Source organism: Oncorhynchus mykiss, chromosome Y (assembly GCF_013265735.2).
Source record: "Oncorhynchus mykiss isolate Arlee chromosome Y, USDA_OmykA_1.1, whole genome shotgun sequence".
Lineage (NCBI taxonomy): Eukaryota > Metazoa > Chordata > Actinopteri > Salmoniformes > Salmonidae > Oncorhynchus > Oncorhynchus mykiss.
The window spans coordinates 28,507,850-28,615,373 of record NC_048593.1 but is presented as its reverse complement, the minus strand read 5'-3'; the positions used below and the strand labels follow the sequence as shown (position 1 = coordinate 28,615,373).

At 42.5% G+C, this 107,524-nt stretch overlaps 4 protein-coding genes, 1 long non-coding RNA gene and 4 other non-coding genes across 17 annotated transcripts; 5 read left to right on the top strand and 4 right to left on the bottom strand.

Annotated features, from left to right (window-relative positions):
* Positions 1-9,168: 9,168 nt before the first annotated feature.
* Positions 9,169-23,046, top strand: LOC110509932 (extensin). 6 transcript variants are annotated; one of them, XM_036967557.1, is made up of 6 exons: positions 9,169-9,528; positions 16,028-16,104; positions 18,377-18,434; positions 18,688-18,720; positions 21,645-21,802; positions 21,997-23,046. In XM_036967557.1, the coding sequence occupies exons 2-6, from the start codon at positions 16,099-16,101 to the stop codon at positions 22,696-22,698; spliced, it is 957 nt and encodes a 318-aa protein (XP_036823452.1). In that variant the 5' UTR covers positions 9,169-9,528; positions 16,028-16,098; the 3' UTR covers positions 22,699-23,046. The 6 variants fall into 6 exon arrangements, with proteins under 6 accessions (XP_036823452.1, XP_021446828.2, XP_036823454.1 ...); XM_021591153.2 differs by having other exon boundaries at positions 16,028-17,866; XM_036967559.1 differs by having other exon boundaries at positions 9,170-9,528; positions 16,028-17,662.
* A 244-nt stretch (positions 23,047-23,290) lies between these two features.
* On the top strand, positions 23,291-23,372 carry trnal-uag. The gene has a single exon. It is a non-coding gene; the product is annotated as a tRNA-Leu (tRNA).
* A 376-nt stretch (positions 23,373-23,748) lies between these two features.
* trnat-agu lies at positions 23,749-23,822 on the bottom strand. Its single transcript has one exon. It is a non-coding gene; the product is annotated as a tRNA-Thr (tRNA).
* Positions 23,823-24,206: 384 nt separating this feature from the next.
* trnas-gcu lies at positions 24,207-24,288 on the bottom strand. The gene has a single exon. It is a non-coding gene; the product is annotated as a tRNA-Ser (tRNA).
* Positions 24,289-24,643: 355 nt separating this feature from the next.
* LOC118945686 lies at positions 24,644-24,777 on the bottom strand. Its single transcript, XR_005040801.1, has one exon. It is a non-coding gene; the product is annotated as a U8 small nucleolar RNA (small nucleolar RNA).
* Positions 24,778-38,376: 13,599 nt separating this feature from the next.
* LOC110509931 (vesicle-associated membrane protein 2) lies at positions 38,377-54,212 on the top strand. Its single transcript, XM_021591152.2, has 5 exons — positions 38,377-38,703; positions 48,718-48,820; positions 49,034-49,192; positions 49,372-49,423; positions 49,656-54,212. Coding segments are annotated over exons 1-5 (333 nt in total). The 5' UTR covers positions 38,377-38,701; the 3' UTR covers positions 49,673-54,212.
* Positions 54,213-61,496: 7,284 nt separating this feature from the next.
* Positions 61,497-71,218, top strand: LOC110509930 (period circadian protein homolog 1). Of its 3 annotated transcripts, none has more exons than XR_002471513.2 (17): positions 61,497-61,684; positions 62,731-63,363; positions 63,496-63,749; positions 63,862-63,983; positions 64,108-64,309; positions 64,436-64,816; positions 64,931-65,084; positions 65,238-65,478; positions 65,648-65,762; positions 65,913-66,182; positions 66,281-66,439; positions 66,547-66,855; positions 66,971-68,081; positions 68,194-68,374; positions 69,125-69,302; positions 69,540-69,690; positions 69,856-70,313. XR_002471513.2 is itself a non-coding variant. In XM_021591151.2 (17 exons), the coding sequence occupies exons 2-17, from the start codon at positions 63,035-63,037 to the stop codon at positions 70,171-70,173; spliced, it is 4,452 nt and encodes a 1,483-aa protein (XP_021446826.2). In that variant the 5' UTR covers positions 61,497-61,684; positions 62,731-63,034; the 3' UTR covers positions 70,174-71,218. The 3 variants fall into 3 exon arrangements, 2 of the variants coding, with proteins under 2 accessions (XP_021446826.2, XP_021446825.2); XM_021591151.2 differs by having other exon boundaries at positions 63,529-63,749; positions 66,971-68,091; positions 69,856-71,218; XM_021591150.2 differs by having other exon boundaries at positions 66,971-68,091; positions 69,856-71,218.
* Positions 71,219-78,560: 7,342 nt separating this feature from the next.
* On the top strand, positions 78,561-83,377 carry LOC110509929 (procollagen C-endopeptidase enhancer 2). The gene is made up of 9 exons (XM_036967966.1): positions 78,561-78,803; positions 80,140-80,248; positions 80,348-80,606; positions 80,758-80,882; positions 81,065-81,201; positions 81,657-82,033; positions 82,138-82,215; positions 82,575-82,745; positions 82,898-83,377. Exons 1-9 carry the CDS (start codon positions 78,706-78,708, stop codon positions 83,026-83,028), a joined length of 1,485 nt encoding a protein of 494 aa, XP_036823861.1. The 5' UTR covers positions 78,561-78,705; the 3' UTR covers positions 83,029-83,377.
* Positions 83,378-90,784: 7,407 nt separating this feature from the next.
* On the bottom strand, positions 90,785-97,957 carry LOC118945310. Of its 2 annotated transcripts, none has more exons than XR_005040453.1 (3): positions 97,670-97,957; positions 92,446-92,555; positions 90,785-92,197 (listed from the first exon to the last, which is right to left on the bottom strand). It is a non-coding gene; the product is annotated as an uncharacterized LOC118945310 (long non-coding RNA). The 2 variants fall into 2 exon arrangements; XR_005040452.1 differs by having other exon boundaries at positions 97,831-97,939.
* Between the last annotated feature and the right edge of the window lie 9,567 nt (positions 97,958-107,524).

The following is a 107,524-nucleotide window of genomic DNA, read 5'->3' as shown; positions in this document are numbered from 1 at the left end:
AGTTCAATGTATAATGTCTTAAGCGGAATTGAGAGAATGGGTGTAGTAGTGGCATATTACATAATTTATGCAGCACCATACAATACATTTTTGGACTCACCTTGGTGGCAGTCCTTTGTGGGCAAATTTTGTCATCAAAGTCTGCCATTCTCTGGATTTATGGTGCTTTCAAGACAACTGGGAACGCAAAACGTATTTTCCCAGTCCTAGCTCGTTTTTCCCGAGTTCCCAGTTGTCTTGAACTCACTTAAGTCAGATTTTGCTGTTCTGAGTTAACAGTTGTTTGGAGTACGGCACAAATCATGCTCCATTGACAGCATAGCCAATGTTGAATGTTTATCATTTTAAACTAGGAAAAGAAACCCTTAATCTTAGACTTGGGACCACACAAACACTCCACTCAATAGCAGGCTAATGATTGCTTTGCAATGCTTGCACTTAGCCACTGATTCCTTCCAAATCACTCATTGTTGAATTTGCGATTTCCAACTTGTTGTGTAATGTTTATGTCCATGGCCGGTGAGCACTGATACGTTTTATCTATAAATTCTCTTCATTATTTCTCTTCATATGACAAGGATTAAAAAGGATTTGTCAGTAGATTGTCGACTTGATTCATGATGATGACTGCTAGCTAAGATTTAGAAAGTATGATGTTGACATGATCAGTCCAATCAAAGCTACTGTAGATATAAAGTGATTTGGCATCATTTTATCTGTGGCCAATGACCTTGAGCCTTCTTGGATGGGCACTTCTAATGTAACTCTATGGCAGCACCCAAGGAGCTAGAATTTTCGAGCTCTACCTTCGACTTGGCGTTGCTAATCACGGTGCAACGCTCCATATTTTTTTGCAAACTGATATGTGACACGTATTAATGCCAAAATATCATGCAAAACAGGCCAAATATGTAGGGCTCAAAACTGCCCTGAATGATGGGTTGCCACTGGTAATTGTCAACCAGTTTCCCTATATCACTGACTTCTGACCAATCTTTCATTTTCTCTACCAAGGTTAGATCAACAACAGGATCTGGGAGTAACCATGGACAAACATCCTCAATCACCACAGAAGGGCCAAACTCCATCTCCCGCAAACCACTCTCATCAGCAAACTTTCCAACTTTCCAACCAAAACCACTGCCTTGTCTACTAGTATATTCCCAACAGTCATCTAGAACAGTAGCAGTGATCCCACTGAAGGATAACAAAAACCATAACTCTTATTAACATCATACTGAGACATTCCATCATTAGAAGTCAACATAGCTCAACCTCACATCCTTTCAACCTAACCCAATAAGCTAATTACAATTGTTTAAGCCATATATCCAAAGGCATCTCACCTGCATCCACTAGTAAGGCACATACAGTACATATGTTGATTTAAATGCACCAATGCATATCTTTAAAGCTATATACTGGATTCTGTCCAGCTTCTGAAACTAAGTCTTTGCTGCTGTTCCATAAACTATACATCCGTAATCAATTGTTGTCCTGATCAGAGCTCTATAAATATCTATCAACGATTGTCTGTCAGCACCCCATTCATAACCGGAGACCGAGTGCATAAGATTCACCACGTTCTTTCACTTTGTTTCAACATTTATGACATGATCTTTCCATGTATATCACTCATTGAATATTTGTACTTAGAATATTTGTACTTAGAAACCCTCCCCATAGACTGTCCATACAGAAACAACTGTACATTATCAGCAACTTTTATCTTCAAGAAGAATATACAGCAAGACTTTACCACAGACAATTTAAAACCCCAGTCAATCGACCATCTTTCAACATCCACTGTAGCTTGTTGAAAAGATTTGATCACACAAGAGACATTCCTTCCCCTCTTCCAAATAGCTCCATCATCAGCATATAGGGAAGCCCCAACACCCCTGCCTATATTTGAAAACACATCGTTTATCATAATGTTGAACAAAATAGGACTGATAGCACTGCCTTGAGGAATTTAATTGTCAACTCCATAGTCATCAGATAAAATGGATCCAATTTTAACTCAAAAAGAGCGATTAAATGAAAAGACCAAAACCCAGTTATATAATCTCCCACCAATACCAAGTCTTTCCATCTTTATCAATAGGCCTTCTCTCCACATAGTGTCATAGGCCTTTTAAATGTAAAAAAAAAAAAAACAGTAGCCATCACTTTTTTCATGACCTGAGTTTTTTTCAACTTCATTGCTCATCTTTACTAATGCATCCAAAGTAGATCTACCTTTACTGAATCCACTTTGACATTGACTCAATAAACCTCTATGCTCCAGGAAATATGACAATCTATTGACTATCATCTTTTCACAAGTTAGAGGTCAGTGCTATTGGTCTATAACTATCAGCACCATGAAGGGTTCTTACCAGGCTTTACATAAGGTAATATTACTGCACGTTTCCAACCAGAAGGTATAACCCCCTCACTCCAAATCGTGTTAAATAATCCCAGGAGAACAAGCATGACCTCATCAGGTAAATGCTTAAACATTACAGCACAACTGATCACAAAATGGGGCTGTATCTCCAAAGCCTATTAAGGCTGAACGCATCTCATTTTTGGTAAAAACAGCATCCAAAGAAGAGGCAACAGTAGCACCATATCTCTTTAGAGCCCAATTCTCCTGATATTTCATCAAACATCGCTTCAGATAGTTGACGACAAGGGTTGTAAAAATTGTGTAACTTAATATTACTACCTGCACTGTAGATTTCCACCATCACACATTCATATTCAGATAGGACAGTTATATTACGATATACAAGACCTTCTCTTATGAATGTAGAAAAATGACCACCCTGTCCAATTGATATATCAGATCTGATTGAAAAATAACCAGGGATAATACAATCAAGATGTGGTCTAAGTCATGTTATTGAACACATATCACATCAGGTTGGATCTCTAAATCTATTACATATTTCTTAAAACTCCTGACCGTTAGCAATAAGGCTTCTGGCATTCCACTGAAGGATAACAAAAACCATAACTCTTATTAACATCATACTGAGACATTCCATCATTAGAAGTCAACATATCAACAATCATGGCGACAGTAACATCTGTTACTCCTAAAAACTCATGCTGATTCCACAGTGATCTTCAACTTGGCAGGTCTGATAACCTTTCCAGTGAAGGCTATTGAAGTCAATCTGATGAACTATTAAGGTGTCATTTGAAACAACACATTTGTGAGAACAAGATTTCTGAGCAGGTCTCGTATCCGTGTCTGGACCAACATAAGCAACATTTCCTCCACTTATTCCAGGACGGACCCTATTGTCTCCATCATTCTGCCTAATAGTTCCACCAATCTGCCTTGCAGCCTCTGCATAAGAGACATTATGAGTGATTTTATATCTTTGGGCATCTCTAGCTTCTTTCTTCACCTGGCATCCACCAAATGCTAAACTGTGTTCCCCCCCACAATTACAACATTTAACCTTAACATTGTTCCCACATTCACCATAATCATGTTCCCCTCCACACTTTGCACAGAGCCGCTACATGTCCCATTCTTCAGCATTTAAAGCACCTTAGTGGAGGTGGGACAAACTCTCTAACAGTGAAAGCCAGGAAGCCTATCTGTACTTTCTTAGGTACAACCTTCTCAAACATTAATAATACTGACAAGCTTTCACTCCTCAAATCAAATTGTATTTGTCACATGCACTGAATACAACAGCTGACTTAAAAGCCCTTAAGCAACAATGCTTAAGAAGTTTTAAGAAACAATAAGTGTTAAGTAAAAAATAGATGAGTAAAAAATAGAAAATAAAAGTAACAAATAATTATACAACAGCAGTAAAATAACAATAGCAAGGCTATATACAGGGGGTACCGGTACAGAGTCATTGTGCGGGAGCACCGGTTAGTCAGGTAATTAAGGTAATATGTACATGTCGGTAGAGTTAAAGTGACTACGCATAGATAATAAACAGAGAGTAGCAGCGTAAAAGAGGGGTCTGGGTATCCCTTTGATTAGCTGTTCAGGAGTCTTATGGCTTGGGGGTAGAAGCTGTTTAGAAGCCTCTTAGACCTAGACCTGGTGTTCCGGTACCGATTGCCGTGCGGTAGCAGAGAGAACAGTCTATGACTAGGGTGGCTGGAGTCTTTGACAATTTGTAGGGCCTTCCTCTGACACCGCCTGGTATAGAGGTCCTGGATGGCAGGGAGCTTGGCCCCAGTGACGTACTGGGCCGTACGCACTACCCTCTGTAGTGCCTTGCGGTCGGAGGCCGAGCAGTTGCCATATCAGGCATTGATACAACCATGCTCTCGATGGTGCAGCTGTAGAACCTTTTGAGGATCTGAGGACCCATGACAAATATTTTCAGTCTCCTGAGGGGGAATTGGTTTTGTTGTGCCCCCTTCACGACTGTCTTATTGTGTTTAGACCATGATAGTGTGTTGGTGATGTGGACCAAGGAACTTGCAGCTCTCAACCTGCTCCACTACAGCCCTGTCGATGAGAATGGGGGCGTGCTCGGTCCTCCTTTTCCTGTAGTCCACAATCATCTCCTTTGTCTCGATTACGTTGAGGGAGAGGTTGTTATCCTGGCACCACACAGCCAGGTCTCTGACCTCCTCCTTATAGGCTGTCTCATCGTTGTCGGTGATCAGGCTGTTGTGTCATCGGCAAACTTAATGATGGTGTTGGAGTCGTGCCTGGCCGTGTTGTCATGAATGAACAGGGAGTACAGGAGGGGACTGAGCACGCATCCCCGAGGGGTCCCTGTGTTGAGGATCAGCGTGGCGGATGTGTTGTTACCTACCCTTACCACCTGGGGGCGGCCCGTCAGGAAGTCCAGGATCCAGTTGCAGAGGGAGGTGTTAAGTCCTAGGGTCATTAGCTTAGTGATTAGCTTTGAGGGCACTATGGTGTTTAACACTGAGCTGTAGTCAATGAAGAGCATTCTCACATAGGTGTTCCTTTTGTCCAGGTGGGAAAGGGCAGTGCTGAGTGCAATAGTTATTGCATCATCTGTGGGTCTGTTGGGGCGGTATTTAAATTGGAGTGGGTCTCTGACGCATTTTCTTTCTGAACAGCCTTTTGGCTTCAACCACTATGCCCCCCTCTACATTTTATTTTATATCATCTATGGACATAGATAGTAGAACCCCAGAAATGACCCCCCTCAACTTAGCTGAAGCTCCAGGGACATGACTTGTGATTTTCTTCCCATTGAGAGTTTTCATGTTCAGAATCTTCCCTTGCTGAACATGGTCAGAACAAAATATTATATACATATATATTATATACATTCTACCATTACCAATGAACTGGGCTAATGTGACTTCCCCTATATCTTTCTTAACAGCATTGGTTAATCAAATAGGGTGTAGATGAGACCCGTGGTCGCATCAAACACGATTATAACTTTCCACTCCGACACATCATTACTTCTGTTTTTCACTTCCTTCACACTCTTCACGTCCTCAACACTAGAAGTACCACTGCTGTCAGCAGCGCTTATGGTAGGGCCATTTTTTCCCCTTTTCCTTTTCACCACAGACCATCCAGGTCCATGACTGTCATCATCCCACCCATACCATCAGAACTATCATCCATGTCGACCACAGTCCAGCACTGCTGTTGCTAAAACCGCCTACCACAATATTGAAAAATGGATTATATTTTGCTTCCTTGTTTGAAGTCGAACCTGGGTGTCCAATTTTTCTGTTACAGGCTTTTGAGTTTGTAGTTATTATGGATCCCCATTGGCAGCAGCCACTCTTCCTGGGGTCCAGCAAAATGAAGGCAGTTAATACAATTTTAAAACATTACAATATATTCACAGATTTCACAACACACTGTGTGCCCTCAGGCCCCTTCTCCACCACATATCTAAAGTAATAAATTAATGTGTATGTATAGTGCATATGTTATTGTGTGTGTGTGTGTGTGTGTGTGTGTGTGTGTGTGTGTGTGTGTGTGTGTGTGTGTGTGTGTGTGTGTGTGTGTTGTCACTCTGGCCGAGAAAAACGTCCACTCCAGTCAAAATCGGCCCACGCGGGAATGCACCGCGATAAACAGATGACCTGCCTTCCCGCCTTTGGGGCAACGACTCCCATTTGTAGGGAGGAGACAAGATCATCTCGTTATTATATGCAGTATCTCTGCTATCAGTCAAAACATTCCCTAGTCCTCCGGTTTTCTTCTGCCTCCCTCTAGTATACTACACTGGCATAATCCAGTTTTGGTCCAGGTTCTGAAATGTTTATTACTTAAACGTATTTGAGGCAGGGCTGATATTAAAAGGAAAATTTAAAACTATTCTTGAATTTCTTAAACATTTCAAAACTGCGCCTCTAGGTTTTCACTAGTTACCACAGCCACAAAGTCAAAATTGGATATATCGTAAAAATTGATCAAAGCACAAATTCGAATGTTGGTCTTAATTTAAGAGTTAGGAGTTAGGGTTAGGTATAAGGTTAGGTTAAAATCACATTTTAAGAAGATAAATTGTAGAAATGGGCGGGGTTTATGACTGCTGGCTGTGACCCCTCTAATTAGATTAGCATTACTTGGGGCCAACCAAGTGGTGCAGTGGTCTAAAGCACTGCCACTAGAGATTCTGGTTTCGAGTCCAGGCTCTGTCGCAACCAGCTGGGTTGTCCGGGTTCGGGGAGGGTTTGGCGGGCAGGGATGTCCTTGGCCCATCACGCACTGCCGGCAGCAGTGCCCGCTGACCCGGTCGCCAGGTGTACGGTGATTCCTCCAACACATTGGTGCGGCTGGCTTCCGGATTAAGTGCTGTTTGGTTGGGTTGTGTTCCGGAGGACGCACGGCTCTCGACCTTCGCCTCTCCGAAGTCCGTACAGGAGTTGCAGCGATAAAACAAGACTGTAACTACCAATTGTATACCACGAAATTGGGGAGAAAAATGAGTAAAATAAATATGTATACTAGATTAGCATTACTTGTCGAATACATTGCACGCTTTCGCTCTACTATAGGCCTAATGGTAAACAAATGATCTGCGAAAATAGTCTTAATTGAATAGTGGGCGAGTGAGGGTAGCCTATGTTGGAGCCATCATTCTCATTGACTGTTTCCCACAGGTATGAAGCGCGCACGAAAGAACACGAGGCCAAAATCAGGCTTATTAAGCTATTTTTCATCAATATGTAACATATAGAAACCATTATTGTCCTACATCCTATTATCTCACACAACAAACACTTGGTATGCCCAAGAAAGATTCACAAAATAAATGTTAGTGCCCCACAATATAATTTTGCAAATGAGGGAGGTGTCAGAGGTACTTAGTATTTTAAGGGACTGCAATTAACTGACTTATCTCATATCAAAACATATAAGATCTCCCAATCCTAAGTTAACATCAGACCTTAGACACTATTCTTTCCCCGTAGGAATGGCTGAAAAAACGATTTTTTTAGGACTACTAAACTGGCGAGCTGTATAGAGGATACAATATTGGGAATGTTTGAATGGTAAGGCTGAAGCACCCGACTGCAGACTACAGTCGAGGAGTGAGGAGTGAAATCGGGGAAGGTGCATATGCTACAGCCGAAAGTCGGACACTGATGTGTTTTCTTTCAACAGCAAGGCTCAGTGCTGCCATTGTTGATACACGTTTTTCTTAGTAATGTCATAATCAACATGTCTCCAACCCTCATATCACACACTCCCAAACTGTAAATATACAGTGCCCCCGTAATTATTGGGACAGTGAAGCATTTCTTCTTTTGGCTCTATACTTCAAAAGTTTTGGTTTGAAATCAAACAATGGCTATGGGGTTAAAGAGAAGACCATCAGGTTTAAAGTGGGGGTATTTCCATCAATATTGGGTGAACCGTTTAGAAATAGCACCACTTTTTGTACATAGTCCCCCCCATTTTAGGGGAGCAAAAGTATTGTGACAAATTCACGTGTTTCAGTAAAGTAGTACAAAGTGAAGTATTTGTTCCCATATTCATAGTACGCAATGACTACATCAAGCTTGTGACTCCACAAATATGTTGCATTCATTTGCTGTTTGTTTTGGTTGTGTTTCAGACGATTTTGTGCCCAATAGAAATGGTTATTTTGGAGTATATAAGAAAACCATGTTTCTAAACACTCCTACATGAATGTGTAATGAATACTCAGGGAGAAAAAGGTGTAGATTCACATGCAGAGGGCAGCCGGTGTTTATTACACATTCGCAGAAAGCAGGCAATGGCCATACACAGGCAGGCGAATCAAAACTAGGACTGAATGCTATATCTGCTTCTCACAAACGAGCTAGGAAAAGGTTTAGTAGAGTCAAAACGAACAATACCTCACAAAGGCACAAACAGAACGAATCGAACTAAATAAGGAGCTGGTGAGACCAGGTGAGTAACTAACACAGGTGAAATCAATTAACAAAAATGAAAGACAGGGCTAAGTTCAAGAACACAAAGAAACAGAACACAAGGTTGACTAAGAAAATAAATACAGAACCTTACAGAATGTGGATGCCACCATGACTACGGATAGTCCTGAATTCATTTTGAGTAATCAGGTAGCATCCACTTTAATGTAGAAGTGTTTCTTATTTACAATAAAAGTGACTCCAAAAGGACATAATTTACCATTATCTTCACAAAATAATCTGAAACACAACCAAAACAAAGAGCACAAACTTGATGAGGTCATTACGGGCTACATATATGAGACCAAACACTACTTTAATAGACATATTTGTCCCAATACATTTGAACCTCTAAAATGAGTTAAGAACATTATTTGGGAATGATATATTGTTATTAGGGGATGACCCGCGAGGGATACAATTGATTTAAAAAAGTACAATCGAAGTGTTGTACGTGGTTACTGACCCTATGCGTCACTCTGAGGAAGTTCGATTAAGTGCACCGTGACATTAATCAAATCCCCTCAAGATCCATCCTGTACGCGCGGGCAGCGATCTCTGCGGACGACTCACTGCTCGCCCTGGGGTGTAATTCATCACGCTAATTCTGTTGCAAAACGTTTTGTCTGTTGGTTTTGCAACGGAAACATTATACCATTTACTTTAGGAACCAAACGGAAGCAAACAACGTCGAACGGAACCGGGAGGGGTTTACTTGCATTTGACCCAATATAAGCTATCGTTTCCGTTTGAAGTAAACGGTTTCTGTTGCCAAATGTTTGGCAACGGAATCTGAGTAATGAATACATTCCTGTTTTGCAACATAGAAAAAGCATGTTGAAGACGTTCATATTTTTGCAAGTAAAAATGTATTGTTTCGTTGATAAAGTAAGGAAGTTTCACTAGAGCAACATGTTTTGAGATGTCTGAAAGGTCAAAAACATTTAGAGTGCAGGCACTAGCTATTTGATGAGCGGAAGAAAATAAGAATATCGCTATGGTTGTGAAGCCATGTGCTTCTTTGTTTACCAAAACAGCGGCTGTTGGAGCGATTGTGTGAATGGTTCTGTGAAGAATGTGGAATTTGGGCTTGTAAGAAGTGAGCCGCACAAACGGGGACAAAGTCTGCGTTTTTAAGTCAAGTTAAAGGTTAGTAACGAATTGTTTTTGGTTTGGCATGCGCGCCTATTTTCGATTGTTTTTGTTGCCTCGATGTTGCTTTGATCATCAAACTAAATTGTTTGCATGCTCAAGTCTTTAGGCAATTTGAGCTATGGAGCTTGTCCACAACTTAGTTGTATCAGGCGTGTAAACCTAAACGCGCCACTTTCCATCTTGCTAACGTTAGCTAGCTAGCTAGCTAGCTACACAACAAAGGGATCTCTGAGCTAGGAGGGTAACGTTAAATAGCTACCCCTGAAGAAAGTGGCACAAATGTTAGCTGAATTTGTAAGGACAAATCTCAATAATCCCAACGTTTGTTTAGGTCTGAAAGTGCATCACCAGGTTGATTTCATCTAGCAAAAATTACCTAACGCTAGCTATATTGTTTTATCTGTCATGTGTAATCTATTACCTAATTTTAGAAGTGTACTTTCACAATCAGTGTGTTGGCAAATAATTGACTGCTCACTGAAACCTATTTATTCGAAACCAGCTAGCTTTTCTGAAATACATATACTGGCGCTCATAGCGCATACATTTATTACTACATGACTGTCAGGTTATATGCGAGAGGGAGGGGATGGTCACGTGTGTGAAACGCTTGTTTTACAATCAACCTCTAACCAACCCCCACCCCAATTAGTTCAAGCCAGGGTCATGGCTACAACATTTTTTTTACAATGAATGTTGTATTATTAAGGTTCTTTGATATTGTGGTCTCATTAAATGCTATTCAGACCTAAACATGCCCAATGTTGTGGATACAATATTATTTCCCCAGTACCTGCACCTGGCCTGGAGCAGTCTATTTCAATCTGTGGGACATACAGTGTTTTCAGAAAGTATTCACACCCCTTGATTTTTTTTCCCACATTTTGTCTGTCATAGTTGAAGTGTACCTATGATGAAAATTACAGGCCTCTCTCATCTTTTTAAGTGGGAGAACTTGCACAATTGGTGGCTGACTAAATACATTTTTGCCTCACTGTATCTTGTAATTGAACAAAATAGTAAGGTGGCCAATAACTGGGGACCATATGCCAATAATATGGGATTTTTTTTTTTTTTGGGGGGGGGGGTAAACCGCTTATCAAAAAGCTAATAGTAGTAATGTTATTTCCACTGAAATTTATGACATCAAAAATCACAAAACATTGATGGCTTGATCACAAGATCACAACACTATTGAAGGTAATATATTTCTTAAACGCTGTTGAATATGCCGATGATACGTGGTGCTACGCTAGCTAAAGTTAGGCTCTGTGTGTTTAGCTTGCTAAATAAATAGCTACATAAATATATATGCTAGCCTATTAGCCACATGAATAACTTGTGATCATTGCCTTTGCTAGTTTCATTGTATTGACAATCCCAGGCTTAGTTACTTTTTTCCGTTTTTGTCCAAAATATTGAGTCATTGAAACAGTGCATCCCAAATAGGTGAAGGCAGCAAACAATGTATCAGGCCAGCTGTGATTTACAACCCGACAGCAATATTTTTTGGACTACCAAGAAATGTATTGGTGAATTATATTAATCATGCATTGAACTGCATCCATCTATTCTGCCAACAGTGCATTACTGTACGTCATGGAATTTTTTGTCAAATATAATGTATTTTTAAAACCTCTTATGAAGTTGGTTTTGTAGCATCAACTGGGAGTTGGATATTGTTGACTGGTATTATAATTGTCTGTTTTGTTTTATTTCTGAAAGGTAGTTAATTAAAACACTTTCAGTTCCTCTTTAAAGGCACCATTCGCCTCATGGTGAAATCCTTGAATGGTTTTCTTCCTCTCTGGCAACTAAAGGAAGGACGCCTGTATCTTTGTAGTGACTGGGTGTATTGATACACCATCCAAAGTGTAATTAATAACTAAACAATGCTCAAAGGGATATTGAATGTAGGCTTTTGTTTTTTTTACCCATCTACCAATCGGTGCCCTTCTTTGCGAGGCATTGGAAAACCTCCCTAGTCTTTGTGGTTGAATATGTGTTAGAAAATCAATGCTCGACTGAGGGACCTTACAATTATCTGTTTGTGGGGTACAGAGATGAGGTAGACATTCAAAAATCATGTTAAACAATATTTATTGTACTCCACAATACTAATTAAACACTATCCCTTAACGCGCCAATCCCGTTAGCGGGATAGATTTGACAACATCCGGTGAAATTGCAGAGCACCAAATTCAAACTACAGAAATATTAATATTCAACATTCATGAAAATATAAGTGTAATACATCAAAATAAAGCTTATCTTCTTGTTAATCCAGCCACTGTGTCAGATTTCAAAAAGGCCTTATGGCGAAAGCACACCATGCGATTATCTGAGGACAGCGCCCCGCAAACAAACACAAAATAATTTTCAACCAGGCAGGTGTGACACAAAAGTCAGAAATAACGATATAATAAATGCCTTACCTTTTGAATATCTTCTTTTTGCAATCTCAAATGTCTCAGTGACACAATGAATGGTCGTTTTGTTCGATAAATTCCTTATTTATATCCCCAAAAGGTCAATTTATTTAGCGTGTTTGATTCAGAAATACACCGGTTCCAACTCGCCCAACATGACTACAAAGTATCTAATAAGTTACCTGTTAACTTGGTCCAAACATTTCAAACAACGTTCCTAATCCAACCTCAAGTATCCTAAAATGTAAATAATTGATACAATTTAAGACGGGATAATCTGTTTCTAATAACGAAGAAAAACAACACGGCGCGCGCTCCTGTTCACGTGCATCAAAATACTAGAGACCTTCCGAGTGACACATACAGTGCCTTGCGAAAGTATTCGGCCCCCTTGAACTTTGCGACCTTTTGCCACATTTCAGGCTTCAAACATAAAGATATAAAACTGTATTTCTTTGTGAAGAATCAACAACAAGTGGGACACAATCATGAAGTGGAACGACATTTATTGGATATTTCAAACTTTTTTAACAAATCAAAAATTGAAAAATTGGGCGTGCAAAATTATTCAGCCCCTTTACTTTCAGTGCAGCAAACTCTCTCCAGAAGTTCAGTGAGGATCTCTGAATGATCCAATGTTGACCTAAATGACTAATGATGATAAATACAATCCACCTGTGTGTAATCAAGTCTCCGTATAAATGCACCTGCACTGTGATAGTCTCAGAGGTCCGTTAAAAGCGCAGAGAGTATCATGAAGAACAAGGAACACACCAGGCAGGTCCGAGATACTGTTGTGAAGAAGTTTAAAGAAGTTTAAAGCCGGATTTGGATACAAAAAGATTTCCCAAGCTTTAAACATCCCAAGGAGCACTGTGCAAGCGATAATCTTGAAATGGAAGGAGTATCAGACCACTGCAAATCTACCAAGACCTGGCCGTCCCTCTAAACTTTCAGCTCATACAAGGAGAAGACTGATCAGAGATGCAGCCAAGAGGCCCATGATCACTCTGGATGAACTGCAGAGATCTACAGCTGAGGTGGGAGACTCTGTCCATAGGACAACAATCAGTCGTATATTGCACAAATCTGGCCTTTATGGAAGAGTGGCAAGAAGAAAGCCATTTCTTAAAGATATCCATAAAAAGTGTTGTTTAAAGTTTGCCACAAGCCACCTGGGAGACACACCAAACATGTGGAAGAAGGTGCTCTGGTCAGATGAAACCAAAATGGAACTTTTTGGCAACAATGCAAAACGTTGTGTTTGGCGTAAAAGCAACACAGCTGAACACACCATCCCCACTGTCAAACATGGTGGTGGTAGCATCATGGTTTGGGCCTGCTTTTCTTCAGCAGGGACAGGAAAGATGGTTAAAATTGATGGGACGATGGATGGAGCCAAATACAGGACCATTCTGGAAGAAAACCTGATGGAGTCTGCAAAAGACCTGAGACTGGGACAGAGATTTGTCTTCCAACAAGACAATGATCCAAAACATAAAGCAAAATCTACAATGGAATGGTTCAAAAATAAACATATCCAGGTGTTAGAATGGCCAAGTCAAAGTCCAGACGTGAATCCAATCGAGAATCTGTGGAAAGAACTGAAAACTGCTGTTCACAAATGCTCTCCATCCAACCTCACTGAGCTCGAGCTGTTTTGCAAGGAGGAATGGGAAAAAATTTCAGTCTCTCGATGTGCAAAACTGATAGAGACATACCCCATGCGACTTACAGCTGTAATCGCAGCAAAAGGTGGCGCTACAAAGTATTAACTTAAGGGGGCTGAATAATTTTGCACGCCCAATATTTCAGTTTTTTATTTGTTAAAAAAGTTTGAAATATCCAATAAATGTCGTTCCACTTCATGATTGTGTCCCACTTGTTGTTGATTCTTCACAAAAAAATACAGTTTTATATCTTTATGTTTGAAGCCTGAAATGTGGCTAAAGGTCGCAAAGTTCAAGGGGGCCGAATACTTTCGCAAGGCACTGTACAAAGAACAGCACTACTTCTTCATTTCTCAAAATAAAAACATCTACCAATTTCTAAAGACTGTTGGCATCTAGTGGAAGCCATAGAAACTGCAATCTGGGCCCTAATAAATCAGGTTTCCCATAGAAAATCTAAATTCACAACAATACGTTTTCACAACAATACGTTTTCCACAATACGTGGAAAAAGTCAACTTTCTGAAGGCACTGTATCTGCCAACTCGCTGCCTGGTTTCAGGTCCCTAGGATTGGTTCAAATTTACCATCCGTAAGTGTTGTGGACTGTGGAAAATTTGTGCTTTGTGGGGAGCTTGTCTACTATGTAATAAAGTGCTTACAGTGCAGGTAATGGTTATTCCCTATACCTACCGCAATGTGAGCACTTCTGTCACAAAGCAGACGTCCTGTCTGCTAAACTCTGACGTGGTCATCCAACAAGAGGTCTACTTCATTCTATTTGCCCAATTACATATTTTCTGGAATTGATGGCATCCATTGAACTGGTTCATTATGCCCCTTGGTGTCCAAAGTGCTGTTTGTGCAAGTAGATAAACTCATCAGACCTACTGCAAAACCAGCATTTTCTGACTCATAAGGTGCACCACTCAGCCGGTTCCACCAGAGGGTAAGAATTCCTTGGTCACGGTTGCCGCAAATAACATTGCCAGGGATCTCTAGTGTGAACATCCCAGCAGTCATTTCTGTTTTGTCTAATTTGTTGGAATTTAGTGCAACTAGTTGCTGATCATGTGCTATGCTTCTAACTATGCTTCTATGTGATTTTACATTCTAAATGGGGCCACTAAGACTAGCTTGTGTTGAGAGGCGGAGTCTTGGGCAATTGCCAGCAATCTTAAGGGGCATTGCACTTGTCTCGGTCTGACAGCACTGGCCGAGCTCGACCACTGGAGCGGAACTACAGCTGTTGTTTACGAAGCATGTGACAAACATGGGAAGGGACCGCGCAAACAGGCCCGTTAACTCATACAGATAGGAGTTTAGGTGGAAGATCGTAAGATCACATGACAAACACTACACAAGGTATTAGAAATGTGAAGTGTATGTTTGGATGAACAAGTGAGAAATAAAGTGTTTGTTCAGACCCTATCCATCTTGCATTGAGACTCTGTCTAGTTGTAGTTTACCACCCCAGGTGTTGTCGAAGTATGACGTGAACTCGACTGTAGCTGGAAGGTATTTTGTAATAATACAGCTTTGAATGTTGACTCGTAAATCAAAGTAGCACTTATTATTACGTTGACAACTAACCAAAGTTTTCGCAATACCAATCTATTCCCTTGTTCTTGAGGAGGATAGCAGTCTCCTAGCTACAACATCCCAACTTGTAAGGCCAGTGACGAATAACGTATTTTGAACTTCATTCCATATTGATGTTTATATCTATCAATCAAATGTTAAAAAAAAGGGCTTTATGAAATACATCAGCAGTCACAAAGTGCTTTACAGATACCCAGCCTAAATCCCCAAATACTATTGACCACAGTGTTTTATCCCTAATGTGAAGCATTGTAGAGGTATCAAAGACACACGACTGGAGAAGACTACCTTTTAACAGTATTATCACAAAAGTATATATTAGTCATCTCCACTGTCTGCCATATAATGGTAGTATGTTGTCTTAATGTACGCCCCAAACATTTCCTTGGAATGTTTGTTTTTTGAAGGGGGTGGGGGATATACTGGTTAGGACAGGTTGGCCATGAAAGTGGTTTATAATCCTCTGCTGTATCATTACAGGATATTATATATGATTATTATGGTGAGAATGTTTCTTGTCAGGGTCTCCCCACTGTTTCAGTGCATATCTCAGATTCCTACCCCACCCCCCTCACACCTGTTTTAAGCACCTCTCTGAGACGCCTCCGCCTCCTTAAAGTGCGTCTCTTGCCTGTTCAGGGGGCCTCTGCCACGACTACAACCCAGATGAAGTCCCTTACTGACATATTGCCACCCCTCAGTCCCGCTTTTCCATTCATGTAAAAATAAAATTTTAAATAATAATTTCTATAGGTTTACAAATAGGCCGAATACTAATTGTATGTGTTTTAGATTGTAGTGACTGTGTTATCAAAGTAAAGAAGTAAACAAGGCGGCCCCTTGCCACAGCGCCTGTCTGGTTTATGAAGGTTAGTGATTCACTGTGCTTTCTCAATTCCCGGTGGAGAACATGATGACAAGGTACCTGTATTTTCCTTAAAGATCACAGCGGTACAATGTTTTTCTGTGATATTTGTCTCCCTCAGGGTGATCATAAAGTAGCGCAATGTAATCTCTGACAGCAATTTGACAGAAGCTTGCTGTGTGTGTGTGTATCCTATGCTCATTTCTCTCATGTAGACTCCTTTCTACCAATGCTCTAGGGCAGTGATTGGGGACATTGCCCTGTGTAGGGTGCTGTCTTTCGGATGGGAGGTTAAACGGATGTCCTGACTCTCTGTGGTCACTAAAGAGCCCATGGCACTTATCGTAAGAGTAAGGGTGTTAACCCCGGTGTTCTGGCTAAATTCCCCAAAGCAAGGGTAAAAAAGAAACGTAACCTAGAGCCATAGAATTTGAATGTCTGACAGTGCAAACTGTTACTGATGACATATATGGGTGCTATGTGGTTATGTTCGATGTACTTTTAGCCTGTCTTAAATATTTACTTGACCATCAAAGAAACGCAGGTGTTGTCATTTCTAGTAACAAGGTGGTAAAGAGCGGTTTTGATATCATTTTTAAGCAGTATTTACTGAAACAGAAGTCAACCGTACACCCCCAACCAAATGTTTAATTTGCCAAGTAACGGACGTTAAAACGAAAAACTCCATCTGTTTTGTGAGAAGGGGTTACTTTTGCCGTTCAACCAGGTTTCGTCAGGAAAATAGCTGTTTTGTATTACCCCCTTTCGAGTCCAACACACCTCTGAACAGAGCTTAAAGGCCCAGTGCAGTCAAAAACACGATTTTCTTGTGTGTTATATATATTTTCATACTATGAGGTTGCAATAATATGTGAAAATAATGATAAATCCCTGTTGTTTGAGCTGTTTGAAAAGACTGTCTGAAATGTCATGGTGGAAGGGAGTTTTGGCCTTCCATGGTGACATCACCATGCGGCAAATGAGTTAATAGACCAATAAGAAAGATGGTTCCAACCCTCTCTGCTAATAACAGCTCATTTTCCGTTTCCCCCTCCCCGCTAAGAACACTCCCTGACAGTCCTAGCAAAATTCTTGCTTGAGAAATTGCTTGCTAAGAAGCTGTTTTTGTTTGTTTTAAATTAAAATGGTCAAAAATAATCACAGTAAGAGACTTTATTCTTACCCAGAAATGATTTGATATTGAGAGAAAAATGGCTGTATTCGACCTTTTTGAAAAACTTGGGAAAGTATTCTGTATTGGGGAAAGTATTCTGTATTGGGAAATGTATGAACAAATTTGACCTACATGCATGCGTCAGGTGATGAGGTTCATGCCATACCATACTGGTAGTGATATGACATAAAGAGGTGGCCTACAATGTATTTGTGAGTTAAGATCTTCTTCTGAGTATTTCTAACAGGACCATATGCTGCTGGAGTGGGGCCATAACATCAAGGAACCCTGCCTCCCCATGCACGTTTTCAGCCCTCAGCGGGTGCCTGGATGTCACCATTGTACAGCGCGTTGGATTTAATTTCAAGTTTGACTTTATTACCCTTGTGTACGCACTTATAATAGCGCTTAATGAGCGCTTTAACCATTTCCACATATCAAGAAGAAAATTATGGTAGAGGTGCAAGGGGTGGAGTTACTTGGGGTCAATAGCCAATGGAAAGCACCCAAATTATGAGTGGTGTTGAGTACAGTATTTATGAACTGTATAGTTGTCTGGCTGAGACTAGACTGTGAAGAGATCCAAGTACAGGTAAGTAAGAATATGATTTGCAGATGATGTACTTAATATGATATATACTTTGATCATTAGGGTGGTCAAGAGGCCTGGCTAGGTTAATTCAATTCATATATTTATCATTATTGGGAAAGGTTGATTGCGTACCTAAAACAGACTTTTCTGTAGTGAAGTGGGAAAATCTTTATATTCCAGTTTAGGCTCCTGTGTAATGTAATTAATCTGTTATAAGAACAACAATGATGATTGAAGTGATTCATGGGGTAAATTAAAATCTTGTTGTGAAGTCATCTAGATTAGCTATTATTTTATGCAGGTAGTACAGGCTAATGTTGACGTAGTTTCAAATATGAGAGGAACTGGAGCATTGTGAATTGTCAGTTTATCTCTGATCATCCTGGCACATGCAGCTGGTCTGTATGCCAGTACAACTCTACTGGGTGAGCATGTTAGTGTGTTCTATAATCAAAACAGAATTCAAGCTGTATTTGACGCCAGTCATGCTTCTTCCTGTGTGTTCTCCAGGGCGCAAGGATGATTGTTCAGGTTCTCCTGACGGGGACACTATGCTGTCTACTGCCAGGTCTGTTTCCACATGAAACGAACATTTATGCCTAGATGGCAACTAAATATAGCCTATAGAATGGGGTATTATCTTTCTATTGCAAAAGTAAGATTCTTTCAGTAGATGCAAGTGATAATGCAAAGAGATTTTTATGAAATAGAAAATGTTATATTGTTTTCATAAAGTTCTGAGTGCAGATATTTCCGGAGCAAAAGCCGCCTCTCCTCCTCTGACCCCGTTTGTTTCCTCTACCCCTGATCCCTCTCTGCAGGTTTGCTGGATGCTACACCTCTGAAGGCTAGAGGTAATGAGTCGTTCCACCAATTGTGTGCATTTTGAGAAGTGTAACTTGGTCAAAAAAACTTTTGATTGGAGCGTTCTGTCATAATGAGCACACACATATTCAACTTAATAAAAAAACACATTTTCCCATCTCAAAAGGTTGAAAGACTTAGTGCCTTTTAAGTGCTAAATAAAGGAACCATTGACTGCAAGCTGCACAAAGAAAATGACATTGTTAAAACATTTCTAGCCTGTCTATCTATGGGTAACAGGGTTGACGTGTTAGCCTGTCTATCTATGGGTAACAGGGTTGGCGTGTTAGCCTGTCTATCTATGGGTAACAGGGTTGACGTGTTAGCCTGTCTATCTATGGGTAACAGGGTTGACGTGTTAGCCTGTCTATCTATGGGTAACAGGGTGGATGTGTTAGCCTGTCTATCTATGGGTAACATGGTTGACGTGTTAGCCTGTCTATCTATGGGTAACAGGGTTGACGTGTTAGCCTGTCTATCTATGGGTAACAGGGTTTACGTGTTAGCCTGTCTATCTATGGGTAACAGGGTTGACGTGTTAGCCTGTCTATCTCTATGGGTAACAGGGTTGATGTGTTAGCCTGTGTATCTATGGGTAACAGGGTTGATGTGTTAGCCTGTCTATCTATGGGTAACAGGGTTGACGTGTTAGCCTGTCTATCTATGGGTAACAGGGTTGACGTGTTAGCCTGTCTATCTATGGGTAACAGGGTTGACGTGTTAGCCTGTCTATCTATGGGTAACAGGGTTGACGTGTTAGCCTGTCTATCTATGGGTAACAGGGTTGACGTGTTAGCCTGTCTATCTATGGGTAACAGGGTTGACGTGTTAGCCTGTCTATCTATGGGTAACAGGGTTGACGTGTTAGCCTGTCTATCTCTATGGGTAACAGGGTTGATGTGTTAGCCTGTCTATCTATGGGTAACAGGGTTGACGTGTTAGCCTGTCTATCTATGGGTAACAGGGTTGACGTGTTAGCCTGTCTATCTATGGGTAACAGGGTTGACGTGTTAGCCTGTCTATCTATGGGTAACAGGGTTGACGTGTTAGCCTGTCTATCTATGGGTAACAGGGTTGACGTGTTAGCCTGTCTATCTCTATGGGTAACAGGGTTGATGTGTTAGCCTGTCTATCTATGGGTAACAGGGTTGATGTGTTAGCCTGTCTATCTATGGGTAACAGGGTTGACGTGTTAGCCTGTCTATCTCTATGGGTAACAGGGTTGACGTGTTAGCCTGTCTATCTATGGGTAACAGGGTTGATGTGTTAGCCTGTCTATCTATGGGTAACAGGGTTGACGTGTTAGCCTGTCTATCTCTATGGGTAACAGGGTTGACGTGTTAGCCTGTCTATCTATGGGTAACAGGGTTGACGTGTTAGCCTGTCTATCTATGGGTAACAGGGTTGACGTGTTAGCCTGTCTATCTATGGGTAACAGGGTTGACGTGTTAGCCTGTCTATCTATGGGTAACAGGGTTGACGTGTTAGCCTGTCTATCTCTATGGGTAACAGGGTTGACGTGTTAGCCTGTCTATCTATGGGTAACAGGGTTGACGTGTTAGCCTGTCTATCTATGGGTAACAGGGTTGACGTGTTAGCCTGTCTATCTATGGGTAACAGGGTTGATGTGTTAGCCTGTCTATCTATGGGTAACAGGGTTGACGTGTTAGCCTGTCTATCTATGGGTAACAGGGTTGATGTGTTAGCCTGTCTATCTATGGGTAACAGGGTTGATGTGTTAGCCTGTCTATCTCTATGGGTAACAGGGTTGATGTGTTAGCCTGTCTATCTCTATGGGTAACAGGGTTGATGTGTTAGCCTGTCTATCTCTATGGGTAACAGGGTTGATGTGTTAGCCTGTCTATCTCTATGGGTAACAGGGTTGATGTGTTAGCCTGTCTATCTATGGGTAACAGGGTTGATGTGTTAGCCTGTCTATCTATGGGTAACAGGGTTGACGTGTTAGCCTGTCTATCTCTATGGGTAACAGGGTTGATGTGTTAGCCTGTCTATCTATGGGTAACAGGGTTGATGTGTTAGCCTGTCTATCTCTATGGGTAACAGGGTTGACGTGTTAGCCTGTCTATCTATGGGTAACAGGGTTGATGTGTTAGCCTGTCTATCTATGGGTAACAGGGTTGATGTGTTAGCCTGTCTATCTCTATGGGTAACAGGGTTGACGTGTTAGCCTGTCTATCTCTATGGGTAACAGGGTTGATGTGTTAGCCTGTCTATCTCTATGGGTAACAGGGTTGATGTGTTAGCCTGTCTATCTATGGGTAACAGGGTTGATGTGTTAGCCTGTCTATCTATGGGTAACAGGGTTGATGTGTTAGCCTGTCTATCTATGGGTAACAGGGTTGATGTGTTAGCCTGTCTATCTCTATGGGTAACAGGGCTTAAAATGAGGGAAAAAAACGTAAATGAACACTAATCACGTGAAATAAATAATAATCTTCAGAAATAACTTTGTCAAAGCAAAAAAATAACTAGGGCTTTACAAAGATGGTGAAACTTTGGTGATTAAATGGGTTAAAATCTTCCTAGAAGTAACACAGGGTTGATGGAGGGACATGTCAAAATGCTAAATGCTTTTTCGTATTCAAAATCAGATTTATTGAATTCTCCATGTGCTCTATATTAAAGGGCACTTCATTTAATATAGCAGGCGTTTAAAATTCGATATATTGTTCTACTTAAAATATCAAAGGGATGCAAAAGGCACTCATTTCGTGGAATGACCCTAATATTAGAAAATACAACATCGGCACATGCTTGTTTTACTGGGTAGCCTACTCTTTGATTTGTGTGTGTGTGTGTGTGTGAGAAAAAAATAGGTTTTCTAATTATTTTGCTTAAATGTTTTGTCTCCATCCACCCTCTCTCCCACCATGATTCCTGTCATTCAATGCAGCTGTAGGGGAGGTCAGCATCGACTCTGCCCAGGCTCATGGCTTCCTGTCTCAGTCACGCTCCAAACGGAACATCAACCCGGACCCCAAGTGGCACCGCGGCACGCCTGATTTCCAGTCCTACTACAAATTCTACAACAGCATAGGCCATATTGAAGGAGTGAGTAAAGGGATCACATCATGAGAGAGATTTATTTTAATTTTATTTCAGCATTATAATGAATCTTAAACAATATTTAATTCAGGTTCTTGTCATCTGTCCATCCCTCAACCAATCTGATTACTTATTTTCTCTTTCCCTCCCTCTCATTCTCAAATCCTGTGTGGATCTCTCTCTCTCTCCATTTCTCCCAGCTGTATGAGATTGACAAGATCAGGATACTGTATCAGCAGATGCGTCACCTAGAGCAGGTCTATGGGCCAGACGCCTCCAGCTACCAGAATGCCCTGGGTGTGATAACCCCTCCACCTACCACCGCAGCTCCTACCACCACCACAGTGCCTCCTACCACTCAGCCCCCTCCTACTACACCAGCACCACTTTCTCTAACTGAGGCTGATGTCCTTTATCTGTGTAACCCCAAAGACCCCCTCTGTAAAGCTCACATCGTTTACCTGCCTGCAGGGGCCATCCCAGTCCTCTGTGACCCACGCTACAACCCTACCTGCAAACCCCAAACCGGCAAGGTGGTCATAGCCGCTGCCGGACCTGCGGAGCCAGCTGTTGAATCACCTCCCCCACCTCCAACCCCTCCTAAGAAGTCTCTCCCACCTCCTTCTCCCATTGTCATTAAAGGGATGGAGTATGACTGCGACCCTTACTGGGACCCTGACTGCCTGATCGATCACCCACCTCGCTCTGTCCAGGTGACTGAGCCACCACCACCCCCTACTTTCCCACCTGTTGTGGTGGCCCCTGTTGAGGAGGAGGAGGAGGAGGAAGAAGAAGAAGAAATGGCCACCGAGGACACAGTAGCACCTTCTGACCCTTATGATTGGGGGCGTGACCTTTTTGACCCTTACCACTATTCCGACCCAGCACCTGACCCCCAGTAGACAGTTTTTTGTTTTGTTTATCTAAGTACAAACATAACACATTAGTACTGCAATACAACAGAAGGTAATTTACCAAATACCATAAACCAAAAACCATAACAAACACAATTGTACACAAACACAACAATTTCCCCACATGTATGACATTTCTCAGTTCCATCAGAGAATATTGTTTTGAGTTGTAGAGACAACGGACTTATAATTTATTGTATTCAACGTGTGTGTCTGTTATCAATTAATATTAACAAAAATTAAGTGTCACGTCCCATTTGAAATTGTTTGTGGTAAAAGGTCGCCCTCCAGCGGTGAGAACTGAAACTATAAATTAAACGATCTATCTGGACAGTCTGTTTTGTAGATTTAAAATGTGTAGGAATAGTACAACTTTTTTTGTGTGTGCATTTTGTTAGATTTGGATGCTGTTACTACAAACTAATGCTAGCTAGAGTAATTAGCAGGACGACATACAGTATGTGTGTGCTAGTGAGTATGTAATAAGGGACGCTGAAGCAACACAAAAATGATTACCTTATCATGTAGCTAGCTGACTATGACTTGTGTTTTGGAAAACATTTCTCCTGAGTTTCTGTAAGGTAGCGTGGCCGAGCGGTCTAAGGCGCTGGATTTAGGCTCCAGTCTCTCAGGAGGCGTGGGTTCGAATCCCACCGCTGCCATTTGCGTTTTTAGGCCAGGTCACCCGTGATTCAAGTCATTATTCGACCGCCATTACATGTCCGAGGACGTCGGGAGATTGTGGTTAGCAGTGTGTTATTTGTATGTTCGAATCCAGCGATAGAAAGTCGTTTTTTAAAACCTAAATCTTAACCCTTACTTACCTTAAAAATCCGGAGTTAGTGCCTAAATTTAACCTTAAACACTTCGAAATTTGACGTTTGAGAATCATAGATGAACATCTAATTGAGAGCTTGTTCGTTCAGTAACATAGTGTTCGTTCCACATGGTGGAATACACATAACAGCGACTGTAGGAATATAGCTAGTGTATACTTCAAAGCACATAAAAATGACTAATTTAGCAACATTCTGTAAAAGGCACCGCTGAGATTCGAACTCAGGATCTCCTGTTTACTAGACAGGCGCTTTAACCAACTAAGCCACGGCACCACTGGTAGAAAAAAGAAGCGAAATGTTTTTTGTACGCTGTCCATCTATTTAAATTTTACGACATTATAGCGTAATTCAGTCTATACTTATTAATATAATGTTATTTATTAAAGGTCACGAAATAAAGTAGAAGTCTGCATTTCAATTGTATCGCTATGACCCAGCCGTAGTCTAACTGCCGTAGTCAAATATAGAAAATGTACAGGCCTACATTGAATTACATTGCATGTCGATAGAGGCAAAAATCACCACGAATTTAATTTCCCTAAATACTCGTTTAGAAATAACGACAAATTTGCATTGCATTTGCACATTTGCAATGCAATGTGAAACGAAAACAAACTACAATTCCAGATCTCACATCCAGGACAAAATCTCTTCCACCGACGAGGATGGGATTCGAACCCACGCGTGCAGAGCACAATGGATTAGCAGTCCATCGCCTTAACCACTCGGCCACCTCGTCACCACATTCATTAATTGCATAATGTTTATGAATATCTCACAAATGACATAATTTTTTGCCTTCTAACAGATTTGAGATGTCAATACTATTCTCCATAACTTAATTCTCCAAACGTGCTGCGTAAATTACAACCTGCTACAGAAAAGTCACTAGCCGTTTCGGAATGGCGTGTTTTTAGGGAATGTTATCTGTGTGCATGGGCGGAAGTCATCAAGTTTTCAAATCAGTTCGCTAGAATTGGTTAGATGTACTGGGCACTGCGTTTGTATATATTTATTTCAAACTATTGAAAAAAAGAACTACTCTTTTAGAACTTCTGACTTTCATTTAACAAAACGTTTTACGTCGTCATTTAATCAGAATAGGATCCTCGGAGTGTTGCGTTTCTCCGGGGACCAGGTGAGAATAATCATTTCTCATCTATCTCCATTCATCATGTTCTGATACTTCATTTCTGAAGTAACAGGTAAGGATATACCTCACTGACGATGGATTGAGAACATGGCAGCGATGGTCAAGTATGCGTGGCAAGTCATTTTAGGTCATGGTTACAAGGTTAAAACATTATTTTTTTTTAGACGATACTGATATATTTCTAATTTTAAGTCCACGTCAGCACCTTCCAAAAGTTGATATTTTGTATGCCTATCGTTATATATACGCACATGTCATGAAACATCAAGATCCTCTGCTTATTTGATGAGAATGCTTTGCGGCGAATATTAGCATAATCTCAGCACCACTAGCCTTCCGATTGGTGCTTACTCCAGTTCGTTTATTTGTTTTTTAAATGTAACATTTGTTCTATCATATAAAGTACAACCATTTATTTCTACAAGCAAACCTTGTGCGGGGAACTTCGTCCTAATTACTGTGCTATTTCGCTGAATAAATACAAAAGATAAAACACGAAATAAATTAGCTCTCGCGAGACTGCTACTCCAGCACTGATCCCGTTTACTGGTGATGGCAAAGGTGCTCTGATGCTGTACGCAGCAGAAATGTACAAATGTACAGCCAGTGTATTTCAATATGAATTTACTGATGAATTAAAGTTACAGATAATGTTTTCCTTCATGTTTTAATTCCTATCTGCTCCTAGCCTATATCACTCCCTGTCACCATGCCACATTAGGTATTACACTACACATACTTGGGGAGTAGCGCCACTACATATAATTCAACTAATAATTCAGCTACATTTTGTAGTGGCTTGATGGTAGTTTAACTAAATTCAAATCTTTGCAGTGTTTTCAGTAGTTAATTACAGTGAACAAAAATACACACGCAACAATTTCAAAGATATTACAGAGTTACAGTTCATATAAGGAAATCAGTCAATTGAAATAAATACATTAGGCCCTAATCTATGGATTTCACATGACTGGGAATACAGATATTGGTCAAATAAAATAAAAAAAGGTAGGGGCGTGGATCAGAAAACCAGTTAGTATCTGGTGTGACTACCATTTGCCTTATGCAGCGTGACACATCTCCTTCGTATAGATGTTCAATGGCTGTGCAAAGTTGCTGGATATTGGCGGGAACTGGAACACGCTGTCATGTTTGTCGATCCAGAGCATCCAAAACATGCTCAATTGGTGACATGTCTGGTGAGTATGCAGGCCATGGAAGAACTGGGACATTTTCAGCTTCCAGGAACTGTGTACACATCCTAGCGACATGGGGCTGTGCATTATCATGCTGTAACATGAGGTGAAGGCGACGGATGAATGGCACAACAATGGGCCTCAGGATCTATTATCGTATCTCTGTGCATTGAAATTGCCATAGATAAAATGCAATTGTGTTTGTTGTCCCTGGTTTATGCCTGCCCATACCATAACCCCACCACCATTGGGAACTCTGTTCACAACGTAGACATCAGCTTACCTCTCGCCCCCACACGACGCCATACACCCTGTCTGCCATCTGCACGGTACAGTTGAAACCGGGATTCATCCGTGAAGAGCACACTTCTCCAGCGTGCCAGTGGCCATCGAAGGTGAGCATTTGCCCACTGAAGTTGGTTATGACGCCAAACTGCAGTCAGGTCAAACCCCTGGTGAGGACGACGAGCAAGCAGATGAGCTTCCCTGAGACGTTTACTGACAGTTTGTGCAGAAATTATCTGGTTGTGCAAACACACAGTTTCATCAGCTGTCTGGGTGGCTGGTCTCAGACGATCACGCTGGTGAAGAAGGCGAGATCCTTGGCTGGCGTGGTCACATGTGGTGTGCGGTTGTGAGGCCGGTTGGACGTACTGCCAAATTCTCTAAAACAGCATTTGAGGTGGCAGAGAAATTAACATTAAATTATCTGGCATCAGCTTTGGTGGACATTCCTGCAGTCAGCCTGCCAATTTCACGCTCCCTCAAAACTTGAGCCATATGTGGCATTGTGTTGTGTGACAAAACTACACATTTTAGAGTGGCTTTTTATTCTCACTAGCACAAGGTGCACTTGTGTAATGATCATGCTGTTTAATCAGATTCTTGATATGCCACGCCTGTCAGGAGGATGAATTATCAAAGGAGAAATGCTCACTAACAGGGATGTAAACAAATTTGTGCACACAATTTAAGTGAAATAAGCTTTTTGTGCATATGGTACATGTCTGGGATCAGCTCATGAAACATGGGACCAACATTTTATGTGTTGCGTTTATATTTTTGTTCAGTGGACTTTTTTGCCATGTGCGGTTTAGCAAACTACTGGATATTGTTAATTCTGGCAGCTATTTTAGATTTAGTTTTAGTATTAGTTTAGTATTAGCTTGAGTATTTTAGATTTAGTTTTAGTCTTAGATTTAGTCTTAAAATACCTTTAAGTCTTAGTCACATTTTAGTAATTTCATCCTTCGTAACATTTTTATTATCAGTCGACTAAAAGTCTGGTCATTTTTTGTCTAGTTTTAGTCACAGTCATTATAGTCAACTAATAGTCTGTGCATTTTCTTTCAATTAAATAATATTTACCTTTATCTTTCATCTTGTGCACAGATAGCCTTGTCCAACTAGGCCTACCATCCCCTCGTATACCTTAGCTGGCAACATTGTTATTATGGCAGATTTGAACCAATGCCAGCCATAATTAACCATGTATAGGCTATATAGCCTTGGCTGCAGGTTAAACAATTTACAGCTCTGATTTTCTCCCCCATCATATCCCTCGGAGTATGGTAAATAACAGTGCTTTCACTACTAGTATTCAGCAAATAGCATTCGTTTTTCCAATTGAACAAAGAAAAACAACCGCAACTCACATTTAAGGATCACGAGTGCAGCAACATAGATAAATGAATAACAGCGGACATGGCAAATAGAGCTTCTGGTGTGATTAGAGCAAAATTGGCCTATATGAAAACAAAGATGATCAAAAACATTATTGTTTCTTATTTTGGCAAATTACAATTGACGTTTCCTGGCTGCGCATATCAATTCAAAAGAGAGAGAGGGTTGACTGATGTGACCGCTTGCACAATTGAAGGGCATTACCCACCAATGAGAAGATTGCACAAAATATTCTGCAAAGGCATGCATTTATGATTGGACAAAACAGATTAAAAGGAGCTTCATGTCAAATTGAATGTCCATTAGTCTCATGTGGATTTCTCATCTTGTTACATTTTCGTCAAACAAAAATTTAAATAAATTGTTATAGTTATCGTTTCTTTCAGGACATCTGGTCTCGTTATTGTCATTAGTTTTCGTCAGGAAAAATAGGTTGTTGACTAATATCTTTCATCACAGTTATTGTTGACAAAATGAATACAATTTTAGCAAAAATAAATGCTTTTTTGCAACAGAAAAAAGGAACCACTAATAGCACACCCTGCACATTAACGTTTATATTTTTAAGGGTTATGCAGGTTGATAACGATATCAACCAAATTATATTGTATCAGACTTTCCAAACAACATTCCCAGCGAATGAGAAAACAGTCATGGTATTTAGTTTAAGAGAGTGAACAAGATTTAAAAAATACAACATTGGAGCTAATTTGAATGAGAGCCAAATAGAGAACGACAAATAATCTGTCGGGTTGATCTTTTTGGTAGCCCTTTGCTAGTCTATCAACTATCTAGACTATCAGTGCAGCCGATGTCCCTTTACAGCGCGAGAGCACGGTGCCTCTTGTGTCAAACTGCTGCAAGGTACAGCCGGCGCCACTCATTTCTAACGAGCCTGTCATGAGGAACCTCTGTGTTGCAACTGCTAGCTCCTCACTCATGCTGCACATAATTTGATAACACACTTCAGTAATGTGACACGCATGTAGACATTTTGAAACTGTTAATGAATTTACTGTTTGGCAAACAGTGTTGGGGAAGCAACTCTGAAATTATAGTTTACCAAGTAACCAATTACTTAACACTGGAAGAAGTAAAACTAAACGAAAGCTACCATTAAGAAAAATATAGTTTACTTAACTAAAGTTAATTTGTAAAAGTTGTTCACTACATCCAAACTGCTTTGGGAAAAATGGTCATATGTAAATCTCAAATGTCATAGACTACAAATTGTAAGAACATATCACTTTGTATGTTGGGTCATATGGGTTATATGTTATAACTGGCTTACTGGGGCTCTCTCATGCCGTCCCTGGAAGGGGTGCGTCACCTGAGTGGGTTGATTCACTGATGTGGTCATCCTGTCTGGGTTGGCGCCCCCCCTTGGGTTGTGCCATGGCGGAGATCTTTGTGGGCTATACTCAGCCTTGTCTCAGGATGGTAAGTTGGTGGTTGAAGATATCCCTCTAGTGGTGTGGGGGCTGTGCTTTGGCAAAGTGGGTGGGGTTATATCCTTCCTGTTTGGCCCTGTCCAGGGGTGTCCTCGGATGGGGCCACAGTGTCTCCTGACCCCTCCTGTCTCAGCCTCCAGTATTTATGCTGCAGTAGTTTATGTGTCGGGGGGCTAGGGTCAGTTTGTTATATCTGGAGTACTTCTCCTGTCCTATTCGGTGTCTTGTGTGAATCTAAGTGTGCGTTCTCTAATTCTCTCCTTCTCTCTTTCTTTCTCTCTCTCGGAGGACCTGAGCCCTAGGACCATGCCCCAGGACTACCTGACATGATGACTCCTTGCTGTCCCCAGTCCACCTGGCCGTGCTGCTGCTCCAGTTTCAACTGTTCTGCCTTATTATTATTCGACCATGCTGGTCATTTATGAACATTTGAACATCTTGGCCATGTTCTGTTATAATCTCCACCCGGCACAGCCAGAAGAGGACTGGCCACCCCACATAGCCTGGTTCCTCTCTACGTTTCTTCCTAGGTTTTGGCCTTTCTAGGGAGTTTTTCCTAGCCACCGTGCTTCTACACCTGCATTGCTTGCTGTTTGGGGTTTTAGGCTGGGTTTCTGTACAGCACTTTGAGATATCAGCTGATGTACGAAGGGCTATATAAATACATTTGATTTGATTTGATTTGATTAACAGAATGTCATTTAGCCTATTAGACACAAAAAATATGTTTCAAATACGAATTATGTAGGTCTGATGCCCCAAAAAAGAAAGGAAATCATTGCCTACTACACCCATATTCTTTGTCTTTTTGTAAAAAAAAAAAAGTATTGTGTAGTTCCAGTAATTAGCTACACTGCTACATGGCAAAAAAGTAATTATCAACTGAAGACACTACCAAGATTTCACTACCAAGATTTCAATTTAGTTTATTACTACCAAGCTACTGCAAAATGTAGTTCAATTACTTGTTGAACTATATGTACTGTAGTTCACTACTCCCCAACAATGTCGGCAAAACAATTTCCATACAGGCTACAACACTTTACAAAGCAAGAAGATACCAGGAGATTCCTAGCCCTCTAGAGTTTCTTCTCAATGATGAATGTATGGAGCGATCGATAGAGCAGTGGAAATAAGTTCAGAGTGAGTCATCAGTCAACCCCATCACTGTGTTTAATGTACTGTATTTAGCCAGAGTTAAGTCATTGAATTTTCCTTTTCAACTAAGTTGCTGTCTGATGAAAACCAGATTTAGAGCAATATCTCATGGTACCCAGCCTTATATACAGCTGAAGTCGAGTGATGGTGGCACCCACCTGGACACCCAGTTGGACACCCAGTTGGACATGCACGGCTAGTTACCATTTTTAACAAGACATAGCTAACCAATTATGTATATATACAGTGCCTTGCGAAAGTATTCGGCCCCCTTGAACTTTGCGACCTTTTGCCACATTTCAGGCTTCAAACATAAAGATATAAAACTGTATTTTTTTGTGAAGAATCAACAACAAGTGGGACACAATCGTGAAGTGGAACGACATTTATTGGATATTTCAAACTTTTTTAACAAATCAAAAACTGAAAAATTGGGTGTGCAAAATTATTCAGCCCCCTTAAGTTAATACTTTGTAGCGCCACCTTTTGCTGCGATTACAGCTGTAAGTCGCTTGGGGTATGTCTCTATCAGTTTTGCACATCGAGAGACTGAATTTTTTTCCCATTCCTCCTTGCAAAACAGCTCGAGCTCAGTGAGGTTGGATGGAGAGCATTTGTGAACAGCAGTTTTCAGTTCTTTCCACAGATTCCCGATTGGATTCAGGTCTGGACTTTGACTTGGCCATTCTAACACCTGGATATGTTTATTTTTGAACCATTCCATTGTAGATTTTGCTCTATGTTTTGGATCATTGTCTTGTTGGAAGACAAATCTCCGTCCCAGTCTCAGGTCTTTTGCAGACTCCATCAGGTTTTCTTCCAGAATGGTCCTGTATTTGGCTCCATCCATCTTCCCATCAATTTTAACCATCTTCCCTGTCCCTGCTGAAGAAAAGCAGGCCCAAACCATGATGCTGCCACCACCATGTTTGACAGTGGGGATGGTGTGGTCAGGGTGATGAGCTGTGTTGCTTTTATGCCAAACATAACGTTTTGCATTGTTGCCAAAAAGTTCAATTTTGGTTTCATCTGACCAGAGCACCTTCTTCCACATGTTTGGTGTGTCTCCCAGGTGGCTTGTGGCAAACGTTAAACAAAAAGTTGAAAGTTTAGAGGGACGGCCAGGTCTTGGTAGATTTGCAGTGGTCTGATACTCCTTCCATTTCAATATTATCGCTTGCACAGTGCTCCTTGGGATGTTTAAAGCTTGGGAAATCTTTTTGTATCCAAATCCGGCTTTAAACTTCTTCACAACAGTATCTCGGACCTGCCTGGTGTGTTCCTTGTTCTTCATGATGCTCTCTGCGCTTTTAACGGACCTCTGAGACTATCACAGTGCAGGTGCATTTATACGGAGACTTGATTACACACAGGTGGATTGTATTTATCATCATTAGTCATTTAGGTCAACATTGGATCATTCAGAGATCCTCACTGAACTTCTGGAGAGAGTCTGCTGCACTGAAAGTAAAGGGGCTGAATAATTTTGCACGCCCAATTTTTCAGTTTTTGATTTGTTAAAAAAGTTTGAAATATCCAATAAATGTCGTTCCACTTCATGATTGTGTCCCACTTGTTGTTGATTCTTCACAAAAAAATACAGTTTTATATCTTTATGTTTGAAGCCTGAAATGTGGCAAAAGGTCGCAAAGTTCAAGGGGGCCGAATACTTTCGCAAGGCACTGTAAATAATTGTAGCTAGCTAGCGAGCTAGTTAGTTAGCCTAACAGTACGCTAGCCATGTTCGTGCCATTTACATTAGCAAACTAACCTCACTGACAAGGTTCATAGGTTCCAGTAGGCAAGATATCGATAAGCTGTGCAAACTAGTGGTGATACACTACATGACCAAAAGTATGTGGACACCTGCTTGTCGAGCATGTCATTCATTTGCTGCTAGAACAGCCTCTACTCTTCTGAGAAGGCTTTCCTCTAGATATTGGAACATTGCTACACAGACTTGCTTCCATTCAGCCACAAGAGCATTAGTGAGGTTGGGCACTGATGTTAGGCAATTAGGCCTGGCTCGCAGGCGGCGTTCAAATTAATCCCAAAGGTGTTTGATGGGGTTGAGTTCAGGGCTCTGTGTGCAGGCCAGTTAAGTTCTTCCACACCAATCGGGTCAAACCATTTCTGTATAGACTTTGCTTTTTGCACTGGGGCATCGTCATACTGGAACAGGAAAGGACCTTCCAAAAACTGTTTCAACGAAGTTGAAAGCACAGAATTGTCTAGAATGTCGTTGTATGTTGTGCGTTAAGATTTGCCTTCACTGGAACTAAGGGCCATAGCCCGAACCATGAAAAACAGCCCCAGACCGCTATTCCTCCTCCACCAAACTATACGGTTGGCACTATGCTTTCAGTTCTCCTGGCATCCGCTAAACCCAGATATGTCCATTGGGCTGCCAGATGGTGAAGCGTGACTCATCACTCCAGAGAACGCATTTCCTCTGCTCCAGAGTCCAATAGCGCCAAGCTTTACACCACGCCAGCCGACACTTGGCATTGTGCATGGTGAGGCTTGTGTGTGGCAGCTCTACCATGGAATCACATTTAATGAAGCTTCCAACAAACAGTGCTTGTGCTGACATTGCTTCCAGATGCAGTTTGGAACTTGGTAGTGAGTGTTGCAACTGAGGACAGATAATTTCTATGCGATACGTGCTTCAGCACTCGCGGCTGAGCCGTTGTTGCTTCTAAAGGTTTCCACTTCACAATAACAGCACTTACAGTTGACGGGGCAGCTCCAGCAGGGCAGAAATTGAGCTCTTTTCAGTAAGGCCATTATACAGCCATTGTTTGTCTATGGAGATTACAAGGCTGTTTGCTCGATTTTATACACCTGTCAGCAACGGGTATGGCTGAAATAGTCAAATCCACTAATTTGAAGGGGTGTCCACATACTTTTGTATATATAGTGTAGGATGGTAATGTAGGATAGGGTGCTATGAAGGCCACTGGCTGGTATATGGAGCCAGATAGCTGCCAAAAGGTTGAACGTACGTATCGTTAGGATCGTAAGAAAATCCATACGTAAATTGTCAGGATCATAAGAAAAGCCACTTGTGAAAATGTCACCTGTGAACAGACAAACACCATGTTACGATTACGGGCTAACATTTTATGCTTGAACAAATCTTGTGTCACAATTCTGGCGTACAATAATACCTTTCAGAGTTTTGGCAGTTTCCCCTCATCAACAGAAAAAGCATACATGACTAGCTAGCTTCGACTAGCTACATTTCTTTCATGTCCTTTGCATTACTGACAAAAAAGGTCTGTAACCAAGTAAAGGGAGGCGTAAAGTAAGAATTGAACGTGTTAATGTTCATTCATAGTTGTAACATAGGGTTTGTACGTTTACAGATCTAATTTAACGTTTACATTTCAAGTTTCATGCATGGCTTTTCATACAATCTTAACAATTGACTTACGATCTTTCTTTCTTACGATCTTAACGATGCATATGTTCAACCTTTTGGCCGCTATCTCGCTCCATACTGGTAACCTGTCAAAATTCTTGACTGTCAGCAGCATCCTTCAATCTGGAGTCGTCATTAGTCACTCAAACACAATATAGCAGTGTATGTGAAATGTATTGCCAATATATTACGATGTAGTTAGTATTAGCGTCTCACAATAAATGCTTGTGTGATATGGCCATACCTTTTTCCAGCTAGCTAACTTGGCCTATAATTTGTAATTTTTTATTGTTAACTTCAGGGCTCCCGAGTGGCACAGTGGTCGAAGGCACTGTATCTCAGTGCTAGAGGTGTCACTACAGACACCCTGGTTAGAATCAAGGCTGTATGTAGGCTGTCATTAAGTAAGTAAATAAGTAAATAAAGTAAATAAGTATTTGTTCTTAACTGACTTGCCTAGGTAAACGTAATAAAATACATTTTAAAAATGAGTCAAAAGCGCATTGTTAATGTCAAAAGGGCACCCTTGTGCTCAAAGGAAGTGTGGCTCTGGATAAGGAGGACACTAGTGTAGTGAGTGCCTACATTTTTCATACTTGTCCCCCATGGGAATCGAACCCACAACCCTGGCATTACAACTCTGGTCTGCTAAAATGACGACAACAACAAAAACAGAGTGGTGCGCATGTCCTTCCACTTTTGGAAGCCTGACTTCTTTGATGAAAAAAATAAAATACTTGACATAAAATTGTGAATATCTGACAAATAGTACAGCAGCAATTTCTTCAGAGCATCATGAAACGATCTGCAAACAACAGCCAACTCAGAACTGGGGTTGAATCTATGTAGCCCATACCTGTATGCTTACAAAGGCAACCAGTCCAGGCAACAACTACTCTCCAATCACAACCATGGGTAAATAAACATGACAATATAAATAATGTTCTATGTATACCATTCCCAAGGTAGGATATGATCATAAACTTATATATTAATCTATAATATTAGAATTATTGAGGATAATGTTAGCTGTATAAAGTAATGTGGTTTCACTTATTGTCCAGAGTACATATTTGTTGCATGACATTACGTTAAATGGGCTAATGATACTAAATACAATGTAACATAACGGATGTAGCTAGCTAGTGGAATGTATTATTTTATTTGCTGAATGCTGATTGGCTGACAGCCGTGGTATATCAGCCTGTATACCACGGGTATGACAAAACAGTTATTTTACTGTTCTAATTACATTGGTAACCAGTTTATAATAGCAATAAGGCACCTCAGGGGTATGTGGTACTCCGCGTTGCATCGTGCATAAAGAACAGCCCTTAGCCGTGGTATATTGGCCATATTTTTTATTTATCTAGGCAAGTCAGTTAAGACCCGCTTGGGCTTTATTGCTTAAATATACAATATCAATCAAAAGTTTGGACACACCAACTCATTCCAGGGTTTTTCTTTATTTTTTGCTATTTTCTAAATTGTAGAATAATAGTGAAGACATCAAAACTATCAAATAACACATATGGAATCATGTAGTAACCACAAAAAAATGTTAAACAAATCCAAATATATTTTTAGATTTTAGATTCTTCAAAGTAGCCACCCTTTGCCTGGATGACAGCTTTGAATTATCTCAATCAGCTTCATGAGGTAATCACCTGGAATGCATTTCAATTAACAGGTGCATCTTGTTAAAAGGTAATTTGTGTAATTTCTTTCCTTCTTAATGCGTTTGAGCCAATCAGGTTTGTTGCGACAAGGTCGGGGTGGTATACAGAAGATAGCCCTATTTGGTAAAAGGCCAAGTCCATATTATTGCAAGAACAGCTCATATAAGCAAAGAGAAATGACAGTCCATCATTACTTTAAGACATGAAGGTCAGTCAATACGGAACATTTCAAGAACTTTGAAAGTTTCTTTAAGTGCAGTCGCAAAAAAATCAAGCGCTATGATGAAACTGGCTCTCATGAGGACCGCCACAGGAAAGGAAGACCCAGAGTTACCTCTGATGCAGAGAATAAGTTCATTAGAGTTAACTGCACCTCAGACTGCAGCCCAAATAAATGCTTCACAGAGTTCAAGTAACAGACACATCTCAACATCAACTGTTCAGAGGGGACTGCGTGAATCAGGCCATCATGGTCGAATTGCTGCAAAGACACCACTACTAAAGGGCACCAATAATAAGAAGAGACTTGCTTGCGCCATGAAACATGAGCAATGGACATTAGACCGGTGGAAATCTATCCTTTTGTCTGATGAATCCAAATTTGAGATTTTTGGTTCCAGTGAGACGCAAAGTAGGTGATCTCTGCATGTGTGGTTCCCACCGTGAAGCATGGAGGAGGAGGTGTGATGGTTTGGGGGTACTTTGCTGATGACACTGTCTGTGATTTATTTAGAATTCAAGGCACACTTAACCAGCATGGCTACCCCAGCATTCTGCAGTGATACGCCATCCGATCTGCGCTTAGTGGGACTATCATTTGCGCTTAGTGGGACTATAATTTGTTTTTCCACTGGAAAATGACCCAAAACACACCTCCAGCCTGTGATGGAGAGGGATGGAGTGCTGCATCACATGACCTGGCCTCCACAATCACCTGACCTCAACACAATTGAGATGGTTTGGGATGAGTTGGACCGCAGAGTGAAGGAAAAGCAGCCAACAAGTGCTCTACATATGTGGGAACTCCTTAAAGACTGTTGGAAAAGCATTCCTCATGAAGCTGGTTGAGAGAATGCCAAGAGTTTGCAAAGCTGTCATCAAGGCAAAACGTGGCTACTTTGAAGAATCTAAAATATATTTTGATTTCTTCACTTTTTTGGTTACTACATGTGTTATTCTATAGTTTTGATGTCATCACTATTATTCTACAATGTAAAATAAAGAAAACCCCTTGAATGAGTAGATGTGTCCAAACTTTTGACTGGTACTGTATATATGTTTTGCTTTCCAGTGGAGGAAACTGGGGTCGTCACTAGGTATCACAGCCCAAAAGTCATAAGACCCGCCCATTTCTACAATTTCTCTTTTTAAAATCTGATTTTAAATTTAACCTCAACCCTAACCACACTGTTTACTTTATGCCTAATCCTAACCTTAAATTAAGACTAAAAAGCAACAACAAAAAATGTTCAAGAATTTGTTCAATTTGTCTTTGTGTTTGTGGTAACTAGTGGAAACCGGAAATTTGGGTGGACGAGTCCTGCGGGGACGACAACGTAATTGACCAAAAGAGGTTCACAGTTATCACTATTAGGCTCGCTTCAGCGTGATTGCTTACAGATTTAGGACAGTTCCCTCAATCAGCAACATAATATACAGTCTGGAGTCGGCTGTAGTTAAATAATATATATTTTTCTGATATTTTATATCATTTTATATTATATTTTATATTTTTGACAACTTTTACTTTTACTGCACTTACATGCCTAAATAATGTACTTTCTACTCCATACAATTTCCCTGACACCCAAAAGTACTCGTTACATGTTGAATGCTTAGCAGGACAGGAACATGGTCTAATTCACGCATTTGAAGACAAATTCCCTGGTCATCCCTACTGCATCTGATCTGGCGGACTGTAAATTAAGTCTGAGTGTTGGAGTGTGCACCTGGCTATCTGCAAATTTTAAAAAACTAAAAAAATGTGCTGTTTGCTAAATATAAGGCATTTGAAATGATTTATAATTGTACTTTTACCTTTGCTACTTAAGTATATTTTAGGAAGTACATTTACTTTTGATACTTTTTTTTCTTTTGGAAAGTTTTTATTGATCAATTTCCTTTAAAAACAGCTCATTTTCGTTTACATCGTTTATACACATAAAAACGTCATAAAATCATAAAACAGCATTCGAGTATTACATTTTTTAAAAATTAAGTACATGTTGTTAAAAACAATAGAAACAACCATGAATAAAAGTAATTTTTCTTGTAAAAAACATCCAATTCTGTAAAAGCCTTTAAAATGTGTACAAATTATTTAACAAAAGTAAAACAGTTGAAAAACACATGAAAAACATGTTAAAAAGTAACTTTGTTTAAAGGCTGTCTTCGGTCCTTTTGATACTTAAGTATATTTAAAACAAATAACTTTTTGACTTTTACTCAAGTAGTATTTTATTGGGAGACTTTCACTTTTACCTGAGTCATTTTCTATTAAGGTATTTTCACTCAAGTATGAAAATTGGGTACTTTTTCCACCACTGTAGACTATGGAAGTGTTGCCAGGCATTAATATCAGGTTAATATCTGATATGCCTAGTTAAATAAAGGTTAAATAAAAAAATTAAATAAAAATATCCAACCTGTAGACGCCACAGTAGTTAACCCTAGTTAAATAAAAGTAAAAAGTAAATAAAAAATATCCAACCTTTATACACCACGGTAGTTAAATCTCAATTCTCGGGATTAACCTGCTGGTTTCAATGAGGCTGGAGTTTCATCCCACCCCTATACAAGGAACGCCATTTTGTTGACGTTCCATCCACCTTTAATGAGGTCCACCATCAAAATGACAATAGGCCACTCTGCCTTTTCAACTAATACATTATGGTTTTCAATGAGACATAGTTTCCTAACCATTAAGATTTTATGGATTTTAAAACTGATCAACCCCTGGTAAACCTTGACCGTATATGGGCACACTGCCATATGTCTTCCATTCCTTTGGCTGACCACCCCTTTAAACCTGCGGCTCTCTGGATGACGAATGACGTAATCAAGCCATTTTCGTTCCCCTAATCCAAGTGTCTGTTTATTACATGTTCATTACAGTACTGACACAGAGGAGTCTAGCTGTAGCTCAGTTATAATAAAACGATATTGGCGAGGTGCGGCATAAAAGAAGCACACGAACGGAGAAAAGGGGAACATTTACAAGGGGAAATAAACACATATTGGTGGTAAACATTATCACTCCCTCCTATATAAAACGCAAGAAGAGGGAATCAATTGAGAGGGAGCGAGAGGAAAAAAGAGCGCTGAAGGCAGCCCACTCAATAGCCACTTATTAGGCGAATAGCCTACATTCCAGTCGGATTTGCGTACATTAATAAACCATCATAAGAAATGTGAGTATCACCCTGTTGCCTAACCTACTGGTGACATGTATTTTCTTTGTTTGCTTGATGTCTAATGTGAATGTATCATTCCATGGTCGGTGGGCAGCAGGGTGCAAGCCTATTTGTTGTTCAGAAATGGTTTTAGAAAGCCAATTAAATTAACAATTGTCTCCAAGGCATATATGGCATTTAAATCGTGCGTCAGGGTTAAAGACCACTATAATTGCATTATCATTGTGTTGATGAACTATATTTACTATTTGATGTTTATTTATCAACATTTACTGACAACACATTATAACACACATAGGTTAAATGGGATATATCCAACATTAGCCTATAGGCTATTCCATAGGCGTCGAATAACGGTTACTCATTGGCCCCTGTTGTCAGCCATATTTCCTTACAACATATTTCAGTCACGTTGGCTATTTATAATTAGGTATATTTATTCACATTTAAAATATGTATTTTCTTATCATTGGAATTGGACATGCACGCATTTTCTCCGGGTTGAACTGGTTTGATTTGAATGGGTTGACGTCCGTTTATTCGTCTGCTATCTGAATATCCATTTGTAAAATTACATTGGAATTGAAAGTATAAAACCTACACATTTCTAATTTGGTTATTTGGATTGGTTTCTGCTATTCCTTTCTAGACAAATGAATGGATACTGCTCAAAATACACTTATTATGAGCAACTTCGACCTAAAAACATATTTTATTTAATTCAACATCTTATTAGAGAAGCAACACATCCATATTATCTTGGATGTAATGGATGTAGAGGTGACTATTATTAGCCATTTTATGGGTTTAGCCTACTTGATATTGCTAACCAACGGTGGGGGTGGGGGTAACTGACGCTCATATCTGTCGATTGTCGCGCGATTTAAGTATTTTATTTGAGGACTCAAGGCTACACTGGGGATGTGACCGTTTTCTGATCCTTTCCTTGACAGGCTATAGCCCTACTATGTTCACTCGTCTGTATTTTTTGTTTTTTTTGCGACTGCTAGGTTACAGGACGCAGGTGTTTCACTGCCAGGGAAGATGGCCGTGTTAGTCTTTTCTCTGTTGATTCGTGCATACAAACAAGGTGTTGAAACAGACTACCGGTACATCTCGTTGAGGCCAGGCAACAAATGTCAATGTTACATCTTCAACATGCTGTTGATAAACACATGTAACCATACCATTGGTTATGCATGTATCCTATTTTCTCACTGTAACGCCCCCGATAAATTGGTGGTGACATTGCTTTCAAACGAAACTCAGGACCACCCTCACCTTTTCAACAAACATGAAACCCCCTCTCTTTATGCTAACTTAAATGGGAGAAATGTTGGGGAACCATGCAACGCCCGTGCCAATCCTACTTTTCAACACTGGACAGCGCTGCCTTTCGTTGTTTTCCCACGGTGCTGAAACCGATTTACAGGCTAGTCCACTTTGTGACTATGGTGTGTGTGAGCGCTGTCTCGTAATGGATGAAAGACTATTTGTAAATGCTTCATTTGAATGTTTATGTCAATCGGTCATTTAAAGTGAAGAAAGACGTGTATTTAGGCCTACTAGTTAATGTAGTTGCCTATTAATAACAAAAGGCTAATTGTCGTGTGCGTGTGTGTAGAATGATCAAGCAGAGCATGACAGCTGTTTTTCAAAGGGAATATGAACTGTTAACTGGCTGATATGCTGATTTGCTTGACAAGGGACGTTTTTTTTCATAATATAGTAATTTTAGGTATTATCAGTAAAACAACTCTGAAACCTTTTACTGCAGCATATTGTAAATTATGGAGTCTTGTGGGGAAATGGCTCTATTTCGATTCTTACTGTAAATCCATCCCACAGAATACAGTACCGTACTGTATCTTTAGACTGACAAAAACCTTTGACCACTAGTTTGATGCATGGTATTGTTGTTTCTGGCTCATTAACATATTTTAAGGCATATTTGCTGCACCTGCGAGTGAGAATGTTGTGCCAATTTAACTTCTATTTGGTTTTAGAGCCAGCCCCATCAATTTAAACGGAATAGTGGAGAGATTGGAGTGGCAGCAAGTCTTAAACCTTAAATGGTTGAGCGTTTTGACAAGTTCTTTTGCTCTGTTTTGCCCTGTAGTCACTGCCAATTTAGAAGCCTCTGTTAAGGCCTTTAGAAGTGCAAGTGATATAAAACATCAAATATTAATTAAAATGATGTAATGTTTGAACACTTTACCTAGCAGTAAACCTGCTTGCACCAATCCGTTGTAATAACAGAAAAATACTGTGAAATACAAACCCCTCCCCTCAATGAATGAATCAATGAATTCATTCCAATCACGGTAGCATTTACTTTTCCACAGTATAATACAGTAAAATGTACGGCACTGTACTTGATTTGATACCATATGTATATCACAGTAGGTGTACTTTAATATGATATACAGACTTTTAATTGCCACCAAGCTGCCTGTACTACTGTCAAATTCATGGTAACCCCTTTACAGCATGGTCTTGCCCTGGATTTCCCCCAAGGCTGCTGTCGTCACTCCATTAGTCTTATTTCCGAGGCTAGCTTACACAATACATTTTGTCGTTCACATTGAATATTTTCCCCGTCACTGTGCACACAATCTACCCTCTGCTTTTATCTCGAGTCCCTGAGAAAACAATGGTTGTTGTAGGCAATGATCTACAAAACACACAGGGTGAGTTGCCAATAACCGTCCTCATCCATCGTTCATCTGGCTTTTCCTCGCGGCGCAGTGACGATGGCCCCTTCTGCAGTGAAGGTGAAAGAGACTGGGCAGGATTTGGCCTGTAAACAAGATGAGAAAGAACACGACCAACCTAGACATCACTAACATAATGGAGGCTCCCAGTAAAATACATACGATTTGGGTAGCATAATGATTAATGTGGCAAAATGGCACAAGCCAGAAAATTAGTGTTTCCAGACAGGGCTTGCTTTGGACTGATAAAGCCAGGCAAACGAAAACATCAGGAGTGTACAGAAGGATTTGTAGCCACATGGAGATTAGCTGTGTGTGACAGACTTAAAGGTGACCTTTATACTGAGTTTTGTCTCACTCTGCTGGAGGAAGAGGGTCACTACCGACAGGAGGCAGCCTCAAGATGTAGTTGAGAAACAAGATTGAAAGCGGTTCATACTCAACGCTGTGTATTCATTATTTCCCACTTATCCCTATAATACCCCTATGATTATACAATAATAAAAAGGCTACAGAGACTTCAAATGAAATAACATTGAGTTTGATACTCACTCTCACATACAGTTAGAGCTATTATGAAAATGACTACTTCCCTAAAGCCATTTAGTTTACAGTGTATGACCCCTGCTTGGGGGTGCAGTTACAGTTACACAACTATTGCTCTACTTGGGTGCTGGAAATACTGACGAGACACAATACACGCCATCATCACACCGAAACAAAAAAAAAGATACCGTTTAAGTGGGAAGTTTACATACACTTAGGTTGGAGTCATTAAAACTGTCATGTACTGTCATGTTGTCTTGTCTCTGTCCTTTCCCTTCACCCTGTCTCCCTCTGCTGGTCGTGTTAGGTTACCTTTTCTCCCCCGCTTTCCCCCAGCTGTCCCTTGTCTCCTCTAACTACCCATTCACCCCGTTCCCCACCTGTTCCCTTTTTTCCCTCTGATTAGGTCCCAATATCTCTCTCTGTTTCTGCTCCTGTCCTTGTCGGATTCTTGTTTGTTTGTGTCATTCATGCCTGAACCAGACTGTCGTCATGTTTGCTGTAACCTTGTCCTGTCCTGTCGGAATCTGCCGGTCCATCTGAGCCTACCTATGTTTGGTAATTAAAGAAGCTCTGTTTAAGTTGATTCGCTTTTGGGTCCTCATTCACGCACCGTAACAGAAGAATCCGACCAAGAATGGACCCAGCGACTTCGGATCCTCTCCACTCAGCCGTCGAGATCCAGGGAGCGATGCTAGGCAGACACAAGCAGGAATTGTCTGCTGCTCGACATGCCGTTGAGACCCTGGCCACCCAAGTCTCCAACCTCACAGAACAGGTTCACCATCTCCGCCTCGATCCACCGGCCACTTCCAGGGCTTTCGAATCTCCGGAGCCCAGAATCAATAACCCGCCGTGTTACTCTGGGGAGCCCACTGAATGCCGCTCGTTCCTCACCCAGTGTGATATTGTGTTTTCTCTCCAGCCCAACACTTACTCCAGGAGCACTGCTCGTGTCGCCTACGTCATATCTCTCCTTATTGGACGGGCTCGTGAGTGGGGCACGGCAATCTGGGAGGCAAGGGCTGAGTGTACTAACCAGTATCAAGACTTTAAGGAGGAGATGATACGGGTTTTTGATCGATCTGTTTTTGGGGAGGAGGCTTCCAGGGCCCTGTCTTCCCTATGTCAAGGCAATCGATCCATAACAGACTACTCTATTGAGTTTCGCACTCTTGCTGTCTCCAGTGGCTGGAACGAGCCGGCCTTGCTCGCTCGTCTTCTGGAGGGTTTCCGCGCAGAGGTAAAGGATGAGATTCTCTCCCGGGAGGTTCCTTCCAGCGTGGATTCCTTGATTGAACTCGCTATTCGCATTGAGCGACGGGTTGATCTTCGTCACCGAGCTCGTGGAAAGGAGCTCGCGCTCTCCGTCGCCTCCCTCTCCGCATCACTACCATCTTCCTCTGCCGGCTCGGGTGCTGAGCCCATGCAGCTGGGAGGTATCCGCATCTCGACTGAGGAGAGGGAACGGAGAATCACCAACCGCCTCTGTCTCTATTGCGGTTCCGCTGGTCATTTTGTCACTTCATGTCCAGTAAAAGGCCAGAGCTCGTCAGTAAGCGGAGGGCTACTGGTGAGCGCTACTACTCCTGTCTCTCCTTCAAGATCCTGCACTACCTTGTCGGTCCATCTACGCTGGACCGGTTCGTCAGCTTCCTGCAGTGCCTTAATAGACTCTGGGGCGGAGGGCTGTTTTATGGACGAGACCTGGGCTCGGGAACATGACATTCCTCTCAGACAGTTAAAGGAGCCCACGGCCTTGTTCGCCCTGGATGGTAGTCCTCTCCCCAGGATTCAGCGTGAGACGCTACCTTTAACCCTCACTGTTTCTGGTAATCATAGTGAAACCATTTCTTTTTTAATTTTTCGTTCACCTTTTACACCTGTTGTTTTGGGCCATCCCTGGCTAGTTTGTCATAATCCTTCCATTAATTGGTCTAGTAATTCTATCCTCTCCTGGAACGTCTCTTGTCATGTGAAATGTTTAATGTCTGCTATCCCTCCTGTTTCCTCTGTCTCTTCTTCACAGGAGGAGCCTGGTGATTTGACAGGGGTGCCGGAGGAATATCACGATCTGCGCACGGTGTTCAGTCGGTCCAGGGCCACCTCTCTTCCTCCACACCGGTCGTATGATTGTAGTATTGATCTCCTTCCGGGAACCACCCCCCCCGGGGTAGACTATACTCTCTGTCGGCTCCCGAACGTAAGGCTCTCGAGGATTATTTGTCTGTAGCTCTTGACGCCGGTACCATAGTCCCCTCCTCCTCTCCCGCCGGAGCGGGGTTTTTTTTTGTCAAGAAGAAGGACGGGTCTCTGCGCCCCTGCATAGATTATCGAGGGCTGAATGACATAACAGTGAAGAATCGTTATCCGCTTCCTCTTATGTCTTCAGCCTTCGAGATCCTGCAGGGAGCCAGGTTTTTCACTAAGTTGGACCTTCGTAACGCTTACCATCTCGTGCGCATCAGGGAGGGGGACGAGTGGAAGACGGCGTTTAACACTCCGTTAGGGCACTTTGAATACCGGGTTCTTCCTTTCGGCCTCGCTAACGCTCCAGCTGTCTTTCAGGCATTAGTCAATGATGTCCTGAGAGACATGCTGAACATCTTTGTTTTCGTTTACCTTGACGATATCCTGATTTTTTCACCGTCACTCCAGATTCATGTTCAGCACGTTCGACGTGTCCTCCAGCGCCTTTTAGAGAATTGTCTTTTTGTGAAGGCTGAGAAGTGCACTTTTCATGCCTCCTCCGTCACATTTCTCGGTTCTGTTATTTCCGCTGAAGGCATTAAGATGGATCCCGCTAAGGTCCAAGCTGTCATTGATTGGCCCGTCCCTAAGTCACGCGTCGAGCTGCAGCGCTTTCTCGGCTTCGCGAACTTCTATCGTCGTTTCATCCGTAATTTCGGTCAGGTGGCAGCTCCTCTCACAGCCCTTACTTCTGTCAAGACGTGCTTTAAGTGGTCCGTTTCCGCCCAGGGAGCTTTTGATCTCCTCAAGAATCGTTTTACATCCGCTCCTATCCTTGTTACACCTGACGTCTCTAGACAGTTCGTTGTCGAGGTTGACGCGTCAGAGGTGGGAGTGGGAGCCATCCTTTCTCAGCGCTCCCTCTCTGACGACAAGGTCCACCCATGCGCGTATTTTTCTCATCGCCTGTCGCCGTCGGAACGTAACTATGATGTGGGTAACCGCGAACTGCTCGCCATCCGGTTAGCCCTAGGCGAATGGCGACAGTGGTTGGAGGGGGCGACCGTTCCTTTTGTCGTTTGGACTGACCATAGGAACCTTGAGTACATCCGTTCTGCCAAACGACTTAATGCGCGTCAGGCGCGTTGGGCGCTGTTTTTCGCTCGTTTCGAGTTCGTGATTTCTTATCGTCCGGGCTCTAAGAACACCAAGCCTGATGCTTTGTCTCGTCTCTTCAGTTCTTCAGTAGCCTCCACTGACCCCGAGGGGATTCTCCCTGAGGGGCGTGTTGTCGGGTTGACTGTCTGGGGAATTGAGAGGCAGGTAAAGCAAGCACTCACTCAAACTCCGTCGCCGCGCGCTTGTCCTAGGAACCTTCTTTTCGTTCCCGTTCCTACTCGTCTGGCCGTTCTTCAGTGGGCTCACTCTGCCAAGTTAGCCGGCCACCCTGGCGTTCGGGGTACGCTTGCTTCCATTCGCCAGCGTTTCTGGTGGCCCACCCGGGAGCATGACACGCGTCGTTTCGTGGCTGCTTGTTCGGTCTGCGCGCAGACTAAGTCCGGTAACTCTCCTCCTGCCGGCCGTCTCAGGCCGCTTCCTATTCCCTCTCGACCGTGGTCTCACATCGCCTTAGATTTTGTCACCGGACTGCCTTCGTCAGCGGGGAAGACTGTTATTCTTACGGTTGTCGATAGGTTCTCTAAGGCGGCTCATTTCATTCCCCTTGCTAAGCTTCCTTCTGCTAAAGAGACGGCACAAATCATCATCGAGAATGTTTTCAGAATTCATGGCCTTCCGTCAGACGTCGTTTCGGACAGAGGTCCGCAATTCACGTCTCAATTTTGGAGGGAGTTTTGCCGTTTGATTGGGGCTTCCGTCAGTCTCTCTTCCGGCTTTCACCCCCAGTCTAACGGTCAAGCAGAACGGGCCAATCAGACTATTGGTCGCATCTTACGCAGTCTTTCTTTTCGCAACCCTGCGTCTTGGTCAGAACAGCTCCCCTGGGCAGAATACGCCCACAACTCGCTTCCTTCGTCTGCGACCGGGCTATCTCCTTTTCAGAGTAGCCTCGGGTACCAGCCTCCGTTGTTCTCATCTCAGTTCGCCGAGTCCAGCGTCCCCTCCGCTCAGGCTTTTGTCCAACGTTGCGAGCGCACCTGGAAGAGGGTCAGGTCTGCACTTTGCCGTTATAGGGCGCAGACTGTGAGAGCTGCTAATAAGCGTAGAACTAAGAGCCCTAGATATTGTCGCGGTCAGAGAGTTTGGCTCTCCACTCAGAACCTTCCCCTTAAGACGGCTTCTCGCAAGTTGACCCCGCGGTTCATTGGTCCATTCCGTATCTCTCAGGTCATTAATCCTGTCGCAGTGCGACTTCTTCTTCCGCGATATCTTCGTCGCGTCCACCCGGTCTTCCATGTCTCCTGTGTTAAGCCCGTTCTTCGCGCCCCCGCTCGTCTTCCCCCCCCCCCCCCCCATCCTTGTCGAGGGCGCACCTATCTACAGGGTCCGTAAAATCTTGGACATGCGTCCTCGGGGCCGTGGTCATCAGTACCTAGTTGACTGGGAGGGGTACGGTCCTGAGGAGAGGAGTTGGGTTCCCTCTCGGGACGTGCTGGACCGTGCGCTGATTGATGATTTCCTCCGTTGCCGCCAGGTTTCCTCCTCGAGTGCGCCAGGAGGCGCTCGGTGAGTGGGGGGGTACTGTCATGTACTGTCATGTTGTCTTGTCTCTGTCCTTTCCCTTCACCCTGTCTCCCTCTGCTGGTCGTGTTAGGTTACCTTTTCTCCCCCGCTTTCCCCCAGCTGTCCCTTGTCTCCTCTAACTACCCATTCACCCCGTTCCCCACCTGTTCCCTTTTTTCCCTCTGATTAGGTCCCAATATCTCTCTCTGTTTCTGCTCCTGTCCTTGTCGGATTCTTGTTTGTTTGTGTCATTCATGCCTGAACCAGACTGTCGTCATGTTTGCTGTAACCTTGTCCTGTCCTGTCGGAATCTGCCGGTCCATCTGAGCCTACCTATGTTTGGTAATTAAAGAAGCTCTGTTTAAGTTGATTCGCTTTTGGGTCCTCATTCACGCACCGTAACAAAAACTTGTTTTTCAACCACTCCACTAATTTCTTGTTAACAAACTATAGTTTTGGAAAGTCAATTAGGACATCTACTTTGTGCATGACACAAGTCATTTTTCCGACAATTGTTTTGACAGATTATTTAACTTATAAATTCACTGTATCGCAATTCCAGTGGGTCAGAAGTTTACATACACTAAGTTGACTGTGCCTTTAAACAGCTTGATAAATTCCAGAAAATAATGTCATGGCTTTAAAAGCTTCTGATAGGCTAATTGAGATCATTTGAGTCAATTGGAGGTGTACCTGTCAATGTATTTCAGGGCCTACTTTCATACTCAGTGCCTCTTTGCTTGACATCATGGGAAAATCAAAAGAAATCAGCCAATAACTCAGAAACAAATTGTAGACCTCCACAAGTCTGGTTCATTCTTGGGAGCAATTTCCAAGGTACCACGTTCATCTGTACAAAGAATAGTATGCAAGTATAAACACCATGGGACCACGCAGCCATCATACCGCTCAGGAAGGAGACGCGTTCTGTCTCCTAGAGATGAACGTACTTTGGTGCAAAAAGTGCAAATCAATCCCAGAACAACAGCAAAGGACCTTGTGAAGATGCTGGAGGAAACAGGTACAAAAGTATCTATATCCACATTAAAATGAGTCCTATATCGACATAAACTGAAAGGCCGCTCCGCAAGGAAGATGCCACTGCTCCAAAACCGCCATAAAAAAGGCATTTTTAGAGAAATGTCCTCTGGTCTGATGAAACAAAAATATAACTGTTTGGCCATAATGACCATCGTTATGTTTGGAGGAAAAAGGGGGCCGCTTGCAAGCCGAAGAACACCATCCCAACCGCGAAGCACGGGGGTGGCAGCATCATGTTGTGGGGGTGCTTTTCTGCAGGAGGGACTGGTGCACTTCACAAAATAGAACCAGAGAATGTGATGGTTTGGATTCATTCAGAACCTCACTGAATGTGCTTCAGTAGTGGGTGTTATGAATACAGTGGAAATGGTTGTAAGCACAGCTGATTCTTATCATTGTATTTCATGCTTGGTGGATCATTTTATCTAGGCCCTTGGATCCTGGTGTTGGATGTTAATGTTCAGTATTTATAAACCATTCAGCCTGTTGAGGCTCATTAAAGAGAGATATTCTGCCTACCTTTCCCATCATCCAGTCAAGCTGTATCCAAACCTATAAGGTTGAGATTCAGCCTCAGTGAGTACTGTGATGGTGGATAATTCCAAGCAATCTGTAGGCGAAAGAAACGCACACCTGTTTAGGCGAGGTGCTGGCTAGTGGAGTAGAAGACTTGAAAAAGAAAATGATAATTCCAAGCAGCCATGATTTGATAGTAACTTATTTGACTTTTATGTACCAAAGGGATTGGTTTGCCTATTTAGTAGATGCATGCATTACTACATGTTCATTCTTACATCATTGAAGGTGAATAGACTGACGAGTTGTGTTTGATTGACAGGTCTGCCCCAGCTGCTGCCGGCGCCCCCGCAGATGGAGCGGCGCCCCCTCCCAACCTCACCAGCAACCGCCGCCTGCAACAGACACAGGCTCAGGTGGATGAGGTGAGGAACATGCAGACACACTCACCTTGTATTACACACGTACTGACCCACAGAAATATCTTTACATTGCTCACATGCTGTGAATAGTCACAAGCTGACATGGACTGGATGAATGCGTGTCCAACACACTAATGTAAACAATACATTACTCAGTCTGAGATGATTGAGTGATTCACCCTGTCTGTTTTCGGCCCATGTTTCTTCCCTCCCCAGGTGGTGGATATCATGCGTGTAAACGTGGATAAGGTTCTGGAGCGTGATCAGAAGCTGTCAGAGCTGGATGATCGGGCCGATGCTCTGCAGGCTGGAGCCTCACAGTTCGAGACCAGCGCTGCAAAACTCAAGAACAAGTATTGGTGGAAGAATGCCAAGGTAAGGGTATAGACTGGGATAGATAGTACATTAATTCATGATAATAGTAATTTCCTTTGAGGCTTTTAAGACTCATGTTAAAACATAATTCAATGAATTAAAAGTATACTTTGTGATTAACCTCATGTTTCATCCCCCCTGATTTACTGCCTCTCCATTTCCAACTCTGCTTCCTCTAGATGATGATTATCCTGGGGCTGATATGTGCGATTGTCCTCATTGTCCTCATCGGTAAGGTTCACACCCACACTCTTCCTGCCATGGCAGTTTGAATGAAGATATACTCTCTGCTTAAAAATTATATATATATATATATTTCTCTCTCTCTCTCTCTCTCTCTCTCTCTCTCTCTCTCTCTTTCTCTCTCTCTCTCCCTCTCTCTCTCTCTCCCTCTCTCTCTCTCTCTCTCTCTCTCTCTCTCTCGCTCTCTCCTCTTTCTTTCTCTCTAATTATCTCTCTCCAGTCTACTTCAGCACCTAAGATGAGTGGCTCCTACCCCAGTCTGCAGTCAAGACTGCCCGCTTCCTTGCAACAGAAAATTCTTTAAATTGACGAGGAAATGATCCACTAACGTTGAATTCATTAAATTGCTCCTAAATAGTCTCAATATGACCCTGCCCTGAACGCCCTGACCCCCTCAGCCCCTGCTTCCACCGCCTCACCTCTGGACTCCTGTCAGTCTATGTCCTGTAAATCTGTGGACCTGCCTCCTTTGTAAATACTTCCTGCTTTTCTAATCTGTCGTTCATACTAGACTCCAATACTTGTTGTGATTGTTACCGATGACAACAACAGAAAAGGAAAATGATGACCCTGGTGATAATTGTTATATACCAGACACATATATAGTTCTTTGTAGAGTTTTATTATGATATAATGTTTTTGTAGGTTGTGTGTGGGTGTGCGTTTTGTATTTTTTAATTTTTGTATTAATTTTACTTATGATTCAGATTTGAACTACTGCCTATTAATCAGAGTGTGCATATCTTGCACTTTCTCTCTCACTGTCTCTGCCTGTCTCTGGATTTCTCTCTCTTGCTCTGTCTCACATAGAGTATAGGTGCATCTTTGCACAGTGACATAGTCTCCTTTAACCGAGGTACTTCATCAATATTCCCATCCTCTTCTCCCATCTTTTGCTTCTCCATCACTTTCTCTCTTCTATACCATTTAGCCATACTGTCTCTTCAGAATCCTTTCACTCTTTCTCTTTGTTTTCGTTTCTGTTTCCCTGTCTGCTGTTTCCTAGTCATATACCTTCTCTTTTTAAACTACCATTAGAGTTGGACCAATGTCTGTAGATGTTTTTTATTTTACTTAGTGTCTTATTTCGAGAACATTCCTTGATGGCAGTCTAGTACAAATGCTGTCACTGTAGCACATGTATGTGTAAGTATCTTTGAAAACAGAAAATAGATAGCCTGTATAAAGTCACCGTAAATATTATTGTAGAAATCAATATAACAAGCCAGAGTGGGGAAAATAACAATACTGATAGAAAGGAGGGCTGACTAGTTTTTGTTTGGTGGATCATAATTTGAACCGGATTCATTTGTTCATTTCAGCAACAAAAAATTGCATAAAGTTGCTGTGACAATGGACCAATCCTACAGAGATGTCATTACTAACTAAATAATCACAATGACACAGTAAAGCCTTAGTCTCTAATCAAAACGTATCACCTTAATGGTCAAAATGTTCAAATCCATTCTTTATATTGTGTAGGGGGAATGGCTGACTGAAAACGGTTAGGTGGTGTGAAATGCACAAAGAACTTTGATATTGATGGCGCTGTCTGACTGGTCAACAGAATGACCGCTGTCTGACTGGTCAACAGAATGACCGCTGTCTGACTGGTCAACAGAATGACCGCTGTCTGACTTGTCAACAGAATGACCGTCAGAGAGAGAACCTCTTGCAGCAAAACCTCACCTATTGATGAGCACATACACAGACAACTCAGCCTTATTTGAAAGTGAAGGTACAAGTATTAAGATAGATGAAGCAACTGGCATAGACAAACAGTAGCAGAACAAGATGATCTAGAGAAAGGGACTAACTTGGGTCATGGGTACCAGCTTCATCGACAGATTCAGAGTTGCTGTAAAACTTAAGTGAACATTCCTAGAAATGTCATGAAAAACGTCTTAGCATTCCAGCACACAAGATAGAGTGAGCGTTTAGCTAGTGCTGTGGTTCTCTCTCTTTCTTTCATTTCTCCCTAGTTACTGCCTTTTTCTTTTTTAAACATAGTAATAGAGTATATTTTATATAGCATATGTTTGTGTTTGTGTGAAGCAGACAGGTAAAGAGGAGACTGAACTCAAGCAGGGCTTCACTAACTGCTGTGAGCAGAGAGCTCCTCTCTACCTTTTTGTGTGTACGTGTCTTTTTGCAGTTTACCTCTGTAAGATAAACACTGCCAAGAAACTAGGGAGAGGCTTTTATTTTCTGTTATTTTCTCATTGGTGCCCTTAATGGTATGGTCTTAGTGGATTGCTCTTGCATGGTTACCTCTTGTCCCATGTCCCTGTAAAGGCCTACCTGTTGCTAGTGCTATCGATCTGCCAGCTCTGTTAGCCTACGTTATGAGTAGTAACAGAAAGACCCCTGGAACTGTAGGATATATAGTTGTTCCCATAGGTTATGTCACTTCAACATGGCCTCTTCCCCTCTGTTCCACCGGATCTGCATACTTCCTACATCCTCCTGTTTCACCTCCGTCCCCAGCTCCCCCCTCACTGATTCAGGATCCTACACTGTGAATGTGTGTTGGTGAAACACTGCCGCCCTGGGAATATCCCTAGTTTATCTTGACAGATTAGGCCACTTAGACCTCACCGATGTGGGCAAGCTGTTTCCATGACAACTGAATTTGATGAGCAGAGTGGTGGAGTAACAGATTAGCCCACTGACTCTTTCAGACTGGTCAAGTTTGCCATTTTTCCAGGTATGCTCAAGGAATATTAACTGGCAGAGCCCCCCCCCCCTCCCCCAACCACCCATCACTTTATGAATAAACGACACAGATATTCCCTTGCTCTTTCTCTCGCCCCCCTCACTCTCTCTTTCTTACTCCTCTCTCTCTCTCTCCCCCCCCTCTCTCTCTCTCTCTCTCTCTCTCTCTCTCGCTCTCTCTCTCTCTCTCTATCACACACATGTTAGTGGGAATGGCCTTATCCATTATCTCCCTGTGAAGCATATCCCCCACCCTCCCCTTTAATCCACTTAAGTAGAGCAAACTAATTCAGAGGGAAATTACCAAAGACCAGGTCTTCTTTCTTATGCTGCCAACTGCCATCAAAAACAAGTAGAGGAACACAACATATTTTACCCGGGTCACTTTAACAGCAATAGTACTGGTACCTGTTTTTGACAGCATACCCTTAACCCAAAATACCTAGTCACATGACTTTTTAACCCTTTCAGATCTTAGTCAACATGTCATACCCGGCAAATAGATGGTGACATTATGTGCTATTTGAAGATATGCAAGAGAAACCAAACCTAAGTAAAATGTGCTTCACCCCCCCCCCCCCCATAAAACTACTTTAATCTGTACCAAGTCTTTAGACATATGCTCCTATAACTAATAATAGCACAACTTATCTTTTGTGTGTCTCTGTCGTGCTGACAACAATTTAAAGATAAAAAAAATATGAACGTTATCTATAGCTGTTTAACAAAACAAACAAAACATGTATAAAAACAAGTCTGTATTGTCTGGTGTTGTAGTGTGGGGGTATATTTGGGGGAAGGGGGTTCCTATTTCCTCTGGTCAGGGATTATAACAGTTCATGAAAATCTACAATGTGAAAACGAAAAACTACATGAAGCTATATAAACATTTGAGTAGCAAATAATCACAATTTTGAAGGTGACGAAAAATAGAGGGCTGCCTTCGAGTTATTATTGTCTCAGTGGATTGGAGTGACATGACACGACGGGTCGGGGTAGGACTACTGTGTTGTTCACAAATCCAAGGGTTGACCTAAAGAGTGCTCAGTAAATTTAGATACAAAAATAGACAACTTTATGTTCTGTGAGTGCTCATTTCTGTTGCTTTTCTTCTCTGTGAGGATGGGTCTGTGCAACTTTTAATGTCCAGGCACTTTTTCCTGTTGTATTCTGGGTGCATTTTGCGGGGCTAGAATATGATATGGATGAGAATATTGTGTTATTGCCAACCCTAAGAGGTGTTCGGTGGATTCAACATAGGAGGCAACCTTTTGAGGCACTGGACCGTCACAGGTTGGCAATAAAATCACAATGCTCTAACTAAAACACATGAAATGTATAAAATATAATGTCGGACCCTATGTTTTCTTTGTAATTTGCATAAAGTTAGTAATAACTTAGGTATGATGTCAATGGCTTGGGTTGTGTGTACATTGGAAGAGGGGGGAAAGATTAAATAAAGACTTGTTCTCTATGTTAATCATGTCAGACAAGTCAAGAAAATGGGATGTTACTGGAATTTTATTTTAACCCTCTAGTCAAATTTCAAGAATTCTTAGAATGGTGTCACGATTCGAAACAGATTCCTCTGTTGTTAATATGATTATTTTTGTTTGAGCTGTTCATTTTGGGGAGGGAATATTATTTTGTTCTTTGAGGACTGTGGTTGGGGGAAGTGACAGTCAACATTGCCTCTTTTTGCCTTGCCTTTCAGTAGGGAATAGACTGGGGGATCATGGGTAATGTGTTCTGTTCAGTCTGTTTTATTTAATTTATTGTGTTTTTGTTTTGAATGGGATTGTATATTCAACAAAGTGGATTGCAATGTACCAGAGGAAACCAATTTAAAACCAGAAGTACATAAAAAACAATTGTAGTGTAAATCTATCAATCTCTTCTTATATTGATGTACATCATGGAAATATATATATATATTTCCATGATGTTCATTGGTTTTCCAATATATATATATATTGGAAAACCAATCATTCTGATGACCTGTGTTTATTGTTCCGAGTTTGAAACTAATGATGAAATTAAATTAAATCTATGATAAAATGGGTCCAAATAGAATTGATTTATCTACAACTGTATTGTATTGCAAACCAGATATATTTGTCATATGTCACCAAGACAGGATGGCATATCTCACTTGAATTTGAGCAAGAAAGAGATTAATCACACACCAAAAACATGAACCTAAAATAACTATAAATTGTCTTCACAAAATATTTTAGCAGACAGCCATCGCGTAGCTTTCATGGAATGTATGAATCACACACATAATCTCTCACCAATTTAGGGTTTCATCATCCTGGAGAGAAGATGTGGATTATACAATTATATTTAGGCTAGCTAGGGTTACTATGGGAAGGTGTCCATCTATGCTAGTAAAGACAACATTTGTTGAGTGTTCAGATCACCAACATTGTGAATCCACTCCAAAGGAACCAAAGGCCAAGTCAGAAGAACACTGTGTGTGAACTGTACACTCAGATGAAGTTGTATGTACAGTTGAAGTCGGAGGATTACATATACCTTAACCAAATCCATTTAAACTCAGTTTTTCACAATTCCTGACATTTAATCCTAGTAAGAATTCCCTGTCTTAGGTCAGTTAGGATCACCACTTTATTTTAAGAATGTGAAATGTGAGAATAATAGTAGAGAAAATAATTTATTTCAGCTTTTATTTATTTCATCATATCTCAATTAGTATTTGGTAGCATTGCCTTTAAATTGTTTAACTTGGGTCAAACGTTTTGGGTAGCCTTCCACAAGCTTCCCACAATAAGTTGGGGGAATTTTGGCCCATTCCTCCTTTACAGAGCTGGTGTAACTGAGTCAGGTTTGTAAGGCCTCCTTGCTCGCACATGTTTTTTCAGTTCTGCCCACTAGGATTGAGGTCAGGGCTTTGTGATGGCCACTCCAATACCTTGACTTTGTTGTCCTTAAGCCATTTTGCCACAACTTTGGAAGTATGCTTGGGGTCATTGTCCATTTGGAAGACCCATTTGCGACCAAGCTTTAACTTCCTGACTGATGTCTTGAGATGTTGCTTCAATATATTCACATCATTTTCCATCCTCATGATGCCATCTATTTTGTGAACTGCTCCACCTGCAGCAAAGCACCCCCACAACATGATGCTGCCACCCCCGTGCTTCATGGATGGGGTGGTGTTCTTCAGCTTGCCAGCCTCCCCCTTTTTCCTCTGAACTGGTCATTATGGCCAAACAGTTATATTTTTGTTTCATCAGACCAGAGGACATTTCTCCAAAAAGCACGATCTTTGTCCCCATGTGCAGTTGCAAACCGTAGTCTGGCTTTTTTATGGCAGTTTTGGAGCAGTGGCTTCTTCCTTGTGGAGCGGCCTTTCAGGTAATATCGATATATGACTCATTTTACTGTGGATATAGATACTTTTGTACCTGTTTCCTCCAGCATCTTCACAAGGTCCTTTGCTGTTGTTCTGGGATTGATTTGCACTTTTCCCACCAAAGTACGTTCATATTTAGGAGACAGAAAGCGTCTCCTTCCTGAGCGGTATGACGGCTGCGTGTTCCCATGGTGTTTATACCTGCATACTATTGTTTGTACAGATGAACACGGTACCTTCAGGCGTTTGGAAATTGCTCCCAAGGATGAACCAGACTTGTGGAGGTGTACTATAGGTCTTGGCTGATTTCTTTTGATTTTCTCATGATGTCAAGCAAAGAGGCACTGCTGAGTAGGTAGTTCAAGGTAGGCCTTGAAATACATCCACAGGTACACCTCCAATTGACTCAAATGATGTCAATGAGCCTATCAGAAGCTTCTAAAGCCATGACATAATTTTCTGGAATTTTCCAAGCCGTTTAAAGGCACAGTCAACTTAGTGTATGTAAACTTCTGACCCACTGGAATTGTGATACAGTGATAAGTGTAATAATCTGTCTGTAAACAATTGTTGGAAAAATTACTTGTGTCGTGCACAAAGTAGATGTCTTAGCCGACTTGCCAAAACTATATTTTGTTAACAAGAAATTAGTGGAGTGGTTGAAAAACAAGTTTTAATGACTCCAACCTAAGTGTATGTAAACTTCCGACTTCATCTGTAATTGAAATGGGCACAGCACATTCATAGAATTATTATAACACAGATTTCTACACTTTTGCCATAGGAAATATAGGTTTGAGTCAACATTTCATTGGTTTGACATTAGTGTTTATAGGTATATCCCCTCACAATGCCTAGAGATTGCAAATGCAGTCTTGTCAGGAGAAGGCCTCAGCAGGGGTGTATTCATTACGGTTTACTGTTCAAGAACCAAATGGAAACAAACAGAGCAAACAATAGTTTCTATTGGACGAATTCAGGTAGGTCTATCCTTGTTTAATTTCCGTTTGCTTCTGTTTAAAGGTGCAATATGCAGAAATCAGTACATCATTTCCTGGTTGCTAAAATTCTAAAGGTTCGCTTAATTTCAGTTTACGTGACAAAACAAGAAAATGTAGAGAATCAATGTACCATCTAAACCACTGTTATTTTTTTGCATTTTGTGTAACTTATTTTTTTATTTATTGTGTACATAATGCTGCTGCTACTGTCTCTTATGACCGAAATAACTTCTGGACATCAGAAAAACGATTACTCACCGTGAACTGGAAGAAACTTTTTCCTTTAATGAGTCCGACAAGAAGAAAATCCTGCTTTCACTGGAACAGGCCCAGATCCATGCCTTTTGCGTAAAAAAAAGATGCCAGGAAAGGGGGCGCAGTTCGGGGATCCTTCTGAGAATCCGGAGGCGAGCGAGCAAATTTCCAATGGCTTCCATTCTTCGTGTTAATGTGCAATCTTTAGAAAATAAAATTGATGACCTATTATTAAGATTGTCCTACCAACGGGACATTGAAAACTGTAACATCTGTAACATCATATGTTTCACCGAGACGTGGCTGAACGAAGAAACGGACAATATAGAGCTGGCGGGATTTTCCATGCACCGGTAGAACAGAGACACTACCTCTGGTAAGACGAGGGGTGGGGGTGTGTGTCTTTTTGTCAAAAACAGCTGGTGCGCGATGTCTAATATTTAAAAAGTATTGAGGTATTGCTCGCCTGAGGTAGAGTACCTAATGAGAAGCTGTAGACCACACTATCTACCAAGAGAGTTCTCATCTGCATTACTCGTAGCCTTCTATTTACCACCACAAAGCGAAGTTGGCACTAAGGCCATATACAAAGAAGCATATGCAGAAATGGTGTGGCAGGGGACTTTAATGCAGGCAAATTTAAATCAGTTTTACCAAATTTTGTGCAACCAGGGAAAAGCCAGGGGTAAAAAATCCTAGACCACCTTTACTCCACACACAGAGATGCATTCAAAGCTCTCCCCCGCCCTCCATTGGGCAAATCTGAAATCCTCCTGATTCCTGCTTACAAGCAAAAACTAAAGCAGGAAGTACCAGTGGCTCAATACGGAAGTGGTCAGATGACGAGGATGCTACACTACAGGACTGTTTTGCTAGCAGAGACTGGAATATGTTCTGGGATTCATCCAATGGCATTGAGGAATACATCACCTCAGTCATCGGTTTCATCAATTAGTGCATCGATGACGTCATCCCCACAGTGACTGTACGTACATATCCCAACCAGATGCCATGGATTACAGGCAACATCCGCATCGAGCTAAAGGCTAGAGCTGCCGTTTTCAAGGGAGACTAATCCGGACTTTTATAAGAAATCCTGGTATGCCCTCAGATGAACCCTCAAACGAGCAAAGCGTCAATACAGGATTAAGATTGAATCCTACTACACTGGCTCTGACGCTCGTCGGATGTGGCAGGGTTTGAAAACTATTACGGACTACAAAGGGAAACCCAGACGCGAGCTGCCCAGAGACGCGAGCCTACCAGACGAGCTAAATGCCTTTTATGCTCGCTTCGAGGCAAGCAACACTGAAGCATGCATGAGAGCACCAGCTGTTCCAGATGACTGTGTGATAATGCTCTCGGTAGCCGATGTGAACAAAACCTTTAAACAGGTCAACATTCACAAACCCGCTGGGCCAGACGGATTACCAGGACGTGTACTCAAAGCATGCGCGGACCAACCGTCAAGTGTTTTCACTGACATTTTCAACCTCTCCCTGACCGAGTCTGTAATACTTACATGTTTCAAGCAGACCACCATAGTACCTGTGCCCAAGGAAGTGAAGGTAACCTGCCTAAATGATTACCGCCCCGTGACACTCACGTCGGTAGCCATGAAGTGCTTTGAAAGGCTGGTCATGGCTCACATCAACAGCATCCTCCTGGACACCCACTCCAATTCGCATACCACGCGAACAGATCCACAGATGACGCAATCTCAATCGCACTCCACACTGCCCTTTCCCACTTGGACAAAAGGAACACCTATGTGAGAATGCTGTTCATACAGCTCAGCGTTCAACACCATAGTGCCCACATAGCTTATCACTAAGCTAAGGACTCTGGGACTAAACACCTCCCTCTGCAACTGGATCCTAGACTTCCTGACGGGCCACACCCAGGTGGTAAGAGACGGCAACAATACGTCTGCCGCGCTGATCTTTAACACTTTGGCCCCTCAGGTGTGCACTTAGTCCCCTCCTGTATTCCCTGTTCACCCACGACTATGTGGCCAAGCACGACTCCAACGCCATCATTAAGTTTGCTGACAACCCACGACAACGATGAGATGGCCTATAGGGAGGAGGTTGGAGAACTGGCAGTATGGTGCCAGGACAACAACCTCTCCCTCAATGTGTGCAAGACAAAGAAGCTGATCGTGGACTACAGGAAAAGGCGGGCCGAACAGGCCCCTATTAACATTGAATGGGCTGTAGTGGAGTTGTTCGAGAGTTTCAAGTTCCTTGGTGTCCACATCACCAACGAACTATCATGGTCCAAACATACCAAGACAGTCGTGAAGAGGGCACAACAAAACCTTTTCCCCCTCAGGAGACTGAAAAGATTTTTGCATGGGTCTCCAGATCCTCAAAAGGTTCTACAGCTGCACCATCGAGAGCATCCTGAACGGTTGTATCACCGCCTGGTATGGCAACTACTCGGCATCTGACCGTAAGGTGCTACAGAGGGTAGTGTGAATAACCCAGTACATCACTGGGGCCAAGCTTCCTGCCATCCAGGACATATATAATAGGCGGTGTCAGAGGAAAGCCCATAAAATTGTCAGAGACTCCAGTAACCCAAGTCATAGACTGTTTCCCTGCTACCACACGGCAAGCAGTACCGGAGCACCAATTCTAGGACCAAAAGGCTCCTCAACAGCTTCTACCCTCAAGGCATTAGACTGCTGAACAATTCATCAAAATCGCCCCTTGTATCGCCCCTTGTACCCCCCTTGTACACTGTTGCTACTCGCTGTTTGTTTGTTACCTCGTCATAGTCACTTCACCCCAACCTACATGTACAGATTACCTCAACTAGCCTGTACCCCTGCACACTGACTCGGTACCGGTGCCCCCTGTATATAGCCTCGTTATTGTTATTCTTATTGTTTTACTTTTTATTGTTACTTTTTATTTGAGCCTACTTGGTAAATATTTTCGTCTTCTTGAAGTGCACTGTTGGTTAAGGGCTTGTAAGTAAGCATTTCACGGTAAAGTCTACACGTATTCAGCGCATGTGGCAAATAAAGTTTGATTTGATTTGTTTTGAAGCATAGAAATAACACACATAGAACATAGTGGGCTCACAGGTGGCACAGCGGTCTAAGGCATGGTATCTCAGTGCTAAGAGGCATCACTATAGTTGCTGGTTCAAATCCAGGCTGTATCACATCCAGCCATGATAGGGAGTCCCATAGGGCAGCACACAATTGCCCCAGCGTCATCTGGGTTTGGCTGGGTAGGTTGTCATTGTATATAAGAATTTGTTAGTAACTGACTTGCCTAGATAAAGGAAGGTAAAACATTAAAAGAACAGATCAACTGTTTCTTAGACTTTGTTTCAATGAGAATGACAGATTTATAACTCAGGTAGGGTTGCCCCAAAAGCTACATATTGCAGCTTTTAGATTTTTTTTTGCAACAGAATCGGCTGAATGAATACACCCCAGGTAGGCAGGTCCAAAAAGTGAGTAGCACCACCCAGTGGATGTTTACCATAACAATTACTTCATTGAATTGTGAATGCATGTCACCCCATGTGTCACCCTCCATAGCTGCACCACATGACACATGTTGTTGGTGTTACTGCCCGAGATGAAATTCTATTTCATTTTAATGCCCAAAGGGAAATGTAAACAATATAAATAATTAAGATATCATAAGGATCTAGAAACAATTAGAATCGGAAAACAATTAAAAGGGATGGGACTGAATGAATTATGGCTTTGAAAGCTAGAATCCTTAGTTGCTACATCAATTTTTGGACTTATAAATGAATGATACCCATTGATTCTTGAAGAATATAATGTATAAATGCGTCATGAGCTTAGCTCAACTGTCATACCCCATCAGAACCAAATATATGAGCTTGTTTTACTCCAATGTTTATAAACAATGTACATGTAAACAAACACTGTATAACCTCAACACATGGTTAAAACTTGTTTATGGATTTAATGGATGGTCAGTCCTTGCCTCCATAGCTCTGTCTATGAATTTGAGAGGGGTTATATTTCTCCAGGCCCCATCCCACAGCTTTTAATTTAAAAAAAAAAACCAAAACAGAGGCAGGTTTTAATACCTCTGTGTTAACGGTTCAATTAAGGACATTATTTTAATAGTATGCTAGTGTTATCAGGGGGGTGGGCGTTCCTCCTCTGGCAGTAGTGTAGACTTTTGGTGAGGAAATGATTTATGTCTGTGCAAAGGCTTGTCATACTGCTGCAGTAGAATTTGTAAGCTCATTTAGTCGGCCTTTGGATAACGTACAGTATGTCTGGAATTGAGTTCAAATGTGTCCTACCAATTTCCATGCATTGTTTCCTTTATTATTACCTGGTTAGTATGGGGAAACAATTTGATATAAAGAAACCCCTACAATGGTTCACATGCATGTGTTGTGGTTAAGTAAAGTACACAAGGAAAGGACGGGGTGAGGAAATGTCGCCAATTCAGAGTATTGATGGAGGCACGTTGCCAACAAACGTTCTAGCATGCTTTTGGAACCAACAGGGCATCGCTGGGGCAACGTGATAGAAAGGCATAGCAGAGCCCCGTGCAGCCAGGACACCGCCCTACTCAACCAATGAATGCATTCGCCAGGCCTGGGACACTGCACTAGGGCGGAGTCAGTGTTGGTTGAGGACCAATCACTGCAACACATGGGAGCAAGCACGTGTTATTTTCCGTGTTCCCTCCCAGTCATATAAAGCGAATGTGCAGTTCTCTACACATTCTGTGTAGTTATAGGCGATCCACATTGAGTTGTTTCGCTAAAGATGTCATTCTAGGTTTCTGCAATTTCAACCATTTTAAGCCTAACTTTACAGAATACATTGTTGAAGACATTAAAACAAAAAATACCACGGAGCGTACTTTTTCTTCATGGAAAAAGGTGAGAATGTCAACTTTGATCAAAACCTTGCTACCTAGCTAGCTAACTGGTAAAAAAATAACACTACTTTGCTAGCTATTTTATTAGTAGTACAAGAAATAGTTGCTACATAGCTAACTTAGCTAGCATTAAAAAAAATATATGATCAAGCTATCTGCAACAGCATTGACATTGGTTAGTGTAGCTAACATTGTTGTGGCATGCTGGCAAGAGTACTGATACGTTAAAGGGATTTATGTTGAATATCGATACACATTTCAATATACGGTCAGATGTCGAGGTACAATCTAATGTTGTTTTGGTCAATTCGTGTTCCCTAAAAGTGAGACCCATCTTTTGCCAGACTTGTGTCAGGTAGAATAAATGCATGAGCGCATGCGGTCGTGCCATAGCCAGTGGAGTTGAGGCACGTTGCCTTCGCTGTCGTCAACACAAACATCCCCCACCGGGGTCATCCTGCCCACGTTGTCTTCTGTCGTCAACAATAATATCTCCCAACGGTGTCTTCCTGCTACTTACAGTAAACCCTCAAGACATGCCAGATAGTGAAATGGGCTGTGAAGTTAGTTTACCCTATGTCACCTGTTATCGTCGGTTAACGGTTCTTCGAAGTGATGAAATGATTTATTATGGTCAATGGAATATATGGAGAGCAAGTTTTTTGAGCCCCCCAAAAATGAATGTGAGGTTGTTGGAAAAAGGATATTTCCCCTAGCTAGCTAAATTTTTTGAATGTCTTAATAGATTGACATTAGGCTATGTACAACTTTTTGAGTATGTTTAGAGCCTAACGTGATTATTTTTGCAATTAGTTAAATCCTTACTAAGAAAGTCCTTACTTGGATGCTTATATGACCTTAGATGATTTAAAATCAAGCCATTTAGTTATGTACATTTGTAGTTTGGGTGAACACTAACTTTTACAGCAGTGTCATTATATTAATGTTTAATTGCAGATGAGATGTAACACTGTCTTTACACAGATGTATGACTCATGATGTTATGTTACTCACCACTCATAAATTGGGAATTGTTTCTTCCATCAGGTATTCTGTCAAAACCATTTCGCACACCGACTGTGCACATGAGGAAGAGCAAACTGATAAAGGTTTCACCCATCTTCTCTTCAATTGGCTTATCAGATTCATAAGCTTAGAATTTACAAAAAAAATACAATCTCAAGATCAATGAGACACAGTAGTTTATCTTCTGGCTCATTTTTACTTGACCAAACCATGACTCTATTTAAGTCTAGTAGACCCACCTAGTAGCAGTATTAGTGTCACAGTTCTTTGTTTTGACATATCATTTTTGTCAAACAGCAATAGTAAATCACTCATACTGGTTATTATGAGTGATGAGAATGCATATACCACTTCTGTAAATGACACTAGTGGAGTAGGTGTAGAAGAAAATGTGGTGGGACTGAAGGCGGGCTGCCAGTCCCCTGAGTCTGGACTGAGTCAGACTGGCAGCTCTGGTCGCTCCAATGGAAAGAGAACTCGGTCTGGGGGCAAGTCCTCCCCCAAGTCCTCAAACTCCGATGACACCGATGCCCACTCGAGTGGGAACGACTCAGCCGAAAGAGAGGTGGAAGGTCACATGGGACGTGAGACATCAACCTGCAGCAGCTCCCATAACGGGAAGGACTCTGCCATGGAGACAACAGAGAGCAAAAGGTAACACATTTAACAGAATTCATATTTGAAACACCACAACCATTTTCAGATGGTAGGAAGTAGACACCGCTTATAATACTATAAAAGTGTCTGCTCAGCGGTGGTAATAACATGTTATTTTGCCCCTGTCAGAGCCAACTCCCACAGCTCTTCCCCTCCCAACAGCTCTATGGTCTACAGCCTGCTGAGTGGCAGCTCGGAGCAGGACCACCCGTCCACCAGCGGATGCAGCAGTGACCAGCCAGCCCGGCTGCAGACCCAGAGAGAGCTGCTCAAGGCTCTGAAGGAGCTAAAGATCCGCATGCCTGCAGACCACTGGGCGAAAGGCCGCTCCAGCACCCTGGCCTCCCTGCAGTATGCTCTCAACTGTGTCAAACAAGTCCGAGGTAAGATGCTGTTTTTTGAGCCTGCCTTTTGCTAGATGTACTGTATACTGTGTGGCTTTAGCATGAAATAGCAAGCTTATTATCTATATACTATTTATACGTGTGTGTTTAGCGAATCAGGAGTATTATCACCAGTGGAGTGTGGAAGAGAGCCACGGTTGCAGTCTGGACCTCTCTGCCTTCACCACAGAGGAACTGGACAACATTACTTCTGAATACACACTCCAGAACACGGTAGGAACTAGAGCACAATCTTCATCTACTAGAACCAGACCAACAGCTCTCAAACAGACTAAAAGCTTTTAAACCCAACAAACCATTGTTCTAACCTCCCTTGTTTCTTCTCTCTCCTGTACAGGACACGTTCTCAGTGGGAGTGTCCTTCCTCTCTGGGAAGTTGGTGTACATCTCCCCCCAGGCCTCTCCCATGCTGCGCACTAAGCCTAATCGACTCCAGGGGACACTCTTCTCTGAGCTGTTGGCCCCCCAGGACGTCAGCACTTTCTACAGCAGCACTGCTCCCTGCCGCCTGCCCCCCTGGGCCTCCTGTACTGGTTCCAGTAAGTCTCCTACAGAAGTCCTTTAATTTAGCTCTGAATTCAAATGGAAATGGATGATCACATTTTTGCATGTCTATGTGATGTTAATGTACCCCCCCCCCCCCCCCCCCCCCCAATCTCGCTCAGTGACCTCCCCTGTGGACTGCACCCAGGAGAAATCCATGTTCTGCCGTATCAGTAGTGGGAGGGACAGTGAGGGGGAAGTGCGGTACTACCCCTTCCGTATGACCCCTTACCAGCTAACCCTACGGGACTCCGACATGTCCCAGCCACAGCCCTGCTGCCTGCTCATCGCTGAGAAGGTGCACTCAGGATACGAAGCTCCCCGCATCCCAGCGGACAAGAGGATTTTTAACACTAGCCACACCCCCGGCTGTCTCTTTCAGGAAGTGGATGAAAGAGCTGTGCCGTTGCTAGGCTACCTGCCCCAGGACCTGGTTGGGACTCCTGTCCTCATGTACCTCCACCCTGATGACAGGCCTGTCATGGTGGCCATACACAAGAAGAGTGAGTACTCCTGTCCAACAGTCATGCCTTATATATTCTGTAAGGATTTAGAAACCAGCAAATAGATGACTGGTTATGTAGTAATAGTTTTAACATCTTTGGTTCTCCGCTCAGTTCTCCAGTCAGCGGGGCAGCCCTTTGAACACTCGCCCCTGCGTATGTGTGCCCGGAACGGGGAGTATCTCACCATAGATACCAGCTGGTCCTCCTTCGTCAACCCCTGGAGCCGCAAAGTGGCCTTCATCGTGGGTCGACACAAAGTCCGAACGTGAGTAGTCCACCTCTCTGCTACGTCAATGACCTTCACAAGCTTGCAATAGCCACATTTTAACTGAACTGTAACCTGTTTGTGTAGCTATCAAGCAGTACATATTGCATTGTTCTAAACCCCATTCCCTTGTCCTTCTTCCCTCATCTGCAGGAGTCCCCTGAACGAAGATGTGTTTACTCCTAGTATGGAGGTGGAGGTGCGGGCCATGTCTCCAGAGATCCCCAGGCTCAGTGAGCAAATCCACCGTGTGCTGGTGCAGCCTGTCCACAGTGGTGCCTCCCAGGGCTACTGCAGCTCCCATGGATCCCAGCCACACAGGCCCAGCCCGGGCTCCTCAGGCAGCAGCAGCCCCTCCATCAAGGGGATCATCCAGATGACTATCCAGAGACCAGTAAGTACTAATACAATCACAGATGTTTTACGCAGATTTTAACAAGGTACTTTATAACTTGTGGTTACAAAATAGTAACAAACAACATTATTTTAATTAGTGGAATTGACTCAGAAGAAAGTCGAGGTGTCATCGTCTAACTCTTTACCCTCTCTTATCTGTCCTACAGCAGCAGATGACATTCCAGCAGATGTGTAAGGACGTCCACATGGTGAAGACCAATGGTCAGCAGGTCTTCATCGAGTCCCGCAACCGCCCACCGCTCCGCAAACACGCCAGCGCTGGTAAACACTTGACTTTGTAGTCATATTTGTAGTAAAATGTCTTGTCACGGTGTGCTCTAAAATGTCTGGAACGTTTTCATTACAAAAGTATAACCACAAGGATCGAGATGAAAATGAAATTCTAACAGTACTTCCTTTTCCTCTTCTCAGGAGACCTCGTGACGCCAGAGAATTTAAACAAAGACTTGGGACCTATTGGCGCTCTGGGGCCAACTAAAACCCTGGCCTCCGTGCAGTCAAGGAAAGATCCGTCAGCCAACTACTCCTACCAGCAGATCAACTGTCTGGACAGCATCGTACGCTACCTGGAGAGCTGTAACGTCCCCAACACAGTGAAGAGGAAATGTGGCTCCTCCTCCTGCACCACATCATCAACGTCAGACGATGACAAGCAGAGGGAGTTGTCTGGAACAGCTAAAGGTATACAATACAGATCCTATTGAAATCCTATTATGTATTTTTATGCCTCTTTTAAGGTCTGCAGGTATTTTGGACCAAATATCTGTGTTTCCCTACAGATCTCGAAGGGTCACAGGGTAAGGAAGGGTCTAAAGGAGGGCCACAGATGAGTCCTCTGGCGCTGCACTGCAAGGCTGAGAGTGTGGTCTCTCTCACGTCCCAATGCAGCTTCAGCAGCACCATCGTCCATGTAGGGGACAAGAAGCCCCCAGAGTCAGGTAGGACACATCCCTGTTATCTGACTGGCTGTCTGACTGGCTGTTATTTACCTCCCTCTGTCTCTTCTCTCTAGTCTCAAATATATTGTCAACCTTATTCCCTGCAGATATTATCATGATGATGGAGGAGACACCACCCACCACCACCGCCCCAGCCATTAACAACGCCATCACCACGGCAGTGACCCCCTGTCCCTCAACCTTTCCCAGCCCAGCAACACCCAGCCCTGCCCAGCCTGAGAGAGAGAGCCACAGGTCGGCTGGATGCTCAGGCAGCCTGGGTCTGACCAAGGAGGTGCTGTCTGCCCACACCCAGCAGGAGGAACAGGTGTTCCTGAGCCGGTTCAGGGACCTGGGACAGCTCCGCATGCTGGACCCCGGTCCTCCTCTGAGAGGACACACCACCACACCCAAAGGTAAGATGGACACTTCAAGTGGAGATTTAGTTTCTATTGTGTCTGAAAGATGATGTGGATGAGAATCCATTGTTTTTCCATGCAGCTCACCTGTGTGTGTGTGTGTGTGTGTCAGGAGTGCACACCTCGAAGGACTACCCAGCAGGTGGTAACGGACGGAGGAGGGGCCGGGGGGCCAAGAAGCCGAAGCACCAGCAGGAGGGCTCCCAGCATGGGGGCCGCCCCAAGACAGGCTCAGGGATGAACAGAAGTTCCAGAAGGGAAGGGCAGGGGCACCAAGGCCCCATGTTCCCCATGGGTCAACCCCTAATGAGACAGGGACCCCTGACCTCGTCCTCTTCCTGGCCCACCTCTGTGGCCAGCCTCCCTCCTGCCGTGTCCCAGTACCCTCCAGGAGTCCTGCCCTTCTTCCCCCTCTACCCCAACGTGCAACAACAACAACTCCTGGCCCACACCGGGGTGAACCCTAATGCCATGCAGATGGGTTACCCCAGCCCCCAGCCAGGCTTCCAGTACCCCCTGCATGCCAATCAGATTTCCATGCCAATGGCTCCCCCGATGATGGTTGTTCTGCCCAACTACATGTTCCCTCAACTCAATGGAGGTGTACCACAGCTCAACCAGCTCAATACAGCCATGCCTCAGTATAACACAGCCATGCCTCACCTTAACCCCAGTATCCCTGGTATGGCACAACTTAACCAGGCACTACCGCAGTTCAACCAGGCTATCCCACTACCACAACTCAATCCTGTCTTAGCTCAATTCAACCCTTCTGTGACGCAGATGAATGGCATGCCTCTAGCTCAACACAACCCGTCACAGGTCAATCCTGCATTACAGGTCAATCCTGCTTTGTCGATGATCCCACAACATTTTCACAATCCCAACCCAACATTACCTTTCCCAAATCCCATTCCGGTGCCCGGGCTTCCTTGCTTTGCCTTACCCAGGATTGATCCCACTTTTGTCCCACGTGGCAACTCCCGCTCCAGCACCCCTCAGTCCACATGCCAATCCCCCCTGGAGGGGACCAACTCACCCCTCTTCCAGTCACGATGCTCCTCCCCCCTCAACTTGCTGCAGCTGGAGGAGTTGCCAGGCAACAGGCAGGAGGGCATGTCAACAGGGGCGCAGCAGACCCCACCCCCACCTGGCTCGTCGTCTCAGGTCGGAGGTCAAAGCTCTGTTAACCGCAACAGCAACATGAAGGGTGATGCCAAAGAGTACGATAATGTGGGTTTTAAACTATTCAAACAAAATGTAATTCTGAAAAGGTTTTGAGTCTAGTGAGTTCTTGTCATTAACCGCTGTCTCTCCTGTGTTCCCTTCCTCCAGGCTGATGTTGATAACCAGGACGTCATGTCCACCTCCAGTGACCTGCTGGACCTGCTGCTGCAAGAGGACGCCTGCTCAGGCACCGGCTCGGCTGCCTCTGGCTTCGGGTCCTCTGGCTCCGGGTCCTCTGGCTCCGGGTCCTCTGGCTCTAATGGATGCAGCACCTCAGGGAGTGACACGAGTGAGTTTAACCTCTACAGGATCGGTCAGTTCCCCGCGGGACGGTTGAGCTAACGTAGGCTAATGTGATTAGCATGAGGTTGTAAGTAACAAGAACATTTCCCAGGACATAGACATCTGATGTTGTCAGAAAGCTTCAATTCTTGTTAATCTAACTGCACTGTCTGATTTACAGTAGCTATTACAGTGAAATAATAACATGCTATTGTTTGAGGAGAGTGCACAATTATGAATTTGAGAATGTATTTATTAACCAATTAGGCACATTTGGGCAGCCTTGATACAACATTTTGAATAGAAATGCAAAGGTTCATTGGATTAGTATAAACACTTTGCACATACACTGCTGCTATCTAGTGGCCAAAATCGAAATTGCGCCTGGGCTGGCATAATACATTATGGCCTTTCTCTTGCATTTCAAAGGTGATGGTACAAAGAAAAAAAAAAGTTTATTTTTGTATTATCTTTTACCAGATCTAATGTGTTATATTCTCCTACATTATTTGAAAATGTCCACAAACTTTTTAGTGTTTTCTTTCAAATGGTATCAAGAATATGCATATCCTTGCTTCAGGGCCTGAGATACAGGCAGTTAGATTTGGGTATGTCATTTTCAGTGAAAATTGATCCTTAAAGAGGTTTTAACACCGGACAGATTTTTTTTTCTTAGTACTGTGATGGTCAAGGATATTTGTATATAATGACTGATAGTTTCAGAACATAACTGAACATGTTTATTTTTCAACCACAGGAAGCAGCAACACCAGCAAGTACTTTGGCAGCGTTGACTCATCGGAGAACGACCATAAGCAGGCAGCAGGCGGGGCTGAAGAGGCCCAGCTCATGAAGTATGTCCTTCAGAACCCTGTTTGGCTCCTCATGGCCAACACAGATGACAAGGTTATGATGACGTACCAAATGCCCACCAGGTAAGAAATCGTCGTAGTCATGGCAATTGTAGTCATAACCGTAACCCGTCATGATTAGTAATTAATGCTACAGCTATTTAATTGTATTTATGATTGATGTGCATGGAATGCAAGTAGTATATTTGTATATTATTTATTAATGCAGACTGAAAAATAGAAGCTCTCCACACACCATTATGCTGTTAATACAACATTTTAGACTATGGCTTATCTATGGACATGTGTATGATTTTACAGGGACAGGGAGACTGTTCTAAGGCAAGATCGTATGGTACTGAGGGTGGTGCAGAAACAGCAGCCGCACTTCACTGAGGAGCAGAAGAGAGAGCTGATCCAGGTCCACCCCTGGATGGGCACCGGACGCCTGCCACAGGCCATCAACAACCCTGTAAGTCAGCACACAGACACATACTGGAGCTAGTAGCTACACCCTGTCTCTCTGACCCCAAAGATTCACAGGAATCAGTATAGATGACAGTGGAGAGGAATACAAAAAATAATGTACTTGTTAAAGATGTGTTTATTCATCTCTTGTCCCTTTGCTTGTGTTTAGACTTGTACCGGGTGCGGTTCTCCTCCAGCTACCTCCGCCCCCCGGACCTTTGATGTGGAGCTACAGGACATGGATCTGACTGGGGTCCTCCAGCTACAGGAAGAGGCTACCGCACACACAGAGACACATGTTACCATGGCAACAGACACTTCCATCTCTCCACCACAAGCCCCCCAGACAGAGACTAAGGGGGGTGAGGCTGAGAGGCAAGGGGAGCAGGAAGGAAACTGTAAGGACACCAGAGTGAAGGAGTTGGAGGTAACATCCTCATCATCTGTAACAGAGAAAGGGGACTCTGTGGCTGTAAACGGCAACTGAGAACTTCTATATGGCCAATGACTCTAAACCACAATGCATTGGGACAAACGGGGGCCAAGCTCACGGTCAATGTGTTGTGTTGGAACAAAGAAGTGAAAATAAGGAGTCAAAGAATACCTGTTCCTGTCTAAACACATGGAGAATGTAGCTCAATGTATATTGCATCTAAGAAGGTGTAAATATTTGATGTATTTCAAATGGAAATTGGAAAGAGAAGCCCTTGGTAAATATTTAATTGGCATGTTTGGTGCCTGGTCTGCTGGACTGAAGACATGTTCCATTTGTAATTCACTGCTTTGGGGTTTTTCTCCCCTGTAGTGACAATTTGGTAGTTTACAAGTTATTGCGTGTATCAACGCAATGTAATTTAATAGTCCAATGTCCATATTGGAAAATTATGTCAAATCAGTCATAAAAAAAATGAAATCCAAAATTCATGTTGAAAAATATATTTGGTAGAATTCTTTTTAATATTTTCAAAGTAATTTCAGTTATTGTACAGTGTGTTTATTACAGTATACCAACCAAGAGCAGGCATACTACAGTTTTTGTGGGCTGTAATGTAATGTTCTGAATGGTTCATTTTATTGTAATATAATTTTACACTGCAATGCTTGTAACAAGAAGTCACGTTTTAAGCATTATTGGGCAAACATCCTGACTATTTTGTCTCCTCCAGAGAAATACACATTTTCTAAAGACCATGTTATTTGTTTGCATCGTTATGGGTATTTCTGTACAAAAAAGGTATCTTTGATTTGTCAGGAGTGGAGATGGGTGTTCCCATGGTAACAGACCCGATGGAGCCAGTCTTGTTGATTGGACCATACAGTGATGTGAGAGCGTGGGGAGAAAAGGAGCAGGGGCTGACTAAGCTTTACAAGAGCAGGCCTTGATCATACAGAGTTGGTGAATGCCAATATGTTCTGCTACCTCTTATTCCCTCACTTTTTCTCCATTTCATTAGTGTAAATAAAATGATAGTCACTATTATTACATCTCTTTGGAGGATTTTGTTATGTAATATAAAAAAAAAGAAATATAATTGGGTTCTGTTTTTTTTTTTTTTTTTTTTTTTTTGTCTCTTGTGTGCAGGATGTGAGTGTAGCTAAAATCTAGTCATGTGTTCTGCCTTCTCTGCCACTAGATGGTGTTGTGACAGATTTGTTTTAGGCTCATTTCAAGGGCAGCATCCTGATGGGTGATACAAAATGGACTTTCTAAAGTTGGCCACAGTGGTTGATCTAGGTATTTGAACACATTGAAGTCATTTAAAGATGCCACCAACATATCCCTAAGAATGCTGTTGTTTTATTGTCCACCACCCAGGTCCTCCACAGCTTGTTAGAGGGGGCATCCCTGACCCTCGCAGCAAGCCACACTCCAATGTGCCACTCCTCAGTAGTATTGACATGGGTCAAAATAATTCCTGTAATCTTCCGCTCCAAATCCACAGGTTAGGTGCAACAGGAAGTGGGACTTAGAGTAGATTAGAGCAGCTTGGGTCTTAGGTCAGATAAACCCAGTGTGGCGGCTGTGAGGGGCTCCACTAGGACTAACAAATAGCTAAAAGACCTCGCTTCTTAAATCAAATCGTCTGTATTTTCCCATTCTGGAATTGCAAAACAAAGTGCAAAGTGTTTCTGAAGATTACACTGAACTGCTGGACACTGGCCCAGTGAGCGAGGAGGCAGAGGGACTTTTCTTGGATACTGGCACTCACCTCCACCCACGGATGGACTCATGGTCAAATGGTTAGGGCATTGTGCCAGTCAACTGTACTTTCAACAGATGCCAGACTGTTCACCATTGGGCTAAAGAACAGACTCAAATGATTGTCTATTTCGTTGTTAGCCTAGTAGTAGAGTCCTCTAGAAAACTTTACCTATACGCTAGAATGCATTCATGTTAATCTCTCTTGAAAACCATAAATATCAAGCCATTTATTTTAATATTTGCTTCGTCGGCTATTATCTGTTATGTGGTATTCAAACATTTTGAGCGTGGAGCCCTTTTTTTTCCACCAGAATTTCAATCATCTTTTTTTCCCCCTGAGGATTTCTTGCAATCCCACGCCAAATCTAATGCCTTAAAATCTGTAAATTTAGATTTTTACGTGAACAAATAACCTTCAATTCATTGCATTTATATCTCTTATCAAAATGAAAAGAAACCAATAAATACATAAAATTGTATCTTTCAAATTGTCTTTCTCAAAAACGGTTGTACAGTGCCTTCAGAAAATATTCATACCCCTTGAATTATTACACATTTTGTTATAGCCTGAAATCAAAATACATTAAATATTTTTTTTCTCACCCATCTACGCACAAAAAGTCAAAGCATTTTTCTTTTAACTTTTGCAAATTGATTGAAAATTAAATATGGAAATATCACATTTACATAAGTATTCACACCACTATTCAATATTTTGCAGAAGAACCTTTGGCAGCTCTGAGTATTTCTGGGTAAGTCTCTAAGAGCTTTCCACACCTGGATTGTGCAACATTTGCCCATTCTTCAAGCTCTATAAAATTGGTTATTGACCATTGCTAGACAACCATTTTCAGGTCACACCATAGATTTTCAAGTAGGCCACTCGTGAACATTCACCGTCTTCTTGTTAAGCGACTCGTGTAGATTTGGCCTTGTGTTTTAGGTTATCGTCCTGTTAAAAGGTTAATTAATCTCCCAGTGTCTGGTGGAAAGTAGACGGAACCAGGTTTTCCTCTAGGATTTTTCTCTGTGCTTAGCTCCATTCTTTTGTTTTTATCCTGAAAAACTCCCCAGTCCTTAACAATTACAAGCATACCCATAACATGATGCAGCCACCACTTTGCTTGGAAATATGGAGAGTAGTACTCAGTAATGTGTTGTATTGTATTTTCCCCAAAAATAACAATGTGTTTATGACAAAAAGTTAATTGTTTTGCAACAGGATCCATGTTGTAGACCAGTGACCAGTGACAAAAATCTACATTTCATGAAATTCAAATGAATTTCATGCTGTAATAAAAACAAAATGTGTTATTCTAAAAATTACATAAAACATGTTTATCATCAATCTTCACAGAATACCCCATAATGACAAAGTGAAACAGGTTTTTAGACATTTTTGCAAATGTATTAAACAGAAATACCTTATTTACATAAGTATTCAAACCCTTTGCTATGATAATCTGTTTCCATTGATCATCCTTGAGATGTTTCTACAACTGTGGTAAATTAAATTGATTGGGCATAATTTGGAAAGGCACACACCTGTAATACGGTCCCACAGTTGACAGTGAATGTCAGAGCAAAAACCAATCCATGAAGTCAAAGGAATTGTCCATAGAGCTCCGAGACAGGATCGTGTCGAGGGGAAGGGTACCAAAAAATGTCTGCATGTCATGGGTGTCGTCGGATGAAGGATGAGAACAAGGCGCAGCGTACTTTGAGTTCCACATAATTTATTAACAAAGTGAATCTTTAGAAAAGACAAAAGAATACAACAACTGAACAGCTTCGTTGTGCAAAACTACCTGCACACAAACAAAGACAAGATCCCACACAGAAGGAGGGAAAGGGCTGCCTAAGTATGATCCCCAATCAGAGACAACGATAGACAGCTGCCTCTGATTGGGAACCACACGCGGCCAGAAACAAATAAATAAAAAACATAGAATGCCCAAATCACACCCTGACCTAACCCAAATAGAGACATAAAAAGGCTATTTAAGGACGTGACACTGCAGCATTGAAGGTCCACAAGAATATAGTAGCCTTCGTCATTCTTAAATGGAAAATGTTTGGAACCACCAAGACTCTTCCTAGAGCTGGCCGCCCAACCAAACTGAGCAATTGGTGGAGAAGGGCCTTGGTCAAGGAGGTGACCGAGAACCTGATAGTCACTGTGACAGAGCTCCAGAGTTCCTCTGTGGAGATAGGAGCACCTTACCAGAAGGACAACCATCTCTGCAGCACTCCACCAATCAGGCTTTTATTGTAGAGTAGCCAGACGGAAGCCACTCCTCAGTAAAAGGGACATGACAGCCCGCTTGGAGTCAGTCAAAAGCACCTAAAGGACTCTCAGACCATGAGAAACAAGATTTTCTGGTCTGAGGAAACAAAGATTGAACTCTTTGGTCTGAATGCCAAAAGTCACGTCTGGAGGAAAGTGACTGGGTGACTAGTCAAGATCGAGGAAAAGATGAAATGAGCAAAGTACAGAAAGATCCTTGATGAAAACCTGCTTTAGAGCGCTCAGGACCTCAGACTGGGGAGAAAGTTCACCTTCCAACAGGACAACGACCCTAAGCACACAGCCAAGACAATGCAGGAGTGGCTTCGGACAAGTCTCAATGTCCCAGCCAGAGTCCGGACTTGAACCCCATCGAACATCTCTGGAGAGACCTGAAAATAGCTGTGCATCGACACTCCCCATACAACCTGACAGAGATTGAGAGGATCTGCAGAGCGGAATGGGAGAAACTCCCCAAATACAGGTGTGCCAAGCTTGTAGTGTCATACCCAAGAAGACTCAAGGCTGTAATTGCTGCCAAAGGTGCTTCAACAAAGTACTGAGTAAAGGGTCTGAAGACTTACGTAAATGTGATATTTCAGTTGTACATTTTTCATAAATTTAAATTTTTTGCTTTGTCGTTATGGGGTATTGTATGTAGATTGATGAGAGAAAAAAATAATTTAATATATTTTAGAATAAGGCTGTAATGTAACAAATTGTGGAAAAAGCCAAGGGATTTGAAGGGAGTTGAAGTCGGAAGTTTACATACACCTTAGCCAAATACATTTAAGCTCCGTTTTTCCTGACATTTAATCGTAGTAAAAAATTCCCTGTCTTAGGTCAGTTAGGATCACCACTTTATTTTAAGAATGTGAAATGTCAGAACAATAGTAGAGAGTATGATTTATTTCAGCTTTTATTTATTTCATCACGTTCCCAGGGGGTCAGAAGTTTACATACACTCAATTAGTATTTGGTAGTATTGCCTTTAAATTGTTTAACTTGGGTCAAACGTTTCGGGTAGCCTTCCACAAGCTTCCCATAATAAGTTGGGTGAATTTTGTCCCATTCCTCCTGACAAAGCTGGTGTAACTGTGTCAGGTCTGTAGGCCTCCTTGCTCGCACACACTTTGTCAGTTCTGCCCACAAATTTTCTATGGGATTGCGGTCAGGGCTTTGTGATGGCCACTCCAATACCTTGACCTTGTTGTCCTTAAGCCATTTTGCCACAACTTTGGAAGTATGCTTGGGGTCATTGTCCATTTGGAAGACCATTTGCGACCAAGCTTTAACTTGAGGTCTTGAGATGTTGCTTCAATATATCCACATCATTTTCCTACCTCATGCTGCCATCTGCAGCAAAGCACCCCCACAACATGATGCTGCCACTCCGTGCTTTCATCTCTAGGAGACAGAACACATCTCCTTCCTGAGCGGTATGACGTCTGCGTGATCCCATGGTGTTTATACTTGTGTACTATTGTTTGTTCAGATGAACGTGGTACCTTCAGGCGTTTAGAAATTGCTCTCAAGGATGAACCAGACTTGTGGAGGTCTACAATTGTTTTTCTTAGGTTATTTCTTTGGATTATCCCATGATGTCAAGCAAAGAGGTACTGAGTTTGAAGGTAGGCCTTGAAATACATCCACAGGTACACCTCCAATTGACTCAAATTATGTAAATTAGCCTATCAAAAACTTCTATTGCCATGACATCATTTTCTGGAATCTAACTATTTTGTATTAAAAAAAAATCTGCATCTCAAGTTCATTGCTCCCTCAGTGTCTATGATCCAAATCTAAACACAATACTTCCCATAAGACATGTGGTCATCTGGTCTATTGGCTGTTTATATCCATAATGTTCACCCTCCTTCTCATGATTATGGACACCACACTGTCTACTTTAGTGTCCGTTTACTGTTTCTCTTTGCCTTGGACATTTCTCTGAATAACCTGATGCACCCATTACTCCGTATGCTTGGATATTTTTAAGTCTTTATTGCAAGAGTAAATATTTGTGAGGGATTTTATATTCTTTCTGTGTGTGTGTGCATGTAGTGGACACTGATCTTTTTTAAGCAGGAGCGAATGCTTTGGCGTGAAACCACCAGGAGAGAGAAGAGATTCGGATTTCTTAATTTCTAGCTTTTTTTGTACTTTTTGAATTATGTGTGTATTGTTATCGTATTGCTAGATATTACTGCACTGTTAGAACTAGAAGCACAAGTATTTCGCTGCACCTGCGATAACGTCTGCAAATATGTGTACACGACCAGTACACTTTGATGGTTTTTGATTCTTCTGGGAACAGCAGTTGCAGTTTGTCACCCTCCTCACTCATTCTTCATGGAAGGCTGTTGTCACTCCATTTCATGCATCTCTCTCTATCGTTCCTTGACGCATCTCTTATTGAATATCCCCCCCCCCCCCCCCCCCCCCCCAATTAGTTCCAGAGATGTTTTGAGTGTGCAGGGGGGATTGAAATAAACATGACTCAATCTACATCATAAATAGTTGGCACTGTTGAGTATCCCTTGGTTGTAGTGGCACTTAAACTATCTCATTCTCCCACCCCCGTCGTTCCATTGCCTCAGTTTATGTATTGTTCTCTGCTCCAAGAACCTTCCTTTCCATCCATCCAGCCCTCCCTCCCCCACCACAGACCCATAATGCCCCATTGCAGGGATGTGTGTCTATCGTGATGGACTGTTCTGGAATACTGGCAGAAACAGAGGTCTACACCCTTGGACTCCAGCCAGGTATTTGGGTTACTCATACTGTACTCCTACAGTCCAGCAGCCCTTAAACACAGACACCATCCGCCCCCCAAGCGGACTCGCTCTGCAAGTCACCACATTCCTGCGCTCTCTGACTCTCAGAGGAGGCTGGTGGGAGGAACTATAGGAGGACGGCTCAATATAATGGCTTGAATGGAATAAATGGAATGGTGTCCAACATGTGGTTTCCATATGTTTGATGTGTTTGAGACTGTTCCATTTATTCCATTCCAGCCATTACAATGAGCTCCTCCCACTTGCCTCCACTGCTGCCTCACATGCAGATGTAGTATCTTAATTTGAGCCAGTTTGCATCAACAGGAAAATAATCCTGCGGCAACAGGAAATTTGAATTTTTAATTACACACTTTAAAAGCCTTTTTAAACCTTAAATACACTACAAATTAGCCTTTCCTGTAGTGCAGGAACATTCTCAGCAACAAAAGAGGTGTCAAATTAAGCTCTTACATCTGTACAACATTCAGCAGACACTGACTTGGGAGTCCAAGGCAAGCTAATGAGCAGCTGTTCCATAGCATTGTTGATAAGAGGGCACATCATAACATTATAATTACAGAACCATAACAACATTTCAAGCAGACCCCTGGCTCTAGCTAGCTTATATAAATCAATCAGTAAGTCATGAATCCATGTTAAAATGAGAGACCATCTGTCTATGACTACGGGATGTGAATATATAGACATATGTCAATGCCCCTCCTCTGGGCTCCCCTGTGCTTTGATCATGGTTCTCCTGCTCTGTCCCCCTGAATGAGGCTGTTTTTATGGTCTGTATGAAACGGCATTCCCTCTACAGGCCCCAGCCGAGCGATGTGGGTTAAAGGGCCATCATGGAAAACACTCCCCCAGCTCTCTCTGGAGTGTTGTGCCCTATCTCGTTGCATTGTGGGGCAGAAAAAGCCGCTCTAACTGGGAGTCTGTCTGTATGTGGAGCTCTAGGGGGCTGCAGATACTGGGTGTAGCTTTACATTCTTCCGACTTTGGGAATGTTGCTTAGATAAAGCTGTTCTAATTGTCAATGATATTCATGAATATCAAAAATGTCATGATTTTGATAAAGAACCATTGATCTAAATACATCAGTCAAGGTACATTCTTAGAAAAAAAGTGCTATCTAGAGCCTAAAAAGGTTATTTGGCTGTCCCCATAGGAGAACCCTTTGAATAACCCTTTTTGGTTCCAGGTAGAATCTTTTCCACAGAGGGTTCTACATGGAATCCAAAATGGTTCTATCTAGAACGGGTGGGGACAGTGGAAGAACCCTTTTGAAACCATTTTTTCGAAGAGTGTAGTGGTCACTGGTCAGATGGCCGTACTGGTATGTAAAGAGAAGTGACCTTGGTTGTAAAGGTGCAGTTCTTTATACCTTTGAATAAATCCGTTGCACAAACATTTGTCCAGCCATTGTGGGAAGTTAGTCTCTGTTGCTCTCTTTTAGCTATCTCTTTCCTTTGTGCCCCCCCCCCTCTATGTTTCATTGAGGCAAATGTTAACATTGAGACAGCATCTGGTTCTAATTAAACAGTCCCCTCCCCCTTGCGCTGTCTCCCCCATCATGACTCCTTCTAGTTCCTTCTACCCTCTTAGCATCTCTCTCTCTCTCTTTCTCTCTCTCTCTCTCTCTCTCTTCCTGTGGCTCCCTCCCCACGTCCTCCATCTCTCCCCACTCTTTGCTCCCGTCTTTTTCTTCAGGTTTGCCCTCTTACTGTGTCTGCTTTCGGCATCATGAAGTGTGAGGATTGTATCTGGGGTCTTTCTGTTCTCCTGGCTCTCTGTTTAGGATGGGCACAGGGCCAGAGCCAACCAGGGACTAACTACACCAGGTAGGGAATATGGGTGTATGAGGTTGTTGGTGTGTGTGTAATGTCTGTTTGCAAGAGGCTTTACAGTGATGGCTCCATTTAGGCAATATCTACAAGGATGTACTTTACATTATTCATATGGTTCACAATACACCATAGCCGTTTCTAGAGAGTGCACAGAGTACTTTTGTTAGTGTGCCATGTTCAGATTTCACGCAGTGTGCATGGAACTCTCTATCTGAGCTTCCTGCATGTGTATATTTGCTTGGGTGTATGGCAGTGTTGTTGTGGTTGTGACTGACTGGTCCATGATGTTGATGTGGTTGAGCTCCCCCAGATGTTAATGCTTTGGGGTCTGTCTGTATGTGCCTGTGTGGGGTTGGATCAGGACTGCCCTGACTGGACACCTAGGCTCTCATCAGCTGGCCTCTCTCTCTGCTGGGGTTCTGCATGTCTGAGCTCCGATAATGTGAACTTTCTCAATGAGCTCCAGATTCGGTCTATATTGGCTAGAACCCTGGAAAAGTGATTTGGTCCTCAGATTGGAATAATGGTAATTGACTGATTTTCTTAACAAGAGGCCAATGAGAACAACGTTTGTTTCGTTTCTTGTTGAGAATGTCTTTATTTAGCTTTTTTGACACTCCATAAAAGGGATGACATGTTTTGCTTCAGCCCAGTTGACAAGACCCAGCTGTTAGAAGTGCACCCAGCAGCTCTGTCTTCTGTACAGACAGTCTCCAATGTGTCTGTCCCCATGACTTTCTGTGAAGCCTCTGGCATAAAATAACATATTTATCCATGAAAGTATTCTGGCAATAGGCTAGCTTTGGGATTTTTCCGTTGTATAAAGCAAGCTTTGTGTTATTTTGAAAAAGGAGTTTGAATTACATATTAGAAACTGGGTCAAGCAGAAGGGAGAAATTAAAGCACACATTTAAGGGGAGGTCTCCTTGAGGAAGCTCCAGTCAAGGACACCATAACCCCCACTAACTTAGTCCCCTTCCTGTCAACCCCCATCCCCCCAGTCAAGGACACCATAACCCCCACTATCTTTGTCCAGTCCCCATCCTGTCTATACCCCCCCCCCCCCACCCACCCACCCACACACACACACTCCCAACTCTCATGAAACCAGTGTGCCAAGGGGAAGCATTATCATTGGGGTGCCTCAGGGATTTAGAGATTTTCTGTTGAGGAAGTGAGTCACAATACTTGTACGTCAGGATGTGTGTGTGTGTATGACTGTCTGTGTGTGTGTGTGTGTGTGTGTGTGTGTGTGGTATTATATACAGCATATGATAAATGCTGGCTAATGCTTACCACAACACTGGGTTCCCACCCTGCTCTCTCTCAGGCCTGTGTTTCACTGTGGAGGAGACATGGCTGCAGACTCAGGCTTTGTGGGCAGTGAAGGATTTCCAAGCTACTACAAACCCAACAGCAAATGTACTTGGCGTATTACAGTGAGTCACTAACCCTGCACTACATATCACTCCTCTATTACTCTGAAGGTTGCCTACAGACTGACTTAAAGCCTTTTCTGCCCTCTCTCTGAACTCCAGGTCCCAGAAGGCAATGTGGTCATGCTCTCCTTCCGCATCTTCGACATGGAGGCCGACGCCATGTGTCGTTATGATTACCTGGATGTGTACAACGGCCACTCCAACATGGTGCAGAAACTGGGGAGGTTCTGTGGAACGTTCAGGCCGGGTACTCTCATCTCCACCACCAACACCATGATGCTGGAGATGGTGTCTGACTCTGAGACTGGAGGGAGGGGCTTCCTTGCTTACTTCAATGGAGGAAAACCACATGTGGATGGTGAGCTTTACAGTATAACTTGGGCTCTTTTCTAAGGAACAACACATTTCTAATTTTCCATGTCCATTAGCTCACTGTAACAAAGGATAATACCAATGTCAAATCCTGTATTCACTTGATTATTTATTGATCTGTTTATGAATCAATTCAGATCACCAATTCTGTGGAGGCAAGATGACAAAAGCCCAGGGTGAAGTAAAAACACCTAACTGGCCTGAGAAGAATTACCCAGCTGGCATCAGCTGCTCCTGGCTCATCACAGTAGAGCCTGACCAGGTCATTCCTTATCCACGATGCTCAGATTTTCATGCTCCTTATTCTGCATGAACTTCTGCAAATTATGCTGTCATTGTGTTGCACAAACCACAGAACCGAATGCATAAATATATGGGAGATTCAAGCGACGTTCATAGTGAGTAACGTATTTGTCATTCTGTTTTTTTCTGCCTGTGGGTTAGGTGATTGAGGTAAAGTTTGATAAGTTTGATGTGGAGTCAGACAGTTACTGCCGCTTTGACTATGTGGCCTTCTTCAACGGTGGAGAGAAAGATGACTCTCGACGCATTGGAAAATACTGTGGAGACGTCAGCCCCCAGTGAGTGGTGCAAGAATGTACTCTGTTTGTGTGTTTGTCTGACTTCCTGTGTTTACGCTTATATTTATCTGTGGTCTAAGTCTGGGATGATATACAGATGTTGGATCTTAATTTGATCACCCTGTCGCAGGAGAGCTTTCCTTCAATGCAGTGAATTTGAGGTTTAAAAAGGCTCCTGAAGTTTATAATTTACCCTTTGAAATTTCAGACTTGATTTGAACTTAATTAAGAAAAATGTATCAATCCCTACAAAAAATGTTTATTAATTTGAATCCACATAATAATTCACCTTTCCTGTTATTGCAGAATTATTTTCCTGCTGTAGAAACTGGCTAAAATTAAGATCCTACACCAGTATGTCTGTTTGTTTTTGTCACTTCCTTTAGCTGCGAGCATACATCTCACTGTACTCCACTCTGATCCAATCCTCCCTCTGTATCACTCTCCGCCCACAGAACCATTGTGACCAATGGGAACGTGCTCCTTGTGCAGTTTGTGTCGGACCTCAGCGTGACATCCGATGGCTTCATGGCCAGTTACACCAGCGTCCCCCGTGGATCCAGAACCCCCACAGTAGACAACACAGGATCAGGACCTCGTATAGAGTCAGTCCCCAGGAGGCCTGCAGTCAAACCCATCCTACCTGAGAGAACAGTCATCACAACTACCACCACCAAGCCACCCACTACAGACAGATACCAGGCCCCCTCAACCTCACAGCCCAAGGAGCCCACTGTCAAACCCAAACCAGTCAAACCAGTCAGGACCCGCCCACCAAATAAGCCAGGCTCAGACAGGACCAGAGTAACTAGACCAGACGGAAAGAGGCCAGGTAAGAGAAGCTGAAGCACTGGTTTAGCAAGAGCTGAGTTTATATAGACATAAGTCTGTGTGTTTGTGTGACCTATGTGTGTTAACAATGTTTATATTTTCTAGTTCCCCTGAACCCACTGTGTGCAAAGGCATGTAAGAGGGATGGAAACATCAAGAGCAGTTTCTGTGCCAGCGAATTTGGTGAGTTCCACTAGACGGCAGCTTCATTGCCAAATAAAACATATATTTTGTTTGATTATTGGATCGCGAGAGTTAGAAGAGAGAGAGAATGCTGAAAGGGCAGTGGGTGAGATTTGAACCCATGCTGGCAGCAGTACATGGAACATGTGCTCCAGCAGGAGTAGCTTAGACCCCTAGACCACTCCAGACCGCTGGATAGAAGAAAGAAAATCAAGCTTAACAATCTGTACACAGCAATTCTGAGTTCACAGCAAGTTCCCTGCATTTCTTAGGCAATTAAACACAGCAGTCACACCATATACAGTACATTAACACAGCTACACCAGAGCACATCTAATCTATCTATCTCTCTCTTTCAGTGATCACGGGTAAGGTGACAGCGCTGACCCCTGGTCCTCAGGGCAGTGTCTATATCGGTGTGTCTCTCATCAAGGCCTACAAGGCTGGCCGGCTGACTATCACCCAGGCTGGAGAGAACATGTCTGTCAAACTGGTGTCAGCCTGCAAGAAGTGTCCTGTCATCCGCAGAGGTACCCTATTTTTCTTCCCAGTCAATCTGACTAGCATGTACAATGTTTTGCACGCACAAATGCAGACATACTGCTGACTTTCAATTCTGTTGTGTCATCATAGACAGTATTGCCGGAATGCCTAGTACATTTATTTCTAATCTCTTTCTCAGGAATGCCCTACATCTTGATGGGCCATGTGGATGAGGATGGGCGTGGCACAATGGCTCCTGGGGCTTTCACTGCCCTATACAAGGCCCCATATCACAAACTGCTGACCAATATCAACAACCAACCATGCTAACCTCATACCCCAGTCCACCAATCAGGGGCCAAGAAATCCAGACTCATGCATGGATACCTTGACAACCAAGGTTATGGTGCCAAAAAATGTATCTTTATCCCCGAGAAGTCCTTACCGAAACGAAATGGTCTTGTTTTTTCACTTAATGTTTGATGACACTAATTTAATTTCTGAAAACTCCTTTCATGGGTGTCACTGCTTCAGATTAAATGACAAGCATCACACAGCAACAGTTTTACCCACCTCATAATAGGGCTATATATGGTATTATTTTTGTAGTTTTATACACATGCAAATGTCAGGCCTTAAATGTGTAATTTATGTTTCTAAATAAAGGATTTATAACACATGGTGTTGGTTGTAAATATTTATTACGTTGACTTTCTATTATTTACAGCAACACAATGATGGTATGCCACCTAGTGGTCAGATTTACAATAGCGTAGACCTTCCAATGACACAAAACAGGTGCCACCACCCTCTCAAAGCATTAGTATACACAGTTGCTTAATACAATTCACAGTCATTTAGGACTAGATTCAATCAGATCAAGTGTTAACTGAAAATAGACACCTGCAAAGATGCTGTAAAGAGGTCAATGGAACGCAGACAGTAGGGGACAGAAGAAGGACCCGGAATTGGCGCACATTAGACAGATCTGATCAAACAAAGTGGATATTCGTATAGATTGAAATATACTTATAAACAATAGTCTATTCTAGGCTAATATTGCTGGGGGGTAATAAAGAGATTCAGGATCGTTCTCCCACGCGTTTCCATAGCAATTCTATTGTTTTGGTCAAGTTCCAAGACCTCTTTACCGCATCTAGAACGGTGGTTTTGGCTGTGTTTTTGGTGGAACGGCATTGGAGCCTTCAAATCGGTGAGCAGATAATGTAATAATGTAGAATGGCGCCGGAGGAGTTGGCTGCCGTTTTACGGGCTCCTAACCAATTGTGTGTGTTTTTTTCACGTTATTTGTAACTTATTCTGTACGTAATGTTTCTGCCAACCGTCTCTTATGACCGAAAAGAGCTTCTGGATATCAGAACATCGATTACTCACCTCGTACTTGACGAAGATTTTTTCTTTAGCGAGTCGGACGCAAAGGATTTACTCCAGACACTGGACAAGGCCCAAATCCCTGTCATTCACATAAAGAGATGAAGATATAGGGGTCGTAGGCCGGGGTGCCTTATAAGAATCCGCGGGAAGTGGGTAACCCGCCTCTAACATCAGTCCTATTAGCCAACATGTAATCATTGCATAATAAACTGGATGAGCTCCGATCCGTGCATCGGCAAAAGATTGAACAACTACCTCCGGTAAGACAAGGGGTGGCGGTCTGTGTCTATTTATAAATAACAGCTGGTGCACAAAATCTACTATTAAGGAAGTCTCGCCTGAGGTAGAATATCTCATGATAAGCTTTAGACCACACTATTTAGCAAGAGAGTTTTCATCTATATTTTTTTGTAGCTGTCTATTTACCACCACAAACCGATGCTGGCACTAAGACTGCACTCAACGAGCTGTATAAGGTCATAAGCAAACAAGAAAATGCTCATCCAGTGGCGGCGCTCTGTGTCCGGGGACTTTAATGCAGAGAAACTTAAATCCGTTTCACCTTATTTCTACCAGCATGTTAAATGTGCAACCAGAGGGGAGAAAAAAAACACTCTAGACCACCTATACTCCACAAACAGAGATGCGTACAAAGCTCTCCCTTACCTTTCATTTGGCAAATCTGACCGTAACGCTATCCTCCTCATTCCTGCATACAATCAAAAACTAAAGCAGGAAGTACCAGTGATTTGCTCAATACGGAAATGGTCAGATGACGCAGATGCTAAGCTACAGGACTGTTTTGCTAGCACAGACTGGAATATGTTCTGGGATTCTTCCGATGGCATTGAGGAGTACACCACATCAGTCACTGGCTTCATCAATAAGTGCATCGATGATGTCATCCCCATAGTGACCGTACGTACATACCCCAACCAGAAGCCATGGATTACAGGCAACATCCGCACTGAACTAAAGGGTAGAGCTGCCTCTTACAAGGAGCGAGACTCTAACCCGGATGCTTATAAGAAATCCTGCTATGCCCTCTGACGAACCATCAAACAAGCAAAGTGTCAATACAGGACTAAGATTGACCAACTGGCAAGTGTCTGCGCTGACCAACTGGAAAGTGTCTTCACTGATATTTTCAACCTCCCCTGACCGAGTCTGTAATACCAACATGTTTCAAGCAGACCACCATAGTCCCTGTGCCCAAGAACACCAAGGTAACCTGCCTAAATGACTATCGACCCTTAGCACTCACGTCTGTAGTCATGAAGTGCTTTAAGGCTCACATCAACACCATTATCCCAGAAACCCTAGACCCACTCCAATTTGCAAACCGCACCAACAGAACCACAGATGATGCAATCTGTATGGTACTCCACACTGCCCTTTCCCACCTGGACAAAATGAACACCTACGTGACAATGCTATTCATTGACTGCAGCTCAGCATTCAACACCATAGTGCCCTCAAAGCTCATCACTAAGCGAAGGACCCTGGGAATAAACACCTCCCTCTGCAACTGGATCCTGGACTTTCTGATGGGCTACCCCCAGGTGGTCAGGGTAGGTAACAACACATCTGTTACGCTGATCCTCAACACAGGGGCCCCTCATGGGTCCCTGGTCACCCATGACTGCATGGCCAAGCACGACTTCAAAACCATCATTAAGTTTGCAGACAACACAACAGTGATCACCGATGAGATGACATCCTCTAGGGAGGAGGTCAGAGACCTGGCAGTGTAGTACCAGACAGTTGTGAAGAAGGCACGACAATGCCTCAGGAGAATTAAAATATTTGGCATTGGTCCTCAGATCCTAAAAAAGTTATACAGCTGCACCATCGAGAGCATCCTGACTGGTATGGCAACTGCTTGGCCTCCGACCACAAGGCACTACAGAGGGTATGGCCCAGTACATCACTGGAGCCACACTTCCTGCCATTCAGGACCTCTATACCAGACGGTGTCAGAGGAAGGCCCTAAAAATTGCCAAAGACTCGAGCCACTCTGCTACCACGCGGCTGGCGGTACCGAAGCACCAAATCTAGGTACGAAAGGCTTCTTAACAGCTTCTACCCCCAAGCCATAAGACTCCTGAACAGTTAACCAAATGGCTACCCAGACTATTTGCAAATTGCAACCCCCCCCATTTTTACGCTGCTGCAACTCTCTGTTTATTATCTATGCATAGTTATCTATGAGTAGTTTACCTTTACCTACACGTACAGTACCAGACAAAAGTTTGTTCACACCTACTCATTCCAGGGGTTTTCTTTATTTTTACTATTTTCTACATTGTAGAATAATAGTGAAGACATCAAAACTATGAAATAAAACATATGGAAGGAATCATGTGGTAACTAAAAATGTGTTAAACAAATGTAACTATATTTTATATTTGAGATTCTTCAAAGTAGCCACTCTTTGCTTTGATGACAGCTTTGCACAATCTTTCTCTATGGAAAGGTGAGACTCTTCGAACATGTACATGTTGGTTGTTTTGCACTAGGCTGCAACCTGGTCTCAGAGCATATTGTATTATTCTGTACGTAAAGCTGAGATACTCCATTTAGTATGATACTGTATGTTACATTTCATATGGTATGTATTAATTTGTGGATGTCCATCATCCATTTCATACAATATGTTCCGAATTTGCAAAACATATTATATGTTACGAATTACGAATTTGTTGTTGCTAACGTTAGTTGGGTGGCTAATGCTAACATTAGCTAGCTGGCTAATGTTAGATAGGCTAGGGGGTTAGGGTTAAGGTTAGGAGTTAAGTTAAATGGTTAAGGTTAGGGTTAGTGTTAGGGAAAGGGTTAGCCAACATGCTAAATGGCTGCGTAGTAGCTAAAAAAGTAGTAAGTAGTTGCAAAGTTGCTAATTAGCTAAAATTGTCCGTGATGAGATTCAAACACACAACCTTTGGGTTGCTAGACATTCGCGTTATATGACCAACCACTCTCATTTAATTTTTGCCTTAAGTAACCTTTTGTCTTATGTAACCATACCAAACATAACGTATCATTACTAATTTGAGTGTCACGAATATGTTAGGTCTATGAGACCAGGTTGTGCTCTAGGACAACTTCAAGCCTCACAAGACTAGTCTGAAGGTACCAGTTTAAAAAAAGAATGGAAGTATACTGTATATGGAAGTAGTTTAGTGCCCAAAAATTGGTTAAATATGGGTAAAAAAAAAAAAAGAAATCATTTCCTTATCTTTCTTTTAGCGCTCAGATATAGGACCTACCCTTTAAAACAATCTTCCTTTTGATTTATTTTTTGACTCTCTGTTTATCCATGTATGAAACTGTGTTTCTATGGACTTATATCAGTAAGTCAAATTCAATGCTTCATCCACAAAAAAATGTACACCTAAAGCATCCTAAAATTCAAAATCAAATAGCTAAACTATCCTTGGTTCGCAACATTTTAAGGATTAAAAACCAAGGAGACCAGTCATATTATCCATGGCTGCAGTTACAGTATACTGCCAACATAATGCTATGATAATGTGTGTTAACATAATGTCTGCGTAATGACATTGCACACATCATAACTGTTTTAACCACATTTGAGACAGTTCACAGATACAATTGGATTGACCGTTTATTGTAACCACTGGTTGCTGTTGTCACGTCTACTCCCACTCCCACGCTTGACATCGCCCGGTCTACTAACCACCTGCCCTGGCAACCCATCATTACGCACACTTTGCAACCATCATTACGCACACCTACGCCCCATCGTTAGTCACACCTGGACTTTGTCACTACCCTGATTACCTCCCCTTTATCTAGCACTCCGTTGTATTACCCATAAGGCAGTATTTCTGTGTTCTTGTTCAGATGCTACTCCTGTTTTTGTATTTACTCTATGCTCTTTCAGATTAAACTTGCCGACTACACCTGCTTCCCGACTCCCTGTGTTTTTGTTACAGAATATTGTCTCATAAAATGGAAGCAGCAGCCAACCCGAGACATCTCCAAGATGGTCGACGAACAGAGAGACCTACTTTACTAATACCACAACCAGCTGGCGCAACCGGGGACTGCGATGGATGAGGTCCTCAATGTCTAGATCTTCCTCAAGGGCCGTCACCTCCAATGGAGGATCTTCTAACATGAGTCGACCCAGCGAGCCAGTACCTCAGCCCATTCAGCAGTCCGCCCAGGTCAGCGATGCCCGTTTGTTCCTCCCGGACAAATATGACGGGATTCCATCCAAATTCTATGTCTTCCTCCTCCAGTGCTACCTCTATTTCACTCAGCAGATGGCAGAGAGGTCCAAAGTTGCCACAGTTATTTCCCTGCTGACCGGGCAGGTGATGTAGTCGGCTACGGCAGTCTGGAAGAGAAGAGAGGAGGAGCTGGGTTCCTATGAGTGGTTCATGGCTCTGTTCAGAGGAGTCTTCGATCATCCACCAGAGGGCAGAGAGGGGGGTGAGTGGCTACTCCAACTGCGGCAGGATGGCCAGACTGCTGCGGAGTATGTCCTCCCCTTTCATACAGTGGCAGCATCCAGCAGATGGAATGAGCCGGCGCTCTGCACCTTATTCAGAAGAGGATTGCGTAAAGAGGTCCAGACGTTGGCATGCTGAGACAACACCCTCTCTTTGGTCGCACTCATCGCGATGACAATGCACAATGCTGGATAACCTTCTTCGGGAGCGTCGGTACCCCCATCACCTCTCTCCCTCTTTCGTTGAACGTTCTGATTCAGAGCCTGAACCCATGGAGGTAGGGGCCACACACCTCTCCGCCACTGAGCGATGCTGTCGGAGACAGTCCCTATTGTGGTCAGGAGTACCAGCTTCAACGGTGTCCACTACATCCCAACCCGGGATCCAGTAGAGCAGAGGGACGGCCTCGTGATTATCCATCTCCTGGGGTAGGTGTGAGTATTCCATCATCATCACTTTCCGCCAAACCCTTTTTAGTACCGATTTCACTAGCTGCTGTTCCTTGTGTGTTGTTTCTACAGCTCTCGTGGACTCCTGTGCCGTGAGGAATTACATTGACCAGGACCTTGCCTCCTCCCTGATCATAACCTCTTACCCGCTCTCCTTTCCGTTTCAAGCGCTGGATAATCGACCACTGGGATCTGGGACAATCACACACATCACAGCACCACTCACCATCTCTGTGGGACCCCTGCACCAAGAAAGCCTTCCCTTCCTCCTCATCGAGGCACCCGTACACAAAGTCATTCATGGCCTCCCATGGCTGCAACGCCATACCCCACCATCTCCTGGTCGAGGATGGAGATTACTGCCTGAGCAGCCAGATGATGGAGGACCTGCTTTCCCTTACCCTATGGTTCCACGTCGGTTGAGAGTCCTGTGGTTGCCCTCCAGGCCGATATCCCGGATGTTTACCAGGATCTCTGGGAGGTTTTGTCCAAGACCCGCGCCACCTGTCTCCCTCCTCATCGCCGCTGGAACTGTGCTATCGACCTGCTTTCAGACTCTGTGCCTCAGCGCAGTCGCGTCTACCCCTGACATCCTGATCTACAAGGCCACCTTGGAGGATCACATCGCCCACGTCCGGGTAGTTCTGTGATGCCTCCTGGAGAAGTGCCAGTTCCATCAGACCGCTGTCTCCTTCCTGGGATACCGGATCAGCCCGCAGGGAGTGGTTATGGAGGAGAGGAAGGTCGAGGCAGCCAGGTCATTGCCAGTCCAAACCACTATAAAAGGACTACAACAATTTTCTACTACCGCTTCATTAAAAAAACTTCAGCTGCATTGCCTCTCCTCTCACCTCTCTCCTCAAGGGTGGCCCCTGTTATTTGTTGTGGAGTCCTGCAGCTGATGAGGCCTTCCGCCTACTTGAAGGGGCATTTTACCTATGCTGCCCTTCGTGGTGGAGGTGGACGCCTCAGAAGTGGGGCGTCCGTCCACCGGACGGTCAATGAGGTAACATACCGATTACAGCTTCCCACTAACTACCGGATCTCACCCTCTTTTCACGTTTCCCTCTTCAGGCCTGTAGGTCCTGGTCTCCTGGCTGATACCGTCTCCCATGACAAACCTCTGTCTCCCCTGGACATTGAGAGAAGCCCCGCCTATGCCGTCAGATCCCTCCTGGACTCCCAACGTCGTGGGGGTCGGCTCCAGTACCTGGTTGACTGGGAGGGGTATGGTCCAGACGAGCGGTGTTGGGTTCTGTTGGATGACATTCTAGATCCCAACATCATCCGAGATTTCCACCTTCGCCATCCAAAACGGCCCGCTCCTCGCCCTGTTGGCCGTCCCCCCGGCCGGCATCGTCCTGCGGCTGGAGCCGTGCGTCATGGGGGGGGGGGGGGTACTGTCACATCTTCTCCCGCTCTGGCGCTCTACGTCGTCGGTCTACTAACCACCTGTCTTGGCAACCCATCATTACGCACACCTGGCAACCATCATTAGGCACAGCTGCGCCCCATCATTAGGCTCACGCTGACTTCATCACTACCCTTTATCTAGCACGCCGTTGTATTACCCATCAGTCATTATTGTTATTGTTTTCTTGTTCAGACGCTACTCCTTTTGTATTTGTTTTGTATTCACTCTATGCTCCTCACCGACTGCACCTGCTTCCTGACTCCCTGCGTCTTCGTTACAGCTGTTAGAATTTGCCATGATGATGAAACAGGTAAATGTATAAAACAGGCAATTGGATCAGAAAGTTATTTGATTTCCATGTTTATTAAGATCTGTAGTACATCTCACAGCTAGTCTGGGTACCAGAGACAGCAACCAGGCTACCTTAGGCTCTGAGACACCTGCTTCATGTTAGTTATGACTACAGTGTTACCAAATATACTGAATAGATGCTTATCTCTAAAGGTTTGATACATACCATGTTACGTGTGTGCCAATTACCATTGCTTATTGCCTTTTGTTTTACAGTAGTTTGTTTTACTGTTGTTTTACTGTAGTTTGTTTTAAAGTAGTATTTCTCCAGGGAAGTAACCAAGATCTCCTCTCTTTCTTCTTACCGTTATATCTGATATGCATTACGTAAATAACCCTTTGCCATCCTCGTATGTAAAACACGTGTCTTGGTGCCAAGACACTGGTTAAAGTGTTAATCTTTAACAAGTGTTTACAGTCTGTCTGCCATAAAGGCCTGCTTGTTAAGTACATCCCCAGTGTTACCAACATACACAGTCTGAAAACGTTTGAAAGGATGCGATAGGATAACAGAGATCATGTGCCGAACTAGAAAGACACATTAGAAAGGGTTACATAATCAAACGGCAAAAACATTTATTTGCAGCTATCCAAAACTATTTAAAAAGTCACTTGTCACATTACTAGCAATGCAGTATTAGTCTTTTGTTGATTATTTCATAGCAACAATACAAATAGAATATAAAGTGTCAGTAATCATTGACAGTTATTATTACATTCATCTTATAGCTGTGTATTAGTTATGGCCAGTCTACAACCCTAGTTTCTAGATGGGATTTTACAGAAAATGGACCATTACAAAACATGCCCCAAAAAATATGCAAAACCATTAGGTGTATAGCAGACACACGTACACAACTTTGACCCTAGAACAATAAATAAAGTGACAAATTATAAAACGACAGGAAAACAAGAAGAATGCACTTCAAGGTAATAGCGTAAACAAAGATTCTCAACCCCTATCTAAAAGTGTTTTCTCCCATCTGTCAAATATGTTCTAATGGCTATCAGATAGTTCTCAGTAGTGCTTCTTAGCCTCCATCTTTAGTCAAGCACCTATCTCAAACCTTCAGCTGAACTAAGCTCCTCAAATAAAAACAAGAACAGTTTTCTGACCATTTTATGTTTGACCATCATTTTAGTATTCTTCTGTCCAGACACGATCATTGAAGAACTGGGATACTGTCTGTTGTAAGACAAAGATGCTTCTGAGCAGACAGTCTTTGAGGGGTGTTTTTGCAGCAGGGGCTGGAGGTTGGGGGCTCAGTAGGTGGTGTCTATAACGTTGCCCTCCATCTGATGTCTGTAGGCCACTCTTGCCTTGTGGGAAAAGTAGACAACTCCTCCTCCAGCACCATCACTGGCATAGGTTGACGGGGCAAACTGGGGCTCTGTCTCAATGGATGGAACTGGAAGGGAGGAGAGAGGACATAATTAAAAACCCATTAACTTTACATTAATACTGACATTAATCTATCTTGGTAAGTCACATCCCCATATTGTACTACTACTGATGTTGATGAACTGTCAAAGGGTTTTCAGTCCAACATTACATTCCAAATAACATAGTGTTCCGCTTTTTGAAAATAGTGCCTCTGAAAAAATCTAAAACAAAAAAGCATCCCACTCCAGCAAAAACTGTAGCTGGTGTTCCTACCCTCTTTAGGGAGGCAGTCTCTGCTCTTGACCTTGTCTTTACACCTCTTGTACCAGGGAAAACACTGGAGAACCTTCACACCCATTGGTGCAGCAGCTAGAGGAGCCAGTCTGAAAAGAGAGAACAAGGATTCTGTTATTTAAAAGAAGCATTAATACTAGGTACTCCATAACTCAGCAGGGTATGATCAAGAACTTGAACAATCATATTGCATTATGTGCTCTGTTTCTCACAAAAGAAATTACGTGCCTTGTTCAGGGAATGTAAGAGCTACTCATCCCTCTTCTGAATTAAACCAGCAAAATTGAGTTATTATCCATTTCTAAAACTGACACACTCCAAATGTGTAATTGTGGTTTGGGTGTAGGACTTTCATTTTTCTGTTTGAGAGAGAGAGAGAGAGAGAGACAGTAGCAAAAGGGTATTTTCTTCCTTGTCCTTAATGTTTGGGACCCTGGAGGCAGGCGGTGAACCATTTAGATTATTACTTCCAGCTATGACAGAAGATCAAATAGATGCATGTTAAAAACAGGCACTTCATCAAAGGGAGCTTTTAAATGATGTAAGTTACATATTCACAATCAGTGACCCAAATCTCTGTCTGGCTTTGTGCTGGAGACACAGGCCAAAAAAGTCCCATCTAACAGACATATTCTATCCAGTGCCTACTTATACAGTCTCATTCTACTTTTCTGTTTACATTATGCAACTATGTTGTGACAGCAAGAAGTCAATGTCACAGAGCAAATATTGAGTCTACGCATCTTCTTATGAAAGTTGATTTGCAATAGTAAAGTTAGTTTCTATCCTAAGCTTCAGGTCTGCTTAGGTCAGTGTTTCTGGCTGTTATAATGCCAGGACGCTTAACATGACTCTAGGGAATTGTGAGAACAAACCAACAAGCTAATCTAATCTCCTTTATAGTATAGGACTTCTATGTCACCTGCTAGGTAAAAGGTAACCCCAGACATGGTAAGCCCAGACATGGTAACCCCAGTCATAGTAAGCCCAGACATGGTAAGCCCAGTCATGGTAAGCCCAGTCATGGTAAGCCCAGTCATGGTGACCCATACATGCCCAACTAAGCTGTTATTGCATGTGTAAAAAATGCCGTCCTGCTCCTCTCCTCGCTACCTAACTTCCCCTCACAGTCCCTTCAGTTTCCCTTAAGTCCCGTTAGTTTGGCTGCTCAGTCTACCTAAGATATCGCTTACCCATCATAGCCCTGCAATTCCCTTGGAAATGCGCAACTGGACTCCGCACCCGCCCCACTCAGTGTTATTGTCATCAGAAGGGAGAAGACCAATGTTTCTGAGGACTTGTTGTTGTCCACAGTAACACAAATGTCTGAATGTTGTGGGTGCATCGAAATGTAAGTTGTAGGGGGGTTATTGGGGTTTTTACATGCTGTGTAATAATAGGTAATTACCACTAATTACTTACTGTTACTTTGATAGCTTTTAGACACATCTTCTACAGTATGGCTGTTATTATTCTTTAATGTCAGAGTTGCCAATACTACTTTGCCTATTGTTTATCGTATGTAGTATTATTCCATACTATTAGTACTATTGCATTGGTTGCACAAGTACTTTTGTATAAGTGGTTTAATTGTTGTATTGGTAAGCAGTCTTTTGCATGCACACGCTACCACTGCGTTTTCCATAGTAGCCTGTATTAAGGTGTTTTATTGTGTTGCCATGGGTGAGCTTATAGAGTCATCTTAGACAGTTCTTGGAGCTTGCTCATGCGCAGAATAATTTAGGACCCTGTGGCGCCAGGGCAGAACTGATAAGGTTGCAGATTTGCACATGAGGCTGGAGAGAGAGGGTGCTATAAATTTGGACCCTTTGTCAATCCAAATAATTGGTTTCTCTCTCTCCAAGAGGGGACTGTTTAAGTTTATGTTTATATTGATGCTGTGTTTATTGGCCTTTATAGACATGTTATAAGTATAATGCCATTTGCCATTTACTCATGTACATACAGTGCCTTCGGAAAGTATTCAGACCCCTTGACTTTTTCCACATTTTGTTATGTTACAGCCTTATTCTAAAATTGATTCAATTGTTTTTTTCTCTCATAAATCTACACACAATACCACATAATGGCAAAGCAAAAACATTTTTAAATAAATTCCTGCTAATTTACAATAATAAAAAAAATTAATATCACATTTACATAAGTATTGAGACCCTTTACTCAGTACTTTGTTGAAGCACCTTTGGCAGTGATTACAGCCTCGTGTCTTCTTGGGTATGACGCTACAAGCTTGGCACGCATGTATTTGGGGAGTTTCTCCCATTCTTCTCTGCAGATCCTCTCAAGCTCTGTCAGGTTAGATGGGGAATGTTGCACAGCTATTTTCAGGTCTCTCCAGAGATGTTAGAACGGGTTCAAGTCCGGGCTCTGGCTGGGGCCACTCAAGGATATTCAGAGACTTGTCCCGAAGCCACTCCTGCGTTGTCTTGGTTGTGTGCTTAGGGTCGTTGTCCTGTTGGAAGGTGAACCTTTGTCTCAGTCTGAGGTCCTGAGCACTATGGAGCAGGTTTTCATCAAGGATCTCTCTGTACATCCCCACAGCATGATGCTGCCACCACGATTCACCGTAGGGATGGTGGCAGGTTTCCTCCAGACGTGACGCTTGGCATTCAGGACAAAGAGTTCAATCATGGTTTCATCAGAGTTGAGAATCTTGTTTCTCATGGTCTGAAAGTCTTTAGGTGCCCTTTGGCAAACTCCAAGTGTCATGTGTCTTTTACAGAGGAGTGGCTTCCGTCTGGCCACTCTACCATAAAGGCCTGATTGGCAGAGTGCTGCAGAGATGATTGTCTTTCTGGAAGGTTCTCCCATCTCCACAGAGGAACTGAAGAACTCTGGCAGAGTGACCATTGGGTTTTTGGTCACCTCCCTGACCAAAGCCCTTCTTCCCTGATTGCTCAGTTTGGCTGGGCGGCCAGATCTAGGAAGAGTCTCGATGGCTCCAAACTTTTTCCATTTAAGAATGATGGAGGCTACTTGTTCTTGGGGATCTTCAATACTGCAGACATTGTTCGGTACCCTTTCCCAGATCAGTGCCTTGACACAATCCTGTATTGGAGCTCTACGGACATTTGTGTGCCTTTCCAAATCATGTCCAATCAAGTTGTAGAAACATCTCAAGGATGATCAATGGAAACAGGATGCACCGGAGCTCAGTTTCGAGTCTCATAGCAAAGGGTCTGAATAATTATGTAAGTAAGGTATTTCAGTTTTTATTTTTTTTTTATCAATTTGCAAAAATGTCTAAAAACCTGTTATCGCTTTGTCATTACAGGATATTGTGTGTTGATTGCTGAGGATTTAAAAAAAATGTAATCCATTTCAGAATAAGGCTACAAGGTAACAATATGTGGAAGTCAAGGGGTCTGAATACTTTCCGAAGTCACTAATATGTGTATTGCATAGTTATAACCCTTAGATAATACTGTTTCCACGTGTGCATATCTTTGTCTTATAGAACCACAACAATAAGATTCAAAGTAATTCACATTACCAGAATCATATAAACATCTTCAAAGGAAACAGCTGTGTCTGTGAGTGGTGGTGACTATCAAAACTACAGTGATGGGTCTCAACATCATGTTCTAACTGGACAGCACTATAGAGGACAGAACCAAACCAATCAGTTATACAGTGGCTTCCAAAAGTATTCACCCCCCTTGGCATTTTATCTATTTTGTTGCCTTTACAACCAGGAATTAAAATAGATTTTTAGGGGTTTGTATCATTTGATTTACACAACACACTTTGAAGATGCAAAATATTTTTTATTGTGAAACAAGCATGAAATAAGACAAAAAAACAGAAAACTTGAGCGTACATAAACTATTCACATCCCCAAAGTCAATACTTTGTAGAGCCACCTTTTGCAGAAATTACAGCTGCCAGTCTCTTGGGGTATGTCTCTATAAGCTTGGCACATTTAGCCACTGGGATTTTTGCCCATTCTTCAAGGCAAAACTGCTCCAGCTCATTCAAGTTGGATGGGTTCCACTGGTGTACAGCAATCTTTAAGTCATCCCACAGATTCTCAATTGGATTGAAGTCTGGGCTTTGACTAGGCGATTCCAAGACATTTAAATGTTTCCCCTTAAACCACTCGAGTGTTGCTTTAGCAGTATGCTTAGGGTCATAGTCCTGCTGGAACGTGAACCTCCGTCCCAGTCTCAAATCTCTGGAAGACTGAAACAGTTTCCCCTCATGAAATTCCCTGTATTTAGCACCATCCATCGTTCCTTTAATTCTGACCAGTTTCCCAGTCCCTGCCAATGAAAAACATCCCAAAGCATGATGCTGCCACCACCGTGCTTCACTGTGGGGATGTTGTTCTCGGGGTAATGAGAGGTGTTAGGTTTGCGCCAGACATAGCGTTTTCCTTCATGGCCAAAAAGCTCAATACTTATTTTCCACCATAATTTGCAAATTAATTTATTAAAAATCCTACAATGTGATTTTCTGGATTTTTTTTCTCATTTTGTCTGTCATAGTTGAAGTGTACCTATGATGAAAATTACAGGCCTCTCATCTTTTTAAGTGGGAGAACTTGCACAATTGGTGATGACTAAATACTTTTTTGCCCCACTGTATACTGAGATCATGTGACAGATCATATGACACTTAAATAAAGTCCACTTATGTGCAATCTAACTAATTATGTGACTTCTGAAGGTAATTTGTTGCACCAGATCTTATTACATGAATTACATAAAATCCCAAACATGAAATCCATTCAAATTGCAGGTTGTAAAGCAACAAAATAGGAAAAACGCCAAGGGAGATGAATACTTTTGCAAGGCACTGTAAGTATATAGCGGGTGAGGGCATTCACAGCCAACAGCTAAGAGGGGAGAGGGCAAACGAGCCAACCGTTTTTACGTGGTCCTTGTGCCCGGATTTAGTGACCAACAGGGTATTATTATACATGATCCTTCATTTCTCCGGAATTTTGTGACCAATAGTTTTTACAGCGTGAGTGTTTTCCTACATCCATTTCAGTTTGTGCCCTCAATTCTGACATAATTTTGGCCTAATGAGGCTACAAAGTGGGTTCCATATCAACGACTTCACATAGGCCAATCAATACAAAAGGTTATAACAACACAATACTAAATGTGAAAACTAAATATTGAAAACGCCAAGGACGTCTTGGCGCTATTGAATAGTAAAAGTGGTCATAACTCACCTGGAAATCAAAGATCAAAACGGTATGAATTTATAGTGAGTTTTGTAGTGAGTTTGTTTCTTTAGAATTGTCCTAGAAATTGTATAATTTGCTTCCGGTTTGATGTCTCGAGGCAGTCAGAGCTCATTCCCCTGACAAATTATGGTGTATAAGCAACCTGCCTTGTAGCGCGTCTGTCACTCTCCCTTTGATACAGCAAGAACATGGAAATTTTCCACTGTCGACTCCGCGTCTTTAAATAGCTAATCCTTCAGCGTATGGTCACAACACAAAACAAGCCTCCCTTGCCCTCTGACCCCGCCCCTGCATTTACCGTATGCGTGTGTTGGCAACTTGGCATGGAAGTTAATAGATTTCCAGTGAATTGTTGCTGTGTTCTCTTACAGTGTTGGGGTATGAAAAGCCGATTTAACATATATTCATAGAATATTTTATATCAATAATTTTATTTTTTTTATACCAATACTTGCATTTTTTATATCAATAATTTGAATTGTTGATATACGAAATTCTTGCCTACTTCACCCATATTTTATTTTATTTGAGCAAAAAAGTATAGTGTGTAGTTCCAGTAGTCCTAGTTAGCTACACCACTACATGTCAAAAATGTAATTCACTGCTGAAAACACTACCAAGATTTTAGTTAGTTCTACTACCAACAACAAGCTACTGCAAAATGTAGTTAAAAATGTAAATACATGTATTTCACTACTCCCCAACACTATTCCCTTTTTAACTGTTAAACAAGGACATGGTGATGCAATTGGCAAGGGATGCAATTTTAGTCAGTCAATATGATGTGTTTACCCACACTATGTAAAACATTTTGTTGTATCTCCACATGGTAACATTTTCTACAAATGTCATCATTCTATTCAAGCCAGACAAGTGAATACAAGCAAACCCTTCTAGTTACTGAGTAAAGTTATGCTATAAAAGCGTTTTGATTCTATATAACATATTTATATGATGTTCTTACTTGGAATTAATATGTCATTAAAACTTTGATTAAAGAGTCAACATTTGACAGCTGCCATATGGCATCAGAGAGATAGTAGCCTTGGTAACCCACAAGTTTGTGAGGTGATGTAATGGCAGTTGGAATCTCGTGCTCCACTAGAGGGAGATGTTGTAATTTCATGCCAGAGAGAAACTGATTCACTTGTAGTTCTTTCTAGAAGACAAAACACCTTTTCTGATATAATGGAAATATTTTATTCTAAACAAACATAATTTATTAACAGTACAGGATTTTTCAACATAAAAAACAAACATAATAACAAATAATTGCAGTGTAGTTAAGGTGGTATTTGATAGTACTTCATGTAGCATACTTATGTTTTTACAGCTTCACCTTTGCTCTCTGCAATCTACAAACCAGTGTATTGTAAGATCCACCTCCACAACACCACCACCCCAAGACTCATAGGCATATTGTAACTGTGTCCACGAGTCCACACCTCAACTTTCCCTACTACCCTCATGCCCTGTTTTTTCCTTTCCTTCACATTTCTTCCCTCCCTGCTCAAGGTAGAAGTTGCCTCTATCTACAGATCTAGGATCAGATTACTTGATCCCCAATCCTAACCATAACCTTAAGAGGGAAGAAAATGTTATTTGACCCCGCATCAAATCAAATCAAATTTTATTTCTTCACATACACATGGTTAGCAGATGTTAATGCGAGTGTAGCGAAATGCGTGTGCTTCTAGTTCCGACAATTCAGTAATAACCAACAAGTAATCTAGCTAACAATTCCAAAACTACTACCTTATAGACACAAGTGTAAGGGGATAAAGAATATGTACATAAGATATATGAATGAGTGATGGTACAGAGCGGCATAGGCAAGATACAGTAGATGGTATTGAGTGCAGTATATACATATGAGATGAGTATGTAAACAAAGTGGCATAGTTAAAGTGGCTAGTGATACATGTATTACATAAAGATGCAGTAGATGATATAGAGTACAGTATATACATATACATATGAGATGAATAATGTAGGGTATGTAAACATTATATTAGGTAGCATTGTTTAAAGTGGCTAGTGATATATTTTACATCATTTCCCATCAATTCCCATTATTACAGTGGCTGGAGTTGAGTCAGTGTGTTGGCAGCAGCCACTCAAGATTAGTGGTGGCTGTTTAACAGTCTGATGGCCTTGAGATAGAAGCTGTTTTTCAGTCTCTCGGTCCCAGCTTTGATGCACCTGTACTGACCTCGCCTTCTGGATGATAGCGGGGTGAACAGGCAGTGGCTCGGGTGGTTGTTGTCCTTGATGATCTTTATGGCCTTCCTATGACATCGGGTGGTGTAGGTGTCCTGGAGGGCAGGTAGTTTGCCCCGGTGATGCGTTGTGCAGACCTCACTACCCTCTGGAGAGCCTTACGGTTGTGGGCGGAGCAGTTGCCGTACCAGGCGGTGATACAGCCCGACAGGATGCTCTCGATTGTGCATCTGTAGAAGTTTGTGAGTGCTTTTGGTGACAAGCCGAATTTCTTCAGTGGTTAGGGTCAACATATCCCTCCCCTCACACCCACACACTGCTTTTGCCCTCCCCCTCTGAGGCCCCATGCTGGCCACAGCAGTCTCCTCTACGTTGGCGCGAGCCAGGCAGGTTCTTGTAGACGTCCCTGCTGTAGGGGATGAAACAGAGGCCCAGTTGGAGGTGGCGGGTGAGTAGGCAGCCAGAGCCAGGACCAGGAGGGGGGTGACCAGGATGAAGCCCACCACCAGCAGGGCCACACAACCACCATCATCCAGCAGGTCTGAACAGTACAGGGACGTGCCATTGGGTTGCACCTGGGGACGAGAGGGACGAGAAATGGTTAATGGTGTGAAACCATCTAACACACACACACACACACACACACACACACACACACACACACACACACACACACACACACACACACACACACACACACACACACACACACACACACACACACACACACACACACACACCGTCACCAGTACTGAGCACGCCCAGCAGTCCAGAGAGCCTCTCAGCTCCAGAGGGGCGTCCGTAGCCCCCGCCACGCTGCCCGCTACGGAGTACCTGTTACAGGCCTGTTACTGCTCTTCTGTTAGGGAGCCTTATAGTGCTTGCAGTAACAGTGCCTTCAGAAAGTACTCACACACCTGGACTTTTTCCACATTTTGTTGTTTTACAAAGTGGGATTCAAATGGATTTAATTGTCATCTTTTGTCAATGATCTACAGAAAATACTCTGTAATGTCAAAGTGGAAGAACATTTTTAACATTTGTAGATAAAAAAAGATGGAAATAAAACATGAATATTTATTGATTAGATAAGTATTCAACCCCCTGAGTCAATACAAGTGAGCATCACCTTTGGCAGCGATTACAGCTGTGAGTCTTTCTGGGTAAGTCTCTAAGAGCTTTGTACACCTGTATTGTACAGTACTTGCACATTATTATTAAAACAATTTGAGCATACCTATAACATGATGCAGCCACCACCATGTTTGAAAATGTGAAGAGTGGTACTCAGTGATGTGTTATGTTTAGGGCAAATCCAACACAACGCTTTGTATTCAGTGCATAAAGTTCCTTTCTTTGCCACATTTTTTTGCAGTTTTACTTTAATGCCTTATTGCAAAGCGGATGCATGTTTTCTTCTGTACAGGCTTCCTTCTTTTCGCTCTGTCAATTAGGTTAGTATTGTGGAGTAACTACAATGTTGTTGATCCATCCTCAGTTTTTTGCTATCACAGCCATTAAACTCTGTAACTGTTTTAAAGTCAACATTGACGTCATGGTGAAATCCTTGAGAGGTTTCCATCCTCTCCGGCAACTGAGTTAGGAAGGCCACCTGTATCTTTGTAGTGACTGGGTTTATTGATACACCATCCAAAGTTTAATTAATAACTTCATCATACTCAAACGGATATTCAATGTCTGCTTTTTTTTAACCCATCTACCAATAGCAGCCCTTCTTTGTGAGGCATTGGAAAACCTACCTGGTCTTTGTGGTTGAATCTGTGTTTGAAATTCACTGTTCAACTGAGGGACCTTACAGATAATTAATTATATGTGTGGGGTACAGAGATGAGGTCATTCAAAAATCATGTTAAACACTATTATTGCACACAGAGAGAGTCTATGCAACTTTGTATATGACTTGTTAAGCACATTTTTACTCCTGAACTTATTTAGGCTTGCCATAACAAAGGGGATGAATACTTATTGACTCAAGACATTTCAGCTTTATATTTCTAATTCATTTGTAAAAATGTTTGACATTATGACACTTTGACATTATGGGGTATTGTGTGTAGGCCTGCGACACAACATCTCAATTTAATCTATTTTAAATTCAGGCTGTAACACATCAAAATGTGGAAAAAGTCAAAGGGTATGAATACTTTCTGAAGGCACTGTACAGTCGTGGCCAAAAGTTGAGAATGACACAAATATACATTTTCACAAAGTCTGCAGCCTCAGTTTGTATGATGGAAATTTGCATATACTCCAGAATGTTATGAAGACTGATCAGATGAATTGCAATTAATTGCAAAGTCCCTCTTTGCCATGCAAATGAATTGAATCCCCCAAAAACATTTCCACTGCATTTCAGCCCTGCCACAAAAGGACCAGCAGACATCTTGTCAGTGATTCTCTCGTTAACACAGGTGTGAGTGTTGACAAGGACAAGGTTGGAATTCACTCTGTCATGCTGATTGAGTTCGAATAACAGACTGGAAGCTTCAAAAGGAGGGTGGTGCTTGGAATCATTGTTCTTCCTATGTCAACCATGGTTACCTGCAAGGAAACACGTACTGTCATCATTGCTTTGCACAAAAAGGGCTTCACAGGCAAGGATATTGCTGCCAGTCAGATTGCACCTAATTCAACTGTCGTGTCTTTGGCTATGCCGGATTAAGTGATATGACATACTATTCTATAAAATAATTTCTCTGTAATTAATATTTCCTGATTGAACTAATCATGTAAATGTAATTAACTAGATAGTCGGGCACCACAAAATAATATTTATAGAGCTGTTATCTTCCGAATAAACTCTTAAAGACCTAGTAATATTTTACATCAATAGCAGTCAATATTAATCGTCATCTTAATTCAGTCTCATCTGAAAGTTGCAAAATCTTAGTTATCTGCACGAACCCTGGCTAACAAGTTGAATCAGCAATACAAAATTGGGTTCAATTATTTATTTACTAAATACCTAACTAATCACACAGAATTACACGTACACATAATTAAATCATAACTTGATTACAAATTACATTATAAAGTTAAAACGTCCCTAGCGGGCGGAACAGATATGACAGCTTGTTACACAAAAGAAAAGGGGCTGGGTGAAAGTGAAAGAGCGGGGGAAGACTGAGGAACAAAGGGCGAAGCTGTGCTATCGTAAATACAGTATCTTATGCATTCTAAATTACCGCCCATTTGGAAAAGGAAAATGCAATAAATATTTACTCTGAGCTGCGCTTCAGTAGGTTGGTGGTAGATGGAAGGCTGTGTTGCCAAACCGAGTCCTTTGAAGAATGTCTCTGGTGGTCGATTGGATACGTTGTAGTAACGTTGTTGTGTGATAGACGGGATACGCTGTCTGTTCCTTCCTAACCCTCGTTTGCATCTGCTGTTGCTAACTCAACGGCTAGGAGGTGTCACTTCTGTAGTGAATAAGAGTTCAAAGTTCATACCATTCACAACCAAAGCTCACGCTGATGTTGGCTTCGTTCTGTAATTATTATCTAAACCATTCTGACATAGGACCGTCGTCCTCACGTCCTCGGAACTGTCACGATTCTTCAAAGTCGAACCCAGAAGCAGACCAGGACAAGGAGAGTAGGAAAAAGGTGAGTATTTATTTACAAGTGAATGGGTAGATATATCCAGGTGGTGTAGCGGGTAGCGGTGATGAGTTGATGGGAGTAAATAGGTGGATCCAATGGGGAAGCGGAATCTTCTGACGACCAGGCGGGAATGGGGTAAATGATCCGGGTGAGTAACTGAAGACAGAACAAACAGAGGTAAGTTCAAGGCAAGCAATACGTAACAAACAACAAAACAACTTCTATCCAACTTGAGGCTGATACTCTGGCACAACATACTGTTCATGGCTAACGATCCGGCAGGGAATGGATGTCAGGTCCGGGCTTATGAAGAGGAGAGATGATCAGGACCAGGTGTGCAGATAGCTGATGGGATACAGGTGCGTGTAATCAGAAACCCCAACTGGCTACATTGCCCGGCAACCAGACAGGGTGCGTTCCAGGACGCCGGAAAAACTCTCCAGGACAGAACATAGGTAAAAAACAGACTCAGGAAACGGGATTCGTGACAGGAACAGGAGGTTACATTGTCGTCAAGGGCTTATATAGGAAGGGAGAGGGTGAAGGGTGAGAATGTCTCAGATGACAACCGAACTGACATCATATTCATTAAGTACCACCGCATATGTTTCATTGGTCGGATTACCAGAATATAGTTAATTTCCCCCCACCTTCTGATGTTCCCAGAATCTCTATATTAACCAAGGGTTTTGCAAATGTAACATCAGTAGGGTAGAGAGAGGGAAAAGGGGGGAAGAGGTATTTATGACTGTCATAAACCTACCCCCAGGCCAACTTCATGACACAACCATTTATCGGATCATCAGGAACTTCAAGGAGAGCTGTTCAAATGTTGTGAAGAAGGCTTCAGGGCACCCAAGAAAGTTCAGCAAGCGCCAGGACCGTCTCCTAAAGTTGATTCAGCTGTGGGATCAGGGCACCACCAGTACAGAGCTTGCTCAGGAAGGGCAGCAGGCAGGTGTGAGTGCATCTGCACACACAATGAGGCAAAGACTTGTGGAGGATGACCTGGTGTCAAGAAGGGCAGCAAAGAAGCCACTTCTCTCCAGGAAAAACATCAGGGACAGACTGATATTCTGCAAAAGGTACAGGGATTGGACTGCTGAGGACTGGGGTAGTCATTTTCTCTGATGAATCCCCTTTCCGATTGTTTGGGGCATCCGGAAAAAAAACTTGTCTGGAGAAGACAAGGTGAGCTCTACCGTCAGTCCTGTGTCATGCCAACAGTAAAGCATACTGAGACCATTCATGTGTGGGGTAGCTTCTCAGCCAAGGGAGTGGGCTCACTCACAATTTTGCTTAAGAACACAGCCATGAATAAAAAATGGTACCAAAACATCCTCCGAGAGCAACTTCTCCCAACCATCCAGGAACAGTTTGGTGACGAACAATTCCTTTTCCAGCATGATGGAACACCTTGCCAGAAGCCAAAGTGATAACTAAGTGGCTCGGGGAACAAAACATCGATATTATGGGTCCATGGCCAGGAAACTCCCCAGACCTTAATCCCATTGAGAACTTGTGGTCAATCCTCAAGAGGCGGGCGGACAAACAAAACCCCACAAATTCTGACAAACTCCAAGCATTGATTATGAAAGAATGGGCTGTCATCAGTCAGGATGTGGCCCAGAAGTTAATTGACAGCATGTCAGGGCGGATTGCAGAGGTCTTGAAAACGAAGGGTCAACACTGCAAATATTGACTCTTTGCATCAACTTCATGTAATTGTGATTAAAAGCCTTTGACACGTATGAAATGCTTGTAATTATACTTCAGAATTCCATAGTAACATCTGACAAAAAATATCTAAAGACACTGAAGCAGCAAACTGTGTGTAATTCTCAAAACTTTTGGCCACGACAGTAGATAGATGGGGAGCCTGAAAATGGATCCCATTTACACACAGGAATCTGTTTGGCATGCCCCTATTTCAATAATAGATTGAAATATAAGCCTCTGAATGTCATTGCATTAAAGTGAGGGTAGCTAAGTTTCCTAAAGTACAGTGGTGAGAGGTGCAGAAAGTAAACACAGATAACTACACACAACTCTGGGAGGGAGGAAATGGACTTCCCTAGCCCACCCCCAGTCTCCTGGATGACTACAGACCCAGAACAATGAGACCCCCCCCCCCCACCCCACCCTCTTCAAAACCCCCATCTAAGAAACCTTCTTCCGCTAATTTTAAACGTCAACATCCTTTTGTTGATTGGATATTAACTGAAAACTGATCATTGTAATGGGTTATTTCATTTATTTCACCAAACTTTCATAATTGTTCAGTTGACTTTAGCAGTGGGGTGGGACCTCAGGCACAATGTGTCATGGTCACATGTCATCAGATCTCCTCTGATACTATAACTGTTGTTATTAAGATGAAGGTAGCATGTGCAGGTTTGACCAGCATGTATAACCTCTCATAGAACATCATGGGAAAAAGGGTTCATGGATTGAAATTGTCACGTCCTGACCTTAGTTCCTTTTTTATGCCTCTATTTTAGTTTGGTCAGGGCGTGAGTTGGGGTGGCATTCTATGTTTTGTTCTGTGCGTTATATTTCTGTGTTTGGCCTGGTATGGTTCCCAATCAGAGGCAGCTGTCTATCGTTGTCTCTGATAGAGAACCATACTTAGGTAGCCTGTTCCCACCTGTGTTTGTGGGTAGTTGTTTTCCGTTTCAGTGTTTGCACCATACGGGACTGTTTCGGTTTTCATTTATTGTCTTGTTCTTTTGTATTAAGTGTTCAGTTAATAAAAGGAAATATGAACACGTACCACACTGCACCTTGGTCCTCACCTTCTTCCACCAATGGCCGTTACAGAAATAGTTACTTTTCCATTTAGTCTTCATATGAACCAAGCAAAGAAGGGGGTATTTTTTAATTTTTTAATACAGCAAATGAAAGATAAACATCTTGTTAATCTACCCATGGTGTCCGATTTCAAAAATGATTTACAGCGAAAGCACAACATTTGATTATGTTAGCTCATAACCAAGTCAAAAAAACACACAGCCATTTTCTCAGCCAAAGATAGGAGTCACAAAAAGCAGAAATATAGATCAAATGAATCACTAACCTTTGATGATCTTCATCAGATGACACTCATAGGACATCATGTTACACAATACATGTATGTATAATCTCAGTTTACATTGACGCGTTACGTGCAGTAATGTTTTGATTTCAAAACATCCAGTGATTTTGCAGAAATACTCATAATAAACATTGATAAAAGATGCAAGTGTTAGTCACATAATTAAAGATAGACTTATCCTTTATGCAACCACTGTGTCAGGGCGCTCAGTACCCAATTCAGCCAAAGAAAACTCTCTCATTTTGGAGTCAACATTAGTTTGAAACACTATAAATACTATAAACACTATAAAAACACTATAAATATGCACTTACCTTTGATGATCTTCATCAGAAGGCACTCCCAGGAATCCCAGTTTGACAATAAATTTGTTCCATAAAGTTCCATAAAGCCCATAATTTAGCCACTTGTTGTTAGCGTGTTCAGCCCAGTAATCCATCTTCATGAGGCGCGATCACTTCCTCCAGACAAAAAGTCAAAAAGTTCTGTTACAGATCGTAGAAACAAGTCAAATGATGTATGCAATCAATCTTTAGGATGTTTTTTAACTTAAATCATCAATAAGGTTCCAACCGGAGAATTGCATTTTCTGAAGAAAATCATTGGAACGAGAGCAAACTCTGTCGGGAGCGCGTGTCATGAGACCGAGGCTCTCTGCCAGACCACTCACTAAAATAGTTCTTATGAGCCCCTCCTTTATAGTAGAATCCTAAAACCAGTATCTAAAGACTGTGACATCTAGAGAAGACATTGAGAGTGACATCTGTTTCCTATCTGTCTCCTCTCTTCTGGGTGTGTGTCTGTGGGCTGCTGTGGTGCTGGTGGGTACAGAGAGGCAGCTTGGAAGTGTTTGACGTTGGTGATGGTATTTGGAAAGGGCGGGGAAACATGAGGGTTTACACT

Coding starts and splice junctions, on each gene's coding strand:
- LOC110509932 (XM_021591153.2), top strand. CDS start 17,813: ATGAACTGTATAGTTGTCTGGCTGAGACTAGACTGTGAAGAGATCCAA. Junction 17,867..18,376: donor GTGAAGAGATCCAAGTACAG/GTAAGTAAGAAT, acceptor TGTGTTCTCCAG/GGCGCAAGGATGATTGTTCA. Junction 21,803..21,996: donor GCATAGGCCATATTGAAGGA/GTGAGTAAAGGG, acceptor CATTTCTCCCAG/CTGTATGAGATTGACAAGAT.
- LOC110509930 (XM_021591150.2), top strand. CDS start 63,035: ATGAGTGATGAGAATGCATATACCACTTCTGTAAATGACACTAGTGGA. Junction 65,763..65,912: donor CCGCAAACACGCCAGCGCTG/GTAAACACTTGA, acceptor TCCTCTTCTCAG/GAGACCTCGTGACGCCAGAG. Junction 69,691..69,855: donor CACAGGCCATCAACAACCCT/GTAAGTCAGCAC, acceptor GCTTGTGTTTAG/ACTTGTACCGGGTGCGGTTC.
- LOC110509931 (XM_021591152.2), top strand. Junction 48,821..49,033: donor CACAGGCTCAGGTGGATGAG/GTGAGGAACATG, acceptor TTCCCTCCCCAG/GTGGTGGATATCATGCGTGT. Junction 49,193..49,371: donor ATTGGTGGAAGAATGCCAAG/GTAAGGGTATAG, acceptor TGCTTCCTCTAG/ATGATGATTATCCTGGGGCT.
- LOC110509929 (XM_036967966.1), top strand. CDS start 78,706: ATGAAGTGTGAGGATTGTATCTGGGGTCTTTCTGTTCTCCTGGCTCTC. Junction 82,034..82,137: donor ACCAGACGGAAAGAGGCCAG/GTAAGAGAAGCT, acceptor TATATTTTCTAG/TTCCCCTGAACCCACTGTGT. Junction 82,746..82,897: donor GTGTCCTGTCATCCGCAGAG/GTACCCTATTTT, acceptor TCTCTTTCTCAG/GAATGCCCTACATCTTGATG.